The sequence below is a fragment of the Protomyctophum bolini genome (genome assembly GCF_963924005.1).
Source record: "Protomyctophum bolini genome assembly, chromosome: 23".
Classification (NCBI taxonomy): domain Eukaryota; kingdom Metazoa; phylum Chordata; class Actinopteri; order Myctophiformes; family Myctophidae; genus Protomyctophum; species Protomyctophum bolini.
This window is the reverse complement of record NC_137884.1, coordinates 21,221,495-21,365,673: the sequence shown is the minus strand read 5'-3', so window position 1 is coordinate 21,365,673 and position 144,179 is coordinate 21,221,495. Positions and strand designations below refer to the sequence as shown.

Sequence of the window (144,179 nt, the reverse complement as noted above, 5' to 3'; positions counted from 1 at the left end):
CTACCTTCGGAATTTGAACCGCCTTGACACCAATGAACCCCCTTGATGCGTCACTTCCCAATAAATCCTTCACACACACGGCAATCAAATCGGCATGAATTATTCAGCGTTGCCAAACAACTCACACATAATCATTTAATGAGTTTCTTCCCTATCTCTTCATACTCTGATCTACTCCGCCGAAGATAAGTTCCCGTCCATAAGGAAAGTTGGCCGTTTCGGCGGTTTGTCTTTGAACACAAATATTGTCACTAGAGACACTGTAATGGTTTGATCGTTAGATTGATGGACTTCCTAGTATTTCTGAGAAAAAGCAAACAGGGAATTATGAGATTAACTGTAAACATTCATGGCAATTAGCGTGTTATGAAGCATCTGTCCAAACATCACACAATGCGGCTGCCCCTGGCAGGACTCTACGGTAACCATTTTTTTTCAAATTCAGTATGCATTGTGTAAATGTGAGTGTGCATTAAAAATATTGCCAAGAAAGAGTCAACATCTTCCATACACATTTCCCAGTTGTATTCTAGCACTGCATAAGACACATCATCTTTGAGCTAGGGATGTTAATAGTTCATCGTTGAATGTGAATGTAATGCTGTCTGTGCGTGCACATGACCGAAGAATGTACATGCTACATGTGGATTATATGTTAGACATTATTGAGGGACGTACGTACACACGTACACACAGAGACTTGGTGCATTTATAATTAGATTTTGAATATCCCACCCGACAGCAAGTCTGGACATTCATTTGTTGAACGCATCAAAAAACGATGTTGTGCCCAGTCGAGTGGCAAAGTTTGTTTGAGCTTGCCACTACACTTTTATCTCTGTTCCTAAACTTCCGGCAATTCCATGATGCATTTTGAGGACGGTGCCAATGTGCCATTAGGGCCACTGCTCCAAAGCACTGTTAGTCCGATGGACCCCATTAAGCCTAACCCTAACTGTGGGATAAATAGGTGAGCCCCCCTCACAGACAACCGCCAGCCTAGCGTGTCCATCCAATCCACCCTTATACATCAACCCGATATTTACTTTCTTAAGTCAAGATTGCGTTCCCATCCATGACTGCACACACACCGGAGGAAACATTTTAGCACGACTCCTGTGGCACATACAGAAAACCTCACGCTGTTACAGCATGCAAATGGAATGTTAGCCCTCGCACTGTAGGAATGGCAGGAATGAAACAACTGCAACTTCTCGACTACACAAACAGTGTCAGTCATTTATTTTAACACAATAAAAGCACATAGCTGCAGCAATGTGACCTCACTTCCCTTCTACCCCCAAATCCCAGCTCTTAAAGAGAAAACGGAACACGGAAGCCATAGTCAGAATGCCACTCTGCGCCCCAAAACCGAGAGGTGAGGTGTTTAGCAATTAACTCTTCCCACTGACAACAGAAAAATCAAGCAACACAACCTACTATGAGTCCATCTGTAGTGAATTTACCCACTACACTCAACTTTAGTTAGATGCATCAGCATCATCATAACCTTTATTTAAACTCGTAGTACAATTGAGTGGCAGTCCCTCATTTTCAATGTAGCCGAATAATAACTTCAATGTCCAGAGCTCTTATATCTTTGGTATTCAACAATCCCTTTTTTGAACACCATGCAGATTAAATTCACAGTTCGGAAATAGGTTCAATTCCATTCAAATCCACATAGACCATAAATCCCTCACAACAATACATTGAAAGAAACGCAGACCTGGCACGGCATGCACAAAGCATGGTCGAAAACGATGTGGCTTTTCCAAATGGGCCTGGCCTCAATCACCCATTGACAGTTGTATAGACTGTATGTATCCACCACTGAGGTGACATTTGCAGCATGAATTTAAATAAACAAAATAAATAATAATAACCTCCAACACTGATGATGAGCGTGTGGAATGTGAACGTCCCAAATGAACATTTAAAGGGCACACGACAAGTCGACTTGACAATGGCAATTGTTACCCAAGCGACTGAGAATAGTATCGGCTAATGAAGTGTCACTGTCAGGAATTGCACTGTGACTCTGTTCTTTGTCATGTCTCCCCGCCTCCTATTCCACCCAGGGACAGCCAAACGAGGTACATGCAGCAGCGGAAGCAAAGGGGGAGAAAAGCATAGAGGGAATCACATGTTGTGTAATGCCATTAGAGCAGGGTTTACTACGGGGCCGGGTGTCTATTGTTCCATCATCCATGTCAGATAAAGCTTTCTCTAACCCACCAAATGCTCCTCCTCTCTCCTTATACTGCCTCTGGGATTTCAGACGCATAAAAGATATCCCAGTTTTGAATGTTTTAGAAAACGCACGGCACAAGTCAAACCTTTTCAATTAAGCTTGTCAAGGTCAGCGCGGACAAAGAGCTCATTGTGTTCATCGGATTTGAACTATACTTTAAATGCCGTCTCAAAGATTGTGCTTAAGTCACGAGGTTTATTTGTCCATTTTTATTTTATCCGTTGTCCGTGACGAGAGCTTTAGAAATAGCTCTGCTGGCCTTTTGGGTTATTATTAACTCCTGTGAAAGAAGCAGCTCGGTCGAACTGTCTACTCAACTCAACAGCAACACAAACATCAGCCTGGAAGAAACGGCCAGGCCGCCCAGGCTCGCCTGTGTGTACAGGCACTACGACACTACGACCGGAGACTAACACAGCAGACGCAAGCCACATCTGTATGTCAGTGCTTGACAACATCCCTGTGGAGTTGATCCGAAAGAAAAGGAGGAAGAAACGAGGGAAAAAAGCGGGTATTCGGAATCGCTTAAGGAGGAGATTCACCTGTCCCCTCTACCGTCTATCGTTCTGGCCAACGTGCGCTCCTTACACAACAAAATCCACACGATACGGACGGACATATACGAGGTACAGTCATGAGTCTCGTGAGGCATCACTGTTTTGTTTCACCGAAACCTGGTTAAAGCCATCTAAACCAGAATATCCGCACACACAGTCTAGAGAAACGAACGCGTTTCGGCACACAGGCCTTCTTCAGCGTTTCAAACTAGGGTATGTCACAGAGAAGACATACGGTATATAGGCTAGCTAAGCAACAGATCACAGCTGGGTCTCATTTGTGAAATCAATTCACTCAATTCATATAATACATTTCATATTCAGTATTACGTTTTTCATATTTTACAATATTGACATTGTTTTTCTCCACAAGTTTCATAGCTTCCAAACTGTTCAATTACATTTACAAAAAGCAATTCAAAAAAGCTCGAGGGTAAAGTGGACAAAAAGTGTTGAGGTTGTATCATTTTTGTATTAATTTATCACTTATATTGTTTGCTCTTTTGTTTGATCTTTTGTTTTTATTGGATCCACTTCTTAAATACAGTTTCCTAAAGGAATGAATGAAGAGCTTTTATTTAATTGCTTTTTGTAAATGTAATTGAACAGTTTGGAAGCTATGATACTTGTGAAGATATGAAAAACATAATACTGAATATGAAATGTATTATATGAATTAATTTCACAAATGAGACCCAGCTGTGACCTGTCGCTTAGCTAGCCTATATACACATATATGTGTTCTCTGTGAGACATACCCTAGTTTGAAACGCTGAGGAAGGCCTGCGTGCACAGAATTCTACATTCATTCAAACTGAACTCTCTGACTGGGGAGGGAGTCTGGGAGATAGGTGGGTTATTTCTAATGATCAATGTCCTGATGTGAAAGAAAATAGTCCAGAAGAAAGACATGTTATATTTATGGAAAATCTGTTGGAATTGTTTTTATTTTTATGTGGTGTCATAATTAAACATCATGTTGATATGGCACACTGACTATTCAGAAAATAAAAACATGTTGCACTTCATGTGACGTCAAAAAGGTTGCCGACACCTGCTCTAGACTGCTCATGCTGCTTGTGATGAAATAAAGACACTCAAACTTAATTAAGAGAGTGCGGATATTCCCCTTTTTCCATTGATCCTCAAGAATCTGCACCCATCAGCTACAGAAACTCAACTTGACTCCCTGAGTAGAGCACGCCTTCACCTATAACGGTTCTGTTGTTCAGACTTGACAGTCTGCATAATGTTGTCTGCTTGACTCCAGTTTATAAGTCAAAACTAAAGAGGGGGAAGCCGGAGAAGAAAGTGGTTAGGACATGGACTAATGAAAGCAGGGAACAACTAAAAGCAAGCCTGGATTGGACTGATTGGGACACTTTTAGAAACACTTCATTGGATGAAATCTCTATGGTTAGGTTACAAATGATTATATTGACTTTTGTGTAGATCTGGTTGGTCCGACAAAGGAGATAAAAATCTACCCAAATAATAAATCATATGTGACCAAGGATATAAAAGAAATAGCCTTCATAAATAAAGAAGTGCACTGAAACTAACAGAAAAAAAGCAAATAAGCAAAATGAGGCAGGCAAAATTGTCACACGGCCAGCATCTAGACTAGAGAATGTGTTTATGACAAATAATCACAAAAAGGTGTGGGACACCATGAAATCTATGACAGGAATGTCAGCCCCAACCAAACCTATCACAACAGATAATTAACTTGGCCTTGCTGATGACCTAAATACTTTCTTTGCCAGATTAAAATCATTAGACAATTATTATAAGTGCACTGAGAGACTTAAGGCTGTAACACCTGCCTCCTCAGACAGAATCATCATCACAGAGGAAAGCTAATGGACCGGATGAGTGCAGTCCTTTTCAGTCCTTTTGCTCCAGTGTGGCAAGTTGGCAACCAATATTTCAAACCTCTGTAGACACACACACACACACACAATTCCCCCGTCTTCTTCACACATAAAACCATTACCAATTACCTATAGGATTATAGACCCATATCCCTCACTTCAGTGATTATGAAATCACTTGAAAGAATACTGTTACAACATCTTGTTAGTATAACCAAAGATAAATTCGACCCCTGTCAGTTTGCTTATCAAAAGGGTTGCGGCACAGAGGATGGGGTTGTCACACTGGTCCACTTAATCACGAAACACCTTGATAAGTCAAATAAGAATTATGCAAGGGTGCTGCTCTTAGACTTTTCTTCAGCTTTCAATACAATACAGTCTGATATACTAGTGTCAAAGATGGTACAGTTGGAACTGAATCCATACTTAGTTCATTGGTATGCTTCTTTTCTTACTAATAGAGTACAGAGGGTGAAAGTGAACACAACCCTCTCTTCAGCATTAACTACTAATGTTGCTGGCCCCCAGGGGTATGTATAAGCTCAGCTGTACTTTTCATCCTTTATACTGAAAGCTGTCGTACTGAGCCTGTCTGAATGTCGCACAGACACACCAGATCAATACATACTAAAGTACTCAGATGATACAACTTTAATTTCTCTTCTAGATAGATCCTGGACTGCACCAACACAGAGTAAATATGGTGGTTGAATGGAGTGATAACGCTCTCATTATTAACACAAAAAAGACAGAAGAGATTATATTTGGCGCACCACTAGAGACACACAGATCCCCCATTACTATTCATGGTGAACAGATTAAACCAGGTATGTTCATACAAATACCTAGGAGTAGTAATAGATCATCTCCTGTCGTGGAAAGATCAGATTGAAATCAGTGTGTAAGAAAACAATTTCCTTCGCCGTTTAAGATCCTTTGGTGCTATAGTAGACGGATTCTTCTTTTGTTTTTCACATGGATGTTTGTCACCTCAAAGTCATAATTGCTGCAACAACTAAACATTTGTTCAAAGATTGTTGGACAACCACTTCAGAGACTCTATACATCCACTTATGATAACAGCATCCTAAGGTTAGCGAGAAATATCACCTCTAATACAAGCCATGTTTTGTATGGAGAGTCTAGGTTGCTGCCTCCAGGAAGGAGATATGGTGTTCCAGCATACAATAAGGTCAGACTGAAGAAGTATTTTTTCCATCAGTCGACTTTGCGGCTTAATCAGGTTTATGGTTGCATAAAAGGCCGCTGGGCCGCAAATTTCAATGCAAAAGCTCAAACAAAATAATGAACATTTCAATAATAACGCGGGTGTCACGCTGTGAATGCACCTATACCCACTGGCCATTCCTATGGGGCTACGCTCAACTTGGGTGTGCAGCATGACAGACAATAACAAACTTCATCAGTCAGTCAGTGAATCAGGAATCCCCTCTAGTAACAACTTACAATTAGATTACCCAGTAATCGTTTATGTAAAATGAACCCTAATTCAATATAGCTTGGCTTTATTTAGTATTTAATTAACGTGGCAGTGCTAGTGATGCGTCACACTGCCTGCTTCTCTGATGATGCACTGGAGCAGGGGGCATTTAAATGGCCGCCTACGATGATTTATGGCTTCGATGGTGTTGCCCAAATAAATCTTTTCTTGATGAAAAATGAGTCTCGCCCAAAGTCTTGGACCCCTACCTCGTTAATTTGTTATGGATGTCAAAGCAATAATGTAAATAAATGAGAAGTTGTGATACGATTTCAGAAAAACGGATTATCATAACTCATAAGTTGCTGATGCAGAAAACACAGTTATTATCCCGTTACATTTGGATTTTCTGGCATGGTCTTTTGGATTTGTGCTATAACAACAGAGATGGGTTATTGTTCTTCTTCTTTCACATCTCATCATGAACTTCATCACTTATGAAGTGAGCAAGCCATGCACAGTATACTTGATGGCATATGCAGCCACACAAAATGATATAATCTTTAAAAAAATATGTCGGATACAAACGAGACGCTATTCACTATGTGTTTGATTTGACATAAACAAGGCAGATGACAGATGTGCTACACAGTGTGTTTTCCAGAGCCACGAAGCTAGCGGGAGGGAGTCATGAATACGTTGCGTATATCTACTTAACTTACTGTTCAGACAACCCGCATTGTGAGACTTGAGGAAGAAGTGCATTTCTCATTTGTTACATCCGAAGGGTGATATATTGAAGGTGTGGTACGGTGTGCTGCATGGGGGGATGATAACAGGGAAGCTGAGGAACGCTTTATCAGTATTTCCAAAGGAAACTACATGCTGAGAGATGAACACACAGATGCATTCTTAATTGGTCCAGGGGTAGACACGCACGTGTGTCTGGATACCAAGCAGAGAGCTACTGTATTCACTGGCACAATGAGATGATAGATGCCACTGAAGATAAGAGAAGTATTCTTCTGACTGCACATATATACTGTACATCATGTCCTAGAATGAGCAAATAGGGGGAAGGGGATCAACATCACGTGATACCGAGTGATGTACAATCTTTGTCTTGGTGGTGGTGTGGGGGGATTCAGATACGGTAATCATAATTTGTTGAGAAACAAATTAAATGATGAACAATAATTGGAAGGGGAATTACTCTTAACGGCGACAGCAGCCTCTACCGTCCCGGCAGAACAGGCAGAGACAAAGATGGATGACGGATTCGATTTTTGATAAATGACACGTCTCGGATTGCAGCCTGGGGCTCAAGTTTCCACACACAGGGAGGTGGTCTTCACCTTCCAGCCATGCGCGTCATCAAACATGACACCGTCCGACTGTGAGCAGGTTAGCTGCGACATAGCTCTCTGAGCTCAGCCGGGATTTACCAGCACAATCCAGGCAACAAATCCCATGCTAGGGCGCCCGCTGGCCTAGCGGTCCAGGCACATGACACATATAGGCTCTGGCCTGACAGCACGTTGCGTGTTCGAGTCCCGTTCATGATGACCTTTGATGCGTGTCTCTCCCCATCTCTCTCTCCCTCTTTCTTGTCTATCTTCACAAAGCAAAAAAAAACAAAAAACATTCTAGATCCAGCTTATACCGGTATAGCTCGTAAATGAACACAACGTTCGTTAATCATTATAGGCTACACTGACCGCGGTTACATGACGGCTTGTCATTCCGAATAAATACTTCCGAAAGCAATGTTTTTTGCTACGAGTTTACATGGGAAATGGTCATTCTGAATGAGTGTTTACATGGACGATACTTTTAAATCCCATCATTTCATTCCGCAGCAGCTTTGGGGCTGGGAAGACATCTGATTGGATAGGGGGGCGGGCATATATGTTTACGTCTTTACGTTTCATTCACCCGCTGCAGGTCCCCTTCGCCGCTGGGAAGGTGATCATCTCGTTTTGCATACTTTATTAAAAGTCTGATTGGGTATGAAAATAGGCAGCACGGCCAGGGCACACAACACACTGATTATTATTGTATCAAGGTCGCTCGTTATTTTTGAGAGAGAGAGAGAGAGAGACACACACACACACACACACCGAGTACCGTTAGGCTCTGACAGAACTGTGTTATTGTTCTCCCGGGCCCGTACCGGATTATCACACACCACCCAGCCTGCACACTAGCCCAAACATTTAGACTCTCGTAGAGGTTTTTTCCGATTCTGACGAATCTCTACGAGAGTCTAAATGTTTGGGCTACCATCGTCTGGCCCACAGCAGTATTCATGGATGAAGGTGGGAAGCAAGCGCAAACAACAACCCACCTTTGCAGAGCAGATGCGAGAGAAGCTGCGCCGCTTCCAACACAACCACCAGGACCGGGAGAAGACGGAGGGGACATGATACACCAGCAAGGACGAATCAGGTTTCAGAAATAATAATGTCCCAGTAATATGAAAAAATATCACTCTCTTTTTCTCTTTTCTTTCCCCTCTCTTTCTCTCTCTCTCTGTTTTATATTTGTATTTATTAATTTTTTCTCTTTCTTCTTCACTCTCTTAGTACACAGACTGACAGACTTAATATTATCATTCCTTCCTTTAAAAAATAATTGTTTAATGTTAAAAATGAGTGGACTGTGCTACGACACGCTGCCATTACAGAGCAAAATGCTACGTACAGCATTCTCAGGAGCATTCCCACCTTTTGCTCCACAGAGGGGCCCTTTTCCCAAAACAGGACTTCCCCTCAGTTTCAAGATCCTTTGTTCTCCAGTTGTAGAAGTTACTTTAAGTTTACTTTTATTAAGATGTGTTTTATGTCCTTATATGTGTTTTTTCTGTGTTGAATATTGCTTTATCGTGTTACATGTTAACACTACACGTTCTCACTTTGTTGTTGCCAACGTCAGACAAGAATTTCCTACAAAACTATGTATCGTAATTACAAGTTAGTCTCACTAAATGTCAATGGGTTTAATAATCCTATCAAAAGGAGTAAAATAATGTCCAAAATGAAGAAGGAAAAAAACGAAATTATATTCTTTCAAGAGACACACTTATCCCGAGTGGAACATGAAAAACTGAAAAAAATTAGTTTTGTGAATGCTTATTATAGTTCTTTTGAAGGTAGTAGCAAAAGAGGTGTCGCAACTCATTACAATTAAGGGAATACATAATTCCCTTAATTTTGAGCTATTGAAAGAGATTAGGGATAAGGAAGGTCGTTTTGTTCTGGGCCGATGTAAAATTGATAACAGCCTGATTACTTTATTTAATGTCTATATTCCTCGGGGTGAAAATAATAAGCTTTTGAGAAAGGTATTTGAACTAATTGACACGGAGGCACAGGGCTTGTTCTTGGGGGAGACATAAATATGACACTGAACAGCCAAAAAGATACTACGAGTCGTAAAAGGATTCAATCCTCACAGGTTAAAATGTTTAACAGTCTAATTGAGGATGCTGGCCTGCTGGATGTCTGGAGGGACCTTCACCCTTTGGAACGCAACTATTCACACTATTCATCTACATATAATGTCTATGCTAGACTTGATTATATATTTGTATATAATAATGACAGGCACAGAATACAAGAATGCACTATTGGTCCTATGGATGTCTCAGATCATTCAGCAATATATCTTAAGCTACATTTAGACAGTAGACCCAGGAAAACTATTTGGAGGCTGAATACAGGTCTGCTTAACAATAATTTAATATCAGAAGAGATACGAACTGAAATGAAATCATACAGAGAAATGAATGATAACGGTTGAAGTCACTCCTGTCATACTTTGGGATGCTTTAAAAGCAGTGATAAGAGGGAAAATAATTGCTGTCAGTTCCGTAATAAAAAAAGCTAAAGAACATCAATTAAAATCATTGGAAGAGAAACTCAAAGAAAAAACATAAAGTAAATAACATGCCTCAATTACTAGAGCAGATCAAAGTTGTAAGGAAAGAGATTGATGTGTTATATAAAGAAGATATAGGAAAAAAACACAAATTCCTAAGACAAAATTATTATGAAGCAGGCCCAAAAGCCACAAGGCTACTAGCTAGAAGACTATACATAAAGAGCGGACCCTGAATACTATAACAAAAATTATAGACCCCAAAACAGGAAGGGCATCTAGCAACTTGGAGGACATAGAGAAATGTTTGGGCTACCTGCACACACTACCTGTCTGTCAGAACCAGACGAGGTACTTAGAGATTACACCACCCACACTAAACAACGTTGGATTTGTGGGCCTACAGTATAGTGTTATCATGCAGCATGAGTTCGTGATGCGATAGCCGATCTACAAGCTCACAGCGCGTTAACGACAACAGCTGATTGACAGTGCAGCAACTACAATTAAGTACTTTTTAGTGTGACGTGTGTGTGTTCTTGACTTCTTGTTCTCAATGTGGGTTTATCAGAGCGCCAGATAGTGCAGCTGTGAGTGAGTAGGTGCTGCTGCTGCTGCGTCCCAATAAAGCGGCCACGGCGCGCATGCTAGAAATAATATGAAAATCTAGAAATATGTCGGGCTTCGGGCTCAGGCCGGGCCAAGGCCCATATTTTAGGCCCGTGCAGGGCTCTAGCTTATTATTGGGCTCAAGTTATATATTGAATTTGTGGGCTGTGGCAGCCTCATCTTCATAATGGCATGGCATTAAATATATTCCGCGGGTGCAATGAACACAGTATAGGCTACCAGAGAATAAATTGGGTGTTTAATACTAGATTGATTGCAGCTGCTCATCAATGCAAAGCTGTTATGTTTCATCAACGTTTTGGTTGCAACTTGGAATAGGCAATTAAGTTATATAAAAGTTTAAAGGGGATAGGATAGTTATGGACATTATAGCGATAATAGCGTATTTTTGAAACTACGTGTGTGTGTGTGTGTGTGTGTGTGTGTGTGTGTGTGTGTGTGTGTGTGTGTGTGTGTCTTTGAACACTCACAGATCAGGGGGGTCATCCTCAGCTGCTGCTGCTCCACGTTTTTTTGTGTGGATTCCGGATCTGCAAAATGCACGAAAAAAGAATTAAAGACCAGAATGAACTTAAATCCGAATGAGTGTATACATGAGTCCAATGTTTTTTCAATCGCATTCAACATTGGAATAATCCGGGCAGTTACATCGGAATGGTTTTTAAATCGCATTGAGCATTTTCATTCGGATTGAAGTTTTTTTTTGGTGTTTACATGACAACGTTTATTAGGATTGAACTTTTATTCGGAATTAAAAGGGGGTTTCAGTCCTCATGTAAACGTACTCAGTGACTGGAGGCAGCGATCGAGGACACCATCCCTCCAATCCCAAGGGAGCTACAACAAGACTGACCAACAAGAAATGATGGTATTAATAAAAGAAAAGGATATTTTCTACTAAATCAAACAAGTGCACAAACACACCTCCGACTCTGACTGTGTGTGTGTGGTTGGATGGTGTACAATTTAGAGAAGCATTTATGGCAGTGTCCACTCTGCAACCAGAGCTTATTTTAATGATGTTTAGGACATACAGTAAGAAACACTTTCCTGGGGTTATGTGTAATATGTTTTTTATATTTTAGTCATGATGCCATGTTCATGACCAAAATGTGTCATGAAAATGTGGTCTCACTTCCTTCCTGGATTACAAAGTCACACTTCCATGCAGCCTTCCCCATCTCCACGAGGAGGGGAAGTGCACTAAAGCATTATGGGCATTGTAGGAATTCAGCAATCCAGTCAAATCCTAGTCAAACACAGACTTCATTATGTTTCTGGCCATAGGGTGCAAATTTCAAATTGTGCTACTGTTATCTACTACAAATACTATTAAACATTGAGTGACTGCAGTTTCTTCTAGCGGTAACACGTTCTATGCCTGTACGTGTGCGGTGTAGCACCAGAGACGATTTACCCATAGAGGTGCCAAATGGATTTGATGCTTTCTCTCAAAAATCTAACCATGTCGATCTCAGTATCCACTAACCAGTAACCACCACGTTGGAACAGTGTGGCTCCAGTTTGTGTCTTGCATTGGACTTCATGTGGCCAAGACACAGGCATTTACGTCGTCCATGACATACAGACATGCAGTATATGTGATGTAAGAGTCCAAATGTTAAAATTTAAAATAAAGTAAGTATAAAACATATTAAATGTGAAGAGACATTTGTAGAGGTACGTCTTTGGCCTGCTCGAAGTATGCACAAAAAAATGCAGCACTAATCGGTCCAGTGGTTTGCGAGATTTGCTCCGGATAAACAGACACACTTATAGATGGCTCCTGCAGAGCCACGTGCATGCAATAACAAAAAGGAATATGTTCCGACTAAAGTCTCCTAGCATTTCTATGCATAAGAGGACCAAACAAGACAAAAGGACTGAAATAATAACCTTGGGAGGCATCCTGCTGGGATGAACGTATATGCACGATTCTAAAAAGAAAGACAGAAGGGAGCCTGTAGGGCTTTTGCAAAACAAAATAGCTGAATATAGATACAGTACTGTACAGTATACACAGAGTGTGTGGAAGACAGAGGTAGAGGTCTATTCATGAAGTCATTGCTCTTCAAGCTGCGATGCGCTTCACTGAGCGAGAACCCATTGATCAGGGGGGGAAGAAAACACACACACACACACACACACACACACGCACACACACACACACACACACACCTCCAAATGCGCTCGATCTGTGCATTTCAGGGGGTTAGCTGATCAATGGGTTCTCAATGGATCTTATAAATGGATTTCACAGAGTGAAAATCCATGCGTTGGGTGTATGCCTATATTAGAGTTCAATGGTATAGCAACAGCATCGGTTGCCATAGGCAATCAAAGACTAGATTATGTATCATTTATTTATTTAGCTATTGTTGAGCTCAAAATGTTTTCAGCAATTCCCTGCTTCACAGTTCACACATCCTCACATGGGAGTTAACCCAGTATACAACCACTGTTGTGTTGTCCCACTTTTAGTGGTTCCACGGGAGCAGCTAGGGGGGGCTGGGGGGGGTGGTTAAAATCCTCCGGGCAGGGAAGAAAGAAAAAAAAGATCAATGGTCAGTATTGAGGGAGGTCCAGATCCAGATCTAGCGGATCGAACTGGAAAACCTTCCGGCCAAAAATGGTCAAATTCTACTCTGCAAAGTTTAGCCATTCGGCTTCTTTAGTCAAGGCAGATGGGCAGTGAACACCCTACATAGCCTACTGTTAACTGCTTAAGATGTTAACTATATAAATAAAATAAATAAACCCGTTATTGAAGGAAAAATTGTAGTAAAGTATATGCCGAAAGGCTTTCTTGTGTTTATGATCCTTGGTGCTGACTCGTGTGTCGGAAGGCAGCTCTGTGCTCTTGTAATGAAATCAGTCAAGTCTGTCCATGTATTAATATTTTCTATTATTGTGTGAAATCATATTTTGATTACGTTTTAAATGATGTGCCTTTGATTATATGTTCAGGCTAATGGATCCAATTCATCATGTTTTCCCTCATCAATCTACGCACAATACACTGCAATGACAAAGTAAAAGAAAAACTGTCTGACTCTGTTGAGTGTTTTGTAAATGTATTTTAAAATATATAAAAGACTGAACTATGCCAGTTACATAAATATTCATACCATTCACTTTTTTCTTTCCCTTGTCCCATTCTTCTCGGTGGAATTGCTCTAGCTCAGCCAGGCCTGTGTGTGTAGATTGATGAGGGGGGGGGGAAACTGAATTTAATCCATTTTAAGATGAAACATAACAAAATGTGTAAAACCTGAAAGGGTCTAAAAACTTCCCATATGCACAGTAGAGAGTAGACCGTGGGGACAATGAAGATGTATGAAGCTGTATGCCGTGCATATAATACACTTTATTCAGTCAAACACAAAAATATTCCAATTCAAATGAGGAACAGATGCAAGCCGGGCTACGCAGTAAACCCAATCCACTGTATCGGCAAGATGTGTGTTCCTTAAATCCTTTGAATTAACATTTGCCCTGGAAAAAAGAAAAGAAAAGAAAGAAAAGTGCAAAATAAGTAACAGGAATGTGGAAGGTGCGAGGAAGAAGGAAAGGAAGGTAATTAAATAGGTGGGTGCAAATATAATGGAGCAGGGAATACTTTCTGAATGACAGTCAGTTTGGGTATTTTTTTATGTCAAGTCAAACTGCATTACATGATTTTGCAGAGCATTAATAAAGTACTCTCAGGCATGCTGTAAAAAAAAAGTCCTTTAGTCTGATTTAGCCTGTTATAGTGTGCTGAAAATAGCCGATCCACAAGTTCACGTGTTGTCGTATGACTAGAAGTATAAATCCTTTTGGTGTTAGCATTATGTTATGCTTTAGCTATTGACAAATAGCAGATCTACAAGCTCATAGCTTGTAAATCTGCAAGACCTACGAGCTAGACCTACAAGCTTGTAGGTCTGCTATTTTTGAAAAATCGAAGAACGACTGACATAGAAACATAGCTTTTTCAGAAAACTGTCAGCCTGGATGTAGAAGACATTTTTAGAATCTGATCTCAGGTCAGAATGGGTTAACCCCGCAGCCACTGTGCCACCATGCACCACACCATATTCATCCCTGACTGGGCCTTTCATTTCATTACCATTGTATGAGATGAATGGAACCACAAGCATAACTCAGTGAAGTGAGCATAACGTGCAGCTACTCCATTATGCCGCAATCGCTCTCACCCTCCTTTCTCCTGTCTTTTAGCAGTGGTTCACAAACTTTTTTATGTCGAAGGACCCCCAAAATGATACTCATTATTAGCCTGCAGACCCCCCATTGGAAAATATATGCCAAGGAACCCCCATAAGAGAAGATTTTTTACAGCTCTAGCAGTGATTCTCAACCATTTTAATTTCAAGGACCCTCATGTTTGACCTGAATTAGCTATATGGACCCCTATTTAATGGCATTTATATCTCTGGGACCCCCACTTTATATCGTAAAATCAATGTTAATTTTACTCTGACAGTGTACAAACGGGTCCGTTTGGTTCCAATAACTATCATTTAGCTGGGGACCCCCTGGAACAAGAGAAGAAAACCAGCACTCGCGGCATTGTCCTTTAAGGCACTTATTTATTTTTGCGTGGTAGGTAGGTATGTTATGCTGCAAACAAACAGCACACACGGCAGAAGCCTTCATCAGCGCTGTATAGATAGACCCCCTGGATCTCCCTCAGGGACCCCTGGGGGTCCCCGGACCCCACTTTGGGAACCTCTGCCTTATAGTATTCTGGACAACATCCCTCAGCACCTGAAGCTCCATGCATACTTCATCATTTTTTCTGACATTCTGTCGGAGTTGTATTTATTTGTCAACTGCAAAATGTTTTTCAATTGGTGTCGGTTTGAATTTGTCAACACGTTGTTTTCTTACCTTTATGAATCCATGTACCCATGTACATTTATGCTGGGTAAACACAAAGCTCCATCTACAGTGTAATTCCATTAGAGCACGGAAGCAAGTTAGCACTATTCCCTGTCCTATTAATGTCCTATAAATAATCCAAATATACAAATGCAGACTGTAAACTTTAAGTTGGTAATTTGCAAAGGTTTACATTAACAAGAATTTAATTAGGCTTGCTTTATTAAAAGCTATGAATATTACATTACATTGCTGTTTTCCATAGCGAGCACGGCAGAGATGCGATTAATTTTGCTTCACTACTAGAACGTAAACAGCTCAAAATATCCGAGTGCCTTAAGGCAGTGGTTCTCAACCTTTTCTGGATCAATGCTCACTCACATTTTAAAAGCTTTAGCTGCCATACCTTGGAGAAATGGGAGGCGCACACTGGGGGGCATGTACTGTCTACATGTGAACTGAGCAGACTCTTGTTTGAACTGTACTTTTATTCGTTTGAATAAACCCATCACCTTATTATTTCCATATTGTTTCTTTGTTTTGTTTTTGTTGTTCCCTTTTGTCATATTTTGTGTTTTTCCTTTCTGCTTCATTCGTTTGCTTCTACATGGACGCAAATATCCGTGCTTTAACTTGTGTATGAAGACAATAAAACATATTAATCTATAAAGAAAAGCTTTTGCGGGGTGGGTGGGGAGGATTGGGAAAGGAGTTGTGGGAGAAAATGTAAAAAAAACAAGAGTCGCATTCTCTTTCTGTGAAAATTGCATATGATGTCATACTCTTTGAATAAAATGTACTTTGCGGCCCACCCACTTGACCACTTAACCCATTCTGACCTGAGATCAGATTCATACGAGGTTTCCACGGGACACACACTGGTCTGATTAACCCATTCTGACCTGAGATCAGATTCTAAAAATGTCAGTCGTTCTTCGAATTTTTCAAAAATAGCAGACCTACAAGCTCGTATCGCGCCACTCGGTGGCGCGATATGAGCTTGTAGATCTGCTATTTTTCAATAGCTAAAGCATAACATGATGCCAACACCAAAACGGGTTCCCGGTCAGAATGGGTTAACCCGGCAGCCGATAAGTGTGTGGGCCATGTGCATTTTCAGGGCATGTTTATTTGTACGATCGATCAATCAATCAATCAATTTCAACCGACTTAGATCAATGTAACTAACTAACGTGGTATACTTGGTTTTATTTATTGGTATCACAATGAAGACTCACTTTAAGGTTTTAAACAAAATATATCACGTGACGTGTAGCAAGTGTTTTGTCAATTATTTCGCGGCCCACTCGCCCAGGTCCATATAGGGGCTGAATAAATAAGTTGTGATGTGCTGCAACCGTGAGCTTGTGGACTTCAGCGGATACATTTAATGCACTGTAAGAGCTGGTACAGTAGCTGACACCTCTTCATATTACACATGGTGGAGTACACTATGAACTTGACTAGAGGGATATAGAGATGCACTTTGTGAAATGGTTCTCAGCTTGGTGTCAAAGTTAGGAAGCCAGACCCAGTGACGTCTATTAAAAGCCTTTAAATAGACCTGTCTGCGACAGCTATACTGAACTAAATGGGCTCTCTCCTGACCAGGATACGATGCCAGAGGAAGTGTTTGCCAAAGCTATATCAATCAAAGCTGTTGGCACACGCTCTCGATAATAGCAGTAACGTAGGGTCCAACCGATTACGCTGGCAAGGTCAGAATGGTGTGTCTCGCTTCAGAACAACCTACATATGAATCAAAATCTGGCCAGTGCCCCAAACACACACAACAACAATTCAGTGAAAGACGACTTTGGGAGTGTGACCTAGCTGCCTCATTACAGTTTTCTATTGCCTTGCATGAGGGTAAACAATATGGGGGACTGAGCTCGACTAGGACACATTAAACATTAGGATTCCCCCATGCAGCAAACACAAAGAAATCTCCCCATTTCTTTGCTAATGTAGTCAAGAGACAAATCCTGGAGCTGCTCGGTGGACCATGAAAGTCAGGCCGGCTGTCAACTCAACACAATGTCAGTAAATCCGGTGGGCTATGGGATTTATAGGGATATGGCCAGCCACATGGTCTATTTTGTAACTGCCAAAATTGGAATATGTCATAAGAAATGATTGCTTGCCTACAGACTCCTAATTTTGAGAACTGTGTCCGTCATGTTCATAAAAAAACTGACTTAACTGTCAACTAGTAGCCTGTATCGATTTAACATCAGAAGTCTGAACAAAAAAATGATATATGTGACCACTTCTGACCGAGCCTAAGTTATTGATTTTTTTTTTTTACTTTTTTGTTTTGTCATGTCATGAAAGCAGGGAATCATATAGCAAATTCAAATTGACATATTGGTTGTTCAGTTTGACCCACCAGTTTTGGAGATATGGCTTATAGAGTAATGTCTTGCAGAAAACAGCGAGTTGAGAAAACAGGCTTGAAAGGTTCACTTTCTGTGGACTCTAACATTACACCTAGCTACATGTTTATGCATTTATTTCATATTTACCTTACGTTACATTACGAATTCAGCTCTGACATTTATGCTCTCTAGTATGTGAAGAGTCTGCCTGTGCTATTAACTCATTTTGCATTTGAAAATAAGTTTTTCTCCTCTCCTGAGCAGTTAGTCTTGCCGCCATGACTGTCTCTGTATCAAAGAGAGTAACTATAAATGTGGTTCCGTTCTTAACTCATCTAATATGCATCAAGTGCTGCTGGGGTGCTCCCGGGGCACTTGGTGTGATTTGATTGCCGAGCCCAGCAGACCTATTGAGCCGAGGTGTACCTGTGGGAGAGATTATACGAGTAACCCCGGGGCAAGCCTCCGCAGATCAATGTGTGCCACTTCCGATTGTCACGGCTTCATAATTTGTCAACCAATTGTGATCATGCGATGCTAGCAAATAAGCAATCCAAGACATTATCACATTTTGTACGCCGAGTGCTGCAGTGGAATTCAATATTGATCGTTTGTACGGAGCACTTAGCCCCGGCATGCACATAGGGCCTATTGCAGTGTACACGAGGCAATGCATTACTGTAAACATCAACGTCTGTGTAATGAAAGTCCACTCCATCTGGCTGCGTGCGTGTGTCAACACGATATGAACAGGGCGCTTTGGAGGTCAAATATGTATAGATTGCCAGGAGAATTCAGGACGATTCATTAAATCAATTATGAATATTCTCTGCTTTTCCCTGCACAAGAGGGGCTCGCGTACGTACACGCACGCACGCACGCACGCACAGCCATCCAAAGTGTTCTGAAACCGGAGGTGTGGCACCCTGAACTGACGCCAAGGGTCCAGTCAGTGGTGGAAAGTAACTAAGTACATTTACTTAAGTGCTATACTTAAGTACAATTTTGACTACTTTTACTTTACTATCCATTTGACAATACTTTCACTTCTACTCTGCTACATCTCAGAGGCAAATATTGTACTTTTACTCCACTACAGCACTTTAGTTTCTTTGAAGACACCCTCACCAACCTTAATCCAGGTCATATTAACGGACCCCTCACCAACCTTAATCCAGGTCATATTAACGGACCCCTCACCAACCTTAATCCAGGTCATATTAACGGACCCCTCACCAACCTTAATCCAGGTCATATTAACGGACCCCTCACCAACCTTAATCCAGTCGGACCAATGCTATGTCGAACCAAAGTCTGCCTCCCAAAGTGAGGACGCAACATGGCTAGCAAGAATGAGCATGAAGCTCTTGACAAAAAAAACACATCTGTAGTTACTCAGCAGAGCATGAGAATATAGGGTATATGCACACTAGGCATGCCACGGTTTACCGAATTTCGGTAATACCGCGCAACAGTAACAGCCACGGTGTCGATACCAGATTTACGAGTTCACAGTATTTGAATACAGCGTCGGTGGGCAGCGCATGCTGCTCATATGCAGTGCAACCACACTCGCAGACTAAGGCAAAACATTTATTTTCACAACACAGCTACAGTAGATTGAAAAGTTGCTTCCTACCTTTGAGTTAGTGTTGCTGAAAGACACCCAGATCCAATTGTATATTCCACATTTCCATAGGTATAGGCCTACTAACTAAGTTGCACACAGAATAACTCTTCCCTTCCCTACTTCCTTCACAGGTGTTACCTATGATACTAATTAAGGCTCTCAGTCTCTTCCATTCTGGTCAAACAGAGCCAGGGTGCTGCTATTGTGCATGTTGGCTCACTGGAAACACTCTGCTATACCAGGGGTTCTCAAATCTCAACCTGGGGGTCGCGACCCCTCAGGGGGTCCCAGAATTATTTTGGGAACCAACAAAAAAGTGTTTTTCGTATTTTGCAACTGAATGGCTGGAAAATGGAAATTTAGAGTTTACATAGTACACATAGTGCATGCACAAACTTTCCTTAATGATTATATCTGGTTTCAGTATTTATTCATGATGTATTTTCTATAAGGTTTTGGTAGCGGTCAATTTGTATTGGTGGTGGGGAGGGAGGCGGGGGTCGCGAGACATGGCCAAAGCATAGAACTCCTGTGCTACACCAGTGGGTCTCAAATATAAGTGTCCTTGAGATGGTTCCAAATGGGACTACCTTTTTTTCAGAGCCTCGGTTTTTGATGAGACGCTTGTTTTACAGCACCAGCTACTACTATGGCGGGGTTATATAACTTCACAAAAACTGTGCCTAACCCTAACCTCAGTCAAACTATGTCTAAACTGGTTCCAAATGGCCCTGTATGGGAGTGTACAAACAATATGAAGTGTACAAACAATAATAGACCGAAAAGGTCAGAAATTCTGACCTTTTCGGCATAATTGGTTAAACCCTATGTTGACATTTACACACCATTCTGACTCAGAATGGTGTGTAAACTTCGCTTAATAACTCCCGGTACATTTGTGTACATTTGTTACACTCTCAGAGTTATGGGGGGTCCTTGAAATTAAAAAGTTTGAGAGCCACGTTGTACTGTACACTAAAGGGAACAGAGGAGACTTCATTAGTATCATCAGTAACACGGTGAAGGAAGTAGGAAAAGTCATTCTGTGTGCATAGAGCCTTCGTACTTTGTTGCACGGTGGGGTTGTGCTCCTACAAACTCAAAACGCGCCGCGTAATTATAATTACAATTTCAGAAGAATCAAGCCGTGGCGGTCAAAAACAAGGCGCGGTGTATCGCCACTGTTAAATGCATATAGCTGGGCTCTGCTGTCATCTGCAGACTATAGGAGGGCATAGCAGTGCTGGCCACCATCGTTCCAGACCCCATTCATTTTCCCCATAGAGATTTCCAGAAATTATATATTGATAATTTTTAGCCTAGAATGAAGACATCCAGGATCCTGGTGAATCATGGTTGATTTTCTTTTTAAATTATACTACCGTATATTTAGTTTTCAAATTAGTTTTTCCACAGAATCAAATGTTTTTTATGGCCATGATTCACCAGGATGGCTTGATTGACTCTGGAACGATGAAAAGGGCCGCCGCTATGCCCTAGATACTTCATTATATTTGTCCTTTCCTCTACAATACCCTTTAAAAAGTCCATTAAGTGAATACCAATGTAACATTATAGGCTATAGCGATCACGCTTAACTAGTCCCATAACCACTAGTCTGTCAATATAGTCGCTAAATTCCAGGTTGTGCGGGCCACGGTTCATTGATGTACTCCCACCACAATGCATTCATCTACATGATTGACTGAGTTGATGAAAAGGCTCCCATTCTCATATTCTCTATCCTAGTTTGTGGTGATAAGAAAGCAGGGAGTAATTACGGAGAGTTTGTAAGCTTTTACATCAATGGTTCTGCTGCTGGGCCGAATAAACGCTAAACAGCCACATGTTCTATGCTCGATTAATTGGTCCTTATACTTATTAGCCTTTGTAATAGTTTCCTCGTATGGCCATGCTGTATTTCTCATGCAAAAACGGTACGACCTCTCCAAACACTCTGCAGCAACAACAACAAAAAGCCTTTGTCATAAACAGAATGCATTCCAGCAGGGGAATTGAAAAGATATGATTTAATCTGTGTACGATACTATAGCAGCTGATTGCACATATTCTCTCGCCGCTAAAATACAACCATGTTGATTTGCCAATTGCCTTATATGGTCTAACATAATGTCAGAATGCATCCTGTCTGAATAGAGATAAAGATATACGTATTATCAAACTTGTTTGTTTGTATCCACATATGACATTTATTATGAATTGCAGTTTATAGCCACTTTCCAAGGCTTAACGTCTTCAACAGAACCGTTCTGTGGGGTCGACAGCTCTCTCGTACCTATAGAGCGCTGCAAATGCATTACCATTGTTCCAAGTCACTGAATGGTTTCTCACAAGGTGCACAACAAAGCCAGCGTACACATTGTACGACATGATTCAATTACTTTTAGACATTCTGCACGGGGCGATATTGTCATATCAGACTTGAGTCTCCCGGTGGGTCATTGTCTGTCATATTGGAGAGAGAGGGGGGGGTGGGGGATGCAGGATTGGGGGTGAAATATCACATTAATGCGTTGCTTTGCATTTAGCCGCACATTATGGCACAGCCACTTGCCGACCCGTGAAGGACAATAAAAATGGAACATGAGTGTGCATACCAATCAGCTGTGAGACTGCGGGTCCACTGTTACTGACGCCTGCAAACTCTGACTCAAAATAATCACCTGCATTGCATGGAATGTATTGACCGAAAGTAGCTCATAACATACTTAAGCAGATAGAACAGGAGGATAATTCAAGCTTTCCATACAGCTACATTATTGATGAGTTTAACATTGTTTGATACTCACATAGGACTTTTCTGTTTGGATAAAATTATGTATGGAATGTGAAGGCCAGCAAGTAGTTTTTTGTTATATGACCCTTGTTTCTCAGTGGCCACAGTGAAATATAGCCTCAGTGAAAAGACTCAATGAGAGCTATCTATCTATTTACAGTAAATTGTTGTAATCTCATGTTTGGCACATTGTGGCAACAATGTGACTATTTTTCACACATTTCCCATGTGCAAATGACTTGGCACTGTTAATTCACTCACAGTGGGAGCTGAGTTTAACAGTGTCTTTATCTGAAGAGTGTTGCCACCCACGTTTACACCAGTCAGTCGTTTTCTGAGATATTTCCTCCCTGACGGGATGTTCTATAGGCAGGGCAAGTTTAGTTGTATAGGCACATTTCAACAACAAGGCACTGTTGACATTGTGATATTATGACACAAAGGATTTAGACAAGCAATAAAATAAATGAGAAAAAGAAGAGAACAACAGTGCAGAAGAAATGATTAAAACACCTCATTAAAAGGCAGCAAACGGAAAGGTCTACAAAAAGAAAAATGGACTGGTGTCGTATTTTGTGTGTGTTGCCGAGGTGTTCATGGTTCAGGAGGGGAAAAAATGATAAAAAGTCAAAAATACCAAAGGCCACATGGGGTGGTGGTGGTGGTGATCTTGGTGCGTCCATGCAAGGCTACTCTCGGTTGGGTGAGAAGGAAAGAAAAGAAAAGTGGGAAAAGAAAGAAAGAAGGAAGGAAATGCAGATGCGTTTCGGTCAAGTGGCCTTCATCAGGGCAGACAGTTCCTCCTCAGTTCATATAATTTAACCGAGAGTTCTATTAGGCTATTACCTGTAGAGTTAATTATGACTCTGGGGTCAGACAGCAGACATTTGCAGGGAGCCAATATAAAGAACTGGAATGATATGATCCACGTTCTTGGCATTAGTAATAATGACTCGAGCAGATCATAAAGGGAGATCATAAATACACCTTCACGGCGGTAGTCGAGTCTACTGAATATGAGTGCATGGACAAGTCCTATAATTCTTCATACATTCTTGGGATAGTGGTCTGACTTTGTAATTGTCTTTGAAATGCAGGTGTGAGTACACAAAGATACGAAAAACAGCGAAAAACAGGAATCTGATCAACCAAGTATAGGGTTTAAGTGGAATGTTTGTTAACTTTGTTTAGAGCACTTATGACATAAATCGTTTGCCAGCAAAGTCTATGGACTTTAACGTTTGTTTCGGGCACTACATGGCGACGTAAGACGCCATGTATTTATGATATAAATACAGTGGCTGACCCACTGTGATTTTGGGGGGGGGGGGGGATTCAGTTGTCGTAGCAGCAACAACAGTAAGAGTCAAAAGCCAATGCAAATCAAATGAAGACTAGAAAGATGTGCTCAGTAGAGCACAAATCTCCACAAGGAGGCCCCTGGACAAAATAATAGGATGCGTGCTGATTAACGGGTACATCAGTCAGCAGCGGGGAGAATGTGAAGGGGCGAGCTCAGCTGATGATGCGAGGCCACTGATGCATAATTGCATTGTCCCATTGTGACAGCTACAGTATACCGTAACGACGGAGCGCGCGGGCATCGTCACGAAGGTGAAGGCTTTATATTGTTGATTAATGGCGTGTTCCGTGAGCTCCATGCATGCAGTAGGGACAATACGCTTGTCCTATCGCTTGTTGTGAATAATGAAAAGAAAAAGTATAGGAACAGTGAGTGAGTGTGTGTGTGTGTGTGTGTGTGTGTGTGCGTTGGTGTGTGTGTGTGCGCGTGGGATGCAAGTAATTTGTTACTAGTATGTATTTGTTGATTGTGATTTGTGAGCGTTTTAAACCAAAATGAAGACTGGGAATGTGTGCGACTCCCCGACAGTAATTACTGTACCCGTACCTGTGCTGTGCGGTACTAAAAACATCATTCCACCTCGCTGAAACATTCTTGCCATGAGAATGAAATAAATTGGTCCGAGCAAACTGGAGTCAATTGGGGGGTGTAAGTTAAAATGAATGGCAATAGAATGCCAAAGTCCTGACGTCACTCGCTCATCCCCTGGTTCGCGGAAGTCATTTCTCTATGGAGAATAACATGGGGTCATCTTAAAATCGTTTCATATAAGCATTGTGGTCCAAAAATAAACAAGCCGTCTCAGCGTTATTATCGGGAGGTGTCTCTGTATCGTTTGCGACAGTCACTCATGTGATACAGTCTGTTTCTAGCGAAAATGTAACTAATTCAGTAGCAGTAACAATAGGGTTTTCTCTCAGTCAGTTGATTCTTCATATCCATATGAGTGAAACAGCTAGGATGACATGTTTACACAGTTCTTATGAGGCGATTTAAAATCCCGCTATGGGGATTACAAATGCAAATAAAAACCTGTGGATTTGTGCCCACCGATATTGACGTCAGACTTCGGTGCTCTATTGCTATGAAGTGAAACAAAGGGAGGAACAAGTGTGGATCAAGTGTCTCTCTACAATAGACAGTAGACAACAACCACTTACAGCAACTGTAAGAATTGGATGAACAGAAACTACCTGCTCCTGAACTGTGGTAAATCAGAGATGCTGCAAGCTCAGGAGAACCTGAATGCATGCTGCCTTCGGATATGACATGAAAAGGAGTTCCATTTGCATTTCATTTTTTACCATAAATGCTGCATTCATGGTCTGGAGAGGGCAATTGTTTACAGACGGGTAAAAGAGCACAAGCTCAAGCCCCCTTGATGTCTATGTGTGCACGTGCACTGAAGGTTAGGCTGGACGGATCTTTGCTGTATGGCACTCAGAACTCTCTCTCTCCGCGTTTCCTCATCTCATTTGATGGGTTATACTTGCAGCAAAAGTGCCAGTTCTTTGGAAATTCTAGTTAAGTTGGCAAGGGATCAAGTACTGACTTACTGAATGGCTCATTTTGGGCTTGAGCCATGTCCTCTCTGAGGCACAAAAAGTCAGATATACTGTATAATACACAAACACACCAACAATGAGTATCACTGGCACATATTGTAAGCACTAAGCAGACAGTGATGACCTTGGTGTGCGTTTTTGTCACTGCAGGGAGTGTGTGTGTGTGTGTGGGGGGGGGGGGGGGGGGGGGGGGTGTTGTCACCAAATAAGAGAATATGTCTGAATCTGCTTTACAGCACCACGAAGCAGAGCATTAACAATGTCCTTGCAAAAGTAGCAGTGTGCTGGAGAGCCTAGACAAATGACATTGCCAGGGACGACTAGAATAAACAAGTCTCAAATTCCTGTAAGCATGGAGTATACAATTCATGACAAGCGGTTGGATATGACACAAGGTTACATTTCTTTGCGGCCAACGGCAATAAATCGTGTCGGCATTGTATGCGTATTACATGGGAACGTTTGCTTCAGACAGTTGAATTTTGTCGTTTTCCAGTACATGCTCAAAACTAGTAGGCTGAGCAACACAGCTGCAGCTAATATAATTCATAATGGGTACAATAGGTATGCCCAGAGACAAGGGTGAGCCAAAGTGCATTTGCAAAAATAGGATTAAATGTGTCGCTTATATAATTTTACCCTGCTGCAGTTTTTAAGTGGTGAAAAGCGCTCCAATGAGTGACTGAGTGCATGACCCATTGACCCCTGCAGCCCGACACACACACACACACACACACACACACACACACACACACACACACACACACACACACACACACACACACACACACACACTTTTTAGTTTTAGTTTTATTTTACTCGAAAACTAAATTAGGGTGTCGGAAAGGTTTGCCAATGAATAATGCAAATACAGTACATTTTATCCTTGACAAAGATTAAGATTTCATCCGGATGACCAAAACAGTGGTCCTTGCAAATAAAACATTTGAGAACTACCGGTAGTTAGTCGACTGCTAAAATTCGCCATAGTGTCATATAGTATATAGCCTATATACTATAAGACAGGGTTTTCTTCAGAATACCTATAGGTATTCTGAAGAAAACCCTGTCTTATAAAAAAACAAACATTATAATGGCGTGTAAAAAAGCTAATCTAAAACCCAAGCCTTTTGCCACGGACACGTAAGGACATAATATTGATGATACTTTCCTTTGAGAAGTTTGCTGAGTAAACATACTGAACGCCGTACGTCTCGTTATCTGCCCACTATTCCCAGAGCAAAGTAAACCTCTGTATAACTTTACAGCCATCTTAAACATTGATGTATGGGACCTTCACATCCCAGTTAAAGAGCCACTATACAAGCTCATTAAGAGGTTTTGTTGCTGCTTTTATCACTGGAAGAGTTATTATTGTCCCATTGGCTATAATATTGTACAGCACTGTGCAGCACGCACTTACGCAAACACACACACACACACACACACACACACACACACACACACACACACACACCCACACACACACGCAGTAGGAAGGAAAAGGTACGAGGGTAATGCAGCCGCAGGAATAAAAGGAAAATTGCTTGGAAGGAAGGAAGAAAGGAATCTGAAGTACCAAAATTGAAGATGAAAGGATTGGCCAATGATGGTGATAAAGAGTTTAGAAGTTCACACCATCAAACCGAAGCCAAAAGAATAATCGTACTACTGCTGACTCGGAGACCTGCTGAGCAAACCACTGCAGTCAACAACACTGCAGTCAACAAGAAAGCAACAGGTTAGCAGTTCAATACAAGTCAGAAGTGACTTTGCATTTGTGCGTCACCAGAGACTGTAAAGAAATCTTTGCATGAATGCCCTAGACTAGAGGTAACCAGAAAATTGTCAAATGTATTAAAACTCACTTTTTCAGATGAATTACCACATAATATTGTAAGAAACTTTACCTTCCAAGTTGCAACACTTTGGACCATATCTACCAGTGACTGGCCCTGTCCAACTCCATCTGCAATCGAGTTTATGCTACACCAGGCCGCCTGGCTGTCAACGCTGTACACTTCTGACTCTCTACCTTTCTACTCCAAGCCTCTTGGATGCATGAGCTCAGCAGATCTACTGGGAATGAGTAGTCCATGGATCCCTCAACATAGAACTAACACGAAACAAACAAAGCAACTACTATTGCAACATTAAAGAAGTTGATCCAGGGCACTCTGTTCCAGTGAGGTCTTTTTAGAGCCTTTTTATTATAGAGTTAAGGCATGGCAAAGAGCATTACAAAAAACTACTATTGCAATTCATGTTATTTCTTATTTTAATAACTAGGCCGTTATGTTGTTATGCAATACCCACTGTACCCATAATACTGAGCAAACTGGAGTTTTGCTTGTGCACACGCACGCATGCGCGCACACGCACACAAAGTGCATAATTCTTGAATATGGTATGAGATACGGTGTGATCTGCATCACGGGAAGGCAAGCTATAGCTTTAAACCAGTCCAGTGTCGTTTTTGCTGTTGTAACATCACAAGGTACCTCTGTGCATGATGTTCTGTGTCAATACTAGTAGCCCTTGCTGAGATCAAACAGTTGGTAATAATGTCCTCAGAAACTACTACAGTTTCCGAGTCAGGTCGAACCCATCTCAGCGTAATAACTTGGTCCCCGGCAATCGGCCTGGCAGAGACCATTACACAGCAGTACAGAAATTATTTCTCTCCGTTTACGGAAGAAGTTGCTAGTAGGCCTATACTGTTGTACACTACTGTGCTGTCAATGTCATTTGTTGCAAATTTGGTTTGCAAAGGAAATTATGATTAGCTATCGCTCCTATGAGGTTTGCATACACTGTACTGTATAGTGGCCAATCCGCATGCTCCATCATACAACCGTGTCGCTCATTGAAAATGACTGACTTTCAACTGGAGAACATCTGAATCGGAAATCTGGTAGCGAGCAAAGGTAAGATTTGAAAGAGTTGAAAACAGCATTGTTTTACTTAGTTAAAACACAAAAGGTGGTACTGGTGGTACAACGTTTCGGCCACACACGCACCATTTTCTGTGTTAAAACGCTGTTACAGCACTGCTATTGTGCAGACTTTTATAAGTTTAAACTGTTTCCAGCTGGTACTAGCGATGAACTGGATGTGACAAAGGTAAGATTTGCCCATAAATATAAAACGGAGAACATATACAGTACCGCCTGATTCCCAATTCACAGTGTTGCATAACTTTCCTTTGGACATGGGAGGCAATACTTACTATGCACACATTTATGCTGTAATTAGATGGAAATAGATGAAACCCCCATCAGTCTTTCTTCCCCTGATGGTTTGCTATTACACTCCTCACAGCAGGTGATTGAAAATCCAAGCCATGCAAAGCCATCACCATCTATTCTGCAATTACTGTACACTAGTCGCATATTGCTAAACTTCCCTGTGGCCATAAAAACCTGCAGCACTCTTCTCCAGTCGTAACAGATAGTAAGTGCAACGGAAATGTCCCTCATTAATTAATCCCAATGTCGTCGAGCGATATTAAGGGGATAAAAATGGATGAGAGGTAATCATGAAGCACTGTCCATGACAGGAATGGAAATGGACGTCGCAGGTTTTCAAAGTGGAAAATGTGACCCCCAGGGGGGGATAAAATGGAGTGAATATAGATAGAGCAGTGTGGATTTTGCTAAATTTCTCCCATTTTGTTTCACTCCAAACATGGGTCTTCAGGTGCCTCTTATCTCCCTCTCCCATACATGCATAGTGTTTTCCTTTCAGCTGGATTAAGAAAATAAGTCCATATTCAGTGGTGGAAAGTACTCAAATTCTTTACCGAAGTATATTGTTAAGTCAAACCCCAATTCCACTCCAAATGACAGGTAAGGAAACATATCTTTTCAAACCAATAAGTTATTTTTAAACATGCTTGATTTTAAACATTAAATATATTTTTTAAATAAAACATCTTTTAAACAATGTGTTTTTTAACAATAAAGTGTTTTACACAATGAATGCCAAATTTAAATGTCTTAAACTAACTTATAAAGTCGACATTTTAACCAAATTATTAAAGTCATTTTCAATGAAACATTTTAGATTACTGTAACCTTTAAGATTGAATAAACTTTAAGATTGAATAAATTTAGGAACATTTGGTAAACAACAAATGTTATGTATTTAATGTTAAGTATTTAAGTATGTAAGTAAAGTAATTAAGGGAAAAACTGAACTTTGAGCTTGTAGATCAGCTCCAAGTAACCTAGGCATTTGACATACCTTTAAACATGGTAAATCATATAGATTCACATTTTTGTAGTCTTTTAAGTTAGTAAACATAAATTTAAATGCAAACTCAAACAAATTGAGGCTATACTGAAAGTTCCAAAATTAACTTAATCTACAGACATTAGCCCATTAAGGCCAGATTTTTAACCACAGTAAGCATAAAGTAGAAGTAGAATAAAACAGTAGAATAAACATAACTGACCATTGGCGTCTTTGGGGGTAGAGCTCTTGGGTAGACGTTCAGCTTGCTTGTTTGTTAGTTGTTTGAGTGTCACCACCACCAGCCAAATGAGCACCAGCAGCCATCTTGCAGCTGATGCACTCTGGGAGATGTCTGAGGTCTGAGGTGTCTTGTAGAAGATCCATGCTAAAAAAAAAAAAAAAAGGGCAAAGAATTTAGGGATAAGGGGTTTAGCGGTGACGAAAATGGAGCCCATAAGAGTATAAACAAGAGGGGTGTCATGGGCGTGGCCATTACTGAGGTGTACCATGCTCAGTAATGCTCAGCTACACCTGATCTGCAGGACACTAATCTATGGAGGCAAAAGAAGCATACAATACATGCGCAGTAGCGTTGAAAGAAAGAAAGAAAGAAACCCTATGACCCTGTCACAACTCACTGCCTTCATCACCATCAGTCACAACACAACACACTGTAGAGATCCACATCAGCATTCAATTCCAGAGGCAGAAACAGTCACTATGTGTTCCATTGACACCCAGTCATTGGGTCCCAAAATGACAGCAATATGCAACAGCTTGAATCACATTCGCACACACAAGCAGCAGCAGCTCGGACGAGCCCCCCCAGCGGCGTCTCCAGTCATCTGGATTCTCGCTCTGGCTCGCGCACCAGTAGACCACTTTCCTCCCCTGCTGGGAGCTCCCAAGTGTCAATGACACCGGCCAGCCTCGTTCTCCCGGCATGCCATCTTCTCCCTCAACCTTGGTAGTTGGTATCACCCCCCATACAGTATGCGTTTGTTGACACGTTTGTCCTAATTTATGTTATGTTAAAAGGCAAGATCACTTTGGTATAGGTTGGGTTGTGTAGTTAGTAGTGACCTTGCCATGATGTAACAACAAAGATGGGCAATAAATCAAAAATATAAATTGATATTTATATTTGAAGATTTCACTTTTTATGTACACCCCTGTATTACCGCCCACCTGTGGTGTCGTTATAAACAAGCCGGGTTTAGACGATTGACAGTGGCCTACAATGACTGCATGAGGCTGCTACTGAGAGCTTCAAGAAGCTCCAGTGCAAGCCAAATGTTCGTCAGTGTTGGGGTCCCCACCTGCTCTGCTGTGCTACGCAATCTTATGTATACATTTACAAATTTTACATGTGTAGAGTCAGTAAATGACATCATTGATGTCATTACTAACCCGATATGTAGTTCTGTCAGGTTCTCCTCCAGACTGTGGAACCATTGGCGATCTTGTTTGTATGTTCGAAACTGAACACGGTGGAACTATTTTTGTATATTTCTTTCTATATTATTATTTTGTATCTATTGTATTGTTGTTTTGTACTGTGACATGGATTCGCCTGAGTCTGCAATAAAGATTGAATTGAATTGAATTGATATTAACTTCAAAAACTAGAAAAAGCTCCTCAGAGCACGCGTCTCCGCCAGGTCATGTATACCGGTAGTTTATTGTGGCGTCTGTGGCCTCCTGGTGGCTCTATAATAGGCCAATGTGAAAAGGGCACGGCAATCAGGCACTGCATTCATGAGTGCTTAGAAAGCTAATCTACAACTTAAGCTCTGCTTGCTTGGGAACCCCTGCTGTACGTCACTTAGGTCAAATATTGAGTGATTGGATCTCTTTAACCCTTAATGCACAGTATAGTACCTCTTTCTCCAACATGCTTACTGTGCGATTTGCTTAACTGTTACACCATCCATCAAACTGTCTCTTTTCAACTGACAGAAGGCACAGACAGAAGGAATCCTATAGCAACCAGGCATTAAAGAGCCACGAGACTCATGAATCATGCTCCCTGTGAGTTTGCGAGGACGCAGGTTCAAATCAGCCTCATGTCTCACATGTCTCTCGTCTCATGTTTCTCTAACTGAATGAAACAGAAATGCACTGCACACACAATATTTTTTCCTTCTGTTCTCCGTTTTGTTCAATTGTGCAAAGTAACACACAAAACCCAAACACTAACTGCAGTAAAGGAGAAATCCAGACCTGCGTTAAATCAACGGGCCTGGAAATGAAGGGTTCTGTATGAACGGCAGCTCGAGGGTGACAAACAGTGCATGTGTGAGTACCAGGACACTATTAATAGACGATTCGTGGAAGAAAAAAATGAGTTTGACGCTACTAAAATTCCCGCTTGAGAATGAAGACAATTAGGCCAACATGTATATGTTGGGACAGGATTATAGGCTGATTCAGGGTACATGTGTTTTGGTTTGGAGCTCTCCTTTAAGGCAGGAAAGAAAGGCAACAGTGAAATTTACCATCAGCAGCTACAGGAGGTCATTTTGCAACCAGCTTGCGTTAACCTATAAAGACCTGAAGCCAATTCTATGAATGCCTTCTATAAGTCCTATCAGTTTCCTGAAACATCTTCATGTCAAGTATTCCCAAAATTATATGTATTTGGTCGCGGACACCCCATCTCAAAATATATTGGATCCAATGAAAATGCTGAAGTGACTTATTTCATCCTGCATTTACACAGTCAACATTAGAGAACAGGGTCTTCTCACTGGCTACTGTAAATCCGTACTGTACATCATACTGAGCTGTTTATCAATGTAAATAGATCCAATCCAATCTATGCTCAGTTGCACATTTCATTGATTGGAAGACCTTTCCTTCTGGAGCTCTTTTCTCTCTTCTCCCCCCACAGAAAGGATTGTTGTAATAGATTCCCAATCAAGGGTGGTTTCACAGTCCTCTGGCAGCATCAGAGCCAGTTAAATGCATCTCCACGTGTCAATGGACTATGGTGCGACGCCGTACATGCACCATGTTTTGCTCCATTTGGCACAATCGATGTTCCTTTTATTATTTAGAGACAAAGGGTATACCACGCTTGGCTGAGAATATTCTCCATTCAAGATTTGCACTGCTCATATTCATACTCTTCACTTGGGTAATGAAGCGTGCTGTAGATCAGGTTTTCATTAAAAACTGACATTTTGTCATCAATACACTGATACTAGCAAATAAATTGTTTAATTTTTATTTATTGTTTTTTAACCTTTATTTAACCAGTAAAAAACACATTGTATGAGCCAGGGCTCTATTTTCGTCACCGCTAAACCCCTTATCCCTTGCAACTTGTCAATGTAGATTGACTAGTTGAGCTGTTCAAAAAAGTAAAAAAAAGGCAAAGAAGTTTAGGGATAAGGGGTTTAGCGGTGAGGGAAATGGAGCCCTGAAGGCTCATACATAGTCTGGATTTTCGGTGGTTAGGTGACCACCGAACTACAACATGACGTCACGAGCCGCGGTGAAGAGCAAACCACCGCCACAGCTCCAGCCCATCTCTCTGTTTTTACTCGCCACCGCTCAACGTTATTTCAGCTCCGGGAGTCAGCTCACCACCGGAGCGGTGGTCAAAATCTAGACTATGAATAGGCCTTAAGTCTCTTTTTAAGTGGGAACTGGCCAAGAGGCAGAAATACAATTACACTTCAATACTACATCATACATGTTACATAACAGCCAATACATCCATGATACACCTCAAAGAACCTATACAATATATACAACAAATCTCCAAAATGGTACACCATTAGTAACTGGGAAGAAATTGTGGACAGAGCAAATACACAATGTAGGGGAGAGTCGCCACGTTTGTAATACGTCATGGTTGTAACATGCACGTTATCTCTTGATTGGTCAACGCCATCATGACGTCATTGCCTCAGTATATGTACAGCAACGTACTCTAGGCCTAATACGTGCCCAGGAAGATCAAGTGTTTCCCTTCATCCTAGTGGAAGTTATTGATGGAAAACTGGCTATTCTCAAAATGCCTGAAAATATTACATATGTAGGTAAAAGGATCTCTGAGTAAAAGAGTGAAATGTGCAAAAAGTTACAACCATGCCTATACAATATAAACAGAAATAATAAATATATAGGCGTATACAAAGCCTAGTATAGTACACATCCGATTGGTGTTGGACTGTACATCTAAGATGATCATTTTGAAACTTTCAAGGCCAATTCCTTTTACTGACAGACAAAAAAACAATACTGCATATGTGTAGTGTTTTACCACCCAGAAAGTTTCCATCCAAGTAATTCAGAGAAACTTTTAACTCACACTGACGATGCATCTAGTGGGCTACACTAAAAAATAAATGTTGAGGGCCATGCATTGCCATTCACGCTCACAGCAGTCAAGACAGACTAATTGTCAAAAACAGTAATTAGAAAGTGCCCTTGCTTCAGTGGACGCATCGCTTACATTACCGAGCTCATGACGGCCCTTTCTCTTTTCCCCTGAATTGCAACCCCAAGGGATGTGAATTTTTATTCATCTCACAGTTTTGTTTGGGCCGGAAATATTTTTTCTGACGTTAAAGACATAGCTGTGTAGCGAGAGAACAGAGGACACACAGAGAGAGAGAGAGAGAGAGAGAGAGAGAGAGAGAGAGAGAGAGAGAGAGAGAGAGAGAGAGAGAGAGAGAGAGAGAGGTGTAGGTATCTTTTTAAACATTAAGGAGTAGGCCTACTTTCCATTCTCGACCCAATTAAGGGAGCAACCCTTAATTGGGCTGCAGTTTTAGGTAAGCTGAACATCACGTCTCTGAGCAAGGAAGCAAGCAAGCGATTTAAAGGAGAGATAGCATATACCTCTGTCAATTCTGTGAGTCACTGAGTTAAGGCTGCACAATATATCGTTATGGTATATCGTTATCGAGGTACAGTATGAACATGCGCAATATCATTATCACAAAAAGGCAACCATATCGCAATATCAATATATCGTAAATATATCGATATATATCATCCACTTCTACAAAGCCAGCAACATCCCTCTGTTTTATAGCCTGCCCCTCGGAAAATAAACCACCACTCTGTTGCATTGTTGTTATCCCTGCAGGTCCAGTGCGTTAGCAAACTCACTAACACACTTTTTTGAATAATGTCTAGTTTTCAACTTAAAATATATAACATGACATTTTAACAGTTATATCGTATCGATATCACAATGTTTGGCATAAATACCAAGCTATTTAATTTTGTCCATATCATGCAGCCCTACACTGAATCACTTTTGCAGCCTGGGTGGTTACAGATCACAATCTTGATGTTATGTTATGTTATGTTATGTTATGTCTTGATGTTACCAATCCAAACCAGATATTTACTCTATCTACCGTGATGGTCTTAACCCCATGCCCCTAGTGTCTGTTCTGGGGAGAACAGGGACATTGTGACATGTTGTCAGCTTTGCCTTTTACTGCCTTTACTGATCATTTTTGGTGAAGACATCATCATCATACCCGGACGTTACATGCGGGAATGCCTACTCCCTACTGGGTGGCAAAAAAATAATTTCTGGCCTTGACAGCCTTGACAGCCCATACATCAGGTACAACAGAAAAGTCCTATGCATAAACACTTTATGCATGTGCATGCCGGGCGGTAAACAAAGTATTTAGGGTTCTGTCTGCTCTTCTAGAAACAATGACTCAAGAAAGAGCATTTGTCACATCATGGTTATACTCTTAAAAGCTGCGAAATGCAGTGTGAGGTCTGTGAAACGTCAACTTCACAACAATAGCAATAATAAGGCAAAGAAATTACACTCGTGTGAAGTGTTTGGTGCTCTAACATCATACATCATCATACATCACATTCCGTGCTCAGCCAGTCAAATCATCACATTCCGTCCTACGGATTGACACACGACACACAATGCTGTGCGTAGAAGGGGCTAAAAAGATATTACAGAAATATAAGTGCTCCTCTGAACACGTTTGAAGAAACGGTATGGAAGAGGGTTTCCGATTTGAGTGGTCACCATTCAACTGACAATTTTTTTTTCTAAGTTTCTATGCACATGCGGTTTTGATGCTTTGTCTAACCCACTCTGCTCACCACTTCACTTAATTACCCTCAATTATATGCTAGAAACCAGAAGTCTTCCAAAGAATTGCTAATGAGCTCATTTAGAGAAATGGAAAACGGAGATTCAGGGTAATTAAATCTAAATCATGACCGCACCCCCACCTACAACCCCCACCCACCTCTCCATGCCTTGGTCATGAAGTTAAAGGGAAAATCCACAAAACAAATACTTTATTGCTGTGATGTCAGAGAGTTCAATCAATATCAGTCAATCTCCCGCTCTGGGAGCTTATCTGGGTTATCCTTTTAGCATTCTTTTGCAGTGCCACCGTGCATATTTTTGCAAACTGTCAATAAAGTATTCAATAAAACAATCAATCAAAGAACTAATTGAAAACAAATGTCCCTGGTCCTGATGTCTGATATTGCATGCAGGGGCTGTTTTTTTTTGTTCGAATTAATTTTATTTAGACGTTTATTTGAACTTCAAAACTGTGGTCGATATATGTGAAGCCTGATAGGAACTCTGGTCAGATGTTTTCGGAGAAATGTGTATTTTGTGTACCCTCTAGCACACTGGTTCCCAAACACTGGGTCGGGACCAAGTTGTGGGTCTCTGACACATTTTTATGGGTCCTTAAAAAAAATTGTTTCCCACATTTTGTTTTTAATTATTATTTCAAAATACTTTCAAAAAAACATTCACCCCAAAAAAGCAAACATTTTCATTAATTAAAAACAAATTCAATGATTGAAAAAAAAACAATACCTACAGAAATGCATTGGTTAGAAAACGAATGTTTAAATGTGAATCTACAAGCTCACAACGTGGCACAAAGCGGTGCGTTGTGATATTTAATATTCAATCAGCTTCTAGCTTTTTTTTGTTTTGTAAAAGCTGTCCCCAAAGCAGCCGTCTTCCCTTTAAACATTAAGGAATATGAAAGGGGATTATTATTAGGACAGTAATCCTGAAAGTTCATATTTATTTCATGAATTATTTATATTCAATGTTTGCACAGACACAAAGCTTATAGCTGCAGTGATCACACAAGTACAGTCCGTCTCAAACTAGTTTATCTGGTCTCATGAGAATGTTCTCTCCAAGTTAACTATTGGTACTATTGAGAGCTCTGTTGTCTTCAGAAAATGACGTCCCACCTTGGGGCGCCATATTAAACACCTGCGTCCTACTTCTCCAAACGACATTTCTTTGTTTCCTCTCCTCACCTCATTTCCTCCATGTAACTTTGGTGGGAGCTTGGGACTAATCCACAAGGAAAGTTATCAAGTGACTGAAGTGAGGGAAGTGAGGGAAGTGTTCCTGATACCCCTTTAGCACCCCTGTGACATCTACCCTGTTAGCACCCCCTAGCTGTGACACATAGTCTATGAGTGCACTATTGATGGACACTTTTGGTTTGGAACCATTGATATTGTCATGTGTGTGTCAGGGTAATCAGGCCATGACAAGCAAGGATGAAGGATTCCTCAGTTTAGCAGTCTTTACTGTTGTACCGCACTCAGGTTAGGACGTCATGAACTTCATGGACAAGACTAGGTCTTTGCTACGGACACATTAATGTACGGACATATACTTAACTGTAGGCCCCTGATTTAAGCCCAAATAATCTTTTGGGTTCATATTTTGCATGCAGAATAATATTAATGATATGTTCTTGGTCGTACGACAAAAGATATACTGTACAGTTTATGCAACGTAAGCAGACTGCAAACCTTATAGTTTTGGAAGCGATAGGTAATCACAAATTTCGTTTGCCAACCAATAAAAACCCAAATTACATTGGAAGCTCACCGCAGTGACTCTGCAGGAAACATTCCCTCACCATGAGACAAAGCACAACAGTAATAACAAGTGTGTATTGGTTAATCTGATTTACTACTGCCATAAACGGTGAGAAATAATTACTTTGATCCTGTGGTTAGCTAAAAGTTTGGATATTTTATGTTCATGGCTGCTGCTGAGTGGTGTTTATCTTTTGTGAGAGACTTCTCCTTTTGCTTTAATGTTCTGCGGTGTGTTGTGTCTCTTATGCGGCTGTAAGCTGTAAAGCAACATCTCTGCCAGTGCAAACAAGAGGACAAGAGCAGAGTGACAGAAATAGCAATAGTAGTTGCATTGTATTTTTATTAATTTTTTTGGTGGTGGGTACACCTGTGGATGAGCAGCAGAGGTTTGGCTTTGCAGGAGCCCCGGGTTTGAGTCCAGGACTTAATACATACATTTAATACTGTACATGATGTTCAACCTTTCTGAATGTATATTTGGTCATGGTCTCCGACTACGTGGAGTAGATACCCGTGGGGTTATGTTGATGTACATGCATGCTGAGTCACAGAAGCTCATATTTTCCCTTTTGACAAAAATATTGTTGTGATGGGCAGTAAAGCCCTGTGGCAGCTTGTTCTGTGCACTATCTGTGATGCGTGTACCATGGATATTTGAGTTACCCCATAGTTTGGTTGGATGTGCATGTTAATTCATTGGCTGCACCTGTGTGCTGTGCTATAGGTTTGATAGGGACTTAAGCATTTTCTGCTCAGTTGTTAGGTATTTGTGCCCGAGCTAGAGTGCCATATATCAATGACCATAATTGTTACGACCAAAGTTATCCGACAGGTTAGGTTATTGTGTGTTGTGAAGTTCATGCAAAATGAGAAGTCTCTCACAAAAAGGTAAACACCACTCTCAGCAGCTTGCAGCCATGAACATAAAATACCCCAACTTTTAGCAAGACTAGCTGGATCAAAGTAATTATTTCTCACTGTTTATGGCAGTAGTAAATCAGATTAACCAATACACACACTTGTTTGCTGTTGTGCTTTGTCTCATAGTGAGGGATATGTTTCCTGCAGCTTTCAATGTCATTTGGTTTTTATTGGTTTGGAAAGGAAATTGTGATTAGCTATCGCTTCTACAACTATAAGGTTTGCCGCCTAGCCACTGTTGCCTAAACTTTACAGTATAGAGGATATGTATTTTTAGTCCTACGACCAAGAACATATCATTCAAGGGTCATCAATATGTCCGTAAATGTGTCCGAGGCAAAGACTTAGTCTTGTCCATGGTAGAATTTTGATTTTCTGTTTTACACTTACACACCATTATAATGTTCTTATTTAGACATAAGACTGTATGTCACGTCTCCAGATTGCTGACCTTCCTGGCCATAAAACGTCCTCTGGAGTAAAAGGCCAACATTAAGGTTTACTCATTAAAGGAGACCTCAAGACCAACATGCATGCCCCCCTTAATCCACCCGTCACCATAGTAACGTACCTGATGCAGTGTATTTGTGTCACAGACAACCCCCTTCCCCTTGGACCCCCTCCGACCCGCCCCCACAGCTACAACGGGAGCTTATGTCTACTCCCTACTACACCTATTTACATATCTCCAATGTTTCTTTTTTTCCCATTCATCTAATGGTGTCCTGATAGCCACCGAAGCATTATTACTCCAGCATTGGTCGCCATTGTCGTTATTGGACCCTGTAGTGTCCAGGCGCGAGAATCTCGCATTATCGCGAGACTATAGCTCTTAGATTGTTACCATTTTCCTGATGATTCCGAAGTAATTCCCCTCTGCTTAATACTGCAGCTTAAATGTACAGCCCTATTAGTGTAAAGTAGAGGTGGTTTCCTATTACCTTTATCACAGCAAGTTGAATTGAAATGCCAAAGCAAAGCACCCTCCCAATCTTCAAAAAATGTCCTCGTCAATTATTAATAACTAGAGCGGTGCCTATGGGGCCTCTACAGCGGTGCCCGTTGTTGGGCACTGGCCTACTTGGAATGATGCAAGTTGGAAATGCATGCCCCACCCAGATATTATGCGTTGGAAGAGCGGTAGCCGGTAGCCGTTGGGCACTGGCCTACTTGGAATGATGCAAGTTGGAAATGCACGGTCCACCCACATATTATGTCACAGTCTATGGAGTCTATGCAGACGTCAGAATTAATAAAAGGGAGGAGTGGGCCTTGCCTATCTGAGCACCCTGTCGATGCACACACTCTCTCACAGCTTGGTTCCATTTTGGAGTGACGAAGCGACGATGCTTTCAGTGTGACACAGTCTTTACAGTCAAAAGATTCCAATCATCGTTTTGACCCGAGATCAAATTAAAAAAATGTCTTGACTTCTACATCCTGACAGTTTTCTGAAAAAGCCATGTTTCTATGTCAGTCGTTCTTCGATTTTTCAAAAATAGCAGACCTACAAGCTCATAGCGCGCCACTCGGTGGCGCACTATGAGCTTGTAGATCTGCTATTTTTCAATAGCTAAAGCTGAAGCATGACATAATGCTAACACCAAAAAGGGGTTACCGCCCAAAATGGGTTAAAGTGTCTCTCTATGTCTACGGAGTGTCTCCAACATGCACCAGGAATCATTTCCAATTTCCTTAGACCCGTTTTGCTCTGCTTGGCACAATCAATTGCAGTTCCTTATTATTATTTAAAGACAAAGGACCCCATGCTTCGCTGGGAATCTTTTCCATTCGAGATTTGCACTGCACACACTTGTCAAACCTTCTCGTCTAATAAAATAAAATGGCACAGTGAATTCACTGTTCCATTTTATTCCCAACATGTGTTCACATGGGTGATGGAGCTTGATGCAGATCGGGTTGGATTAAAATGTCCCCTCCTTTTTTTAGCACGATGGTGCATGCAGCACCATACATATTTGACAAACGGAACGGATTTTTTTATTTCTAGCATGTTCATTTCCACACAATATTTAAGCACAGTGCATGCAAACCAACAAGGAAAGCAGAAAGCAGCACTGTCCATCATTCCCCATGAAATTGCTCTCAATTTGGCATTATAATAATGATGCACTCATAGAAAGTATACAAGTGTTGATACCCAACTTCTTTTGCTGTTGTTTTTGCCCCCAGAAAGTTAATCTGCTTTTCTGAGAGAAGCTTTTCAATACGTTTACACAGCAGCTAGCTCAAAGTTTAGTTAACAGATCAAAATTAACTATGTTACAGTGGCGGAGACTCCGGGGGTGCCTGGTAGCTGAAACACCCACGGTTAAAATAATAAGCCAATATGCACCCACCATCCCACGTATTATGAAGACTGAATTTCGCCTCCCTTTCCCCTCCCCCTGCTCAAAATGTCACGTAGTCACACACCTTTACGGGGGCGCTTGGGCAAGAGGTGTTGGGCCGCCCAACGTGGGCATTCAAATGCTAATAAGGTGGCTTTTGTTCTGCTGCCAGGTAGAGAGTATAAATGTTGCATACAGTACAGTACAGCTTTATTTCCATTTCCAAGAAGTGGCTGGGACTTTGAGCACTCACGATCATTATTGAAACATGACGCCCCTGCTATGTTATGTTCATATATGTGATAGTGAGCCCACTTCCCAATTCTACAACAGGATACAATCACAGACAAAGATTACTTTAAATATCTGCCTGAATGAATTATTTTTATTTTAGGCCCCAAACATTGGATTTGGCCTGACCTTTGACCAGATCAATCAGGTTTTAGAATGAATACAGCAGTGAATACAGTGCTCAAATATACAGTACAAGTCTGTATCAAACCTTTATAGAGGTGTTCTCTGATCTCACAATGAGTACAGGATGCCCGCACAGCATTATTTGTGTTGTTGACATATGGAGAAACGGCCACTGCATGCAACAGTGTGTATAATGTGTCATTAACTTGTGGATGTTAACGATTATGCTCATAATATCAGATTCATGACTGGCAAATGGATATGTTCAGCACAATTCACCAAAAACATGAACACGTTCAACGCCACAAAAATGGAACCACTAAAAGTACTGAGCTCCTGCCTGCGGGCTCTCTGACATTCCGCCTGAATTGCATCTAGGCCTATAGGGCATACCGGTAGCCTTATCAGGGCAGGAACATTTCAAACGTTAAAGACAGAGGTGCGTAGGGAGAGAATGTGTTTGAGAGAGATGTAAACAGATTTTAAAACCTTAAGAGGGGGTACTTTCTATTCTAGACAATGGAAAGTTCCCTGAATCGGGCTGTATCATTTTAGACGGGTACGCTGAACATGTTGTCTCCGAGCAAGGAAATTGCCTCTTTGTTCTATTTCGAGTCACTTCACCTCTGTACCATTGCTAAAGCCTGGGTGTTTACCACAGCTAGAAATCTGCACACAGTTGAAGGCCTATGGGTAATTTACTGTATTGACATCATACTATAAGTGTGTGAAATCTCTCTTTGTCTCTCTCAAGTCTGTATGCCTATAGCACTGCACTGAGTCGGTCGAATAGGTGGTTGTCCACTGCCGACGTCCAGACACACACAAAACACACATACTGTACATTTGCAGGGCTGCCAAGTCTCACCCTTGAAGAGTGAGAGTCACGCAATGTAACCTCTTCACATGCCACACTTGCTATTTCACGCGCTTATTTTAATAGAGTGCGTGTATTTAGAGGGCAGATGCAGATGTATATTTCAGGATTGTTCACTATGGTACAGTGTCAGTGAGACCCTCGTTACTTCACAATTTTAGTCTATTTCGTTATCATTATAGTTTAAATGACCAATGTCCAGTAGGTACAGTACAGTAGGTGAGGCACGCAGTTGTTTTTTAACAGAAGACTCATATTTAAGTGCGTGTGCGTGCGTGCAGTTGTGCACGTGCACACACAAATTAAGCTTCATTCCATTCCACAATTCCTTTCCTATTATATTGATTGGTTCAGGCAACGTCGCAATGCCATGGCCAACGCTCCATATCAGGACAGATTTATCATCAATATCATCGTCATGACAAAATGTCCTGTCCGCTCTTCAAGGTAGACATTTAGGAGGTAGTGTTTGACAGCTTTTCGGACGATTTATGTTCACTTTCACTTCACTTTCATTTTAATAAAGCTATCCCATGTTACTGTTAACTCACACATTTCCTGGATGAGAAACCAGCAGAGGTTAATCATATAGGTACACTTTGCTGTTCCATTAGCTGTGAAGAAACAGGATGGAAAGAGGCAGAAGGGTTTTCTTCTCATTTGTAACGTCATTTGTAATGTTTATTTTCATATTATGAAAGTTCCATTCACAGAGTTTTGATGCTTTGTCTCCTGCTCAGTGCTCTCCTGATCACTTCACTTAATTACCCTGAATTAAGTCTTAAGAAGTGCTAATGAGCTGTTTGAACAGGTGTACATGCAAAAGGATGTAGCGGACAATAAAATTAACCCTAAAGCAGGGGTCTGCATGCATAACCTTTTTGACATGAAATGCCATGTTTTCATTTTACTGATAGTTAGTGTGCCACCTATCTCCCAGACTCCCTTCCCAGTGAGAGTTACACTAGTGTAGGACTAGGAAGGAGTTTGAATGAATGTAAAATTATGTGTAGGATATAATGTATATATAGAGTAGACCTATGATGGATTCACTCCAGTCAACAAAGTATGTAGGGTTTAAATGTTTGAAGTCCTGGATTTGAACCCTGCATTCCTATATGGGAAACCAAACAGCTATCACCTAGTTCCCCATTTAATTTTACCCAAGGGCCATATATTTTGGATTTTCTTTCTTTTCAAAATCTTTTTATTCAGGTTTTTGTAACAGAAGCCCAGCGGCAAGTATTAAACAGACATATAAAATGTAAAAATAAAACTCAATCCCCTATCCCACCCACAACCCCGAGGATAGTCGGAAAAACAGTCTGGAGGAAATAAAACTAATAAATATATCTATATACACAAAATACATGCATACATAATTACTAAAAAAAGATAATAATAAAAAGCAGATTTTTCATAGCAGGGCAGATTTTGTTTCTGTTGTGGTTTGGCGTTGGCCGAGGCATAGGCACGGCACACTATGCAGTCATATTTTGACCAGGCTGAAGGTTAAAAAAAATTGAATACCAATTTCAGAATATAGAGATTTAACCTTTTAACATAAAACCTTTTGTTTAACCAAAGAATATCACTTACACTACCTTTACTCAAGTAAAACATGCGAGTACCTGTTTCACCACTGACTAATTGGACACTATAACATGGAATGAAGCAATGAACACTTGAAGAAGGATGGAAGTGTACTGAAGGACCACAGATGAAGGGGATTCCCAAGAGTGTCCATCATCTACAGGTTGTGTTTACTAGTGCTTAAAGTGGTGGATGGTACTAATGGCGCAGCCAAGCAAATGGCTCTACTTGCAATTACTAATGGTACAAACGGTGATAGCATGCTGCTGGTCGCCAGAATCTGGTGAAACATAATTAAAAATGCTGATGGCCACAAAACATTTCCCACTAATTACAACAACAAAGACAGAAAAACGACAGCGTCCATTTATATAACCAACTCTGAAATATATATATTTGCCTTCTCTCTATTCAGGACATGAACACAAGGAAGATGCCATTTTCTTCCTTCCTTCTGTTATTATTATTTCTTCAGTGACATGTAAACGCAATTAATTTCCTTGCACACACCATTTCCGTGACAGTTGCTTGGCTATAGGTCCCTGAATTGAGGCAGGTATAAGCTGCATTCTCTTTTCTTTCTATTGATTCGTGCATATGCTGTGGGCTTTTAGTTCACTTGCTTTCCCTCCTCTTGCTGCCGTTGCCTTTTGTCACGGCGGTCCTCAGAGGATTGGCAACCCGGTCTGTCATTGACTTGCAAAGGAATGATTATGACAGAGTGTTGCTGCCCTAGCTCATTTAACTGTTAGAATAGCTGACCCCATAAGGATTCTAATTCCCTCGCTAATAGCACGGGCATAATAGTTATTCTGCATTATTATGATAGCATTGTGAAGAAGATAATTCAGCTTCTGGCTAGGCATCGGTAAGGAATAAGGCTAGGGTTGTTGACCACTTAAACCTTAATACACTTTGTCGTACATCTGATCTACAAGCTCAGAACGTGGCCCACGCTGTGAGGTACTAGATCTACTGTGTTTGCTATTTATTGAAAAAATAAATTACAATGTATACTGTGTCAATTGAATGACAATGTATAACCTCTTCTTAATAAAAACGTATTTGACAATTGCCATTGTTGTCCATTTGCCCTGTCAGTAACGGCTGCTGGCTGACATTCAAACTCCAGACTTGACTGTATGCAGTCCTTTCCATTCCTCCTCTAGCCAAGAGGTTCTCAACATGGGGTCCTTGAGGGGTCTCAGCTAAACGTTTGATAGATAATCTTTATGGTTATTAAAGGTACAAGAACAGAACATACAAGGATGGCCATTTTGATCAGAGTTTCAATGCTATTTCTATAAGCTGGTTAAAAAACAACAGACCATAAAAGGACCACTTCATGTCTAACAATACAACATATAATTGGGACTGGGGTTTCGAGATAAAACAAATATGCGGCAGGGGTGCATGCATGGCTTATAATGCATGTCCAATCGGGGGTCTTTGAAATGTTGAGAATCACTGCTAGATCAACATGCCAGCCCACGTTCACTACAACAGCTACTCACTACACTCATCTCTGACCTGGGCAGCAGCAGAACCCCCACTGTTCCGAGTGCAGGTTTACATTGGCTACTGGAGCTCAGCCAACAGGCTATTGGCCTTGTCTTGCTTGATGTAGTAGTTGGACCCAATGTGTGCAGCCAGCGATTTCCAGAAGACACACCGCAAAACTAAACAAGAGCAACTACAGTACAGTGACAGTACGAGCCGAGTAAAACATTGTGAAGATCATTAACTATTTTCCAGTGTTCTTGTGTGTCTCTGAAGGGCTGTTCCCATTGATCGCCAGCCCCATAATCAATAGGTGTTCAGTAATCTCCAACACGTCCTACAGGGAGCTTTTGAAGTGCCTGTATAGCGTTTAAGGGAAGGCAGGGTGTGGTGACGCCAATCAGGTGATGGCAGACAAAAACAAAAACGCCTCTGGCAGACAACGTGAGCTGCATCGATAAAGGACATGCAGGAGCCTGTGGAGCAGATTTAGTTTTAGTCATATTTTAGTCGCGTGAAATGTTTTAGTGTTAGTCTAGTTTCTGACGACAAAATTTAGTCGACCAAATATACAATTTATTTTGTCAACACCTTCTCTTTTTTTGGCTATGGCCTTGGTAGTGTCGTAATGCCTGATTGTACACAGTTGCATGCTGAAAATAGCAGATCTATAAGCTCACAATGCGTCGCAGCACGACGCATTGTGAGCTTGTGGTCTAGTTTTTATTTGTTGACGAAATTGTCAGTAAATGTAGTCTGCGCTCCCGTCCCGTGTAGGACACACAACAGCAGGCACATTTTAACGTTGTGTGTGTGTGTAGGCTAATATAGCTCTCGATGCAATATTTAGTCTCTGGCTAGTCCTTTCCTTGGCATTCCCGTCAAAAAACTGCACGGTCAATTAGAAAGCGGCCCAGGAATTGGTCTGGGCCGGCACGGCTGAGAGGTCCAGGCACCTAGGCCGGTAATCCAGCCTGACAGTGTGCTGCGGGTTCGAGTCTCGAGCCCGTCGGCCTTTGCCGCGTCCCCCATATTTCTCCCCCTTTCCTGTCACATTACTGTATAAAAGGCAAAAAAGCAATAAATAATGTCTTTTAAAAGAAAAAAGGCTAGGCATTTCTTTCCCACTGTCAGCAGCAAAACACATACACACACACACACACACACACACAGTAGACATAGGCCTACGCGTGCAACACATGGATCGGTCCCCAGGGCTAGTTAGAGTCCACCTGTTTATGGCCACAGGCTGGATGTAAGGAGTAATCTGCATCAATAATGTGTGTGTGTGTGTGTGTGTGTGTGTGTGTGTGTGTGTGTGTGTGTGTGTGTGTGTGTTATGCATATGGATGACTAGAGAGCATGTGGTGGGTGCTCGACCATTACCCAACAACAGCATGTTTCTTGGCTGCGTTCCTCAGATGCGATTTAACCCATTCTGACCTGAGATCAGATTCATACGAGGTTATTCCACTGGACACACACTGGTCTGATTAACCCATTCTGACCTGAGATCAGATTCTAAAAAATGTCAGTCGTTCTTCGATTTTTCAAAAATAGCAGACCTACAAGCTCGTATCGCGCCACTCGGTGGCGCGATATGAGCTTGTAGATCTGCTATTTTTCAATAGCTAAAGCATAACATGATGCTGAACACCAAAACGGGTTCCCGGTCAGAATGGGTTAATAATGGGATGGGTTCGGCACTTAAGGCGCTACTAATAACATATCTCCCATTATGGAGCATTTAACGCCACCAACCACCATCCATTTGTGTCAGAAGGAGTAGAGCGTTTAATTTACAATCCACATAAAAGCATGCATAACGTCAACAACATGACAACAGGTTTCTTGGCTGCATTCCTCTGATGCGATTTAATAATGGGATGGGTTCGGCACTTAAAGGTAGTGTAAGTGACCACCATCCATTTTGTCAGAATGAGTAGAGCATTTTAATTTAAAAGCACATAAGAGCATGCATAACGTCTGTCACTTTATGATGTGGACAGCTTTCTGGTCTCCTGTGTCTAATATGGTCGATCTTAATCTTCTCTTACTCTTAAGACTCATCTTATTTTGGTCTAAATATGTGGTCTGTCTGCATATAGACACAGATATATTGGCCTACTGCTGACCATGTGCCATGTGGACCATATTGTTTTGTTTTTTGTTTTGGGCTTTTTCTGCCTTAATTGATAGGTTGAAAGTAGTCTTGACAGGAAATGGGGAGAGAGATGGGGGGGGGGGGGGGGGGGGAGACAAAATTGACAGCTAAGGTTGAGGACGGGCCTGGCAGTGTTCAAACTGTGCCTAATGACTGCTTTTCCGTCTGAAAAGATGAGAAAGTCAAAGTGGGATGTCTCGGATTGAAAAGTGAGGCGTCTTCTCTCAGAGTGATGGCTTTGTCAGGCTTAAGAACAGGATAGAGAGGCAGAGAAAGAAACTACAGTAAACGAGGCCTTGGCTGGCAGCTGGTGAGCGCATTCATTAGAATTACCTGTCCGTCAATGTTTTAACTGGCCCCCGAACAGAGACAGGGCTGATTGATGAGTTGTTTGAGGGGATTCACTTTTCTCCCCATAGTGCCAGGTGACATGCCAACACGTGCATGCCAACACACACGCACACGCACACAGACACAGACGTACATGTACGCTACAGGAGTGTCACACTTCCCCAGTAGATGTCAGTAAAACATTTTCATCCATTGCTTTTCATGACAATTTCTTTGCTGTAACTAAGAAGACTCAAAAGCATTGCACTCGGACTGGTTCCATCACATTTGGAACCGTTTCCAGAACTGTTTATCACACTGTCACAGCTGGTACTGTATGTGGACTTTATGTCTGCAATACAATGTTACAAATAATTACAATACCAGTGGTATTGCAATCTCACTTGGATCCATTTGGTTCCATTACAGGTCCATTTCAAGTAAACCAGAGGTCCCTGGACCTCACTTTGAGAACCACACTACAATATTATATGCCTCTGCCTCTACGCCTTACTTCACAGACACAAGCTACTGACACCATGATACTGACACCAGGATATTGACAACATGATACTGACATTCATTAGCATATATTATCAATTCCTCCTTTCTGGAATTAGCAAGTGCATTATTTGTCAATGGGACCCGGCAACTACTGGCGATAGAGGCGGAGAAACGTCGGCCGAAAAGATAAAAATAATTAGTGGGTATTGTAGGGCCAATATATGCCTTTCTTTCTGTAATCACCAGAGATGTATACGGTTTAACGTGCTCACACTTTGGGACTTGGGCGTCTTGTTGTTGTTTACTCACTTGTAGTTGTTTGTCGATGGTGATTGATGATGAGTTGATGACTGCAACAGCCTGAATTATGGTAGGAGTTTGTGTTGTGTGAGTGTATGGTTTCAAAATAAACGGGGCAAACAAAACAAGAACAGGCTCCGCCTCCAGACATAAACTAAATAAAGGTCTCAAAAAACAGACGAGCGCAGGGTTCAATAAACAAATAATAAAGTAGGCTACTTTTCTTTCTTTCTTTCCTTTCTTTCTTTAAACTGCGCTGCGTGCGAGCTGTTGAAATATGTGTCTCTATACTGGCGTCTTTCCACCTACAGCTGTGAGCCTGTGTGGCTTAATTAAAGGGAACCATGGTGCCATTTCTCAAGGCAACCAGTGGGGGCGCCATTTGGTCACGAATATGTCAAATCAAATAAGATGGCTCCTACAAGTAACATGGTGTCAGTATCCTGGTGTCAGTATCCTGGTCAGTATTGTGCGTGTCAGTATCATGGTGCAAGTATGTAATGTAATGTCAGTGACATGTTACATGTAAATGTACAGTTGCACCACTATCATGTCACTGAAAAACCTGCCCAGTGGAGTGAACTTAGGATGTATTCTGTATTCGATCCCTTGGTCGGCGGTTCGAATCCCGGCTCCTATTAGCAATGCCGGAAAATTCCTCTGGCTGTCGCCCGCTGTTAAAACATACTGGGACACCATGACACCATTAAATCGCTTTGGAGAAAACCTTTTCAAGTGCTCAAAGTGCTTCACAATGGTTCATTCATTCATACATTGGGAGGTGAAGCGGCGAACAGTCGACGCCAGCGTCCTCACTTCCCACATTCACACACCAATGGTGGCAACCACTGGAGGCAATGTGGGGTTCAGTGTCTTGCCCAAGGACACTTCGACATGTGGACAGGAGGAGCCGGGATTCGAACCGCCGACCGAGGGATCAAATACAGATACATCCTGAGTTCACTCCACTGGGCGGGTTTTTCCACTTATAGTTCTCTTCAGTGATCCAGCACTCCAAATGCAAGGCAGACGATCCAGAACACATGCGCTCGTATTTCAATAAATGTAAACATCCTTGACATGTGGTGAATGGCCTGAATACTGTAATACGCCATCTGAATAGCTTATATGAGCATAATAAAGAATAGCAGAATAATAAATTACGGTGCTATGCAAAACAAATTAGATTTCTTTTAAATTAATTGTACAGTTTCACGTATCAATGTGGGCAACACAAAAATCTGTCTCTGTGGACCAACATTTCTTGGACGCTTTTTTCTGTCAACACCAAACCTCTTTGCCAAAGATTGCTGATCTACAAGCTCACAACGCATTGTGAGCTTGTAGATCAGCTAGTTTCCCCCCAGAATAGGCATGCTGGGGTTCATGTGGTTCATGGTAAAGCTGGTAGACAAACAGGGCGCACACCAGTGTTGGTGAGGTGCTAATGGCCTTGGGCAGTAAATATAGAAGAATAAGATAAAGGCTGCACACTCATAGCCACGATGCTGATTATTTATTAACAAGAATCCAACGTTTCAACCTATAGGGTCTTCCTCGGGGAATGGTAAAGCTGTTCATAATAATGTGTTTTGATTTTCCCAAGGTGCACACATCTTTTCATATCTAATAATATTTTATATTGCACATGCACATGCACATGCATAATATGTTTTCATGTTGAGTAGTCGTGTACATTCCTCCATATGTCCTTACTTCTACAAGTAGCACTAGTCTGGGCCAGACTAGTATGTGCTACTTGTAGAAGCTAGCCAGACTGTCTGGCACGTTGACGGCACTGCCCACCAGCTGCTCAAAGCCCCAGAAGATCAAAGGAACGGCCAGAAATGGCCGGAAATGCTGAATGGGCTTGTGACCGGCTCGCGTCAACTTGTCGCGTGCCTGTATCTGACACCAGGAGGCTGAGCAGGACACTGACCAGGACATTGACCAGGATATTGACCAGAATACTGACACCAGGATAATACTGACCAGGATACTGACACCATGATACTACAATTTAGTCATTTAGCAGACGCTTAAAACCCATCCCCCACCAGGATTAATGTGTTTATTTATCGCACATTGTGAAGCTGGTTTTCCCCCTGGGTGCCATACGTTTGATACTGACACCAGGAGGATACTGACCATGATAAGGATATTGACCAGGATACCGACACCAGGATATTGACACCAGTATACAGACGAGAATACTTGGCTTGTCAAACCGTTCATGCATGGTTTTGCAGTAGGCCTAATGTAGTTATCACAAAAGTAAACTCTCTTTAATGCATAAGGAAATGTCCATGAGATGTCATTTACTAGTTGAGGCAAGCTGATATGAAGTCTGTCTCAAGACCCAGCCCACTCGGCCTTTCCTTTGTGGTTGAATTTGTTCTGAGGCTGGGTAAGCCTAGCTTGGCATTGTCAGACTCATTATGTGGGACCAGAGGAACTTGTGAGTGACTCCACGTGATCAGTCTGGCAATGCCAGGCAATTAGGCAATATTACACAAGAGGGTGTGCTTTACTGTCATTAATGGCGCGCCTGCGTTGCTGCAGGAACGAGCCGATAGGCCAGTTCCGTAAGCAGCGCAGAAGTGCCATTAATGGCGGTAAAGCACGACCCTCAAGTGTAATATTGCGGATAGGTTTGGGAAAGTTTAGTATTTTACGATAACGGTTCCTTAACAATTCCCTCTTAACAGTCCGATTCCCTATAACGATTCCTATATGGATTCCAAATGGACCCTTACAGGACTGTAAAAAATACGTTTTGACAGTGTAACTTTCCACCCCTCACCCCCTAAAACTCTTTTAGCCGTGGCCTTTGCGCGCTTTTTTCTCTGAAACTATACGTCCGTGGTTTTGAACAAATCGTAAACCCCCCTCCACCCACCCTGCTTGGCTTTCTGATGGGTTTTTTTTGGGGGGGGGGGATGTTTGGAACCCATCCCCCCCAGGTACTGTCATGAACTGTGTACTTTTATTTGTCTTTGGTGCCACAGCAGAAGCTGCGTCAAGACCTAACTCCCAGGCACAAGATATCTATGGTCTTCCGAGAATGCGATGCCGATGAATTTAAGTCTACCTGTGTTCAGTGTTTCCTTGCTAGATTATTTATAAGTTATTATTACATTGTGCCTGTATACCTGTGAGTTGTTAATAAATACTGGACTTGATCTGCCTGCCTGCCGTGTTCTGCTTCTATGGGTCCTCACCTGACCGTGACAGGCTCAAGTCACATTGGAAAAAATCAGATTCCATGTGACTTATATGTGACCTGTCTGCATTTAGACTTAGGCCCCATTTACACTGGCAGCCAGTGATACTAATGTGAAAACTTGTTTATAAACTTGGTTATGCGGAACACGTAGCCCAAAATCCTCTCAAACAAACTGTAGCTCAGTCTCACTGCCAAACAAGGATTTATCATAATAATGAGTCATTAAGCTTGTAGGAGATGTCACCCGAGAGAGAGACAGAACGTCGTCAGGGCCAACCCAACGTGTACGAGGTGGACGCTAAGCAGGTATGTGCAATGTTCGCTCTGCTAATCAACAGGCGCCAGTCATTTGGAAGCCAGAGACCGGCGGAGGAGACACAGAATATAAACAAAGCTCTGGAGCGGTTATCTTCTAAACCAAGCTGCAGCCCGTCGGGGAATGAGTTGACTGCATGCTCGGTCAATTCAAGAAGAGAGAGCATCGGGTTTGATTCAGCTAGGTTTTGTTCTTCTTGTGCATGTATAGCTTAACGAAGTGGTGAAATAATCGGCGGCAATAAACTATTTAATCTCTAATCAGAAAACACCACCGCATGCAGTCTTTGCTGCCACGCAGGAAGATGACTGACTGTACTGACATTTATAATCTTGGTGCGTTTTGAAAACGAGTAATTGTTTTGCCATGGCTTTTGGGGCACTTTCTCTCCCATCTGGCGCTCATCAGGCGCGTCGCGCTGCGCTCTCCACGGTTCTGAAACGAGCCAATGGAATCGAAGCTCTGCAAAATTGACTGACTTGAATGGTGGTCTAATTGATTTCATTATGCACACCCCCGACCCCCCCCCCCCCCCCACACACACACACACACACACACACACACACACGCGCACACCCCCCCCACCCACACACATACACAGACCCTGTAGTATAGGCTATATATAAATATATGCACCTTGCCTTGTGTGCCTTAAATGAATATAACCTACAAATTAATTTTAATATTAATATCCATTTTAGCGCTTTCTCTCCCGCCTTTTAATTTGTTCTGTCCCCCTATACCCCCCCCTCCCTCGCGCGCGCGCGCGCACACACACACACACACACACACACACACACACACACACACACACACGGGCTCTCCTCCCGCCCCATTCTCTTTTCAGTCGAGGAGCTTGCTCGCCTCTCCAACCACCAATGCCTGAGTCCATCAGCATGTCCTCAGACGTGCAGCTGTGTGATGAAGCGGACCGACTGACAGGGAAGGAAGAAGAAGACGACGCTGGAACGAAACCTGATGCCGCCAGAAAAGACCATGGCAGCTTGAAGCACGCAGGTAAACGGAATATATCAACAACTGTTGCGTAAAGTGCATGTTGTTTTTCTCCTATGGTGCCATTTTTTTCCCTTTTGAACTCGATGCACCTTTTGCGGAGATGTTCCATTGCGTAAAAAAGCCTAATGTGCATAACTGAAGTAGGAAAGATGTGTTGTTATCAACACGTTTCAGTCAGTTAAAAAAAATAGGAAAAAAAACCTTTATCCGATATATGAAAACTTTACTTTACGCGGAAGACGGTTCAAATTTAGCATTTTTTTAATCCCCAGCCAACGTTTGGCTGTGACACTCACTGCTTTATTGAAATAAAGCAATATAAATAGCCTGCAATAAATATCTGTGTTGGTTTAGACAACGAGAAAGACAAATGTTGCGTTCCAGCATGTTGTGCCATAATGCCATGGCGCAGGCTATTATTCTATGGAATGAGCGCGCCGCAGACCGTATAACTTTGTATTATTGTATTAATTCAGGGACCCCTGAAGGTTATACAGCTGTTTGAAATGTTGTCTGCCGAATTTCTCACCAAAGGTCGTACAAATAGTCAAGTACAGAGTAGACTACACCGCGGCTATACGCCAGGAGAAGTTTTATATTCAACAGCAAATGCGCGTCGCAGACGTTGTCTTCCAGGAAATTATTTCTGCGTAGAAAACCTGTTATTAGGAAATTATTTTCTATAATACGACCTTAAGTGTAGGCTATAGTTTGTCAAAGGTTGTTGTTTGTTAACAACTGAAGCTATATACCAGCACGATTTGGATCGGTGTGGAACAGTGTTTATCCATAACGTGAGGAGGACGCAAAACACTCTACATGTATTTGACGTGAAGCGTTTGTCTCCACCGCGAGAACATGTTCCATTCCGCTGAATGTCTCACCGTGGAGAATGCCTTGAGGACGATGTTACCTCAGAATGTGACCAGCACACTATCTCGATGTTCCATGTGATACCCGTTAAAACGTCTCATCTGTAATCTGTTAAACGTTATACTCAGTGTGATCTATTCTGATCGTAACTACGTGTCTGGCTGTGCGCTTAGCTGTGCGCGCCTTTACGCACGGAGGGTCTGCTGTGCGCGCGGTGGGTGCATGGTTCCCCCGCGCAGAACCTCCCCAACAATGTCACCGCTGCAGAGCGAGGTGTTGTTGACTAAAAGAAGGAACCTCTCTTGTGGTCCATGCGCATATCGTATTTCAATGGGCCAATGGATAATTATAGCCTCTATACAGTTAATTTCACGTGTTCTCACAATGTGGACCAGTTGGCCAAATTGAAGTTGTCAATCAAGAAGAGTGGTTGAATGAGCTGATGAGAAAAAACGAGAAAAGAGACTGTTTTCCCCGGAGCAGGCTGGGCTGAAACGCCATAGCACATAAGTGAAAATAATAATGAAGACACATGAGAACAGCTGATTGGGCATAATAGGTATTCACTTTGCTTAATTGGCTTTTGTGTGAGTGCTCTGGTTTGACCTTGATTAAGACTCGGCATGACATTAAGTTGTTGTATGTTACTGTGGTTTATTATGGGGGTATAGAGGTTGATGCTGCTAGCCTGCTAGTAGTTTGTCACAGTGTCATCATGCATTCTTCTTGCACATGCAAATGTCTCGGAAATGTCATTTACAGTGGTTTCTTAGCAAGAAAGGACTGACCTTGCTTGGGTATTGCTTCATGGAGTGCCTTCAGTTATATGCTAAAACCATTCAAGTCCAATACGCAAGTCCACAGGAGTTAATTATATGGTTTCATTTTCTTCCACATTGTGGACTTCTCTAGTGATTAATTTGTCATTTGATGGGTTTTTCATTCTGTGCAATCCCACCGAGCTCTTCCCCGACTATTGATAATAACATTACAGATGCAGATGTAACAGAGATTACATTAGAGATGCAGATATTGCAGTGTCACTTGCAGAGCTGCTGATGGATTTGACCATGGCGGCGTGCATCGATTGGAAAATGTTCTCTGCATGCGCAACTATATAGCTATTATGTATAGATATTGGAATGTGGGTTAATGCAGATTAGAGTAGAACGAAAATGTATGTGTGTGTGTGTGTGTGTGTGTGTGTGTGTGTGTGTGTGTGTGTGTGTGTGTGTGTGTGTGATTCTATTACTATACTTGTGAGGGCCAAAAGTGCCCACAAGTATAGTAGAACTTGCAAAATAAGCAAAAAAAAAGCTTATTCTGTCTTGAGAGATTAGGGCAGGAGTTATTATTGGGGCTTTAAGCCCTATATAAAATGGAATTTATTACATTTCCATAGTAAAATGTCCTCACAAGTACAGTAATACCAGTGTGTGTGTGTGTGTGTGTGTGTGTGTGTGTGTGTGTGTGTGTGTGTGTGCACGCGTGCACATGCGTGCATGCGTGTTTAAAGAATGTACGTTAGTCATTGAAAGAATGAGATCATGAGCATGTGATTATGTTTATGTAGGCTAGTGGTGGTGATATGTGTGGGCATCAATTAACTAGGAAAGATGGAAATAGCATCCAATTCCCAGTCCTTCTGAATTAAGTGCTGATGTTGTCTCGGTGCATCTACGGTCCGTAATGGCTCCTGTGATGAGTACCACACACACAAGCAGGTGGTCCACATTATGGCCGTTGTATGTATCACTCACCTCAAATGTTCAAATAATTTGACGGCTATTGCCAAGTACTTGTAAACCGTAATGTGCATGCATTGATGTTATGACGCTCATCACTCCTGAAGTGAGAATGCACACACTGTTTTATGAGAGAGAGAGAGAGAGAGAGAGAGAGGGAGGGGGAGGGAGAGAGATGGAGAGAGGGAGAGAGAGGGAGGGGGAGGGAGGGGGAAGGAGAGAAAGAGGGAGAGGGGAGCGAGAGAGGGGGGAGGGAGGGGGGAGACAGAGAGAGAGAAAGAGAGACAGAGACAGAGGGTGCCGGTGACAGACAACCAGACTTATGTCAACAGTCCTATCTTCCACAAATCTGTGTTTGTGTTAGAAGTGCAACCAAGTTAGAGAGAGTTTTAGGACATTCCATTGACACAAACCTCTCATTCATGCAGCACGGCACAGTTCACATCATGGAAGTGATAGAATGCACATGCATGTTGCAGATATAGGTCTAATTATCATGCTTTCAACCGCAGCACGCACGCATGCACGCACGCACGCACGCACGCACGCACACACACACGCTCCCACCGCCATTTGCACTGAGCTGCTCCTCATTTTCATTTTCCATCCTTTTATACACACTTATTTGTTATATTCTCATGGTGATTCAACGTTGTTTTTGTCTTCATATGGATACGCTGGAGGCAGCGGTGGTGGAGGAAGGTGGTCTAATTGAGCACAGACGCAGTGGTGGAAAGTACATTTACTTAAGTACTGTACTCAAGTACAATTTTCGGGTATTTGTACTTTACTTGAATATTTCCAATTTCCAGTACTTTTTACTTTACTTTATTTGAAAACTAGAGTTACTAGTTACTTTGTAGACTTTTATTATTATGACAAAACGTACATTAACCACTTCAGCCGGCCATTTGAAAACAAGCCGATCTACAAGCCGACAATGTGTCGTGATGCGACGCATTGTGAGCTTGTAGATCGGATATTTTAAAAATATTGGTATACGTTTGAAAATGAACATTTGAAATGGGACATTCCGCATAGTGAGTGCTTTCTACTTTTGGTACTTTAAGTACATTTAGATACCAATACCTTTGTACTTTTACTCAAGTACATTTTGAATTCCTGACTTTTACTTAGTAACTTAGTTCTACATTGCAGTATGGATACTTTTACTTAGGTAAAACAATTGAGTACTTTTTCCACCACTGGCACAAACGGAAGCAGCAGCAGTGCTGAAGTGTTGCAACGTTCTAGAAGATAGGATTGTTATTAGTGCAGTTTGAGGTTTCCGTTCCTCAAACGGCGCACACACGCACACGCACAGTGCTTTTGGCAATAATCTGTGCAAATGACTGAAATTATAAAGGTCTGTTGACACAGTGCAGGCCAGGCTTGTGTAGACATATTAAGCCAGTCTAAGTACTCCACACCACATCACATCACATGAAATATATTTGCTCAGGCAATATCGTTCGTTATTGACTGCCGCCGCCCGTTGATTTCTAGTTGCTGACATATGGTGCACCGTTAAAATCAGGCTGTCAATCCCTGCCTGAGAATGAGTGTTCTCTCCACAGGACAATTGCTTACCGCACCCAGTAGATGGCCTATATGTACTTATCAGATTCTGATGCGCTCGCCTCGCAGTGCTTACAATATAAAGTGTCACTAAACCGCCACACTGAATGGCATTGATTGGAACAGATTGGGGGGAGAGGATGGCTCCTCGTTAAAGATCATTATCTAGCAGGGAGAGAGAGAGAGAGAGAGAGAGAGAGAGACAGAGAGACAGACAGAGTTAGACTAAACAAACCAATGTAATTGCATTTGTAACAAAGACTCTGAATCAATGGTCTAAGCAGTGCTCACAGAGGCTGGTTCAACCGCATTGCATCTGCATATTTCATCAGCATGCAAATGGATGGCGGGCACACTGTAATTGGTCATAAAATACAATGCTGTAAAGCTGCTTCAACTAGTCCACATAGCCGTATGAAATATCAGCCTATATATAAACGTACAGTTTAGGGAAGAGTGTCCGTGCACAGCAACATCCGGAGAGTGGACTTTCCAATTTTACATTCTCAAAACATCCTGAGAGTGGACTACTGGACTTTCCAATTTTACATTATCAGAGTTAAATTATGCATAGGCTTGTGAGAGTAAATACCACTGTAGACCGTAGAGGTATAGGACAAGAGAAAGTGTGCACCGATATAACTTCAAGGAAGTTAGGAAATTAATAATTGGTGTGAAGTTGAAGTGGGTCAGTCTCCCAAAGGAGGTCACCATGGCGATACTGCAAGATCTGTTGATAATCATCGCAATATAGCCCTGAATATTGTTCACTTCAAATTACTGCTCTGCCATTCTCTCTCCCCTCACTTCCTTTTTTTCTCTGCTGAATGAACAGGCTACGATATATCTTTAGTGATGCCTTTGTGGTTTCACAGAATGACACTCTTTGGTTGGAATCAAGCTGGCTCTCACTTCACGTTGTTCTCGGGCTAGATGTCAGCCGCCTTGAGATCGGAGAGACTGATTTTCTCTGCTTTACGGCATTGTTTGCACAATCTCCCCCCTTTTTGTAGAGTACAAGTCAAGAGCACAATACATTCTAAGTTGTCCTATGAAATTATGAACCGCAGCAGTTTTGTGACTTGCGGCGACAGCTGCAGGAGCAGTTGTAGTACTATCTTGGATGTCTCTCGAGATGGAGATTCCTGCCATTGTGCTCGACTTCCAAGACATGGCTTCCAAAATAAAAAGCCTTAGGTGATTCCAAGTCCTGCCACTCATCCCTGCAATAACGCTGGCTGCTGCTGTTGCCCATGGTTAATTGTGCTAAGCCCCGGCACCATATAAATCCAGCTTGCTGCTTCAAGCTCTGGCTCCTTCATTATCATTGGCTCCATAAAACATTCAGCGTGGCTCGTTGCTCCCGTCAGACAGGAAAGGGACATTGTAATTGCCAGCAGGCCTAATTCCTCCATGATGGGTTATTGCAAGACACATGACATTACAATGCCACGCGGCTTTGCTATTTCTCTAACCTCAAGTGCATGTACAATACATGTATGCACACACACGCGCGGACGGTGTGCTGGTATTTTTAAAACAATTTTGTGGTGGTGTGGTGGGATTGATAGGATGGTATTTATGGAAGGGTGATTATTTTCTCTCATCCCTAATTTCATAGCGTAAATTCAGCTTGGTTGGGGGGGGGGGGGGGGGGGGGGGGGATGAAGGCTGGCGTGTGGGTGTTTTACCGAAAGGTGTTACTTCATTTGGGCGCTGTGGGCACTATCGAGCAATTAGGCAGCAAAAAGAGGGCCTGCAGACAGTATTGTGGGGCAGAAATCTATACGTCTCTTAAAAAGTCTCGGACCTGAGTTCGGTTCAGTTCAGTGGCTTTTCCTTCCTGTGGACTGCTGGCATGATTGAATACGCCTTAAATCATTCAGAGGCACTAACAGGCCCAGGGGGACTGTCTGAACATATTTAAAGCAAGGGAGGAAAGCTCCAAATGTGCCCGCTCATCAAAAGGACATGCATGCATGTCCTCTGATATGGCCAATTGTGAAATATCATAAGCGGAGTTAGAGAATTGATTGATTTTAGAAGAATTACCCTAATTAATATAGATGGTAATTTACTCTCCCACAAGGCCGGTATAAAAATGTCAGTCAGTTAATCCTCTTAACATTAACAGTAAGTAACCATAGCCATCCTATATTAATTTAAAAGGGATCCAGACAGCCTACCATATTATTGTTCACTTTGACACAGACATAACCATGAGGTCCCACTGCAGATATACACCCAAATATGGCATTTGTCATGCTGACAGTGTGACAGCATTAGATCAGACCCAAACAAACCACGTCGTCTGACAAAAAGACAATCATCAGACAAAAAAATAAATAATTACACCCGTGTAAAGTGAGGGGCGATCTTATCATCGTACATCATCAGACATCATCTCATTCCGGCCAATCAGAATCTGCGTCCTCACGTTCGTCTTCAATGTCTGCGTTTACACAAACACTCAAAATTGTCCGTTCATTGTCGGGATTTAATGCTTGTGTAGGACAAGGTTTGTGCACATACACCAAAAGCTGGACATAGCAGTAATAAAAACATTCAGGTGTACGACTGTAAGTTAATTAACGTCTTAATTAGAGTGCCCATCTGGCTAGCCTCGCTTTAAGCCAAAAATGTGGGTACAAGGACATAACGAGACAAACGAGGTGTTGCTGTCAATCCACAATGCCAACATGTCATTCTTGAGGGGCGCTATAGCCCCTCCATCAGTTGCAAGCACACAGTAAAGCAGTGGTTCCCAAACTCTTTCATGTCAAATTCACACTAATTAGCCTGCAGAGCCCCATTTGAAGAGATATCCAAAAAGAGAATATTTCTTTATGGCTCTAGCAGTGATTCTCAACCCATTTAATTTCAAGGACCCCCAGTTTGACATGAATTATGCTATGGACCATTTAATGGCATTTCTATCTAGTCTGAGACCCCAGTTTATATTGTAAAATCAATGTTAACTTAACTCTGAGAGTGTACATATGTTGCCATTTGTACACTCTCAGAGTTACAGACCCATTAAAGGGTCCATTTGGTTCCAAACTATCATTTAGTTGGGGACCCCCTGGAACTCCCTCAAGGACCCCAGGGGGTACCTATACCCCACATTTGAGAACCACTGCAGTAAAGGCGCTGTGGTCATTTATCCACTTGTAACTCGGAGTACTGTGCAATGTAACCGAATGGACCAATAGGAGTACTGTGCAATGTAACCGAATGGACCAATAGGAGTACTGTGCAATGTAACCGAATGAACCAATAGGAGTACTGTGCAATGTAACCGAATGGACCAATAACGGAGTACTGTGCAATGTAACCGAATGGACCGATAGTTGGTTACATTTGTGCACTCCCGGTGTTAAATCAACACGGATGATTTCACTGTGCTCTGTCCGTCCCGCTAGCCATCACCCCCCCAGAACATTGCTGTGCTACCTTGAAGATGACAAAGTAGTTAGTCTGCACACGGTATTAACCTCCCTCTGTTAAGACCGGTGCACGGCTGTAGAGCACAGAGTCGGTAACGATGGAAGTTGGGGATCCATGGCCCACGCGGCTATGCAATACCCATTGTCAGAGTACTTGTTCCGTTCCACCCATCTGTCTGTGTCCCTTTTATACCCATATGTGGAGTTCTGTGTCAGGCATGCTCAAATATTGAGTGTTGTGATGTCAGTCTAGTCTGGATCTGCAACAAGTACAACAAAACATGTTTGTTTCAGTTTGGGAAATTAATCGGCTTTTGTCGGCTTTTACTGTCAACCAGTTGACATTTAAAAAGGAGTACAGGGAAATGAAGCTAATCTTGTGAAATCAGGCGTTCCACTATACCCATGCACCAACAACACCATAAGGCTGGGGATATACAGTGTAATCTGTTAGGCTTTCTCAAAGCAAAGTAGGCCAATTTTAATTGAATATGCAAAGGAAATGTGCATCAGAGATGCAAATATTCAACATTAATGACTTAGCCTTTCTCCGTGACATTTTGTACATGCAACTGTTATTGCTAAGTGTTTCTTGGGCCCATATGTTTTATCCACTGCCATCATTCAAGATGGTGCTGTGCTGCAAACAGAAAGGGCAAAGGCATGACTGATTGCTATTTCCAATGAAGAACATAAATACATTATGTGCCATTATTCACATATTTCAAAGTATATAAAACATAACGCAAAATGTGCGCCAGGGATGATATATGGAAGGAATCATTTTGAGAGGACAAAATTAAGGCCTATCGATTCTTTGATAATATATCTATGGTTTAAAATGACTCTCATGTGGAATGCTTCATAGGTTACCTGGCTGAACATTGCCAAGAGAGATAATTGAACTACTGTATGTTCATTTTAAATTGAAATACATACCTCTGGGGGGCATGGTATAAAGATGTCCTGATTAATTTCATTCCGGCAAAAGCCTTTTACAGCGTGGCCACTTGAAACCACTACAGTATGGCCCTTCTAGCCAGAGGCAGCCATTTAATGTCAAATCAAACTTTTAATGGAATACCCTTTTCAAAGGTTCTAAAGTTTCAGAAATTGGTTTTATTCACAGCAAAATCTTCATTTACCTCAGTGTCCATTTACCTCAGTGTCCATTTCTACACTCCGTTAATGAAAACGCAGGACTTTTACTGCGGTTCCTAGCTTTCCGCTTAAATAACTACAGCTGAAAGAAAATAAGTGTGTAAAACCAGTCAGTAAATTGCCCCAAACTTTCCTCCTATAGTATAATTGCCTTTTTCACATTCCCCCGGCGTCGGGCTGTGAAAGTCAATCCATGAAATCAAAGACGAATCAGAGCAGCCAAAGCAAGACTATGCTATGGACACCAGGCAGGCTAAATGTTGTGTATAGGCCTACACGCTCCACAGATAAAACTAAACCCTTGACACTGATGCATATCAAATCACAGGTAAACATTCCCGTTTGTCTGAGGTGGATGGGGGTGGGGGACCTGCATGCTGAGATGGGGAGGATGCAGTCGCGTGACTGACAATCATGGGCTGTTATTGGACCCTGTGAGAACACTCGCGTTACGGTTTGTGCATGAGCAAGTGAGGACCCGTTTATTAGCTTGTGTATAACTTGGCTCGCCCTCTGTTACTTTCCTTGTCTCGGGGAGCAGTAAACTCTGGCTTCCTTTTATGTGGTCAGCACGTTCAATTTATTATGGCTGTCCACACTGTCTTTCTAAAAGTAAACGTGAGACAGAGTCCAGATAATGGCAGTAAATACTGCAGCGTAGTTCGATGGCATTTTGGTGCGCAAGCTCTCTTTCATTTTATATTTCCCAGAAACACAAGTGTCCTGGATTTCAGAGCTTGGTTTTATCAGTTGAGTATGCAGACACGCCACAGCACAAGCACAGCACATGCATGCCGAGTCGCACAGGAAACCGGGTCATGAGATACTTCCAAAAGATAAACATGACCGGGTTATTGTGGAGAGTGGAGACAAAGTGTTGTGTGAGATTACGTGTACACTTCACAAGCTCAACGTGACCAAGTCATTTCAGACCTAGCTTCCCCTCGGCAGACCTGGCTATTGACCATATTCAGACCGCTGCCATCTTGCCAGCAAGGTGCTATCTAGGTGCAACTTCCCATAGACAGCCCATTCATCCAGACAGAAAAGTCCTATCTAATTGTATTAAACAACGTCAAACTCACCAACATTGCAGCTGTATATGGAAAGCTTGAATTATCCTCTTTCAATCTGTAAAGTTTTTGTTTCATAAAAATCCACCGTAGACAATTATGAGCTACTTATGAGTTTGGCCTGACTCACACCTGCACAACAGATTGATGTATAGCTGATGCATGAGACTTGTTTACTGATGCAAGCTCGCAATGCATTTCCAATGGGAGTCACATGGTTTGACACAACATTTATGTTGTATGAGGGGGAGGGGGGCAGTCGAAAAACACAGCCGAAAGCCGCACAACAAAAATGTTGTGTCAAACCATGTTACTTCCATTGGAAATGCATTGGGGCGGACATGACACTTACCCTTTGTTTAGGCTACATCTAGCATGCATCAATGTTGTATGGTAGATCGAAAGGTGTGAGTGAAGCCTTTGGGTGTGCTCGTTGGATAATCACTCAACTACCCTGTTTTGAATTTGCATAATAATAATAAAATAATGCAGGAGGCAGCAGGAGGTTGCTTTACTAAAAACAACTTTCTGGCAAGATGGCAGCGGTCTGAATGACCTGACATTCCGTCCCGAGGGTTTGTGTAACTGGTTCCAGGTGAATGATTTGACATTTGGCGGGAAATGCCAACATGTGTTTGTGTCTGTGTAGTATATGTACCGTACACAGTAACATTCTCGGTGTTAATGTATCCATTCATAACTCTCAGAAATGGCACAAATGTAACCGCAATTTGTGCACACGACCAGAGTCAGAGTAGTCAGACCAACCCTGAGGATTTTACAGTGCACGTATACCTGCACACACAGAGGAACTCATTGCAGGGTTTATTTTTTTCAGATGGATTTTGCACGGGATCAATGGGGAAAGTTCTCTCGCCTTTTGTATTAAGATTCTGCTCAGTTCTTCTATTCTCTTTGGCCTACCGTTGAGTCACCCCACTGTGTCGGAACATGAAGTCCACATCTGAAATGTTATTTGACCTGACAGAGATGGGACCGCGGAGGGAGCCAAGAGGATATGGCGTGCCAATGGAACACAAACAGACACCTCACTTTACGTCCACACTCTTGACAGGCCACTCAAGAAAAAGCGGTCCCCAAAAGAGGGAGTAATAGACTTCCAAGGAAAGCAGAGGTGTGTTACGGCATGATAAATGTCAAGCACCTTGGCAGGAGTTAAGGGAGAAACCCCACTGACTGACCATGGAATATAGAAATGAACTTCAGCACAGCCTTGTAGAAAGAATATAAAGCATTCATAGAATATCAATTTATTTTCCAACGCGTATACTGTAGGCCCTGCAATGCATGTGCTCGTTTAAAACAAAGCACACAACCCAGCAGGACAATATCAAAGCTGCGAGAAGATTGTTATGCTGCTGAACCCTGTTCCGTTTGTCAATCAGACGAATAGCAGACAAGGTCACCCCCCCCCCCCCCCCCCCCCCCCCATTACACACTAGTCTCTACCAGTGCGATCAATAGGCTATCTCACCGCATAGCCAATGATGGAGGTCTCATTCCCATGTACGCTGGTACTGGGGAGTACAAGAGAGGTTTTCACTGTGTTGAATGAGACGGGTGTACGTCGCTTCCCGCAAATCCATAAATACATTGTTCAATATATGGTCTTTTTGTTTATTGTAAAGTTGGAGTAGACAATTACTTAGTCGCCAATATGAATATTCCTCCCGCTGCTTGCCACTGATGTTGTTGTACTCTAGCTGCTCACTTGCCAGTGAGGAGCCCCCACCGGGAGGACATAACTCCTCCATCCTATACTCCTCCCATTCAACAGGTGCCGCCCAGGCCATAGGAACACGGCCAATTGTGTTCGTATAGACTTGAGCATGGATATATATATATATATATATATATATATATATATATATATAAAATAGATGCCTCAGACATGTGTTTCCAGCGTATACTACAGCGTAGTAAATGGAGAGGACTCGTCGCCCAATGTTCCAATAGGAACGGGACGAACTGAGTCTAAGTCTAAGTAAGTCTACAGCGTAGACTATACTTCCGCAAAAGCTTGCCTCCATGTTGCCTACTCTCGAGATACACACGCCCCAGAGCCAAAGGAGGCATCTATATCTTTCTATTTCTATGGACTTGAGAACTACTTTTAAAATGACCAGCTCAACAAAAATTGATTATCCCATTGCTGAACCTGAGGGGGGCAAACGCACTTGGAATGGGAAATAGTGGGGGGGAGAGCCTTCCTCCCATTCTGTATGGAACATTTTTCTATAACTGTATAATACTACTGGCGCCTGTGCACAACACTCTTGAAAACAAAACATTGCATCGTACTTATAACTCAGAAGTGTTTCTCATCAATGGGAGATATGACACTAAGGGCTCCATTTTTGTCTCATCTTTCTAAAGCCATGGGGATTTAGGAGTGGGGAAAGGGTGTTCCCCACTAAAGTTGGTATTTTGGTTACCTGTCTAAATCCCTTAAACACCTCTGTTACCCGTTATATTATGCATAGGTGTGGTTTGGGCGTTACAATAATGAAACAGTCACCAGTCCACGTGCCATTGCCTTTAATAGATCCCTTATCCGTTGCCCGTTAGTGCTATATTGCTTCATAGCCTTACAGTCTATAGCCCATGGAAGAGTGTTGCGTTGCGATTTTTGTTTATAAATAAGTTTTAATATTTTAATTATAATTATTTAGGGGCATGTCATGTGTTCTACCTGCACAGCCTTTGGGATCTGATCAAAATCTACCTTTTGGGCTCCCCTGGTAGTACAGATAGATGCTTATGCCGGATAGTCCGATACAAACACCTAGACTCTGCGGTGGTGGAATTTTTATTCTGTACAAGACAATAGTCCACAAATTGTTAGGTCAGTGTTAGGGCCGATTCATACTCCTATTTTAGAGCCGAATAGAAGTCGGTTCGGCGCTGTAGAGCCTACAATGTGAAGTCATTTGAGGTTCGGGGGGACGGGTACCGTCCTAAAGTCGTCTCTTCGGTGCTACTGGAAATTTCTGACGAGCCAAAATCATTTCGGCACTACAGCGCCGAAACAGCGGTAAAATAGGAGTATGAATCAGCCCTTAGGGTAGGGTTTAAGTCATTCTTGACAGCCATGAGGGCTTCTTGAGGTCCCATTTTTCATTTGCCAATAAAGCATGAATTTTTTCACCATCGATCTATATTTCTAATCTTTAAAAATGTATATGAATATTAATCTATACCTTCAAACAAGGAAAGCAGAGGTGTGCAGAGTTGAGCTGCATGACTGTGTTTCAGCCCACGTTACAGTGCCATTTCTGGCACCCTCTGGTGGATAAATATGCAGACAATGATTATCATGAGATAAATTTCTAAATATCATGAGATTTTAGTCCACTAAATCTATAGTTGATTTTGTCAACTAAAATGCGTTTTGGCAGGCCTTGATGCCGTTGTAATGCCTGACTTTACACTTGGTTGCACTCTGAAAATAGCAGACTTACAAGCTTACAACACAACCCATTGTGAGCTTGTAGATCGGCTACATGTAGTATATTTAGTCTTAGTTTTAGTCATTGTAGCTTTGTTTTTATTTCGTTATTTATTTACTATCGTCAGTTAAATAAGGTGGTCGCCGAACATTTTTCGTCATAGCTTTAGTTGTAGCTTTAATCAACACTGACATACACATACTGACTTTTTTTCCTGCGCAACTAATACACTTTTCTGTGGCAGTGAGTGATTGTAAGAGATATTCCGCAAGTGGTTCCACAAACACTTGTAGATCTGCTTTCCCAGTTTTGAAAAATAGTTTGCCTAGGCCCTGTTAGTTGTATGTAATTTGTTTTGTTTTACTGTTTACATGTACAATAATGATTGTGACATGTATCTGTGTTGGGAGCCCCTCGAAAACGAGATGGTCCATCTCAAGGGGTCTTTTCCTAATAAAGAAACTTGAATCATCATACAATGACATGACCGAAATAGGCATGGCGAGGTTGAAAGTGGGATAGTATTGATCCATTTCCTGAGAAATAATACAAGGTTTCTGCCCGACAATGACAATACTCATCAGTCTCTCGCAGTCAAGACGGCAAATCCCTGCGGAGAGACTCTGGTCATACGAGTTGAAGCATAGCGATGATTCCTCGGTTCAACAGAATCGCTATGGCGTTATGACTAACCATCTCATCAGGTATCGCCTTACCTTCCTATATTTAATGCAAAAGGGAACTAAATCCGCATCCCTCCTCTCTGAGTTAATTGTGAATCACAACGTCACTTAACAGCCGACTCTGGAACTATCCCCCCCGGGAGTCAGTGGCCGGCTCGCTCCAATTATCTATCGCCTGGTGATTTATTGGTCCAGTTTCTCCCGTTCCATGTCCGAGCTATACACAGTAGAACACGGAGTGTCAACATCATGGGGGACCCTTACGGGAACTCTGTTGGTCAAATTTAGCCTCCTGTAACTAAGTACATTTACTCAGGTACTGTACTTAAGTACAATTTTGAGGTATTTGTACTTTACTTGAGTATTTCCAATTCCCGATCTACATCCACTACATCTCAGAGCCAATTGTTTTTACTTTTAATCCACTACAATTATTTGAAATCTTTAGTTACTAGTTACTTAATTTAATTTTGACTAGAAAACATACATTAACCCACTTCAGCCCTACATACGTACATTCTTACATCTTCAGACGCCAATACTTTTGTAGTTATATAGATTTTGAAATTCCAGACTTTTACTTGTGTAACAGAGTATTTCTACGTTGCAGTATTGATACTTTTACTTAGGTAAAACATTTGAGTAGCCTCCTCCATTCAAACGCCCTCATTCTCGGGGCCACTTCATCAACTCCCCTTATCCCCCATCCCCAGTCCTCTAATAATTCCTAGCTCTCCATCTCTCCCCTGTTCTCCATCTATAATCTTCGGAGCAGTAATGGTCTTTTTTTTTTCTTGCTTTTTTTTGGCCATGCTGCTCAATAATGAAGCCCGTGCCCCACAGAAAGCCTATGTTAATGTTAGCTGTTGGATTGCCTTTAAGGCACCCAGCAGTGACAAATGAGTGTGCCAGGCTGAACCAGCCTGCATGGCGCAGTAACTACTTATATCGTGGATGTCGGGAACTCAAACCATGTTGTTTTTCACTTTTTATGCTTCTTGGTTTTAATTATTTTTTTCTGCTCATCAATTAATTCCACACTTCATCATAACATGGTAGCGTTGCACGAAAGTAAGTTCAGTCAGGACAACTCATGAATGGAATTAGTTGCTGCGAGAGTGAGGTCTAGCCAACACCAACTCGGGATTCCTGGATCACACCACAATTTCCTATCCCACATCAGGTTCTTGAGCTCTGCAGTGTTGTCAGCCAAGCTGTTGCGCTTCTTTCCCCTCCTGGCTTTTCTCTGGGTTGGCTCCCATAGGGTCAATTTACTTGCCTCAAGCAAGATGAGCAGTGCAAACATCCAGTTTAAATAGCCGGCATGAAGATGGAATGTGTGTGATTGGATGAAGTGAATCGTGTGAGTGAGAACATGATGCTGGGGCTGCCCAATGAACGGCCGCCGGCAACGGCACTGAGTTTCCTGAATGAACTTACTCTGCGCATGTCTGTGAAATGGTCCATCCGGTTTCATTTTACACTCTCAAGACTTAAAGATCTATAAGGGTCCATTTGGTTACCAACTCTCCATCTATTAGCTGGGGACCACCTCCACCTGGCACCCCTTCAAGGACCACTGGTTGAAAACCACTGCACTAGATCCATCCGTGGACTCACGATTTGGGGATAAGAGAGAGAATGCAGATGTACTCGCAAGAGACAGCAGCACAAAGGGGGGGGGTCGTTAAAATGCTCATATAATACCAAGGCATTTTGGGGGACACATCCACGCTCGGCAGGGCAGTACAGTCCGTTAATAAACGGCAAAGTAAAGCCAGTTCCCCTGCAAGTATTGGCCCATCCGTCTTGTTGTCAACAGCATTGACAACATGTCCGCCCGCTGCTGCTCTGCTCACGTTGACCTCCTTTAACCTCCACGGCCCAGGCTGACAGGCCCCGATGAGCTCTGTTCCTGGAAGAGATCGAGGCGTGCGTGGCGTGCGTGTTTCTTGTTTTTTCCCCCCGCTGTGGCAGATAGTGACCCGTGCTGACGTACATGAGCAGCCAGACAGGAGGAGTTTCCCCAGGCCGGGCCTGCTTGAATCCTCCTTCACGCTTGGCTGTCAGTCTCCAATGTGGAGCCCGCTGATGTGGGAAGCCACGCATGCATCGCATGCCAGCCTTCCATCACCGGGCTAGCCACCATTACATCCAGCAGTCCCACTGGTGCATTGCACACAGGCCATAATCGCATTGCGATGTGCCAGGCATTGCTTAGCGGTATATGCCATGTGTGTAGCGTTCAGAGAAGCAATACATTCTCAGATTATTAATTTAACGGTAATGTCACATTATGTAGAAATATTCTTTTACTAGTAAATGTTCTTCATCGATTTACAAAGGTTAAAGTAATCATTATGCCCATCAAAGGAAAAAAGCTGAGGTTAGTGTCATTGTGTTTTGTGTATAATAACTGATGATCAGTTTGATTGCAGAAAAGGACACCAGGCGTCTTATTGGTGTTCTTGATGCTGACTTGATTCTGACTCTTGGTTTTGTCCCGATTTGGTGAGCCCACGGTGGTGGTTGTTCCTACTAGCTGTGGAAGGGTAATGGAATAATAAAATGGAAGATAGGCGGCGCATGCTCATTCCGCAGCAACTCAACGCCCAGGAAAGTTCCATCCGTCATGCAAAAGATCATCTCCACCCTGTCTCTCTTTGAAGTGATGGCTTGGATTTGGTGAGGCAAGATGGGTTCCTCTTCTGCACAATTTTCTCCACGGAGAAAATGACAGTACGAAAAGGTTTGGGGCGTCGTATAGCTGCTTATTGGAAAAAATGCATCAAAGTCCATATGCATGCGGGACGCCAAATGTTACGAGACCAGGTGTGTAAAGAAGCCGGCCAAGTCAATCAATTTCCAATTAAGCCTTGCTCCTCCATCATCCATAATTCTTTCTCACATCCAAGTGGCTTTTTAATCTCCTCATACAGGATGTGCGCTTCACCCTTGCACCCCATGATGAAATATGTCAATGAGCAGCAAGATAATTCATTAGAGGAGTCAATGTGGCTGATGAATGCCGCTATGATTTTTACATTTGACAAATATACTTTTCGGTTTAATTTAATCAATGTGTTTAAATCAGACTGTCAGTGGTGCCCAACTCAGCTAAATTGCGAGTGAATCCCACTCAAAAACTCCGGAGATTTACATGGCCTTCTTCCATTAGCCAACATGAATAATTCATTACTCAATCGCTCTCACATAAACCCAAGCAACTCTCTAATCCACGCCAATATCTGCCTGTCTGTAAATAGAATGGGTGTCCGCTCCAGACTCATACGACGGAATTAGCTGTGACAATGCATTCAATCTTTCAGTTTTTTAGGTTCCTGGCCATAGTAAGATTAGCTTCAAAATGAAAAGAGACACTTTATTCAGTGACAAGGGCATGCGTGATGAGATGGTCTTATCTTTTTGGCATGTTTGGCGAGGGTGGACCGGCGCCAACACACATTACAAGTCCCATAGGGAAATATGCCAGCGTGGTTTTCTAAGTAAAGGCTGTCAATGTGTCCAGTATAAACAGTGTGATGGAACATGTCATGTGTCTGCCCATCAACACCCCCGACACAGGGATTGGTTGATTGATGTATAGCCATTCCTTCCTGCTGTAGCTCCAATGCCCTTCCTCGGAACCCCAAATGCACCCACCTAACCCCAACCTGTCAGCCTCCTAAGTTATGACATCATAAGGCACCTCCATTGTTTTGAAATGAAGGCACATCAATTCCGCAAGCTCCACTGCCCAGCGGATGATTTGTGAGTGTCATTATCCCTCGAAATCACTCCGGAAAAATGTCTGCAGTGTGAAGATCAAGCCCAGGGTGGGAGGGGGACTAGTTTCTTGGTTGTGAATGTTATCACTATAAGAGAGCACTCGCCCCTTTCATTATAGGGTGAAATCCAAAATGTCACTCGTTCCTCCGAAGACAGCAATGTTTTAAGGACGTTGTCATATCTACATGAAAGAGCCTGGTCGTAAACTGCCAGCCCGGTGGTCTCACCGACAGAGAGAGTGCAGAGTCCATTTATGTTTTGTTGAATAGCCATGTTGTATGACAAGAGCAATGATTTCCAACGGAACATTACTTGCAATTAACCGCACTAGTACGAACGCATGCCTCTTCGGTTATGCAATACACAACATGGTATACATTACCCACTGTCAAGAGTCCCGTCTATGACGCCAGTACGAGATGAACCCTATAGTCTAGAAACCCATGCTGACATAATTATGTCCGGCATAGATAACAGATCTAGAAGCTTAGTTATGGCAAGAATATAGTGTGTAGACTAAAGCTTAAACAGGAGGGTATTTGTCTTACAACAAAGTATAATGGGGAGAGAGAGAGAGAGAGAGAGAGAGAGAGAGAGAGAGAGAGAGAGAGAGAGAATGACAAACATAGTTATGAAATCAGCATGAAGGTCCTATGCGTGTCTTTTTCCACCAGCATTGAGAACTGTGTGAATGTGAATGTCATCCAGCTGACAGTGGAACTTTTTCATTCCCATGCTTGACTAACTCATTATAAATCCATTTCAACCACAGAACATGCCCATGTAGGCCTATTTGTTAAACTGAGTCTGAGAGAAATATAAACTGCTGACTATTCAAAATGATAATTTCAAACTTAACCACAATGAATATTTAATGCATGCCGCGGCCTGCTTAGCAGCAAAGTGGAAGATTTCTCTAAACCTGCCCAAACATCGACAGGAAACATGCAGGTTGTTGGTTTTTAACCAAATCAATCAAGCCTCGCTGTGCAGCCTAACATATGTGTCTTTTAAAGTTCGGAAAATAGCATTGCCGCATGCTTTCAGGAAACCACTTGCCTCGACACAATACGCAGCCAAATGCACAAGTTATCAGTGAAGTGCAGAAGTGAATGGGCCTCTTCAACTTCACCGCCATTGAAGGATTAATTTATTTTTTCCCCGACAACGTCGCGCTATTCTGCAGGGTTGAGATAAAACGAAACTCTCTCACACACACAAAAACCTGTGAATTAATTCCATATAGCAGTGCCTTGGTGTTAATCTGGAGAAGCGCCTCCCGATCTGCCCGAGGGTACTTACGATTCAGAGGGGATCTTTATCACTTGAACATCATCTACTGTAAATCATAAAAATCTATTTATTTATTTATTTGCCTCATTCATGAAGTCGTGAAGCTGCTAAGTGACACTAATGCTGACGAACTTGAGATGAAATGTGGTCTTTATTCAAAATCTTCCCAACGGAAGGAAATGAAATAACTTAAAGACGCCACGTCTGTACAAGTGAGCTGTCCTAATCCTGCAATGGCATCATAGGCATTAGGAGGAGCCTATAGCAACTCTCCTAAACTCGATGCTCCAATATAAGACAAAAGTCTGGGGCCACGTCTGCTTCAGATTAGCATTCCATCAGCAATGAGAAAGATGGCCACCTCTGCTAACCCCTAACATGCATTTCGAGGGGGCAGCAGTTGTACAAGGTGTAGCGGCCACTTGGGAATCGAAAGGATCCCTGGTTCCCCAAGGTTCAAGTCTACTTTAGTAACTGTACAAGATGTGTCCTTGAAAAAGACATAGGGCTCCATTTTCGTCACCGCTAAACCCCCTTATCCCTAAACTTCTTTGACTTTTTTTTTTTACTATTTTGAAAAACATTTTTGAATAGTTCAACTAGCCAATCTACATTGACACATTGTGAGCTTGTAGACTGGCTATTTTACTATTCAAAAATGTTTAGCAAAATAGTAAAAAAAGGGCAAAGAAGTTTAGGGATAAGAGGTTTAGCGGTGACGGAAATGGAGCCCACAGGGGTAAGGGGTGGTGCAAGATATAGGGCCCTTAATCCCGATCTGTTCCCAATGAGCAGGTTGGTGTCTTGCATGGTTTTCTCTGCTCTCTGTCTGTGAATGAGAGAATGTGATGCCCATTGTAAAGTGCCATATACTGTACATGCATGCACCATTTTATTTCTGTGACAGATTTCCCTCAGTCATAATATCCTCTGCTGTGCAACATCTTGTAAATGGAGAATTCAATTAACTGAATATGTCTCCTGCAAAAGAGTCTTAAATTCAATTCACAGGATTATTGTGCCAGCTTTAAACCACTCTCAAACTGGTGTCCCTATTCTTCATTTATTTTCAAACATTTCCAACAATTTAAAATGCATTCAAAAATCCTCTAAATCAGCAAAGGTAGCAGATCTACAAGCTCACGACACGTTTAAAGCTACATTGTATAGCATTCTATAGTGTTTATAGTTTCGATGTACAGATATTCTACTGTTAGACGGATGATAGGTTCTTGGTTTTCTTATGATCCTAGATGACTATTTCAATACTGTACATTTGATGTATTACCCTGTGTTGTTCTTGCTTACTGTAAGTGCCTCGCGTCTGCTAAATGCCTAAATTGTAAAGCACTTTCACAACAGGAGGGTTGCATCCAGACACTATGGTGAATTGGTACAGTCTGGAGGTAGATTCAACTCAAATCAATATTGCTTTCGCGTACGTGGCTTCCCAGATAAAGCGAGATTAAAGAAAAGAAGAATAAAAGGAGAAAAACAAGATTCATGTCAGCCAGCACAATCACGATTAGTGTCAGATCAACGGGGTGCAAAATAATTAAATGTGATTGCATTGTGAGGGATTCCGAGGAGCTTCTGTGGAGCGAACCTTTGTGATCCATACCAAATCTTTTATTACAGTATGTCTCATCACCCCCTTGGTCCCAGGTTAACCCCTATCTCCAAGCAACACTGCCCTGAACTCTGAGCTCAAATCTTTTCATCCCTGTGTAAATTCTAAGCTCTGAAGTAGTCAAAAGGCTTCCGTTGAATACAGGCTTAGCAGAGGAAAAGAATAGTTTTCAATAGCATGCGTGTATTCCAAGAGGACAACGCACGTTGAATAAATAGATTGGTTTGACACAGTGTAAAAAGAATACTGTATAAAGCCTACAGTACATGGTAGACGTTTGATATTGAGAAAGATCCCTGTGACTGAAATGTAAAGCTTTTTTAATCTCCCCTCCTAACTTTTCCCCACCCCGTCACTAAACCCAATCAGTTGTTCATGTGGGAGGGTGTACTGTAGAGTGTAGACAAACGCATGTCTCTTCAATACACACTTCTTTTCACCATGAGGAGTTTCACTGGGGGCCTGCATGCAAAGTAAAACACTTTTTCCCCTGTCTGTCTGTCCGTCCGTCCGTCCGACTGACTCCGTACAGCTAATCTCGGACACAGCATGACATTTTACACCGACACCCCCAGAAAACATCTTTGAAACACACCACCCTCTGTAAGGGTTTTTGGGTGGTGCAGTTCCATACCTGAAGGTAATACAGCCTGACAGGATGCTCTAGATGGTGTTGTTGTAGAACAACATACACACCAAATACATGGTGTATGTGTCCCACTTGACAATGTCTACACCAAGGAATTTGAAGTCACTGACCCTTTCCACTGCAACACAATCAATGAAGATAGGGGCGTGCTCTCTCCCCGGCCTCTTGTAGCCCATGATAATTTCCTTGTTCTTGTTGACATTGAGAGCAAGGTTCTTCTCCTGACCATGATACTGACATGATACTGACACGATACTTAGATTACTGAGCATGACCAGATACTGACCATGATATTGGCCAAATACTGATACAGAAATTATACTGATATGATAATGACCGTGATACTGACCATGATACCGACCATGAAACTGACATGACACCGACCATGATACTGACATTTTATCAACAAAACCTAACTTCAGAGTTTTGCAGATTTTGTCAGTCGACACATTTTCAGCTTTCATGTTAGTGGAAGGATGTGCTGCTACTGTAACTCTTAAAACAAACTGTGTCCATTTCACAAACATTTATAATTAGTGACTTTTCATATTAGGTGGAGGCCTTCCCTGCTGTATATCACTTTAGATTACAGTACGTTAAGCCGGAGAGGAATTGAACGACAAACCATCACCATTCACCACAGATACATTTATAAGTGGCTTCCTTCGGAGCAGCTTTGCCTCAGTTGCCCTAGCAAGCCACAGCCAACTAGGAGAGCTTAGTGCGGAGGATTTGGAGCTCATTGTGCCAATTTGCTTATACGGTAGCTAAAGAAGTGATAACTAATTAAAATGCAGTAGTAACATTATGCAGTTGTTTATTCTGTTCGGAGAGGGGCTGACGCAGTCTGGTGTCCAATAATGTCTTTTCTCAACACAGCGCCAATACAAGATAGTATATTTAACCTCTCCATCAATGACTCCAATATAGGCTTCTAAAAGATTCTCCCGTTAGGTCCAAAGTGTTGTTAGGAGTCGGACCAGGGCAGATTTAAGCAGCGTCAATCTGGAAAAATCCTGAATTTGAATATAACTCAAAGGATGTACAAATGAATAAATTAACGCTGAGGAATTTACTGTGCAAGTGAAAAGTCCAAGTGCACTGATTCGTCTCATTACCATAACAGCGTTACATTCAAAAGTTAATGAACTCCATTTATTTATTTATTTATTTACACTAAAACGTTACCATTTGCATTTGCTCTCAGCTTAATATTATGATTGGATTTTTCATTGTCGAAGAATAATATACTTTAGTTTAAAATCATAAATAAAACATAACTCTACAACTGGCAGTGGCAAAATGTGGGGAAACCCATTTGACGACAAATGCTGTATTGATTGGCACTGATTGATGTTTACCGACTCATTACCATGAACATACGGAGAGCGCTTACGATGACTTGTGATGGATAGTGTCTGAATCCTCCGCATCGTTAAGTCTAATTGACAGCCTCCATTGGGACTAAGTCAAGAATGATAGCAGACATGGACTCCACCTGAACTGAACTGAGAAAAGACAGTTGTATTGGGTTTGCAAAAAAACAACAACACACACCTTGCAAAACCTGCTACAGAAAATCCCTTGATGTTGTCCCTAATTAGCGTGATTAGCTGGAAGGGGCATTATGTAAGGTCAGGCTAAACTCGCAAGTAAAAAAGTGAGAGAATGTGAAATTGTAAATGTATTGTAGTCTAATAAGCAGAGCTCTCTAACCCGTGGGGCAAACAAGTCTCCCTAATCAGATTTCGATGCGGTATCCATGGAGGCGATGACGTCCACAGTGACAACGGGTGTCCGTGCATTTACAACTCCTCAGCTCGTGTGTGCTGCTGTGATTCTCGGGGGAAATGACCTTCATTTCTGTTGCTGCTCTTCAAAGCTGCCGTTTTATTTTAGTCATAACGTGAATGGCGAGAGTAATGGCTCATGCTTCGGGATATCATAAACACAACCTGGTATCATGTGTTGCAAATCTCTATCTGCATTCATATACACATAACCATAAACAAACCTGATACGCCCATATACAGTATAGGCAGGACCACAGCCACGTCACTCTGACTCAGATGTAACCATAAACAAACCTGCTGTTTGTGATGTCACAGCCTGCAAATCCCATATATGTCAATGGGATTTGCCAGGCGGGTGTCACCGTTTTCACTGTTTTGCCTGTTTTCATTGCAGCTCAAAAGCCTTCCAAACCTAAAAGAAAACTCCCACAGACCACAGAAAATCCACTGAATGTTCAAAGTTCAGGTTTTTTGGGGTGTAATTAAGGCCATAATAAAACCTAAGAAGAAAAACGAAAAAATAAATGACAATTAATGTCATGAAACCTTTAAGACCTATAGACCATGTGAAGGTGTTTTTGAAGTAAGGAGGCTGCAACGGGGACCATCCAATGGAGCAGTTTCACAGGGAGATCATGTGCTGTATGAAGACAAAGCTGCGATGACATGATATAAATGGCTTCATGCCACCGCCGAACATTCACACAAAGAGTAAACTACCTTAGGGATCAATTAGAATACACTGCGATTATGAAAACCTGGGATGCGCATGTATTATCTTACTCATCCCTCGAGGGCGCACATCCCTCCCGTTTGTAGTTCTCTGTGAAACGATGACTGATGGTGCTAGATGCAGAGACAATCAATCCACACGTTGCACTGAAATATTTAAGCAGCTGCATAGCTTTAAAAAGCTTTAACACAATGCTCTAGTTCAATGTTAACGATTATTCATACGTTCCACACTGATTGATGCCGGTGTTCATTGAAATATGTGAGGCATTCGGCAAGAGACAGACCAGAGTCCGATACTGTGCAATAACAGCACACAGAAGAAGGAAGGAATTCCGCTCGCTGTCTTGCACTCAATTGCAATTTAAAAAACAGCAACACATCTGATGAAGCCCCCCCCCCCCCCCCCCCCCGACGAGCGGACCAGAAGAGAATTTACCATTCATTTTTCCCATAGACGTTTCAGAAAGTATTTATTTAAAGACCCATAAGCTTCGGACAAAGCCAACTCGGATGGTGACAACTCATGACAGCAAAAACAATGATTTGGGCCGAACAAATAATTAGAAAGAAGAAAAAAAGGGCATGAGGGTACAACCCTTTTTTGTTGTTGTTTTTCTTCTAATTATTTGTTCGGTCCAAAATGTTTCGTTTATTTATTGACATGATTTCATTTGTAACCATCCGAGCTTTGTCCGAGGCTTACGGGTCTTTAAATAAATACTTTCTGAAACGTCTATGGGAAAAATTAATTGGAAATGTATTTTCCAAGCTGCTCGTCGTCATGAAAGGGGACGCGACTGCGACGCTCTATAGATGTGCAAAGACTTTGCTCATAGACATGCAATATGCTCAGTGTTAGTTAAATTGAGTATTTTATTATTATCCTCCTTCCTCAGCACTAGCACTGGAGAAAGGGCTTAAGGAACAACAGGCAGCTATGATGGTGAGTCAGCACGTCGAGGCCTCATTAAATAAGATCTCCCAGTGCAACCTGTGGCCCTTCGTTCGTCCCAAACGTATACCCCAGCCAGCACCGTGGAGCGGTGTTATACAGCAGCAACAATACCCTCAGCATATAGGATAGGGGTTTCCAATCTTCAGAGTCCTCCACACATAACGTTAGCTGGGGCTCATTGTCAGGAGAGAGAGAGAGAGAGAAGAGGAGAAGCGACCAGATTCTGTCATAAAGCTTTTATGAGCAGGGTCTGGGGAGCCATAGTGTAGTTTCGCAACATTCAAGTGCTCCCCGCGCGCACTGTTTTATGATTTGAATGAGGTAGCATCAGGCTGGGTGGTCATTGTTTTGTAAGATAAGGCAGCTCTTTTATTTTTAAAGCAGACTAATATATTCCAAATCCATTCCCATCATGTTTATTAGCCCCCCCATCCCCTCCTCTCCTCCTCCCTAAACAGAAAAAGTTTAAATAGTAATTTCCTGTGCAGCATAGGACAGGTCAAAGGGCTTTAATTTAATAATAAGCACCTCGAAGGCAGTCGATGAACCAGCATGAAATGGAAAAAAAAGCTTGGATAAGAGTTTCAAACTTTAATTGACATCATGCAGCGAATCATTCCAGAATCAGAGCCGTAAACAAAGAGCTCTCGCAACAAAAACGCCAGGGTGGAAAGATCTTCAAGCTCACAATGCGTACACGTATACATTGCACTATTGCTACTTTTACTTAAGAATGTGAGTACTTTTTCCACCACTGCGGTTATGCGGCTAATAATTCCAGAGTCAGAGCGGTGAACAAAGAGTTCCGTGCAGCAACAAAAACACGACGCCTAAAGCTGCTTACACTGTCAATGTGGACACAGCTCGGTTCAGGCTGATTATATCTCCCCCCCTGCCTGTCTGTCTGTCAGCTGTCAAGCAGCCAATGACTGATGCTCATTACCATAAGCATACACAGAGTACACATAATTCTGGATTTTATGGTGCACAGCCGCGCGCACACACACACACACACACACACACACACACACACAGTACACACGGCTGAGCGGGGCTAAATCAGTGATGACAGTCTGTTGGGACTGGCCCGGTAGCTTTATTAAATAAAAGTTCCCCCTCTCTCTCCCCAGGCGCTGCGGGTAATTTATGGGAGGAGATTAAGGTGATAGAGTGTGGATAATAATGACAGTGTCCTGGGTGAGGCTACAGCCCCCCGGGGGAGCAGAACACACACACACACACACACACACACACACACACACACACACACACACACACACACATACAGTTCTTTACATTCCCTGTGGACATTTTCACTGTCACACGTAACCAGTGGTGGGAAGTAACTATACGTACATTTACTCAAGTAATTTTGAGGTATTTGTGCTTTACTTGAGTAATTCCAATTTCCAAAACTTTTACTTCTACTCCACTATATACATGCATCTCGTATCCAAATGTTGTACTTTTACTCCACTACGTTGAGGCCTATATTGCCCTATTTGAAAACTTTAGATTTTTGTAGATTTTGATTATTATTAGAAATACATTTGAAAAACGTTTCTGCCATTGTATTTTTACGTAATTTTTTACATTTTTAAGTAAATTTTGAATCACGGACTTCCACTTATTCCACAGTATTTCTACATTGCAGTAACGATACTTTACTTTTACTCATTTCATTTTGTTTTAAAAACACATACCACACCGAGTCATACACAATCCTGTTCCTGTTTGGGGTCATGCTCAGTGGAGTACTTACAGTACTGTAGCTACCGTACATCCAAATCAATATGTGCTGTTTATTTGCTATGGACAACTCATGACTATTTAGTAGCTTCAGACACAAGCTTTTCACAATTAATCCCGAACATCTTTTGCAGGATTCTTGCCAAACGCGCTCATAAATCCTCATGAATTCCTACATAATTAGGAGATGCTGGAATGAACTTCTATATTGATGCAATGCCTGATCAGATTCAGACTTCACAACTTTCCCATTAGCATAATGAATGAATTAGAGCACTAGCGACAAAGATGAAGATCATTAAGGAGATTTCTCACCATGGGGGAAATCATTTGTTGTCTAATTATGTGAAAACATCACATAATCTTGTCATGGACTCATGTTACACCCTCCAGCTTTTCCCCAAATCCCTCCTAATCGAAATCTCGATTGGTATTTGCCCTTCTTGATGAAATGACCTTCGTTTCTATTGTTGCTCTTCAAAGCTGCCGTTGTCATTTAAAAAAGCAGGATCTTGGAATGCTCCCCAGTCCCCACTCTTTCCATGTTCAGAATCAGAACTTTATTGTCACATCACAGTTTTACAAACTAGAAAAAGTGCCCCTCAGGGCACAGGTCTCCACCAGGCCAGGTCAGGTTGTGGCCTCCTGGTGGTGCTATAATAGGCCAATGTGTTCTTACACCATTGATGGCAATTGGATGATTGAGGCAATTTGTCTTTTTATGTTCCAAAAATGTTTTGCTATACTTTTTACTATACTGTACTATAACAGGCAAATTTGAAAAGGGTGGGATATATTCCTCAGCGTAGTAGGAAAGTCTGTGAAAGGTTTCACGTAAATTGCATGCTGCGTTCATGATTTGAGGATTTTTGTTTCAAAAGGGCCAATCCTGCAAACTTTGAAAGCCAATGTTAGCCAATTAGGATGGAATATGAAATATCGGACAGATCCATCTTGAACACATGACTATAGAGATATTGTGTGTAACGATTTGCGATCCACGCGCTACGTCCAACCATGGAAACTCCCCCCTGTCAGGTGTAAAGGAGACACTCAGGCATGAAGGAAGCATGAGTTCAAGTCCGTTGTTCTCCCCTTGTCCCCCATATATGGGGACTAGGTTGGTGGAGGGTGTGTAGAGCCCAGGATCACATTAGATGATTGACACAAGGGTGAAAAATGGGTTACAAAATCATGGGATAAAAAATATATTTAAAGAAATTTGTCTTTGTGCATAGTTCCCATCGAGTTATTTTTCCAAGAAAATACAAGAAAGGGAAGAAGAGATGGTAAGGAGATCAAGGCAGGAAAAAGGAGAAAGTTTGAGCGCTTTTACCGCGGAAAGTAAAGGGTTTCTGATCATTTAGAAGCTTGTTTCACAAACGAGCGCAGCTGTTGGGTTTCTCTTATCTTATTTAAAAGGGTCTCTTTCCCACAAATACATTGCGATTAGTCATAACGTGAATGGCAAGAGCTACTCAGTATTATGGCTAATGCTTCTTTGTGCATGCGGCGGGATGCCATGAATACAACCTGGTATCATCACAGCAAATCTCTTTGCCGTTGAACAGTTTGACGTAATGTACTTAACGCTGTCGCGCTGCAGACGCTAGGGCTTATGCCTTATCTATCGACTCTGTCTCTCTCTCCCCCCGGTTTCTTTTTTAAAGCCCAGGCTGCCGCCTGCCTATACAGTTCAAAAGCAGGTGTGCTAGCTGCCCCCCCCCCCCTCCTCCTCCTCATTCGGTTTGGTAATAGCACAAACCGCGGGGCTTGTTGTGAGACGTTTGTAAGAACCATGCAATGTTTGGTAAAGCGCTTTGAATTCTGCAAGGTGCTGCAACTGAAAATTAGCATTTTAACATGAGACATAGCCCGTTAGGGGCTTGTCTGGGGAAATACGACGGTGGGGGAAAACGGGAAAACACGCATTAATGCATGTTCGGGGGTAATGGTCTCAGAGGCGCATGGCTTCCATTTAAGGCACACATATATGGAGCTGAACTCGGACCAGCATTCATTTGCATCAGAGGCGGCTGGAGTCACCTGATAGCCACCATAATTTTCTTTGATTGTCGCATATACACCGGTACATGCATTATGTATGTCTACGGTTACAGGTGTTTGAGGGCTTGTGGACTTTATAATTTAAGTATTGATGAAGTCTCAATAGTCCAGATCCTGGGCTAGCGCTAACCTTGAAATTATGTCATTATAAGCCCCCCCCCCTTCCTGATTTAGATGGCGTGAGAGTGATTTTGATTCGATTTATTTGAAAAGCATTAAAAACCACTCATGGCTACAGTATTTTGAGATTTCACAAGAAAACCCAGGGGACTAACTTCCATTGAGGTCCTCTCACATTTAACAGATAATTTAACAGTTACAAATACATTACAATACAAAACACATGACAGTAACATACACAGTACATACAAAAAAACAAGTGCTCCCTTATCTATCCTAGACCAATATGCCTCTATTATTGAGTGGTACAACCACTCCAAGGAACAGCAATGTCCGTGTTAACCTATGTGACTATGTATGTGACTACAGTAATGAGTACCAGTAGGGGCGCATGCCAGAAACAGAGAGAGAGATAGTGCTGCACTGTTGCCTGCTAATGAGAGAGAGAGAGAGAGAGAGAGAGAGAGAGAGAGGAGGGGGGGGGGGAAGAGAGGGGAGTTGCAACGAGGGAAGTTCACACAGGTGTGATTTTTCTAATAGACATGCCTTTATCTACTGTTTAAAGGACCTCAGATTGGTTGTCAGTGTGACACTGGTCTCGAGGTCGTTACACTGTGTGCTCCCATGTAAGTAAATTATCCTTATGCCCACTTTACTTTGAAAAGCAGGATGGCTCACATCTGCTACACTGGCTCTGGTGAAACGGTTGTGTGTACCCGTCTTTAAAAATATGGGGACCTCACCATTATTTGAACTTATTCACCATGGGTAATCCGACCATGGTAACCCTTGATCCTACTGGGAGCCAGTAGGAACTGGTTCTGGGATGGGTTCTGTTCAAATATAATGTACTACAATAATTTCACTAGCTGATTCTGAATACATTTCCTAATAATGCTGACTCAACCAGTCAATCCGGTACACTTTCACTTTTAATTTAGATTATATGGACACATTTCCTAGAAATGGTGACTCAACCAGTCAATGCGGTACACTTCCCCTTATTTTCTATTCAAAATAATTTGGCGACCCCCAGATGGGTCGCGACCCACGGGTTGAAATGCCCTGGTCTATGAGATGGTCGGTCTGTGGGTCTGGGGCCAAACTTAAATGATGCAATGGAAGTGCCTACATTTGGTTTCACTTTTTTATCCCCGCCAGGACGGATGACCAAAGGCGACGGTGCAGCATAGGCCATAGGGGATTCACTCCGGTGAGTCTGTCCGTCCGTCCGTGCATGCACCAGTGTCTGTCTGTCTGTCTGTCTGTCTGTCTGTCCATCCATCCATCTGTAAACACCTAGGGCTGTATTTTGCGTGTCTTAAGTACCAGGTCTTATTCCCTAACTTGAGTAAACTAAAGACCTGGAGGCGTGATCAATGCCATTTGGCTATTCTGAGTGGCCAAATGGCATTGATCACACCTCCAGGTCTTTAGTTTACTCAAGTTAGGGAATAAGACCTGGTACTTAAGACACGCAAAATACAGCTCCTATAATCTCAGACACCGTTGGACCGATCAGCGTTTGTTTATAGCGCCACCACGAGGCGAATGTCTGCAAATCACACTTTTGTGCCACTACAGATCTTGTCCAAAACCGCACTCAAATTGGTACACATTATCTACTCTATACTGTGTGTAGTCACGTGATCATATTCCTTTCCAATTTACTTCCAAAGTGACTTCCACAAAATGACACTAATAATAATGAATATATAGCGTCTGATTGCCGCAAAGCATGATTGCATTTTTGAGAAAAGTTAACGTTCACGTTGCTGGATCCATCCAGACATGTCTATTTATTTATTTATCTAGTTATTTTACCCCACAGACAAAGACAGGCAAAGATCATGCACACCAGTTACTTTGCGTATTATTTTAGTTTTATTTCTGATATTTATGCATGTTTTATTATTATCATCATTCTGAAAAAGATACTTAAGAAACCTAATTTTTTGGTCAAAAAAGTTTTTATTAACCCATTCTGACCCGAGATCAGATTCAAAAAATGTCTTCTACATCCTGACAGTTTTCCATTCTGACCTGAGATCAGATTCAAAAAATGTCTTCTATGTCAGTCGCTCTTCGATGTTTCTAAAATAGCAGATCTACAAGCTCATAGCGCGCCACTCGGTGGCGCGCTATGAGCTTGTAGATCTGCTATTTTTAAATAGCTACAACACCAAAAGGGGTTCCCGCGCAGAATGGGTTAGGAAGAGGATATAAATGATTATATAATTGGTACAGTATAATTTTTTTCCTTTTATGAAAAAAACAGACCAAAAGATAACCTGCTCAGTGGCACTGCATAGAATAAAACAGTAAGATGATGAAATAGTCATGGAAAACAACAGATGTACAGTCAACCACATCAGTGGTATCCTGTCCATTAAGTGCTTCTATTCAAAAAACGGATGAGGGGCAGCCACACCTTATCAAATTGTCTCTCTTTGTTTTTCAAGAAGTACCTCATTCTCGTAAGAAACTATTTGATGCAAATGAAAACATGCAAGCTTTAAGAAAATATCCTTTCGACACTGATATACAGTATTTGCTCGAGGCCTTTGGCTGCCAGCTACTGTACCTCTCTGGTTGAACTTTCCATTGCCATATTAGAAAGCAGTAATCATCGTTTGAAGAATAGACTCTTAACCGCATTGAACATATCGGTATGTCTTCCTGACCTCCGTGCAGGACGCGCTGAACTCTCCGGGCCGGGTCATCAGACCGTTCAGATTGGATCTGAGATCGTTGAAATATGTCGTCAGCTCTGAGACCGGCGTGCTCAGCACGCGCTCCACGTACTCGTTGCGGTAAGCGGCGATGTTGTTGTCAGAATAGGGGCAGACGGTGTAATGGCTACGACGACCCGTACGGCGCCTTTGAATCACCTCGGCGCAGCGGAACGTCACTTTCTTCTGCATCTCTTGGTCCTCGAGCCCGCAAGAGGCGGGGAAATATTTAAACCTTCTCCGCAGCCAAAGTCTGGTGGTGGAGATCTTGTGCCGCTTGTACTCGTCCAGCAGCGCGGGCAGTCTCGCCAGGTAGAAGCCCACGAGGTTGTGGGCGGCGGAGCGCGCGTCCCGGGAGCAGTGTGTCCCGCACGCAGTGTGCTCGATGTTGGCGGCGTGCGCCCGCAGCAGCACGTGGAAGGCCGCTCCGTTCACCCACTGCTTCAGGTAGCGGCTGGACATCCGCCCGCTCATCATGACGTGGCGCAGGTGCGTCAGCTCTTTGCTGAGGACGCCCGCCGTCGCCGTCGCCTCCTCCAGGTGGCGCGCGGCGGGGTGGCCCACGTGCACGGACATCTGCTTCATGTAGTGGTCCATGGTGACGCGGATGGCGTCCGACTTCTCGTCGTGGAAGACGCGCCGCAGCATCTCGCCCGTGTCCTGCGGCGTCGTCTCCGCCGGCATGGACATCTCCAGGAAGAAGGAGAGGAGGAAGGCGCCGAGCCCCACGGCGTTGGGGACCTTGGTGAAGGGCCCCAGGGCACTGCCCAGGGTGCTGACGTAGCCGGGGAGCTTGTTCAGAGTGTTGGCGTCGGCCAACTTCTCCTTGAAGTACCGCTGCAGGACCACGTCCGAGTCGGGATAGGAGTACTTCCGCAGCGAAGGGTCTATGCCGACGTCGGGCAGCAGGCTGTTCCCCACCTCCCTCTGGATGACATGTTGAATCTCGCACGGCAAACGGACCGTGTCGTACATCTTGTGCTCACGGGGCTGTCGTGTGCTAGTGTCTGTGTCAGTCGCTACAGCGATCCTTTTAAAACCTCCCCAGACCACTCCCCCACACACACACACACACGCACACACTCGAATCAAGGCCGTTAAAAAGAGGAAGCTCTGAAGGTCATTTGAGGACATGTGTTGTGCGTGCGGCAGTGAATGTGAGGGGGCTTTTTGTTGCTTTGACAGCAGCAACTGGAACAGGAAAGAGCAACTGGAACAGGAAAGACCGCCCTTTTCCGAAAAATGAAAACATTCAGTGTCAAGACTAGACTTGTCTAGATTACAGTGTTTCCCAACCTTTTTTCTGCCAGGGCACACTTTTCATACCCAAAAAATCCCAGGGCACACCTAGATATACGGGGGGTGGGGGGGTTGTGTGTGTGTGTATGTATGTATATATATATATATATATATATATATATATATACAGTTTTTCCACACACACAAACACACACACACACCACCACACAGCTGCTACAATGTATTGAAACCAGAACAACATATTTGTTCTCATATACACAAGATGGTATTATAGTTTTATGTATTTAAAATATATTTTTAATATTTATATATTTTATTTCCTGACCTACCAATGCGAACACAATTGCTAATTGGCAAGAAATAGCCTACTTCTCCCTAAAGTTCCCACTGTCGTCTCACTCGTCTGCCGTTACTTCTCGACATGCAGTGGACTGAGTGGAGTTGAGCTGTATGTAGCTCCGCCCTGGCGATTTGTAAGCCCATCTGCACTGCCGCTTTTGCCACACAGTGTGGGCTTGTAGGTCAGCTTAAAACAGCAAAAGGCAGGCTGGAACGCGCAGAGGTATTGCAGTGTTTTATTTTTTTATACAGTACGTGCCAGGAGAGTAGGTGATGGCCCCATGTAAACAAAGCCATACATTAGCATTTCTATGGCCGAGACTGGTGGGGATGGGCAAAAACAACCGCAGGCAGCCCAGTATATATTGCTATCGGGGGAGGGTCGGCCGTCTGGGTTACTTTTCTTCCTGAGATGAAAAACGTCTGGGTTTCCGAGGCTACTTTTGTTCAAATCAAACGGCACACCTGGCCATTTCAAACGACACACTAAGGTGCACACAAAGGGTGCTGAATCTAAAAAGTGCCAAAAATACAGATAAGTAGAGCATAAAATAAGAGGGGACCCCTTTGAGTACTAATTTGCATATTTAGGAGTAGGTTTAGCACTAATTACATTAAAAATGCTGTAATCACATTGTCTAACACTCAGAACATAGATATAGACACTGTATGTGTCAGTTTAGCTGTTGAAGCTATTGAAGAAATCATTCAAAATTGGCAGCCATTTTGTCATGCAAATTAGAAGATTAAAAACGAAATATTTCACTTGGGAACGTACATGTTCTTTTCTGATTCAGCACCCTTGAATTATGTCAAATGGCCTGGTTCCCCACTTTTACCCCCAAATGCCTCTAATCCATTATATACCGTAATCTCTTTATAATAATCTAATATAATCTATATTAATATATAATCTATATATTATATTATTATATTATATTATAATCTCTTTATAATCTCCTTATAAATATATATAGTATATATATAGTCCAAAACGTATAGGCTATAAGGTCATCTGTGCCAAATGTCATGCTTTTATCACCAACTGCTCCGCTATAGTAGGCCTAGACTAAATCTGAGAACTTTCCACTGGTTCCACTATGGAGTCTGTTTAGGAAGAGATGAGAGGAGGACGTCATTAACAGGTTCAGACCGTACGACGTGTGGGCACGTCATAAGCAATCCACCCGACGGGTAGCGGGGGGTTTGCAGAGTAAAAGCGGCCATGTCTTCCCAGTACCCCGAGCTTCTATTTTGACGCTGATTGTCTTAATGTACTACAATAATTTCACTAGCTGATTCTGAATACATTTCTTAATATGCTGACTCAACCAGTCAATCCGGTACACTTTCACTTTTAATTTAGATTATATGGACACATTTCCTAGAAATGGTGACTCAACCAGTCAATGCGGTACACTTCCCCTTTCAAATTCAAACTCCGTTTTACTCCCAGTCTCAGGGCGGACAATCTAACCACAAGACCACTGTCTGGTCTGTCTGGACGACATGCATACAATACAGACCACCTGTAGAAAACCCCTGCAGTACAGAGTAGATAGAGTTTGAAAAATCGTGAAAATGCGGCACAAATCTTTGAATATCTATTCTTTCAAAGCGAATGTTTTTAACTCAAATCTTTGCTTCTGAGGGGTTCCTGAAATAACATATTTTCAGATGGGGGTCGGTGGCCAATTACATAATATAATTCTTGGGGTCCTTGACATGAAATATTGAGCACCACTAATATAGAAACATAGGTATTTCAGAAAACTGTCATGATTTACAAGACTTTTTTTTTTTAATTTCGACGTTAAGTATCAACATGCAACCACAGGGGAGAAAGATATGTAGACTTATGTTAACATCAAAAACCTGAAAGGTGAATAGGTATAAAGTGATTTATTTACTGTGACTGGCAATATAATCATGCAATAATCCCATCCGGTCCTTAAATCTTGCTGTTATGCAATGCTACACGCAACACAATGGCACTGGCTGTCTACAGATTTCAAATTTACATGAACTCAACATTCATCTGAGAACTGTTGCATTTGCGGTTGATATATGATGTGTCATACGCTTGGATCCACTTTATGAATTCCAATCTGTCTTATGGATTTCATAGGTAGATTACTGCCGTCATCTACGCGGAACACGCCAAACACAGACACAAATACATTTCCTGAAAGGCACAGGGTATTCATCAAAGCCTGGCACTGTACTGTAGGTATTAACCAGGCTATGCGAGATATGTTCATCATAAATGTATAATTCTTACAGTAATTCATCACACGTAAATTGTTGCAAGGCTGCTGGTTATTTGCCATGCAATTTTTTATTAACCACATAATGAACTCCCATAATGTAATTTTAACCAACAGCACTGTCCATTTTATCTGTTGCTTATGCAATTAATGTTCCTGCCTATAGATCACTAGGCGTTGGATATTACAGATTTTGTGTGTGTGTGCGCTTGCCTACATGCAGGTGTGTTTGTGTGCGCATATTCCGCATAATGTATTTGCATGCATGTTTGGTGTGGTGTCCAATTACGAATGCAATCCTGCCCATTAGAACTTTCTCTATCAAAATCCAGCAACTTCATTGTCCGACATGTCAAGAGACCACACAATAAGACCATCATCTATTTATAGTGGCAAGGAATTGTGATTGTCACACCTGGTACAGTACTGCAAAGACATTACTATGCTGCTGCACTATATCCGCTGTATAGTTGCATTCGCCTACACGTTATAGAAATACCCTGAAGAAGAAACCACTACAGCATTCTTAGAATTCACGGAAGGGGGGGATTGCAATGATGCGTTTGTGAATTCCATTGGAACATGAACTACTGCTGGTATGACTGAGACAAACAGTACATATTGTGTTGTCAGTTCAAACGCTGATGTGTTATGTTAGGTGATGATATTGCACTGTAGATTCATCCCTTGTTACAGTGAGGACAAAATATATATAGCCAGCAAAATTGAAAGTGTGTGTGTGTGTGTGTGTGTGTGTGTGTGTGTGTGTCACATTTGTGATACCTGTTACATGTGTGTGTGTGTGTGTGTGTGTGTGTGTGTGTGTGTGTGTGTGTGTGTGTGCGCGTGCCACAGAAGTACATGTGGCTTTAGCGGCTTTGCAATTGCACATCTATGTACTTGAGTGTGGGTGCATGTGTTTGGTCCGACGTACTAACAGTCCGACAGGCATTAGTCGGACACCCTACCCAACACCCAAACCCGGCCTAAACCTTAACCTCACAGGAAGTCACGGGTTAGTTTTAACCTGCCACAGGTTAGGTTTAACCTGCCACACATGTCAGGGAGCGACGGTGTTGTCGGACTAATGCCTGTGGGACCGTTAGTATGTCTAACCAATGTATGTATGCACCTCCCTTGAGTGCGTCCTTGCGGTTCACCTGCTGTCGGGTTCCCCTGGCAGAGATTAATTGCAGCAAGTATAGTTCCAGGTGTACTGAATGAGAGAGAGATTGGTGGAAGTACTGTAAGCTTCATACCAATTAGCTAACCGGTGACCCGACAGCTTGTTACCCAGGCTCGGACAGATTGAGGCAACGGTTGAAAACGCAGACCAGTAGAATCCACTCATCGCACACCGTACACGTTCAGTATACCCGTGTGTTGCCTGGTACCTAACCTAATGCATATATGCAACACCAATGCAAAGAAAGCATCATCCATTAACTGTGACAGAGAGCCCACACCAGGTCTCACTGCCTGCGCTGGGGAGGTGTCAAATATGCACAAGGGAGTATAGGTCTGCGTATTGCACACCATCTACGAAGCAATTACTAATACAATCATTGTGAGGGTCAAGGACTGGACATACACAGTAAAATACCAGTGTTAATGTAACTTTGAAGAGGGTCACCATTTTATACAGTCTTTAAAGTTGCATTAAAGGACCACTTCATCCATTTTCAACTATAATTGGTCCCCACCATAGAGTATTAAAAGGATAGAGACTGATCTGGCACGTCATGTCAGTTCATGTCAGTGGAAGTTGCTCAGTGGCGTTTTGAAGCACCCGGAGGGACCGTCTATTTCCGCCTTTTTGGGCGCATTTCCGCATTTTGACCTCCAAAATTTGGAGGTCAAATGCGGAAGTGCAACCGAGCGCTCAATGTTAAAGCCCAGCTGCACGGGGGTTCAAACAAGTTTGCAAACTTTATTATTATTGATGCGAGAACAATGGCTTAACAACATAATTATCATGTTAAAAGGAGTTATCTTGTTTAAACAAGATAATTGTCTCGTTTAAACAAGATAATATCTTGTTTGAACAAGATAAAAAAAATTCTCCCCATGGCCACTCCAGGGTTCCGTAATATGGTGTGTTTGTTGTAATAATAATAAAAATGTACAAAGGTTCTCCCCATGGCCACTCCAAGGCTCCGTAATACGGTGTTTGTTGTAATAATAATAATAATAATAAAAATGTACAAAGTAACTAACTATAGTAACTTGAGTTTTCAAATGATTATAGTGGAGTACAATATTTGCCTCTGAGATGTATAGTGGAGTAGAAGTAAAAGTATTGGAAATTTGGAAATACTCAAAGTAAAGTTCAACTACCTAAGAGTACGGGTACATGTACTTAGTTACAAAAAAACAAAAAAGAAGAAAAATCCAAAATGTTTCAGAAAAAGCAGGCGTACAAGCTCGCTCTGTGAGCTCAGATATACAAGCTCGCGCTGTGAGCTCAGATGATATACAAGCTCGCTCTGTTTGCTATTTTTGCAAACCACTGATCTAAAGCAGTGTTCTTCTAATCTAAAACATATGTTGCAACACACGCACACACACACACGCACTCACACACATTCGAGCGGTCTGCAGCTCGGCGACTAGCCATGCATTGAGATGTGTCCACCAGTGTGTGTGTGTGTGTGTGTGTGTGTGGTGGGGCCTCATAGCCATGCATGGTCACGCCTTGGTGAAAATGAATCGCCGTCTCTTACGTGTGCACACAGAAAAAAAATCAGCATGATTTGTCAATTAAGACACACCGAGCGGCGTTGTGTTTGACACACAGTTTACACATTGCCGCCTTTGGTTTAAATTGATTTTGGTTTTATTATTCCATTATGACCAGTAAGCGGTTGCATTTCATACAACATGCTCGCGGTCTTCCATCGGCAGCGAGAGGTTTCGTTAACATTCACAGCATGCAAATTGTATTGTCACAAAATATGAAGCATCGAATCATTGCGTTATTCCTCAGTAGTATTGTTATTCTCCTCTCCTCCTGCAGAGAGAATCCCTGCAATGTGTCCACCTCAATATATTATGAAGCACTTAATTCTGCCTCAGTATTTTGCTGCTGCTTCTGCAGATGTTTTCAGCCTGCAGTCAGTTATTGACGGAAATGTAGAGCTCAGTGTGGGAAGAGTGTAGGTGTGTGTGTGTGTGTGTGTGTGTGTGTGTGTGTGTGTGTGTTGGGGGGGTATCCAATTGCATTCAGTCGGTGAGAAAGCAGCATTGATCGCACTTAACGTGACAAGACAGAGGAGTCCCTCTTTGGCGCGCTATTCCTGCCGTCTCCCGTTGGGCGTGGTGTGGGCCATGGCAACCGCACAGATTGGTTCCTGCAGCACCGGCCGGGAGCCTATATGAATCAGAAGGCCCTTTGCTCGCCTCTCCTAGCATGGCCGCTCAAAAACACATCCACCAATTTTTCACACTGCTGGAGCTATGTAAGGAGCCGTGTATCGAACCGACAGCCAGCGTGATTTAAGACGACAAGTAAACACCATGGAAATGAATAGGTCTGCATGCACATTTTGACAGGCTTGAGAAGTCCTTACCGCGCCGGGAATAACAACAACGTAGCAGAGCACATAGTATAATATGTGAGACGGCAGGTACTGTACTGTATAGGGAGCCTAGCTACATACCGTACATAGGCATCTTGTGGGATTCTGCTGTGTGCATAATGCAGGGGCAGCGAGTGAGGCTGATATAGGCTCTCCTCACCTTATGATCATCCATCAAGTAAAATTGCTTTCTTCTAACATTATGGCTGTCAGGGGGAAATAATAAATGTAGCTGTGCAGAGAGAAACACATGATTACTGGGTAATAATGCCCTAAGGTCGCAGTGCCATGACCTCATTCGGAGCAGCTTGTTGAAAGGAGCCAGTGGAGGCAACATAACATCTTCTTCTGAGGTGGCTACTGTCGTTTTGCACAGCCACGTTGCCCTCGTCAGAAACGGTGCGATTCGTTACGATTTTTACAATTTGACACTTCTTGATTTGAAGAGAAAAAGCCACTTGACTTGAACTGCGCTTCATATGGCAATTTGACATCATTTATAAGAGTGATGAATTATGATATTTATTATTTTGTAAAATGTTTTTAGTTAGATATTATGAAAGACTTCAATTGTGTTTTAGCCAGGAAAGGCATTTTCTTTTGGGCCGATTTTGTGTGCAATGCTTGGTGGAAAAAAAATACATAATGTTCTGTATGTTTGAAGTGGGGTTTGAGAAACAATCATCATCATTTGCAAAGATTTATATTTTGTGTCCTGTAAGTCCATGAGTGCTGGGCATCTTTGGTGCATGCCACAGAATAGAAATAAATAAATCTATCCATCTCCAACCACACAGTGAAATCAGCTTTGCCTGAAATAAACTAATAAACAAAACTATGTGCATGTAATAATTGCAGAGCAATTACTGGAGATTTTAATCCCATATGCATCCGCCATGTCCGTAAAAACAAAAACACAAATTACCTCCATTCAGAGAAGGCAGATGGACCCTGCATGGCATGGCCATACTAATTCTGTGCAAATTTAATTCAAAGATTGTTGCTTTCACTTTCTCAAATTGCCGTTGGAAACACAGTTCAGCCCTTTATTAATCAATTATGAAGTTTCCTCACGGATCTAGAGCCTATATTGTTCTGGTCCACTGGCGCGGCTTCACTGATGAAGTTTCCTCACGGATCTGATGCCTATATTGTTCTGGTCCACTGGCCTGGCTTCACTGAAGACTGAATTGCAAAATCGCTGCACGTGTCATTTCAGCAACTTTGTTTATCCGGTGTGAATGCACTTCACAGAATGCAGAGGTTAGGGGCTTCGCGCCAGATCAGTCTCTATCCTTCTTTATACTCTATGGTAGCAATAGGCTCTGTGCAGCATAACAGGAATCAAGCTCGTCCAGAAGGCCGTGGCATGCGCGTTCTTCTGTTCCGGTTCAGTTCATTCCCCATAGCCTCTAGGCTCTGCCGCAGATTTGAACTGGAAATTTACACATAATGACACCTTCAGAATTATGTGTGTCTGTGTAAAGTTAGGAAGGCAGAGAACCATGTCTTTGAGAATTACTGCACACCAGTCATGGTTTCTACTGTCTCATACACAATCCAACAACAGAGAAGCCTTCTGGCGCTGTCAGATGTTATTGCATGTTTAGTTCAATGACTATATGGCAAGAATTGCTAGCTAGACCATGCTTTAGCCCAGTGGTCTAGACGTACCAAAGTACCTGATGCATCCCACTATAATGTAGGATATAGCTTTGAATTTGAATATCCTGTGCCTTTACTGCTTATGAGACACTGTCAACTGACATCCAAATTGGCTCCTCCTGACTTGAAGGACATGTATAGCCCTTTCCAATTGTGTCGTAAACATTGATGATATAACATCCTCCTGTGGCAAAACAAAGCTGGCGTAGCGAGGGAGTGAGCGAGTCAAAACTTAGCGGAAAATACGTCTCTGGATAGCTTTTTCTCTCGCTTCTTTTTCTCTGATTGAAGTAAGGTATACGCTGAATGTCATACAGTAATGGTCCCTAGCACACACAACACATGTGGTACAGTGGTGTTTCATGTGAGGAGTGTGTGGGGGTGGTAAACTCCAATGTGAACGGCATGCAGTCTTGTTCTTTTTCTTGGGGAGAGAGACCTATGGAACCTTTTTTTTAATGAATGGAGCTCTTGGAGAGAAGTGGGATTGGCTGTCTGTCACACAGGGAATGACGTACTGTGCCTCTAATGTGCACTGAGCGCCATGTAGTGATTTTGTGTTGAGTTGTGGCTCAATCAGAGTGGATGTAATTGAGACAAGTGAATCCCTTCAAACCTTAACGTGTATGCATGATGACTGTTTATTTTGGTATATGATGATATTGAGTATTGACTAATGCTGTTAAGAGGAGTGTGTGGAAAGATGTAGTATATCTCTGCATAAAAAAAACAAGCTTGGATTGTGCTACTGTATGTGTTTGGTGATTGATGGATAAGAAAGTTGTTTTAAAGTTGTTAGTAAGCTTCAGGTTGGGGTAAGGGTTAGGATAAGATTTCGGGGGCAAGGGTTATTTGGGGCATGTTTAGTGCATGCACACACAGTGAATTCTCTATTTGATGTGTGTGTGTGTGTGTGTGTGTGTGTGTGTGTGTGTGTGTGCTAAGACCATTTCCCTTCATGTTATGCTAAATGTCAAGATGCAGACCATTCAGGTCTGCCATCTGAATCAGTCAACTACCATATGTGAGCAATCTGCTATTAGCTCAGTCGAACAAAGGACTCCCCTTCGTCTTTTGTTATGCGATGACCTGCTGGACAATTAACAGATGGACGACGAAACACTCAAAAGACTAGACCGAGAATAGCCACCTCGGGCAGTGCTCATCACATCCTCCATGACCTCTAGTCCTTTATAGCACTCATCACAACAGGAGTGGGACATGTGTGTGTGTGTCCTGGCAACCGCCAATTAAGGCCACACAGCATCCTTCACATGAGGGTGATTACTTAATCAAAGCTCTGAGAATAATGAGTTAACGTAAACAGTAATTACTAGAACAAGGCCATTGATTACAGTTTGGTTTCTGATTGGCCCTGCGGGGATTTCAGGGGGAAAAAAAAGAGAACATGCTCGCGCATCTCGTTCGTACGGCGCCGCGCAAACAATATTGCATTTGTGACTTCACGCGTCGCCGCAATGAAACGCATTCATCTTGTAGTGTATGCCTCTTGCTTTTTTTAAACTAGGCATTCTTCATTTTCACTTTCAACACGTTGTGCGCCGACTCTGGTGAGCAATGGAGATGTAGAACTGCGTGAGGCATCGTCTTTACTCAAGCATTCACACTTTGTCATTTATTCACGTTTTTGTGATGACGAATCTATTCCTGCAGGAGACAGAAAAGGCGGAGTGAATTATGCATGTTATATGGATTCTCTTCCCTCTATATACGAAGAGGTGGGGAATGATTCCACAAGCTGCTGCCACCATTAGTGGGACCTTCTGCAGTACGTGGCATGTTAAAAATATATGACCAGCCCTGTTATTCTGACCGTACGAATACGACTGTGATCCGAGAGGGTTTCAGTGATATGGGTCACTGTGGTCTGTGGGTCATGTTTAAGCCAAGCCGCAGCACAGACAGCCACTTAGCAAAGCCCTCAATGAATGTTAGATCGGGTTAGGCGAGGCACCCGTTAATGTTGATTGTGTCGACTAACATTTACCCCCGAGCAATAGTCAGCTATTAGACGTCCCTCGTCTATAACTGGTCTAAAAGTGAACGATGGGTTAGGGTTAGATATAGTCGACTGAAATCTTATATTTAGTCAACTAAAACTAGAGTAACACTAAAACATTTCAACAGGTGACTAAAAAAAATGTGACTAAAACTAAATGAAAATATATTCAAAAAGACTATATGGACTTAAACCAAATCAAAATTTGCCGTCAAAAACAACACTGGCCATTTCCTCGAGAGTGTCCGGCCAACTGAAGCACATCTGAGCCACAGATCACCGATTCATTATCTCACAATTACAAAATAGTATTATAGTGCCCCAAAACAATGTCTCATTTGTTGTGACACACTGAACGCTGCACCAGAAGCTGAAGAAGCCCTTTCCAGAGCGCGACTCCATAGTCTCTCGAGACTGACGGATGCCAATGATGATGTGATGTGAAGTCATACGATGAAATATACATTATTTGAACACTAGTGTCAGCATGAAAGGTGTTTGTAAAAAACAAAAACACAACAAGAAAGCACAACGAGCACTGGGTAAATGCTCTTAAATCATAGTGTCTCTTGGGTGTTGGAGAGGGGGACGTAAAAGCAAACGGGCGAGGACATTAGCAGCGTGTCAATCTGAATAGCATCCTACTCATACCGTAATGAGAGAAAGGTATTGAATTATCTACCCCGAGAGCTTGTGCTGTTTGTTTTCAGGGGGCGGGGGCTGAAGGCAGTCATGAAGGACAGCTCTTTATGTGAACATTAGTAAGGGGGACCACGATGATAAGGCTATACTCTCTGTGATTGTTACCATTCATCACCTGTATTGTCGTCATTAGAATAATAGTTACACCCATAATGGCACAGGATCAAATATTGCCTCTCTCAATGCATGTTTGCACGTTTACACAGTATAACCTGCCATCACGTGCCTTTAACCTCCCCCTTCTGAATTGCCGACAGAATGCAGTCACGGATCCCGGAATTTGCATATGTTGCAGCCACTGTGTGGTGTGTGCGCGTTCGTGCGTGCATGCGTGCGTGTGTGCACTGTGTACACGCGTGCATGCAGCCATGCATGCATGCGTGCGTGTGTGCTCATGTAATGACATTTTCTATTTAATGGCTGACTTACTAATCTTAAAGATTGCAGCATGGAGTGGGAGTATACATCCCCTCAAACCGTGCCGCCATTACATTTTCTCATGATCTTGGTTGGATGTACAACACGGATGCCACCTAGCTCTAATCTTGTGGACTAAAGGGGAGGCCATTTCGGGTGCCTCAGCCAGCAGTCATGAAGATTCTAAATAGATTACCTTGCTATACAGAATGATACAGGGAGGAACTGAAGTCAACAGACGGAGGAACCAAAACATCCGCTCTCTACAGCCATGGGGAGACACACAAACACACATACGCACGCACACAGTGTATAATTAGGCCTTTGTCACAGCTGGCTCCTTACTGTTGTATCCCAGTGAACAGCCTAATTCAAGTACTCTAAAGCCCAAACCACACCAGTTGCAACTCCTTGCAACAAAACCATTTAAAAGTTAAAGGTAGTGTAGACAAGTTTCCAGCCAAGATTTAAAATATATATGAATGTATTTTGTTGGCCTTTTTTCCCTCCATCTTTCCCTTTATTATGATGCTGAGGTGTTCTCCTGCAACAGCACAGTCTCCCTTTGGCCCCCTCTGGCTGAATGCACTGTTTATATCCACTACAGTTTACTACCCGGGACAAACACTGGAAACTTGTCTACAATACCTTTAACCACCCCAATGCAAGGAGTTGCAACTGGTGTGGTTTGGCCTTAATATTGGGCTTAATATTAAAAACCTTTAAAACTTGTTTTAAGGCTGAATCAAAGAGGCTTTGGGTGACAGTAGTGTTCTCTTCAGTATTTGCTAAACTCAAGTGAACTCAAGTGACAAAGGTTTGTCTCACTGGAGGAAGAGCTCAGGCATGGCCTTATAGGCTACTGTGTTCGCAATGTTAAATTCATGACAACCTGCTGTGCTAGAGAGTCGATTCGCCACGTTGGTCTAGCTCAGCTCACTGTTCTCAAATTTTCAAAGAGAATGGTGGTCAGTGGGGAGTGGGGAAATGAAGAGACACTTGAAAGGTCCCTCAGCAGGCTATGGATTCTGAGTGGGTGGCTTGGCTTCAGGCAGCACTTTGGCATCACTTGGACATTGGTATCATTCAAGTTATCGAATTTGCTTGCTTTCAACTCGTTTCTAAGTTTAACTCCCAAAACAGCACAATAAAGACTGTGGTGCTTCTCGCTGTCCATAGGGTTATTTTCCCACAATCTCCGAATGCTATTCGTGTTTAGAGCCCCAAAACACACTCGCCACAGTTTTTCCAGCAGACCACTTGCCCACTTCTTGTATTTGCTTTACCGGGGTTAAGGTTAGGAATAGGTTCAGGGTTAGGCATAGATTTACTGAGGTTAAATTTAGGAATAAGGTTCGGTTTAGGCATAGTTTTACTGAGGTTACGTTTAGAGGAATAAGGTTAGGCATAGTTTTACTATGAGGTTAATTTTAAGAATACCCGGTGGCGACCATTCCGAGGTCACCGGATTTATATACTCATTTCTTGTATTCTAAAGTTGGCTGTATTCTATTAGCTTGATTTTATTCCTTTTATCTTTCGTTAATGTTTTTTTCATTGACTCTTGATTGACATGTAACAGATGTGGAAAGTTCTGGGATGGAGCGAGAGTCCTTGTGTGTGTGTGTGTGTGTGTGTGTGTGTGTGTGTGTGTGTTTTTGTTGATTGTTTTTTTCATTGTTTGCGCTTTGTGCCCGAGGACCCCCAGAAAAATGAGTTGCTGCAACTCAAGGGGGCTTATATCCTCCATTGAAATTTCAAATTGTGCAAAGCTTTTGGGAGGCATCGCAAGAAAGGGCATTTACGTCCTGAATGTGAGGTGTCCGCCATTTGATTAATGCCCGACATCACTGTGCGTTTCCACTCATCACGCTGATAAACCACAGGAAAGCACTGATGGATCGCTACCTGCCTCTGCGATAAGCCTCATTTCACCACTCGGGATAGTGGTGATATGGAAAATAAAGATACCTATTATTCCTAATATTAAAGACCTTGTGTGTGTGTGTGTGTGTGTGTCACATTGGGGATCCCATTACCTCTTGATCCGCTTACACACACACAGAGTAGTTAGTTACTGTATATAGTACAGTATATTATGCTTATAGCTTAGGTGTCCCGTCCATTGCGTCTGCGTCTGCAGACGGTCTGCGTTTGTCTTTTAGCCGACGAGCTAGCGGCAGTTTATAGCGAGGATGGACGGTGGCATAAACTGATGTCGTAACAGGTATATTTACGTGCGTGGCGGACAAGTGATTTGTTGTTTGTAACACGTGTACTGTGTATATATATACGATTATGGCGGGGAAGTAAGATAGATACATACTCTTAAGAACAAAAATGTATCTCTTCCAGCAAAATAATCTCTTCAGAATAGACAGATTTGAAAAAAGGCATGAATGTAAAACTGTATTGCTGAGAGTAATTATGCAATTTCAAAGGCGCTGCTTCAAAGCAGAGTCAAGGCACTGTCTAAAAACATCCATACTTAATTGGTAGCAGAAATAAAAGTCAAGAGTCAAGAGTCAATCACAAAATGTTATACCACACATCTATATTTGATATGCCATCAGTTCATTCAGTTTCCAAGCTCGATAGCACACAGACACAAATGAGACGGCGCCTGCTGCAATCAAAGTAATGTACATTTCCCCCGAAGAATCAGGTCCCGAAGAATGACAGCCTCACTCCCACATTTCACCTAAATCACAGCTGTCACTCAATTGTTAATAGTATTGATATAAGCCAGTCAATACTTGCGATGGATGATGATTACGACAGCTATGCAACTGGTCTGGTGATCAATTGTCTGAATAGACTGTTCAGACGATTTGGACAGCACAGAAGACAGATGAGGACCAAAATACTTCTCAATTCACTATAGCTTCATAATCAGATGAATGCAGAGAGGCTGTGTGCTGTGCACTTCACTATAAGGGTCCCTTTGTCAATGGGAGTTTTTGTGTAAGACGAAAATCTACACTATAGCTGAATAGAGGAGGGGCTAGGCGCCGTTCAAAAACCAAAAACCAAAACCAAAAACTGAATGTAAACATCTCCTGTACAGTGTACATCATTAACATTTGACCAGGATAGTCGTTTGAATAATAGTCATTGCGAGTTCATTCTCAAGGGGACATTCTCGGCTATTTTCCCCTAAAGGCATGTCTGGCAGAAAAGACCCGCCGTGCCTTGCGGTATATCGCCTGTGACAAATATAAAGTGACTCCCTGTGGAGGGGAGTAAATGAAATGTCAACATCTATGTGACACGCAAAGGAAATTAATGGCATCTCACATGGGAAGGATAGACAGGGAGGGAGGGACGGGCTAAAAGGCAACGTGTGGTCTAGTTAACTGTCATGTCTGCTGAGGACCGCATTTCAAACCGGTGAACCCGTCCCTCTATACCAGAAATTGCGTGGCTGGGCCAGGCTAAAATAATAAATAAAGACATCCTTTGATTTTTAGGACGTTGGTTTTAGGTCGTCTATCAAGCTAAACGGCCCTCAGGTTATCCATGATACGTACGTGCGTTTTGCGCTGGTACTGTATAGGCCGCATTGTGCTGCATGACACAGACACTGTGACACTGTGATTCACCTTTTCTAATCTCCGTCATACACCTTCCTCCATCATCTCCCCAGCGCAATTACGGGATGATTTGGCGGCCCTGGTAATCGCATTAAGTAATCCCAACACTGAATAGGAGTGACAGGACTTTGTCATGGAAGTTGTTTTTTTTTGTTGCTAAAATGCTTAAGCTGGAACACTGCCAGCCATGAAGTCTATTCCACCACTCTCAAATTGTCCGTCCCCCCCGCATTCCATACGAATGAAAGTTGTTTCACCTTTCCTGGCCAGATCGGTGGTTGTTGTTGTAGTTGTTGTCTGAATTAACAATGCTTTGTTATACTGTGGTTTATTTTTTCGGAGCAGAACCACAAGGCGAGTTTAGTTTTCAGAGCCACGCTCCCCCTTGTTGTTCACTTCCTCTGTTAACCCATTCTGGCCGGGAACCCATTTTTGTGTTAGCACTATGTTATGCTTTAGCTATTGAAAAATAGCAGATCTACAAGCTCATAGCGCGCCACCGAGTGGCGCGCTACGAGCTTGTAGTTCTGCTATTTTTTGAAAAATCGAAAGAACGACTGACTTTTTAAATCTGATCTCGGGTCAGAATTCGTTAATCAGACCAGTGTGTGTCCTAGTGGAAATCTCGTATGAATCTGATCTCAGGTCAGAATGGGTTAATGAAGAATTGAGCGCCTGCAGGGACCGGTGATCGGCCGTGCTTGCTTCTGGCACTCTACAGTGTATTGCATGATGGCTCCTGCATCCCCAATGATGCCGTTGCTGCAGAGTGCTAAGTTCTATCAGACAAGGAGAGGGGGGGGCGGGGGGGGGTTAATTGGATGTTATCTACATTGCACACACTGGTCATTTCTCTTATTCCCTCTTTGATCTTCGGCATACATCCGTGTCTGCTCATTGAATTATTCAAAAGACTGGACTGAATAGGTGACTTTATAATCATGCTCTGCTCTGGCCACTCAAAGGCCTCGATCTGCATCGGCACGGACAGTATCGTAACATTATTAAATGACCGGATCATTACAAATCACAGTTCTGAATGGGACCGTAGAGTGGCCTTATATGCGTGTAATGAGGGGGGGGAAAAAAACGGGTGCCGTGGTAAATGAGGCCTTATTAGGAGTAGCAACTACTAGGGCTGCACGATTGTGGCGAAATAAATGATCCAGATTATTCTTGGAGTTCGTGTAGTTTGATTAGGAGGATTCCCCCGAGGCCAACCTGTAGTGACAAAGAACACAAAGCCCTGCCCGGTTTCTCAATAAAAACACGACTTTCAAAACATCTTTTAAATAACTTAACCAGGCCACTTCCCTATACTTCCTTCACAGCTGTTACCGATAATATTATTAAGGCTCTGTTCCATTTAGTGTACAGTGATTCTCCCAACCTTTTTAATTTCAAGGACCCCCATAACTCTGAGAGTGTACCAAATGTTCATTTGGAACCCACTCAAGGACACTTTAGCTGGACTTCGACTGCAGCTTTAGCGCCATGCACACACACCACACGACACTGCATCAAAATATGTACCGTTTCCTTTTGAGACCCACTGGTGTAGCAGAGTGTTTCCAGTGAGCCAACATGAGCACAATAGCAGCACCCTGACTCTGTTTGACCAGAATGGAGCAGAGCCTTCATTAGTATCATCGGTAAACACCTGTGAAGGAAGTAAGGAAGGGGCCAGAGTTCCTTCAAAAATGGTTGCTGTGCATACTGTATATAGAGCCTGTGCCGTATGGATGGCAGCTGAAAGACAGAAAGTCTTTGAAGAGCACATGAGTCTGTGCGCCGACCCATGACTGAAGTCTGGAGCATCCCAGGGTCCCTCGTGCACAGAACCAGGGCTGTTATTACTGAAGGGGTCAACGATAATGGGCCTTTCATGACTGTCTGTGTCTCAGAGCGCAGAACTGCCCAGTGCCCAGAAAGCATGGTGCAATTCTTACGCAGTCGCGCACACATACACACAAGAGAGAGAGAGAAAATAAAGATGACATCCTACATGCACACTGATTACCCTGAATACTAATTAGATGGATTTCAATGTGCATTTGTGTGTGTGTGTGTGTGTGTGTGTGTGTGTGTGTGTGTGTGTGTGTGTGTGTGTGTGTGTGTGCGTGTGTGTGTGTTTGTTTGGAAAAAGCTGCAATATTTTTTCTGAAACCATTCCACGAGAGGATGACAGCCTGTGTAGCCTATTGTGCCGCTGGTAATCTGGGACTATGAATCTACAGTAATTGGCAGAGCAGTGCAGCCGTCCCGCTCCAGCTCAGTCATCTAACTCATTGAGACCTGATTATTCCAAATGTCTTCTACCGGTAAATGGTCATGACAGTTTCATAAAAAAAAAAACTTTATTTCTATATCTCAAACTATTTCATGTCAAAGACCAACAAAAAAATGATGGCTGCTGACCCCCCCCAAAGATAGGAGTTAAAAACGTTTGCTGTGAAAGAATATATATTCAAAAATGTGCACACAATAACAGATCTACAAGGTCGTCACTATGAGCTTGTAGATCTGCTATTTTTCCAACAGCTAAAGTTTAAAATAACGGTGAGAATAAGTGGCAAGAAGTCACGGGCGACACAGATGTCGTTTCCAGGTCTCAATGCGCTAATGCCATGTAGTGTAGTGTATCGGCATACTGATTCCAGCCCCCGTGGACCACAGGCCCGTCCAGCTGGACCCATGCCTTGGCAGGCATGTTGCCCCGGCATCCATACTTCGCCCCACAGACACAGTGCTCACACGGCAGCACACTGCTTCATCAAATCCCCACCACCATGCTGCACAAGCACATGACAGCACGCTACGGTACCTGCACAAGAAAGACCTAGCTGTATACTGTCACTGCCAGAATAAATGCATAAATTGCTAGAGTCACAGGAGGTTGTCGCTGTCAGATGGAACCGTCGTTATGTCCCCAGAAAAAAAGAACCGGTGGAAATGGATCCAATGTGAGTGGTTATTCCAAAGAACTGGCGAAAAAGATCTGCTATTTTCTTTTGACTTTATTTACTTTTGCGCAACACTGGCATCTGACAAAGTATCGGGCATTCATTCTGTCCCCCCTCCCCCTCCAAAAACAAATAACTTAAAAACATGAAATAATGATTGGAGATTCTGGCAGCAGCAACAATGATAGTAGTTTCAACACTGGGTCTGCGCCTTGCTACTGAAAAGACAAAAAAAATAATTGTACTACTACTGCTCATCCATGTTTTGCTGGTCCCAGCTGTTTGATCTTTCTTTGACTCCCTGAAGCACTGTCCACTTTACTGATCGTCTCCTCAGCACTCGATCCAGATTAGTATTAACAGTGATGCACTCATTGCACTGCACTATATGGCCTGCTATTGCTGCAGTAGCTACATTGCAGTTCTATTTAAGTCAATTTCAGAGTACAATCTCATTGGTGTCGTTCAAATGCAATGGTCTCTTGACTTTGACACCAAAGCCAGCCAGGTAAATGGAGAATAAGAACTTGAACATTATGGTGGGCAAGGATAAAAATGATGCAGCCTAGATGCAGCCTACTCTAAGGACATTTTATGTTCGTCTGCTTCACTGCCCTAGCTGGCCTGTACCCCCTCCCACCATTTCTCGTCAGTGCAGTCCAGTAATTACCTTCACAAGAAAAGTAGAAGAACGCACAATGACAGACCAGAGGGGTTGTGCTGTTATGTTACACAAGAAGAGACACAAACCGTTTAGCTCCTGCACTGTTGCATTTCCCCTTGGGAGCCTAAACTCGTGTTGGTAGTAAACAGATCAATAAGCTCACCTGAGAGCCAGCTGCAGAACCTCCTCTCAAGTTTATCCTGTACAGCATATGGGCCTAGTCAGATTCCGAACACGCTCGCTGCTCACAAAGCCCTCTTCGCGGCTAGAGCTTAATGATGCCAATCTCTTAATGGGCAGCAATTGCACTCAGAGACCCTTTATTACACTGATTAGGCTGGCCTCAAAAATGATGTCCTAATCTGATTAGGAGACTGATAAAGCAGAGCAGAATAGGGACAGACACACAGTCAGACAGACACTAGACAGTGTGTGTATAGTGTGTGTGTGCACGCATGCGTGCGTGCATGCGTGCGTGCGAGCAAGCGAGATCACAGAAGGACACGGAAGATACAGAGAGAGAAAGAGAGAGAGAGAGAGGCTGACATAGATAGAAATTGCATTACTTTCCCCAAATCATGGGGCTAAGTAGCAGAAGAAATCCTCCGGCTTGTACTGTATGAAATATCAGTTTTCCACTAAGTTTCTCACTTTGTGCATGTGGAAATCAGGCCATTTATAAAAAAAGGCGGTGCTGACAGAGACAGACAACATCTGTCCTTCCAGCACGCCACTATTAGGCTGCACTAGACAGAACCCAGTGTTGATTTTGTCGCCTAAAAAAACTTGTTGGCTACCTAATTTCACTGATGAAAACTAAGGTACAGTATGATGACTAAAATGAAGACTAAATATAAACTAGACTAAAATGTTAGGCAGGGACTAGTGGTGAGCAGATCCAGTAGAACTAAAAGACAAATGATTTTACGTTTGGTTGTGCTCGGGTCCATTGTCAGAGCTCAAACCCAGCTCAGAACCAAGGGTAAAATCTGCCATTACGACGACAAAATACATTTTTGTCTGCAAAATAAATTGTAGATTTTAGTTGACTAAAATCTTAGACTAAACGAGACTATAGTGTAAATATTCTGTTTGTGCATTCTACTATTATGGTACTTACGGTTCTGTCACTATGGTACATCCCACTACCCAGCGGGCTTTGCACTATGCGCGGGCTTTAGCAGACAGTCTATTATATGAATCAATGGCAGTGGCCAGGTTGTTGTTTTACGCTATGTTCAACTGATATAAAGTTTCATATTACAAAGAAGAAGGTTGTCGTTTTTGACTTATCAATGGTAGCAGAGGATGGCTAACAACATTAACTACAGAGTCCCACCGGCGTTTGAAGAAAAGAAGTCTTATGAGAGCTGGAAAAATGAAGTTGAAATGTGGAAACGTGTCACTGAACTGGATCCGAAGAAACAGGCTTTAGCTGTTGCTCTTTCACTGACGGGACGAGCTAGAGATACAGCGTTGGAAATACCTGCGGACGATTTGAACAAAGATGATGGGATGAAGACACTTGTAGAGGCATTGGATAATGTATTCCTAAAAGAAGAAAAAGACCGGGCTTACGACGCATACACGGACTTTGACAAGACTCGGAGAGAACGTGACGTTTCCATGGCGGATTACATCGTCCATTTCGAGCAGAGGTACAACAAAATGCGAAAATTTGACATGACTCTTCCTGATACTGTTTTAGCATTTAAGTTGTTGGATACAGCCGATCTGGATGTTAAAGATAAGCAGCTTGCTCTTACAGCGTGTTCAACACTTACATTTGCAAGCATGAAGTCAGCTCTAAAAAGGATTTTTGGAGACAAGACTGTGTTATCCACGAGCAGCAGTGGAGGAATTCAAGTGCGACAAGACGAGCATGCTTTGTATGTTGATCAGAGGAAAGACGGTAAATACGGGAGCAAATTCCATCCCCAAACCAACCATGCGAGGGCGCCATTGACTGGCTCAAACCCACTGGACAGGTATGGAAAAAGAACAAAATGTGCTATTTGTCAGAGTACGTTCCACTGGGCTAAGGACTGCCCACACAAAGCTGAGCATGTGAAAATGACGGAAGAAAATTCAGAGGCAGATCAAATTGAAAAGTGCAACATTACTTTGTTTTCTAAAGAGTCAATATCTGATGCTGAAATATTCATGGTGGAGGCCTTGGGTTCAGCTGTAATTGACACTGCATGCACCAGAACAGTCTGTGGTGAAAAATGGTTGGACAGTTACATTCATACACTGAAGAAGAGTGAGAGGAATAAAATGGAAAGTACACAGAGTAGAAGAGCTTTCAAGTTTGGTGATGGTCAAGTTGTTCATTCTACAAAAAAGGTGAAAGTCCCAGCTAAGATAGGCCAAACTAAGTGCCATATAGAGACTGAGGTGGTCCCAGTGGACATTCCTTTACTACTAAGCAAAGCATCACTTAAGAGGGCAAAAGCTGTGCTTGACATTGAGAATGATAAAGCCACAATGTTTCATGAACCTGTGCCCCTTGAAATCACCTCCTCTGGACACTACTGTGTCAGCATAGTGGACAGAGATTGCACAGCCACTTGTGATAATGAACCCCAAGCTAATGAGGTTCTGGCCATAACAGATGACATGAGTAAAGATGAAAAACACAAAGCCTTGGTGAAACTTCACAAGCAGTTTGGACATGCTTCAGTTGATAAACTTAAAAAATTACTGACTAGTGCTGGAAGTAATGATGATGAGAGCATTACTATTTTGAATGACATTGTAAGCAGCTGCGAAACATGTCTCAGGTACAACAAACCCAAGCCAAAGCCATCAGTTGGTCTACCAATGGCTTCAACCTACAATGAAACTGTGGCATTAGATCTGCATGAGCTAGAACCTAATGTGTGGTACCTTCACATGATTGATCATTTCACCAGGTTCAGTGCTGGTAGTATTGTGACCACAAAAAAATCCAGTGAAATTGTGAGGCACTTTATTCATTCCTGGGTGAGTGTTCATGGAGCCCCGGCAAAACTTTTTTTTGACAACGGAGGAGAATTCAACAATGAGGAAATGAGAGACATGGCAGAGAACTTTAACATTGAAACCAAAACCACTGCTGCCTACAGTCCATGGAGTAATGGATTGTGTGAAAGGCATAACCAGACCCTTACAGAGATAATGTTAAAGGTGAAGAAAAGCAGTGGATGTGATTGGAAAACAGCCCTAGATTGGGCTCTCATGGCAAAGAATACAATGCACAATGTACATGGATTTAGTCCATATCAGCTAGTATTTGGGCAAAATCCAAACCTACCTTCTGTGCTAGTTGATAAACCGCCTGCCCTGGAGGGCACTACAATAAGTAAATGGGTAGGACAGCACATTTCAGCATTGCATGAAGCAAGGACAGCGTTTACTGAGGCAGAGTGCTCTGAGAGAATCAGGAGAGCTCTACGCACACAGCTTCGCCCCACAGATGAACACTACGAAACTGGAGACAAAGTGTACTACAAAAGAATGGACTGCAATGAATGGAAAGGCCCTGGAGTGGTAATTGGACGGGACGGCGTGGTCATATTTGTTAGACATGGGGGCACCTATGTCCGGGTGCATCACTGTAGACTACGCAAGGCCAAAGATCACTACACTGACAAGTCAGGTGACAGCCAAGAAAGTCAGACAGAATATAATGCAGCAGAATGTGACATGAACAATGTTGTAAATGTACCCGATACTGAATCTAGTGATGTACCTGACACAGAGAATGCTGCAGGGGACTCTAATAATGACACAGACAACATTGAGCAGACCAATGATCCATCCAACCGACAACCTACTATCAGAAGAACAGACTGCAGTGAGAATCTAAAGGCAGGTCAATTCATTAAGTATGTGGAAAGAGACACTGGAATTTCACACACAGCAAAAGTGCTCAGCCGAGCAGGAAAAGCAACAGGAAAAAACAAGAACTGGTACAATCTGGAGTACACTGAGCCAGTTAGCCTCACTGGCACAACCAGGTCAGCTGACCTTTCACAGGTTGACACACTGCAGATTGAACTATTGGACAGGGTGGAACAGCCACCTGACAGACACCACGATGATGTACTGGTTACAAAGGATGTGTCATTTGAATCAGCTAAACTTACTGAAATCAGTAACTGGGAAAAACATGGAGTGTTCAATGAAGTAAAAAATATGGGACAAAAGTGTATTTCCACAAGATGGGTGTGCACACTCAAAGACACAGCAGACGGCATAGTTCCAAAAGCAAGACTAGTGGCGAGAGGTTTTGAAGAGCTAAACACAAAGGACCTCCCAAAGGACTCTCCAACATGTGCCTCAGAGTCTCTTAGACTACTCATGTCAGTGATATGTCAAAACCAATGGACACCCCACTCTATGGACATTAAGTCAGCATTCCTTCAAGGAAATGAGCTATCCCGAGACATTTATCTCCGTCCACCACCTGAAGCAAAGAGTGAAGGAACTCTGTGGAAGCTGAATAAATGTGTTTATGGACTAAATGATGCATCACTGTACTGGTACAATAGAGTTAAAGAAACAATGTTGCAAACTGGAGGAAAGATGTCACAAGTTGACCCTGCCATTTTTTATTGGTTGGATAATGATTGTAATGTGTCTGGAGTGCTTGCTTGTCATGTTGATGATTTTATCTGGGGTGGTTCACACAGTTTCGCAACAACAGTGATCCCTCACCTGCAAACTGCCTTCCAAGTGGGCAGAGAAGAACATGACAGTTTTCGCTATGTAGGCATGGAGTATGTCACTGAAAGTGGAGTAACTTATATGCATCAAGACCATTATATACAGAATCTTCAGCCAATTCACATGGACACCTCCAGAGCGATGAGCCGTGATGCTCCCCTGACTGAGAGTGAAATCGATGACCTTAGATCAAAGATAGGTCAACTTCTGTGGGTTGCCAGACAAAGTCGACCTGATATTATGTTTGATACTTGTGTCCTTGCTGCTAACATAAAACATGCTACTGTACAGAGTTTACATGACACAAACAAGGTGGTGAGAAAGCTAAAATCAGAAAAAGTGACACTGAAATTTCAGAACCTAGGAAAAGACAACTCTCTAAAGCTAGTAGTGTTCTGTGATGCCTCACTGGGAAACCTTCCAGATGGTGGCACTCAAGGGGGACATCTCATTGTGCTGATGGGTGAGGAAGGAAGATTCTCACCTGTTTATTGGCAGTCAAAGAAGATCAGGAGAGTCGTCCGAAGCACACTTGCTGGTGAAACACTCGCTCTCGCAGATGCTGTTGACAGTGCCATTTCTCTTTCTGACCTTCATGCAGAACTAACCACTGGACATCTTACCCAGCATGTCTTACCAATAGTGTGTGTCACTGATAACCACTCTCTTGCTGATGCCATCAAGTCTACTAAGTCAGTGACAGAGAAAAGGCTCCGCATTGAAATAAGTGGTATCAAGGAACTTCTTCAGAGCAAAAGAATCCAACGGATACTGTGGGCACCTACAGGAGAGCAGCTAGCTGATTGCTTGACAAAACGAGGTGCATCCGCACTTCAGCTCCTAAAGGCACTCAGTGTTGGAGTATGGAAACTGGAATAGAGACTCTTTTTCTTTTAACAGTAATTTTTGTTTTTGGTCATTATGTTCTTTCATGCCTATGGACATTAATAATAGACTTTGTTTCTTTGTTATAAAAAAAAAAAGGGAAAAAGAAAAGAAAAGTGGGAGATTGTAAATATTCTGTTTGTGCATTCTACTATTATGGTACTTACGGTTCTGTCACTATGGTACATCCCACTACCCAGCGGGCTTTGCACTATGCGCGGGCTTTAGCAGACAGTCTATTATATGAATCAATGGCAGTGGCCAGGTTGTTGTTTTACGCTATGTTCAACTGATATAAAGTTTCATATTACAAAGAAGAAGGTTGTCGTTTTTGACTTATCAATAGGTAAAACATTTCAGATGACTAAAATATGATTAAATCTTACCAGAATTTTATTCAAAAGACTGACTAAAACTAAATCAAAATTTGCTGCCTAAAGCAAAGTATCAACACTGGGATCGTGTTGTAATATACTATTATATGAAAGGATTCAGTGAATATGAGAATGAGAAATGCATATTATACTTCATTGTAAGTGTCGGAAGGCCTGTTCTTTTCAACAATAAGCATCTAGAATAATGTGCGATGTATCAACAGTGATAGCACACGCCTCCAGGCTGTCTCAGTCTGTTACACACAATTGCTTTTGCCAATATGACAGCATCATAAACAGCATAACAACAGTGTCATAAAACTTGCAGATGGTACCGCATTTTCACTAATAACCAACAGTGATGCTTATAGGAGGGGAAGTGGAAGATCTGACAATAATATGGTGCTACATGATTACTGGTTTACTTCTTTATCCTATCCTAATAAAGTTGTTTTTACTTTTGTTCTCTCCCCTGGCCCCCCCACACCTCTGAGTACTTAGAAAATATTACTTAGTCTTATTGATTTGGCTATTCAATGGGTTAGGGATATTCATCTACACGGGACACTAAACTGTAAACAAAATAAATAAAATTAAATATGACCCCTCATGACACTAGAGCCTTTGAATTAAATCTGCTGCCGCATAACTCAACTCAATTACATCCTTGTGTTTCTTTTGAAGCTCGATCCCTCGCCTCCAAATACATTTAATATATGTAGCTAATGTGGTTTTAAGCCAACAGGCGGCAAAGAAAAGGGAGAAAAACAGTGCAAGAATGAGTCGCATTAAAATGGGCTATTTTCATTTTAATCCATCTGGAGGAATTGCTTCACATAACAAGTAATGATATTTGTGAATTAGGTGATATTAATGCTACATCACTGGCTGTTATACTGACTGTTAACTGTCTTGTGAAGGTGTCTCACAGCGAAAATAGACAATCTACAAGCAACAACATGCCCAAAATAGTGGTACCAGGTTTTGATTGATTGAAACCTTTATTTCAGGGGAATCCAATTGAGACCAGGGTCTCTTTTTCAATGGCCAAATATTACAAAAAGCAGGTGCATATGCCTTCCTCTAGTGTGAGGTCAGTTAAGAGTCTTTTAAAAGTAGTAAATGAAACAAGGACATTAAACTTCAATTTGTTTTGACAATTATTCCATAAATGTGGAGCATACACCCTGAAGGCAGTATCTCCCAATTTAGTAGTAGTTTTTGGTACCTTCAACAAAAGCTTATCTTGTGATCTGGTACCATAAGCTGATGTATTGAGATCTAGCAGTTTTGTTAAATACAGAGGTAGTTTACCAATTAGTGCTTTATACAGTTGACATATATAAGTTGGTCGCCGAAAATAGCCGATCTACAAGCTCACATCGCATCATCGTAACGCTATGCTGAGCTTGTAGATTTAGCTATATATAATTATTTTGATGCTACACAGCACAAGGATGCTTATGTTTGTTGTACATAGGCCTTTATTTGACTGTCATATACTGATCACTGCCACATCATGAGATGACACAGTAGTCAATCTAATCTACACACACACACACACACACACACACACACACACACACACACTAGTTATTTTTGCCCTTTTCGGTACAGTCAATCTTTTTTATATATTCAGTCATCTGAATCATATCACAATGAAGGGGTTAATTTTCCGCAAATCATTGACCTTTCCTCTGTGTTGGCAAAAGGAAGAGTGGTAATTTCAGGGGAAGGGTGATAAATTCATCGTCATTAATCCGAATCATTGGCATTAAAGCATCATCTTCCCAGCAGTGCAGTCTCACGCAGATCAATTGTGTTCAATCTCCTTGTAAAAAGTGTGAAGGAAAAGTAGGTTGAAAAATCGGTGTCGTATGTCAGGGGTTCTCAACGTTTTTGGCTGGGGAACCCCGGAAATGCTTTAACCATGTCTCGCGACCCCCAATACAGACTGACTGCAAAAATAACCTTAATAATAGAGAAAATATATCATAAATTAATACTGAAACCAGATATGAATACTGAAACCAGATATAATCATTAAGGAAAGTTTATGCATGCACTATGTGTACTATGTAAACTCTTCATTTTCCAGCCATTCAAGTGCAAAAATATATATTTTTGAAAATAATTTGGGGACCCCCCCAAAATAATTTGGGGACCCCCCCAAAATAATTTGGCGATCCCCAGAGGGGTTGCGACCCATGGGTTGAGAACCCTTGTCATATGTCACCTATTTGGGGAATCAGGAATAATCACTGTAAAATAAGCTTTCTTTATCCATGCAGCAACCTACCTTCTACCTTCTACCTTTTTAAACACACATTATCATGAGGATACGATGGCGTCAATACAAAAGTCAGATAAAGACAATATGGAGCTGGGATACAGTGTGGTCTAATGTTGCCCTATCTTCTAGGAATCCTGATCATCAGCAAATTCATCTAAATTTTGTTCATCGGACATACTTAACTCCCCGCAGATTGTGTGCCATGCAGATTTTAAATAACCATAACTGCACTTTCTGCACTCCGAACACCATAGGTACATTCTTTCATATGGTGTGGGAGTGTCCGGGTGTCCTGACATTTTGGAATCTGGTTGCTGCTAAACTTTCGATTATACTACAAATTAACATAACACCCTCCCCATCTCTATTCTTATTAAATGATGTATCCCAGTTGCTATTAAATAATACCCGTATTCGTGTCTTCTTTGCTGGCGTAACGGCCGCAAAGAAGATGGTTGCTTCACGCTGGAAACCGCCTCATACATTGTCATTTCGCCAATGGGCTTTGACCTTTCTAGATATCATTTATCTAGAAATGTCTACAGCAAGATTGCATGGTGCAAAAGAGGAAAACATCGAGATTTGGTCTGGTATTGCAGATTTGGTTACGGGCATGATTTAGTCATTATTATTATTGTTATTATTATTTTCATTCATTTATTTATTTTTTGTTCCCATTTGCACAGTAGTAAGAGTACTGAAATTTTTTGGCATCTTTGGTCTCGGGGGGAGGGGTGGGTGGGATTGTTTGTTTTTGTGTTTTTTGTTTCTTGTTTCTTTAGTCATTCATGATGTTAACGTATCTTATTGTGATTTTTTGTCTTTAATAAAAAAACATTTGATAACAAAAAAAAAGATAAAGACAATAAACGATCATGAAAGACATACATTAGCACAGTGTTCATCAACAATAATGTGAATGTACATGCAGCAAATGTAAGCAAGTCATCTGCGAAGCAATAAGGCAGCTGCAACAGCTTTGTCGAAGTCAGATTGTGCATTGTGCAGTGAATTTGATTTATTAGGCTAAATGCGTTACATTTATTATAGCGATAATGTTTCCCCGTGTCAGAGATTAGGTGTATGATAGATGTTGCAATATTGCGTGTCCTGACTCCTGCTTGCAGCCCAGCAAAGTTCCATTTAGTACAGTAGTATGTCTTTGTTGTGATCATTTATCATAACCTGCTTTGTCTCAGTCCATATATAACCTAATTGGAATTATGATGGTTGGGACGATTAGCGTCTCAAACCTCATTGGCTGTTGACAAAACAGCAATGTCCCCGTTCCTTGCATCAGTAGCCTCTCAGTGTTTCCAATCGAGACGAGCAACATGTCATTGAGTACATAAACCACTACAAACAAACACAAACGCCACCCGAGTTCTTGCAATTCCGTCGTCACAGTGTGCCAAATGTGTTGTCATTTGCGATTATCTTTTAAAAAGCAGAAACAGTAATATGTGGAGCCGGGAACAGGGCATTCCTAATAGAGAGCCTAGAGAATAACCAACGTCTCAGTCGCTCAGTGTCACTCGGCGAGCCTCAGTGCGAGAGCCATGAGGGGACACCACTGAGCACTGGTCACAGCCGGGGCTGCCCTGAGCTCAACGGAGATCTGTCGAACCTAGAAGAGTTGTCACTGCCTATTGTGTCACGCTATTCCGCATCTACATTATAATGTTTGGTGCAGCCAAAGGGCCCATAATTTAGTTTGAGGTTTTTTTTGTTCACATAATTCATTTCAAGGAGGACCGTTGTGGTACCCGAAAGCCCCCGAAACACAGAATGATACACTGCTGCGCTAATTTGCATTTAGTTGAATTATGGACCAGTTGACAGTCCAAATTATTTTGACACTATGGCAAATGTTTGCTCAAGGAAGTGTCACCATGCATGTCCTCAATTTACGCTCCGTGTGGTGCCGTTACCTCAGGCTGGTGACATTGTCATATGCATGCAAATTCTCATGGACTGAGCGTCCACACGGCAGGATAAGCATATATTTAGTCTTTATACTTGGCTCTCGTCTTCCATGTTCCTTTAATGGCGCTCACTAATGTTGAATTTTGTGCAGTTTCTACTACTGTGGTATAGTATTTATATGACTGACTGTACCTGAACCGTATCCAGACACTAACATATTAACAGAAGAGTTGCTGGAAGGATGCCTTAAAGCAAAATGCTAATCAGAAGAACATATTTACAGTATATAACTATGCACACAGCAAGAACATGAAAAGGCCTATTAAAAAGGAAACTGGTCAAATCAATGAGAATTAATTAAAATCCCGTCCCATCTTATATACAAGTGAAAAGGTGTACCCATACTCATTCTTCATGCTCTATCTCCGACCGAACCACACTTTTACCACACATCTCTATATGCAAAATAAATTCGCCACCCTCCCCGAACTGACATAGCCTATTTTTTAGCCGTTCAAGTTTCTTATTTACTCTGCAAATATTACTTTTATGAAAATCACGATCGAGCCAGCAGATAAACGGGTGCCACAACACGCCGAGAAACAAGGAATTTAACCACGCTACTTGCATACACTGCAACTCGCTTACAATTCGCAAACCTGGCAACACTGCCTGCCTCTTACGTCACCAGCTCTGCTCCTCCTGGCCTCCGTAGTCCGTCGCGCTCACAATCTGTCGCAGCCATCTTGCTTTTCTTTTGGATGGGCGAGTGGACATTTAATGCTAATAAATTAATTATAGGTCCAGCAAGCAAATCATGATGGTCTGATTGTGCTCAATAGGTCACAATAACATTCCGAAATTAGGTGTTGTGTTTTGTATGGCATTTTCCCCAGTAGTAGTTGCATATCTATCTCAGCTTTTGCCTGATAGCACACATGCTAACGTCAGCAGCCATAGCAACATACAGTGTGCGCAGACATAACATGAGTTGTTTACAACACAAACACACGGCCTTTTCACCACGCAATACACACAACAGCTCGGGAGTTATTAAACCGAACGTGGACGCTGTTTCAGTGTTACATTTGCTGCGCATATCGGAATAATTGTAACGGCATGCATGATAAATGTAACAACGCTAAAAAACACCATTAAACATATCGTTTTCACCTTAAAGCTATTACATTTCATTGAAGCAACTCCTTAGCATTGTTTTCATACCATGGATGTGATAAGATAATGTATCAAACATAAGGGAAATATTAAATAGGATCGGGTGTACCAGTTTGGCCATTTCTTTTTTTTCAATGGGGCAATACATTGATTAAACAAACGTTTGATTGATTGAGTTGTACAACGTTATACAACCCTAAACTAATTTTAGAATACACTACACAATACAATACAATTTTAGAACATATTTTGCACGTTCCATTTTTTTACTCAGAGATCCCTTTAGCTACACATGTAATATTTCCAGGCAACGGACCTACACATGTCAGCTACCATAAACCACTTCAAGTTATTAGGACGAAATAACTGACAGGAGTGACGGTGCTGTGCTGTGAGTAAACTAATAGGGGAGAGCCGCCAAGGATGTAACATTTTGCACGTTTCATTCTTTTACTCAGAGATCCGTTTAGCTACACATGTAATATTTTCAGGCAACGGACCTACACATGTCAGCTACCATAAACCACTTCAAGTTATTTTTTTGATAAAACAGGTCGGGAGTTATTCAACCGAACGTGGACGCTGTTTCAGTGTTACATTTGCTGCGCATATCGGATCAATTGTAACGGCATGCATGATAAATGTAACAACGCTAAAAAACACCATTAAACATATCGTTCTCAGCTTAAAGCAATTACATTTCATTGAAGCAACTCCTTAGCATTGTTTTTATACCATGGATGTGATAAGAAAATGTATCAAACATAAGGGAAATATTAAATAGTATCGGGTGTACCAGTACCAGTTTGGCCATTTCTTTTTTTTCAATGGGGCAATACATTGATTAAACAAACGTTTGATTGATTGAGTTGTACAACGTTATACAACCCTAAACTAATTTCAGAATACACTACACGATACAATACCATTTCAGAACATATAATATTGGCCAATATGTCAAATATGTAAATATTACATATAATGGCATTGAATGGAAGCGGACCATTTGTAACACATGTTACAAATGACCCGCTTTTGCAAGTTTTCTTTGCAGTTGCTTACAGACCAGAATGAACGTGAATTCCGTCTAAACACGATGCAAACTAATGAAGAACATAAGCATGAACACATCCATGTGGATTTTTATTCACCAACACCAAAGACAAAAATTGTACCACACATATACTCCAGGTGTAAAATTAGACGCATTTTGAAGGTAAACACTTCAAACTTCAAACTCCTGGCCACGTAGAGTACGTTGCTGTACACATACTGACGCGATGGCGTCATGGTGGCGTTGACCAATCAAGATATAACGTCCATGTTACAACCGTGAAGCGTTACAACCTTGGCGGCTCTCCCCTACATTTGTTACTAACATTAGGTTGTGGCGAAGTAGACACGTGGCCAGCAGATACTGTGTTTTGGACAAACAGGCTAGGTATTGGTGTTGATTTGGGTCAACTGGACAAACAGCGTGGTGTTGTTTTGTGTCTGTGTTTGTGTTGGAGCGCCTCAGTGTGGCCGTACAGGTCATGTGCAACCTCTTCCACAGAGAGATGGAGACACTAAATCTCAGCTGGACAAACATGTTTGCATGCATGCATCGCTGCCTTGCATGCTGTGTGCTACTGTTGAGTCTGTCACTTACTTTGACTGATTTATGGCATTGTCTTTCTGTTAAAATCCAACTATGTTAATTTAAGAACTCTGGGCATATAGGTCATTGTTTATTCACTGTGCACACGTGTAGCCTATTGTATGTCAGACTGTATGTCTGTCCCACAGTCACAATCCTTTAGTACTTAGGCTGTGGAAATATTCAGGACAAAACAATGGTACATTTCCAATAACCCATTCGTTACTACATGTGGAGTCAACTCCCGCCATTTATTTCTTCCCATAGTGCGTGGCAAAGTCGCTCTGGGATGAGTGCGCGCGTAGCGCGCACGAAATTCTAGTACCTAATAAGTGAAAAGGAATGTATCAATGTATTCTGGCTAGAGGCATTTATTTTGTCAGAATTCACCAATTAACAGAAACGGACAGCAAGTTGTTTCCCCCGGCTGATTCTCCTGCCAACCAACATTGGCCAAACAAAAATAGCCTTCATCAGTGTCAGGTTGGCTAATGAACGCTTTAGCCGGGAAATGTCTACGTTTTTGAGTGAGTCTTGATGAGACGTTGTGCCACAGTGCCAGACACTCTGACACCAATTAGAATGTCTTAGCAGCAGGGAGAGAGCGGTGTGTGCATTAAAGTCCAGCAGGTTGCTTCCCCCTGAGACTGAGATCGAGTTGCACTGTCAATCAGAGCACAAGGGAATGTGCTTCTTTCTGCAAGCAAGAGCTATAGGGACTATATGGACTGAAATGGATTTCACATCCGAGACGCAGTGGCTTCATACCTTAGCTTTAAATGACGCCCCTGCAGAGATGTTTCGCTTTACAATCTTCTTAAATTACCACGGAAAGATGTTACTTAAACAAATTATTTAAGTTAGATTGGGGCATTTTTATTGTCTTGTGGACACGATAAGAAGAATTGGGACAGACGGTTACCCAAAAGACTGGGAAATCATCTTAGAAGATCAATCAATAGCAATTAAAAGCATACAGTAGGAAAAACATGACTTATTATTTATGAGTTTGACACACATGAGGAGGAGTGACAAGCACCGAGTAGATCAGGGGAACAGCCAACCAATTAGAGCTCTCCAATATGTAAAAGAAAAAAGAAAAAGAAAAACATCAGCACAATATAAGCGAATATACGCAATCAATGCATGCAAGCCAGGCTAGTTGGCCTTGGTTTTCGTCATCATTGCTTTATGCATCTGTCAACCAGTCTCTCTCTCTCCCTGACGAGCCCTCCATCATCGCTTCTAGTCATCTCGGTTCTCCATACATCTGACCAGTTTGTTGGTGCTTTGCGCTCCTGCGTACATATCCACATACATATCATAATCCACATATCCACATATGTTAATGTGGGACGTCCTCGTGACATTGTGACGCATTGTGAGCTTGTAGATTTTCAAAATATTTGTATACATTTGAAAACTTTAAATGCTGCATAGTGAGCACTTTTACTTTTGGTACTTTAAGTACATTTTGATGCCAATACCTTTGCACTTTTACTCGAGTACTTTTACTTGTAAACGGCCGAGTAGTTCTACATTGCAATATTGATACTTTTACTTAAGTAGAACAATTGAGTACTTTTTCCACTACTGCTGTCGAGTCCTGTGAAGCACTTTTGGAAAGACGGACAACTGGTAAACAGAATTCTGACACACTCTTGTCTTTCAGAACATTGCAGCATCTATTCTCCAGTTAAACGAGCTTGGCTAACCATGTGGTGATCTCCGTACGTCTCCAAATGAAATGCTGTGATCATTATCCAACACTTCATTCACGATTACAAGAAGCTCTACAAACATCATTCGACTAAGCATTCACTATTACGGTGTATATGGACGACTATTCCACGAGGGCCCGCCACGCACAGCTCTCTCAAGCAAGGCAAATGAGAAGAGGGCACAAAGTGAAGCCGGGGTGTTTAATATACAACATGTATAATGGATGACAACGGCAGTGAAATATAGTGGGGATTTGAGAGTCTGAGGGAACTAATTAGCTGGGGCTCCACTGAAAGAGGCGGTAAGAAGACCTCCTGGTTGACATGAGAAGCAAAGAGTTGCGTCAACTCAAAAGTAGATCAAAAGGTCATAAAGAGTGGACAACATAAAATGCAACATGTTGCATTGCTTTAAAGGGACATTTCACCGCTGGAAGAAACTGCAGTCACTCAATGTTAACAGTATTTATAGTAGATAACAGTAGCACAATTTTATAATTTGCACCCTATGGCAAGAAAGATAATACAGTCTGTGTGGATTTGACTGGATTACTGAATTCCTACAATGCCCATAATGCTTTGGTGCACTTCCCCTCCTTGTGAGAGGGGGGAGGCAGGTGTGACTTTGTAGTCCAGGAAGGAAGTGAGAGCACATTTTCACGACAGGTTTTTTTGGTCATGAACTTGGAATCATGACTACAATATCGAAAAAAGAAAAACATATTACACACATAAAACCCCCAGGAAAGTGTTTCTTGTGTCTTAAACATATAGGCTAATTAAAATAAACTCTGGTTGCAAAAGGGTTGAAGTGGCCCTTTAAGTAAGTCTTTTCAAAGCTCTGCTGATAATTACATGCATGCTCACTGGTCAGTTTATATGTAGTCTCTCAAGACAGACCGTCGAGGAACAACGGTGGCCGCTGTTTTCCCACATATTTGACGATGGGATTCTCAGATTGGTTTATATGTAGCCTCGGAAACGTTTTAGACATTGTATTTCCTAGGTTATACTGCATGTATGCATCTATTCATGGCCAGAAACACGGGAATACAGACAGTGACATGGTAATGAGGCCTAGAGAAGCCACTTAAATGGGTTCTGTTGAAATTGCCTGTCTGACATCCTGGCTTGACAGGCCATTGGTTACTGGCCTTGTTACGCAACAGTGGTGGAAAGGAACTGTATACCACTATATAATTTTGAGGTTATTTGTACTTTACTTGAGTATTTCCAATTCAAAATACTTTTACTTATACTCCACTACAGCTAATCTCCGGCACCGTTAACCCGGTCGATGCCAAACTTTGCACACACACTCCCTAGATGCCAACGATGAACCTCTGTCCCAAATTTTCTAGAACGGCCTGTTATAGCGCCACCAGGAGGCCATCTTTTGTAAAACACGTTTTTTTTATATTACTCCTCCATATTTTGTCCAAAAATCCTACAAATCGTTACAAAGTATCTCTATAGTTATGTGCTAAACACAGATCTGTCCGATATTTCATATTCCATCCTGATTGGCTAACATTGGCTTTCAAAGTTTACAGGATTGGCCCGTCTTGAACAAAAAGCCTCAAATCATGAACGCAGCGTGCAATTAGTTCCTACTAGGCTGAGGAAAATATCCCACCCTTTTCACATTGGCCTGTTATAGTGCCACCAACAGCTGGATTTGAGCAAAACACATTTTTGGAATAAAATGCCTCAAAACATCCAATCATCCAAGGCGTAAGAAGAAATGGCACCCTTTTCTCATTGGCCTATTATACCACCACCAGGAGGCCACAACCTGACCTGCCCTGGTGGAGATCCATTTGAAAACTTTAAATGGGACATTCTGAACAATTAGTAACCGCACTGGCCCAGAGTTAGTGTCGAAGTGTCCTTGAGCAAGACACTGAACCCCTAATTGCTTTCCGCCGCCATCGGTGTATGAATGTGTGTGTGAATGAGTAATGCACAATCTACGTAAAGCGCCTTGGATAAAGGTGCCAATACTTTTTGAACTTTTACTCGTATTGAATTCTGGACTTTTACTTGTAACAGAGTATTTTCTACTTTGCCGTATTGATACTTTTAGTTAAACAAAGTAAAACATTTGAGTATACTTTTTCCACTACTGCTGCTGGGCACAATGCATCTGATACTTGGGTCAAGCCGGAAATTCCAGGGATTTGCATCCGTCAGCCTGCTGTATTTCCAGCCACACCGCTTCAGGTCAAGATTACCAGGGAGAGGTGGCGTCGGCTACTTGTCTGCGAGCATGGCACATTGTGTTCCATCCCATTATCTGCCATGGCTGAAGTTGCCTCTTTACATGTGTGAAATAGTCCCCCCCCCCCCACCATCCACAGTTGAACAACCACGTAGAACCTCCATATATATATATATATATCAATGGTTTACGAAGCACAAATCCCGTAATGCTCCACTGCCACACAGGCAGTTTGTGACAGTTTGCCTTTGATTCAGCTGTTGCATTTAAAGATAGTGTGCATTCCAGCCTGGATCTGGAGGCTCTACTGGTACTGCACGCATCATGCAGTATATACTCTATAACGGCAATTAACTTGAATAGAAAATGTCATCCTCCTGTCAAAAACAAATCACCAATTAGGCCCTGCTTTCTTATAGATGTGCTAAAAACAACTTCAACATGCTGAACACTCCTGTTAAATTATACCTTGCATAACGCATGACGCAAAAGCAAAGACAATAGAACAGGTACTGGAAATAGACCAAGGACAGTGTTGCGATTCGGCTTTGTATCACCAAAGTCTGCATCGGAGGAGGAGAGGGAGGAGGAGGAAAGGGAGGACGGACAGATGGGCGCCTGAAATACACAAACAATGAAGTGGAACAAATCCAGCAGGCACACATACACTTTATCCTCCCCCCCCTCCTTCCACCAGCCCCCCCCCCCATCTCTCTGCCATCTTAATGAGCACCTGAGATCTCCATCTAGGGACCAAATTGTGGGCAGCGGCACACTTCAACTATATTGTCACATCACACATTTACACCATGTTGGGCGCGGGGGGAAATTCTGAGGGTTGTTGCGGGGGCCGGGGTGGGGTGGGGGGGGGGGGGGTATTGATGCTGGCAGAAAGCTAACGCACAGCGGGGGGAGATCGAACAGGCATGTTGTATCCCAAAAGCACCAGCGCAGCCATGCTCAGGAAAATGCCAGAGGATCCCCCCCCCCACCCAAGCCTCCCGCCTAAAAGTTTAATGATTTAAAAGGGCTTGCATGTTGAAAAGTGTCCACTAGTACAACATGATGATTGATCAAGCCACCGAATATGAACTGCTCGTACTGTAAATGCCATTTTGGTGGACCTTCACACCTTGGATAAACAGCACCAAGGACCACATCAAGGTTGACATTCATACAGGCTCACGTTGCTCATACTAAGCGCACTCCAATTTAATATGGTCCTCCTTCCTCAACTCAGGTATAAATGCTATAAAACGGTGCATTTATATAGCGCTTTTATCCAAAGCGCTTTACATAAGATTGTGCATTACATTCACCCATTCACACACACACATCCCAACTTTGATTGGCTCCCACAAAGTTTCCCAAAGGAGTTGGCTTGGAACATTTTTTTCTGTGACACCTTTATGAACACAGCTGTGAAGAAAGTTAGATTTTCCAGATTTGCCACAACTTAAGCTAATTTTCCCTAACTGAGTAAAAATATTCATTTATGAGATAAGTCGAGACCATAACATAATAATGGCACAAGAGGGAACCCATGGGCCATTATTATGTATTTATTCGACATGTTGTGGAGTGCTGTCCCCATGCAGTGCCAGCATGGTATTTCCTCCTACCATTCTCGACAGAATTGTGTACACTTACTTTACCAGCTCAAGCTTTGAGTAACGCAACAAGTTCCCGTCCTTCCTCTACATTTTCCATATAATAACGACATCAATGAGCGCTTGAGCAACACTTCAACAGCCATGCAGCCCTTGGCAGTTTTCTATCTTTTGTCGCCGGGAGTCTGACTCTGAACGCAACATTAAGCTCTATGATGAACGCTGCTATAAGCTTGGCCAGGAACACAATCATGTACATTCTGCTACGCAAAATGACAGAGCTCACCCTGAGTAGCTGGTGCTACTGTAGCTGCAGAGTGCATCCCCTCGCATGGGTAATGCACTCCAGTGTTGATTTTGATAGCAATTTTAGATTTAGTTTTAGTCACCCGAAATGTTTACTGTTAGTCTAGTTTTAGTCGACTAAATATCATAAGAATTTACACGACTAAATCAGCAGTTTACTAAAATGTATTTTGGTGGGCCTTGGTGGCGTCGTAAAGGGTGATTTTAGACTTGGTTGCATACTGACAATAGCCGATCCACAAGCTCGCAGTGCGTTGTGAGCTTGTAGATCTGCTATTTTCAGCATACAATCAAGCATGAAATGACTTTTGGTTTAACATTTGTCTACTTTTTTAGTCATCATAGCTTAGTTTTTATTTCGGTTTTATTTTAGTTCGTTTTTCTTGGTGAAACAAGAATTGATGACATCAATGAATTACCAGCTGCTGCCTTATATCACATGGCTGAGAGGTTGGCTAGAGGCAAAAAGTGTGTTGTTGCCTAGAGACGAGGCAGCCAATCAGGACGATAGGTTGTCAGTACAGCCAATGAGAAACATAGGTCTCAACTACGGCAAGTGGGCGTGAAAGCACCGCAGAGAGAACATTTACCAGCAGCTGGTAGAAAGGTAGTCGACGAACATTTTTCGTCATACTTTCAGTCCACGACATCAACACTAGTGCATCTCCCAGGTAATGCCCCCCCCTGCCAAGAACAACAATAGAATACAGTTTCCTTGTACTGTATCTTTTTTAGATGCAATATATGGCTCAGGGCAGCCCCAGTCTCAGGTACTCTGCACCATGCATGGCAATGAGCTGGCTTTCTATAGTCTCCGACGGCAGTCTCTGGCTCATTACTGGTCTCACATAGACCATGGAAATGGATGCGCTGCCTGCTCACCACTGCCGAGCCCGCTTCGCTCTCATATGCATGTTGCTGCTCAGCAGTCATCTCACGCACGTCTCTGCACAGTGCAGGGAGCCCTGTTGGCCCTGTGCTCTGAGCGGTACCTCTCCCAGGCTTTGTTCAATTAACCCATTCTGACCTGAGATCAGATTCATACGAGGTTTCCACTGGACACACACTGGTCTGATTATCCCATTCTGACCTGAGATCAGATTCTAAAAAATGTCAGTCGTTCTTTGATTTTTTTTAAAATAGCAGACCTACAAGCTCGTAGCGCGCCACTCGGTGGCGCGCTATGAGCTTGTAGATCTGCTATTTTTCAATAGCTAAAGCATAACTTGATGCCAACACCAAAATGGGTTCCCGTTCAGAATGGGTTAAGCCCTTCTCTCTGGTGTCTATGTATAATGCAGCGGTGGCTGGCACTGCCACAGCAGACAGTGTGCTGTGTACACAAGTCAAATCCTGTGTTCATTTGGCTGTGCGAAAAGGGAAGAAATTGGACCCCAAATGGACCGGATCAATGGACCGTATACAGATCAATTTGTCACTTTTGACAACTAAAGAGTTAAAAGAGCAATGAGGCTTTTATTGTGCAGTGCTGCTATGACACCAGCCGTGCCCAACATTCCTCCAGAATCCCAGATTTTCATAATACGTAGTTGTTGTTGTTGTTATACCGATTTATTTATTTTAATAACTGAATAAATTGTTCCCTGGAAAATAATGAGCCGTTTCTTGAAAACTCTAGACACAACCCTTTAATTCTATCAGTTAGGCCAATTATATCCATTGTGAAATCAACATTAGAATGTTCAGTTAATACTGCATGTCCAGAAAATAGAATACTGTATACTACTGACAAACAATTAACACACGTGAACACTCATCATACTGTGGTGAGTGTTCATCCCCGATGTCACGTGCTCTCTCACCCCGACCAACCAACCAACCAACACACACACACTGACGGGAAAGGCACGATTCACTGCGACCTTTGGTCGCAATTAAACACATTACTGCACCAAGCATTTTTTGCCTTGTGGCCAAAATTGAAATATGAGCTATACTGTACTGTTTTGGATGTGACATACTGTACAGGCGTATCTACAATAAGGCAAATACATTTTCTGCCTGGCCAAAATCCATACAATGAGAAAAAAGAGAGGGCAAAAACAAGACAGCTGATTGGCCGTTGCGGTATAGCGCGACCCTCAATCAGTGCTATGATTGTGCGCGGGGAGACGACACATCTTGCCTGACCAAAATGTAATTCTTGCCTGCCCAAAATGTAATTCCTGGAAACGCCACTGACATAATGTACAGCAGGGGTAGGAAACTTCGACGATAGAGAGGGCCACTATATTTCCACACTCACTCCAGAGAGCCACATTGCATATTACTGTCACAGCAAAAATAGCCGATATACAAGCTCAAAACTCGTTGCACTGCGACGTGTTTTGAGCTTGTAGATCAACTATTTTCGCAATATTTGAATTGGAATCCTGAAAATTTACATTTTTATGTAATTTCAAATGCCTTTCAAATGCCTAGGCCTACAGTACAAAGATGTAGGTGTTGCCAGTCACGAGCCACCCTGTCACAGATCATTAACCTCCAACATCAGCTACTGTACACAGCAGACTTACAGTAGATGCACATCTATCTTCGATTCCAAACGAACATTTAGACTTGATGGCTGTTATGTCAAAGCCCAAAACCTTTAGCTTAAACTTAAAGATCAAGAGACACATACTGTTACAACTCACTACGGCAACACAACACAACACAACACACAAACTGTAGATTCAGCATTCAATTACAGACTCCAGAGCCAGAAGAAACACTCACTGAGCATGTTGGCCATTGTTGGGCCATTGCGTCCCAAAATGACAGCAATAGTACAACAGCTTGAATCACATTAGTATACACACAGCATAGCCTACAACACAAGCAGCAGCAGCAGCAGCATCAAAAATATGTTTATTATATCTTGAGCGAGTGCATTTTCCGACAGCGACAGAAGCGAGCGGCAGTCGAGTGTCACAATCCCCCCAGATTCCCCGGCAGCTACCGGTCCTCCCCCCCGGCAGTGCCGCGTCTCATGCCGTTGCCGGATTATGCTTCTGGATACATCCAGCTAGCTTTTAACATTACTTTCCTACCTTACTGGGAGCTCTCTGTGTCAAATGGCAGTGACCGACCGACCAGGCTGCCAACTTCTCTTTCAGCCTCGGTAGCCCTCCATACAGATTGTTTGTTGGTAACATGTTCATCCTGGTTAATATTTAGCACTGCAACAAGTGCACATACTGTATAGAATTCTGGTCTAGCACAGTGGCCATGCAGGGGGTCCAGCAAAAGGACTGAGAAGAAGCTGAGGTTGATATGGTGTGGAGTTTAGACACACTGGCCAAGCTATAGGCTCTATGCACAGCACACTTCCTACTTCCAAGACCCTTCCCTACTTCCTTTACAGGTGTTACCGATGATACTAATCAAGGCTCTGCTCCATTCTGGTCAAACAGAGTCAGGGTGCTGCTATTGTGCATGTTGGCTCAATGGAAAGACACTGCTACACACCAGTGGGTCTCAAATGCGTGCTCACAATGCGACACATTGTGAGCTTGTAGATTGGCTATTTTTGAATGGTCGAAATGTATGTAGGGCTGAAGTGGTTAATGTATGTTTTGTAATAATGATCTAAATCTACACTTTCTACAGAGTGGCTAGAGAGAGGCAGAGATGTAGAACTAAACGTATTGGAAATTGGAAATAATATATACACATGCACACGCATGCACGCACACACACACACACACACACACACACACAAGCACACACGCATGCACTCGCTTGAAGATTGTTCAAAATGTACTAGTGCAAGGTCCAGAACAGTTATGTGGCACATGGCCAGATAGATGACCACCCGCCCGCCAGATGTTGACTAGTGTCAAAGTCTGCCTGTCGATAATGGGCTATTTCAGAGGTGCTGGAAATGTCCTCGTTGCCCAGTGGACAGTGTGTCTTGTCTCTTTGCAAGCGTTGACACCTAGGGGACACTTTTGATAGCGGATATATATAAGCGAACAGAACAGAACTAGATTGTTTTTCCAAGGTGTGATTCACTCGCTGGTCAAGAGCACCGAAGTCTGACGTCAATATCGGTAGAGGGCGCAAGTCCATGGGTTCATGTACTTTTTATTTGCATTGTAATCCCCATGGGGGATTTTAGATTGCCTCATATAAGATTTGTTTGAAAAAGAAACTATCCCTATCCCTATCGTTTCATTCATATGGATATATGAAGAATCAACAGACTGAGAGAAAACGCTAATGTTACTGCTGCTGAATTAGTTACATTTTCGCTAGAAACAGACGGTATCAAATATGAGGTCGTAAACGACATAGAGACACCTCCCCGACAATTTTTCTGAGACAGCTTGTTTACTTTTACTGTATTAAAGCAATAAGTCACGAGAGGTCTCAGGTTACCAGGTATTTTACAATGGCTGGGAGGCATAGTTATAGGGTCGTACCTGGTAAGCTGGGGCCTCGAGTGGCTTATTGATTTTCTAAAACGGTTACAAACATATAGCAATATTAACCTCATAAAACTATTAAATTCACAAAAGTAGCTACGCTTTGCACCACCAGAGCGAGCCACACACTTCCTTGTTCTGCTCGGCAAGTAGACTATGTGACGGGAGAATAGCGCTTGATGTCTTTACGGGGCTGCCAGGGCTGCCTGGAGCCACACATTCACACGCCTGCACAGCCAGCATGTTTAAGGCAATAAGTGCTCCCCTTCCCCAGTACAGCTACAAGGCTGCAGGATGATACAAAGTGATTGAAGGTGATTGAATGTGTGAATTAGTATCCCAAGTATTGGGACTAACTGTTTTAGAAGAGATGATTTTAAGATGACCCCATGTTATTCTCCATAGAGAAATGACTTCCGTGAACCAGGGGATGAGTGAGTGACGCTCTATAGCCCAAGCGTATTCAGTGATAGTAGTCAGTCACTGGCAGAACGCTGCTAAGAAATGCGTTCTGCAAAATGCGTTCTGTGATGTCCGCCTGACAGCCTACTTTTTATTCTTTTTTATTATCATCTGGGGTTCCAATATGTTTATTCCAATATCACACAGTGTGGACCGTGTCATATTATTCCACTTCGCCATGTGGCGTCTGAGCTGTCAGCTGTGGTTAGAGCAGTAGAGAGGAAAATATCTCTTTGTTGACCCACGTCTGCCCTGAAAACAGCTTAGCTGGGTTTATATACAGCAGAAGACTGCCAGCATGCTTCCAGCATGTTTTAGTTTTTTTATCTTCACTGTTTTGGGTAAATCCATAAAACTGTCTTTATTTATTTTTGTCTAAAATAAGACGGCTTAGAGTCTATCAGTGCTGCTGGGTGAGCTGGATGACAGTGCGCCAGAGGTCACATGTGACAGTGTCATTTTTCACAGCTGGTAATGGAGGCTGCCGTAGCAAAGTATAGCCTGAATATCAATAGGCAGATCTCTGAGCAGTTCCTGAAGGGACGGTGATGGTGGGGGTGGGGGGGGGGGGGGGGGGTGTAGACAGAGGGAATAGAGGGCACCTTAACCCATTGGTTCTCAGAGTGGGGTCCGGGAACCCCCAGGGGTCCTTGAGGGAGTTCCAGGGGGTCCCCAGCTAAATGATACTTTGGAACCAAATGGACCCTTATGGTTCTGTAACTCTGAGAGTTCTGAAAATTGTAAATTACCATTGATTTTACGATATAAATTGGGGTCTCAGAGATATAAATGCCATTAAATGGGGGTCCGTAGACTAATGCATGTCAAACTGGGGGGTCCTTGAAATTAAACAGGTTGAGAATCACTGCTAGAGCCGTAAAAATCTTCTCTTATGGGGGTCCCTGGCATATCTCTTCAAATGGGGGTCTAATTAGTTAGCTAATTAGTGTTAATGTGGGGGTCCTTGACATGAAAAAGTTTGGGAACCACTGCCTTCTAAAAAACAGTTTTCTGAAAAACGTATTGCTACTGTATATCAGTGGTTCTCAAACCTTTTCATGTCAAGGACTATAATTGTGTTTGTCTGCCGACATCTGAACATGTTTTGTTCCCAGAAGCAAAGAATTTAGTTAAAAAGTTTGCTTCAAAATATATAAATAAATGGGTCAGTTTGGGAAACCTTACATCATCACTGCAAAAATAGATGCTTGATGCAGACGGAAGGCATTTACAAAAAGACATTTCCTGCAAATTTCTCCATCTGCCACTCACTTCAGACCACCGAGAGAAGCTCTCAGGTGAAACGTGGCTGTTGAATGTTTGTTTGCTTGTTTGTGTACAGTGTGTTTTTTTCCGGCCCGGCCGCAAAATGTAATTTACTGGTGGTTAACTCTCCATTAGCTTCTCTCACTTCCTTCTCACGTCCACTTTTGTACCGATTTGCCACCTTCTAAGGCGAAGGTTTGAGGTGCTCGGTCACACGCAGCTAGCCAGCGGGGCAATTTATCCACATGCCTCTCTGACGCGGTTTGCCACAGACCATCCTCACGGGAACGGAAGAGAGCATTGTTGCATAGCTGCCGTGACAAGTGCCTGTCACAATATTCTATGAGGGTATATAGATCAAGCCTGATGTAAATATTGTATATCTGTCTCTGCAGGAGGCCATTTACAGTATATCCACACCTTTAATACCGTTGGGATAATGTGACCAAGATGTAGCAGCATGCACACTGGAATCCTTATGAACACTGCAGGCTTTATCCGAACAAATATGAGATGGTGGCTGATATTCCATTATCACTCAGCAAACAGTACACTAATGCAGCATACTGTACCTCCACACCATCATTGGAGAGCAAATACACACACATTAGAAAATGGGCCAATATATCCACGCAAGCAAGTGCTTACTTAACCTCCTAGCAGACACTGGAAATGAAGTTGATCTCAGCGGTATAAGTAACGCAATGCTAATTTAGAATAATATGTCAGAAACGTACACAGGCATGCTGTGTAGCTTTCTTTAACAGGAGTCAGGACATGTGCACTTCAATGAACATGTTAATCAATGCACATTGATTGCATGTATGCATGCCAGATTGCCAATAGAAATTCAATGCCTATCTTTTTTTTTTTACATAAACGAATCAATGGTCAAGTGTCTGAGACTTTGTTTTAGTTGTGTTTTAAAACTATGCACGGTGGGGCTTTCACTTAGGGTGACTGAGAGGCTATTCCATCGTTGGCTTCCCTTGATGTGATGGAGAGGACATCCAAACGTGGTCTGCCTCCGTTGGACCTCACAGTCCCCTCTGGTGTCCAGTATGAATGGGGTTGCGATCATTACCCCGAGCAGATCAGTACTACAGCCAATGAGAGCACAGCTTAATACCAGCCAGGTGGCCACTAGGAGAGGGTCGCTGCGCAATTTCACCTTTTCAATGAGGACACAGTTTGCGGTGTCAGTGGAATGATGGGCATCACTGCACTGTGCGGAGTGGGGTGCAACCTTTGTCAAGATGTTGAATCAACAATTTTGGGGGGGAAAAAAGAAAAGAGAAAAGAAGCCACTGGGATGAAGCAAAGTAATGATCTGTGAAACAAATATATTAGTCCAGTCCAGTTGAGCCAAACAAGTCTTAAGTCTTAAGGGATCAAGGTTCAAGGTTGGTTCAAGGTTGTACTCGGTTGTACACAAGAGTATGCAGCTTATGGCACCAGAGAAGCCTTGAGCTGAGGATATGTGCAACTCAAGTGATATTTTCTGCCTGGATAAAGTCGATGTTGTGTAATATACCATTGAGAGGAGCATTCCACATAGATCTGTACCCCCTGCGGACAGGCCGCTCCGCAGCGATGGTATCTTGCGCAGTCCAGTCATGCTCCCCCACAAACAGCCCTGTAAACGAGGGTCTAACCCTGCAAATACCCGTGGAGACGGCCGGCAATAAAAATGCATCTAATCATCTGAGGCAGGGGGCCAAAGGCCCTGGGGCTTTACCTTGGATCAGCGTCTCAGAGATGGGGAATGGGAACCTGATCGCTGGGGAGTCTGTGCAATGCATCACTTTAAGTGCTGCTTCAAGCTCTCTTCTGTTTTTAAGTGCCTTCCATATTCACGCTGTGTCGAGACGAGAGCAAGCACGGTTCTACTGTGTCTGTATACATTTATTTACTGATGCCTGGGGTCCCCCAGAGCTCTAATACAAGTTGGTAATAGTTGGCATGCTCCTGTCCCTGTACGCCAATGGCCCTATCTTGGGCGCGCCTTACCCTTTATCCATAGACTTCTCTTGTAGATCAGCCTTTATTTGAAAGTGTACAGTAATCTGACAGGAAATGGGGGGGAGAGAGATGGGCAGGGACACGCAGTAAAGGTCATCGGGATCGGGAGTCGAACCTGCGACACCCTGTCAGGCTGGATTAGCAACCTATAGGTGCCCGGACCGCTAGGCCGGCCCGGACCTATTTGAAAATAGTATGGCAAATAAGTTTAACTACAGTATAAGAGGGTGGCACAAGATATAGACAACTCTCGTTCTGAAGCTATTTTCGCCAAATGTTTTCACCAGAGTACATGCTACGGTTCATGCATTAAAGGCAGTGACCTGTTGCTACAAAGCAAAGTGGGATTCTTTTATCATCAATGCAGTCCTTCATTTCTTTGACACTTTTGTTTTTAAAAGGTGCAGCCATTGGCCAACTATAGAAAAGACAAAGAGAAGGCACAGAAGTTCTGGAGAAATTGAGGGGTCGTTCCGCTGCTGCCCCAAAGGGCAGCAAGCAATTTTCAGCTCTAGTGAGCCAGCCCCAGGAACACCTAAACATCCAAACATAGAACAATAGCTCAACTCATTTATTCAACATCCTCCCTCGGCACCAACTGGGCTCGGCTCACACTTCTTAAACACACTAAATGAGCGGGAGAATAGCGGCTTGCAGAATGCATTGCCATGACGTTAAAGGAAAACTTTGGCAAGTTTCAACTTAAATTAAATCCCATTGTTCTGGGGACTGCACAGTAGTCCGACATCCTGTTAAGTCTGACTACGTGGCTGGTTAAAGGCCTATTCATAGTCCAGTTTTAGGTGATAAGGTGACCACCGAAAACCACAACATGACGTGGGATAGTAATGGGTCGGACTAATGAGCGGTCGAAACAATAACACGTTACCACCAGTGTTCTGACGTCATTAAATCAAGTCATTTTTTTAGGCTACAGTATGTCAGTGAAGGGGAAATTGTGGGGGAAATGAGCCAAAGTACAAAAATAAGAGGAATACGTATGCATACTAGCCTTTAGGAAAAAGTCAGTGTTATTTATGTGTCTGTGTGCACTTTTACTCTTTCACTGACAAGGAGTAGTAGTAAGACTTTGTGATTGATGGCTATGCCAGAGAGCAATTGGCATTCTCCCCAGGTGACGCTAACGCCTAACGGCGTGCACTCTGTGAGGCTGCAGTGCATCGGGATGCAGCAGACACCTGTGTTTACAAGTCAAAGTTTAAGGCAAGCGGAGGTGCGGACAAAAAGCTCAGATAGTTCTGTCCTCTGAACATCTGCACTGATCCCCTTCCTTTCTCTAATCCAACGAGTCACAAGTGTGTCCCATTTGTATTGTTGGGTGTTGTTCGCGCTTAAATCTTTGGACTTAACCATTTTATGGGGATTATAGGTCAGTTTAGCTGCCATGGCTAATGCAGTGATTGGGGATTTCTGGCTGAGCAGATAAGTGACTGACTGTTCACTTAGTTACTTAGGAACTGCTCAACTGTTATAAAGCGCATAAGCCAAAATGGAACATTGGAGAAGAAGCACTCAAGCGAGGTGTGGAGTGCCAGGCTGCCAGCCATAACGTGTTGTTAACGTTTGACTCCATCAAATGGTCAATCTGCACACAAAATAAGACATAACAAATCACACCAATGTGAAGTGACTAAGTGAGTGGTGCCTTTGGAGTCAAGCACAGTTGTGCACACACTGGCTGTGTGACGGTTCAGAAACCTGCCTACCAGTGACATGATGGGGATTCTCCCTCGGGGGAATAGAAACTATCCTTTCTCTTCATGGAAAGTTAGCATACTGAAATTGAAGGCATAAAAATAAGTTTGAAAAAAGGTTGAAATTACTAAGCCTGCCTACCCATGATGATACATGACACATGATACTGATCATGTTATTGACACGTTATTGACATGATACTGACATGATATTGACCATTATACTGACTGAAATGCCTGTCACAGACATGCACGGAGCAATAAGTTCAGTCAGGAAACCTTAGTGCAGTCACTTCCGGCCGTTAACTGGGCGGCTTCAGCATCACACACTCACTCTATCTTCATATACCTATACCGGCTACATAAACTGGAAGGTTTGCATTCTTCCTCCTGCTTGCTGCTGCTGTATCTGCGGCTCTGCTTTATACAAACATTGCTGCTCACGTACCCTCAACCGCTGTAACCCTCCAGCCCAGCTACCATCTGTCGTTTTGGATCTGCTGTTTAGGTACGGGGGGATTCGGAGTCCCTATGGCCGGGACCGATGCACTTGATCTGAGTACTTAAAAAGCCGAATTCATCGCCAAACCATAATGAATGTATTGCTCATTTATATTAAATAAATATCTATTCCATCCATTCTTGAGTTGTCCTGACTGAAATAAAACAAATCTAAATAAATAAACAATCAAGAGAGTATCTGCACACAGGCTTGTATATGTGGGACCAGGACCAGAATATCTCAGATTTAATTGGGAGTCTGTCCTTGCAAGGCTTTAAAGGTCGAATGAGTAAGTCAGTAAATATTTAAAATCAATCCTGAGACTCACAAGCAACCATGTGAAAGGAAAGCTAGGATCTGTGTAACATGTCCGTGTTTGTTGACTTTCAGTTGGAAAAAGCAATTATACAACCGTAGTCACTTGAGTCGCAAATCAAAACCTTCAACTTACAGGCCTAGCATCTGTCCAAACACTAACAGGGAAAGAGTGGGAGAGAGGCCAGAGACAAGTTATCTGATAATCCGCCAACTCTTGTTCCAGATGGCTCTCACTCCTCAAACCAGTAGTGTAAAGTGTGCCAATAATAGTGTACAGCCATAACCAGTTAATATCAACAGCGTATGGTACTGGGGTGCTTCCAGCACATTACTTTTCAGTGCTGTCGTGCACATGTGTGTAATAATAGCGATTGCTACTGTATACCACAGCAAAGCCAAGTTCTATCACTCAGGCTCATTCTATTGTCTTTTTTGTTCTCTATTTGCAGGTTCCTTCTAAGTAGTGGTGGAGCGGGGAAACAAAGACCAAATGCCATGGACGTATTCAACTACACCTACTGGAACGCCTCCGAGGGCAACGAGACGCAGGCCGTGGCGGAGGATGGAAGTCCCTACAAGACCATTGAGGTGGTGTTCATCGTGCTGGTGGCCGGTTCCCTCAGCCTGGTCACGGTCATTGGGAATATCCTGGTCATGCTTTCCATCAAGGTCAACAGGAACCTACAGACCGTCAACAACTACTTTTTATTCAGCCTGGCGTGTGCTGATCTAATTATCGGACTGTGCTCAATGAACTTATACACGGTCTATATAGTCATCGGCTACTGGCCCCTGGGGCCGGTGGTGTGCGACCTGTGGCTAGCCTTGGACTATGTCGTCAGCAACGCGTCCGTCATGAACCTCCTCATCATAAGCTTTGACAGATACTTCTGTGTCACGAAGCCCCTCAGCTATCCCGTCAAAAGGACCACCAAGATGGCGGGGATGATGATCGCCGGAGCCTGGGTGATGTCCTTCATCCTCTGGGCGCCGGCGATCCTCTTCTGGCAGTTCATAGTCGGCGGGCGTACGGTGCCCGAGAGGGAGTGCTACATCCAGTTCTTCTCCAACGCCGCCGTCACGTTTGGCACCGCCATCGCCGCCTTCTACCTGCCCGTCATCATAATGATTGTGCTCTACGTGCAGATCTCCAAGGCGAGCAAGAGCCGCGTGAAGAAGGACGTCCGCAAGCCGTCGGGACCCAACGCCGAGGCCCTGTCGCCGGGCCGGGGACGGAACAACGCCGCCAAGCCCAACAACAACAACGTGCCGGTGGAGAGCGCGTGTCCGACCCAGACCACCGACGATGTGGCCAACCAGCACGACGGCAAGCTGCAGAACGGCAAGGGCCCGTCCACGGCCGCCGGAGAGGGAGAGACCACGGACGGCGAGGACATCACCAGGGACAACTGCGGCACCGGGGAAGAGAAGGAGAGCTCCAACGACTCCACGTCCGGAAGCGCGGCCGCGTCCAACCAGCGGGAGGAGGAGGCGGTGCCTCGCCGGGGCCACGCCTCCAGCGGCGGCGGCGGGACCGGTCAGCCGGCGGCGGCGGCGTGCCGGGCCAAGGCGGGCGGCTCCAAGCTCACCTGCATCAAGATCAAGACCAAGTCGCCCAAGGGCGGCGACTGCTACACGCCCTCCAACGCCACAGTGGAGATCGTGCCCGCCACGTCGGAGCGGCAGCAGCACGTGACGCGGAAGATCGTGAAGATGACCAAGCAGCCGCCGGCCAAGAAGAAGAAGGCGCCGCCGTCGCGCGAGAAGAAGGTGACGCGCACCATCATGGCCATCCTGGTGGCATTCGTGGCCACCTGGACGCCCTACAACGTGATGGTGCTCATCAACACCTTCTGCTCCAGCTGCATCCCCAGCACGGTGTGGACCATCGGCTACTGGCTGTGCTACATCAACAGCACCATCAACCCGGCGTGCTACGCCCTGTGCAACGTCACCTTCAAAAAGACCTTCAAGCACCTCCTCCTCTGCCAATACAAGAACATTAGGTCGGCCAGATAAATGTGTGGGGCTTATGGGGACACAAAACGGAGGGGTGTGTGTGTGTGTGTGTGTGTGTGTGTGTGTGTGTCTGTCTGTACGTGCGTGCGTGCGCAACTGCAGCCTGTGTGTGTTGCGTGTGTGTGTGTGTGTGTGTGTGTGAGTGTGTGTGTGTGTGTACTTGTGAGACATGTTTAGTGTGCTTGATCAAAACAGTGAGAGTACATTTTAAATTACTTAATGGCTATATCCTTCATTTCCAATCTCTCTCAATAGCCTGTTGTAGCACTTTACACAAATTCAACTGCGGCCAGTTGTATTGAGATGTGTGTGTTGAGGTCTTTTTAGCGGCGGTGCAGGACAGGACAGGACAGGACAGGACAGGGCAGGGCAGGACAGGACAGGACAGGACAGGACAGGGCAGGGCAGGACAGGACAGGACAGGGCAGGGCAGGACAGGACAGGACAGGACAGGACAGGACAGGACAGGACAGGACAGGGCAGGACAGGACAGGACAGGACACAGGACAACTGGCGCCACCAAAGTTAGAGGTTGAAGAACACGTGATGAAACTATATATAAATAAGGCAGAACCGGTGAGATGGAACCATGCGAGAAAGTTTATGAAGGCATTGAAGAAGACAAACGCAGAGAGATCCGCACAGTACAGAAATAAATAAACTCACTGGGAACATAGGGCTGACTGAATTCGGACCGTACACGTTTGAAGTTCAGTGATGATATCTGTAGATAACTGTATATATTCCAGTATACTCAAAGAGTGTGTGTGTGTGTGTGTGTTTGTGTGTGTGTGTGTGTGTGTGTGCGAGTGTGTGCGTGTGTGTGTGTGTGTGTGTGTGTGTGTGCAGTGTGTTGAGAGTGTGTGTACAGTATGTGTTGTTTGGATTTGTGTTTGGTTTGTTGTTTTGTGCGTGTGTGCGTGTGTGCGTTTGTATGGATCTGCACGCCCATGTGTGCCCGTCTGCCTTCCTATACTTTCCTGTCGGCCTGTATATGTGAGTGTGTCGGGTATGAGGAGACAGTCCATTTCGACCCTAATAACACAAGGAGACGTCGATCCTCTGGGGCAAGCATTGTCTTGAGTGAATTGAGTATCAAAAGCAAAACTGCGGACAAATTCGATTAAAAATAGACAAGCATTTCATCTCACTAGATCCCCTTCATGAAGCCTATTTTGGAACGGACAAACATATCGAAACTCGGACAAGGGATTGATGACTGCATACACTTTGTAGGCAAAAACAAACATCAAAAACGAAACAAATGAGAAGAAAAAATAAATAAACGTAAAACAAGATTGTTCAGTCACACACTTTGGGGTTCGCCTGTAGGAGTATCGTTATTATGTCCTAACTGTCGATATGATGTTTATTATTCATAGGTGACAGTTTAGAGATTTATTTTTGCTGTCAAATGATCCTCTCGAGACCTCTCCGATTCACTGGGAAGCGAGTGGTTGGAGCTCAGAGCTGTGGTATTTTATGTTCTTTTCTGTAGCCTGTGTGTGTTGGTAATTGGAGATCGAGACTCCATTTGGTACTATTGATTAATGGAGTGATTTCATGGAATAGCATGCTGTGAGTATGATGTAAGTTACGATATGACCATGTACCGAAGGGGTGTGTGTGTGTGTGTGTGTGTGTGTGTACGTGTGCGCTCGTGCGTGCGTGCGTGTGCGCGTGCGTGCGCTCGTGCGTGCGCTCCAAGAATGGAGTTTATACTTCTGATCACGGGCCGCTGCCTTGTGATTTAAATAAGGGCTATCTCTGTGTCGTTACATGTACTGTACATCACACTGTACATCATTTATTGTAATAATAATGTACGTGAGGGGAACAAAATCATTTAATTTAACCACCTTAAAACCTATAGTCCACCTGCAGGGCTCTCCCACTATGGTCTGCTCCTGTTGTATAGCAAATATCTTTGCCGAAAACAGTCAATCTAATCTAATCTTGTAGGTCAGCTATTTCCACTGAATGTTCACCACCAGTAGGGACGCTATAGGGTTCATGTGGTCACGAAGGTCATCGGACTACACCTTTGCACAATACAATCCTGAGGGGGTTGACCCTTACAGGTCCATTCTGACACTCTTAAGGTTGAATAGGTGCTCATGATGTTAGCGTGCGGTTACGTTCACCAGTGGAACACCACTCCTTCTTCTGACGCTTTCAATGATTTATTGACGTGAACGGAATGCAGAGAGAAGTGAAGGATCCGCAGATAGCCGAGACTCTGGGGCGCATGGGGGGTTAAATCTCCCCCTGTGGGATCGCCAGTGAGTGGGGATGGAGAGCGCAAGAGGCTATGGCCTAGATTTATACTCATACCATAGTTCAAAATATAGCCAATTAATCATTCTACACGGTCGGCTATATCCAGCAAGCATTGTATTATGTAGCTATAGGTTAAGCGCTGAGACTATAGGCTAATCAACACAGTATAAATTGGGCATGATGAAACAGTAGGGAGTGGGGGAGGGCGCTTGTAAACGCAGGTGTAACGCAGTAGTGATTGTGAACAGTGAGTTTCTTATTCATCTTGAAAGACAGTAGAGAGGGTGGTTTAGATATGCGTGTGACGTCGTACATCGTACCCGTAAGTTACGTGGGAACGCCTGCTGAGTGGCAAAAAAAACTACTTTCTGGCCTTCACAGCCCATACATACATCCAAACAATCTGAATGTATTAAATGGCATTGATTAAACTCACCAACACTGCAGCTTGAATTGACATCTTTCTAGTTTCTAGTATGAAACAAAAGTTTTGGTTTAAAGTCCACCGTAGACATCTTATAATGAGCTACTTTAAGATATCCCGTGCAGCTTGGTGATTCTTTTTCAGCGTCAAGAGTTTGGAAGCGCTCATTTTTCAAATGCTGCAAACGTCCTGCATTATGTGCAGATTAGAAACAGCTGGTATACGCAAGACCGCTGAGTGATTTCCAACGAGCGCTTCCAAACTCCAACACTCCAACATGCTGCTCAATGTTTTTGCCACTCCGTCTTAGATGAGGGTGGCGTGTCCAGGGTTGGAAAGTTGACGCATCATGGACACAATCTCTATTCTCCCCTTAACATGTGTTACAACTTCATGTAATTGTATGCTCACCACTTGGGCACCATTTGTTAGGTTTTCTTCCATGGTGTGTGTGTGTGTGTGTGTGTGTGTGTGTGTGTGGGGGGGGGGGTTACAGAGGATTATATACACCGAACAGATCCTCGAGGCACTCTCGTTAAAGAGAGATCCGAGATGGAACCTGTAATGTAAAAACTCCACATGAGCCGCCTGATCAGATTATGGGATTATGGAAGTGGAACAGATACATTACGTTTGAGATCAAAGATGTGGCCAACATTACACGCTCTCAACGTGTGCTTTCACGCCCCTTTATCATGTCCCACTTTGGGTCCCTCGTTCTTGCGGCCTGAGCCTGTTACTCTAAACTCCCTGTGTTGTTTCACCACTGTTTGTAGTCTGTGTGTGGACGTGATGATGTGCTGCACTGTGTTTGCCTCCATTGACTCTATCCCATTCTGTCCTGAGATCAGATTCTAAAAATGTCTTCTACATCCTGACAGTTTTCTGAAAAAGCTATGTCTATTCATTCATCACTTCTGGGGCTAAGTGGGACGAGTATATTTACTGTCGGAATATACAAGTCCAGTCAAATAGACCCTAACCTTCATTGACTTTTTTTTTCTTTCTTTTTCTTTAGGGGGCTTTGTGTTGTCTGAAAAAGCGATGTTTCTATGTCAGTCGGTTTTTCCAAAATAGCAGACCTACAAGCTTGTAGCGTGGCACTCGCGCCGCGCTATGAGCTTGTAGATCTGCTATTTTTCAATAGCAGATCTATAACACCAAAAGGTTAAAAATGGAGAATTGACATCATATGTGTCTTGAGCAAATTGGCCGTGTATGTCGGTGGGAACCCTTGTCCAATATTAAGGGACCACCATTCTTGATGATGATGATGTACGATGATTAGCGCGCCCCTCACTTCACACGGGTGTGATTTTTTTTTTTACTATTTTGAAAAGCATTTTGAATAGTTTAAATAGCCAATCCACAAGCTCACAAGGTGTCGAGATCGGCTAGTTGAACATTTTTTTTAAATATTTTCCAAAATAGAACCATCTTTATTTGTCACATCACAGTTTTACAAGTAAAAAAGGCAAAGAAGTTTAGGGATAAGGGACTGCCGAAAACAGGGCCCATGAAGTGTTGCTGAACAAGCTGGCCAGCCACACCCCCACCCACAGTGCAGCGGTATGGCCCGCGGGGCTGACCCCATGCTGTGGTCAGGAAGCATCCAGGCTATCCGTCACGTTGATAAGTGGGGCGCCATGCCTGCGTGTCATCTGTCACACTCACTCAGTTTGTGGGTAAGAGGCTTGCGGAACCATCTGATTAATCTGGGGCTGAGCTTGTCGTGTGAGTGATACCGGTGGGGGGGGAATTAAGTGGCCTCCAACGCAACTGGTGGTAACGAGGCGGACGGGCGTCCGGCTTTTCTTATACAGCCGGCTGACGTAAAGACGAATGATGGCGGCGCGTTGCCTGGCCCACTGCGTCACACCGCATGCAGGTTGCCTTGCTGTGTGAAGCGAGCCAACCTTATTCCCGCAATCCACCAGCAGAACTCACGCATACCGCTTCACCCTCTCCTGCTCTTCTTGTGTGTGTGTCAGAGAGAGAGAGAGAGAGAGAGAGGGGGAGAGAGAGGGAGAGAGAGAGCCACTGGGTTCATGAGTGAATGAGACACTGCTGACTGCTCATTGACATTGTCAAAGGGGATGGCTGTCATGCACACACATTTGGAGGCAGGCAGATAGGCCCCAAGGTGTCCACTTTGTCCAACTCTGATAAGCTTTGCCTTTGTAGTCATGGTGGCAAAAGGGAGACATGGGTATGTACATGTGCGCGTGTGCGTGTGTGTGTGTGTGTGTGTGCATGCATTTGGAGAAGTCACAGTCCTTCCAGGCGGTTCAGCCTTCACTGTCTCCCCGTGAAACTCCCCGTTTCAGTTTTCAGTGTTGCGTGCACGTGCGTGTGTGCGTGCATGTGTGTGTGTGTGTGCGCGCGCACGTGTGAATTTGCATCCTATGCATCTGCGTGTCGCTCTGTACGTGACTCGGATACATGCATCCACATTATTCTATCGTCCATCCGCCTCTGGCAACACATAAACACCCAACGTCTCTGTGGAAATCACCAGATCATAATGTGCCGTATAAGAGCTATCTGGGCTCCTCTTCACACGGCTTATGTCAAAGGGCTAAACTCCTTTTATAGGAGAACATAGGACACGCAAAGTTTATTTTTGCGATTACCGATTTAGGAATTCCCGCTGAAAAGAGGGTAATCTGCCATGTCTGTAGTTGAGGTGTAATTTTGCAGTTGTATAGCAGCCATGTAGTGGCATTGGTAAATGACAGCTGTAATGTATACATTTGAGAAGGTTAGTGTTTCGAGGGGCTTAAAGGTAGCATGGGCGTTTGTGAATTACGATAAAATGATACATACACCGCTTGACTGCTACTTTGAAAGGGACACTTCACCCTTTTTGCAAAAAATAATAATATATATATATGTTAATGACGTTTAGAAGATTCAGAACACTTTCCTGGGTGGGGTCTTTGTGTGTAATATTGTGTGTAATAGATTTTAGCAGGACACTGGGCTCACTTCCTTCCTGGACTACAATTCCCATAATGCTTTGGTGCACTGTTCTTCGTTGGGGATAGGGGGAGGGCTGTCTTACCAAGATGTAGTCCAGGAAGTAAGTGAGCCCAGTGTCCATGACATCATGGACACTGGGTGTCCATGCAAAAAGGCTGAAGTGTCGCTTTAATGCTAACCGCGCCTCCATGGCTTTGTCTGTGTTGTTGGAAAATATATCGGCAGATTGTATGAAGCAATTTGAAGTGCCTTATTGAGAACAACAAGAACGTGAATTGCGTTTTACCTGCGCTGAAGGATGTATAGCTGGTGCAGAAAATGAAGCGTATACTGGCTTCAGTGTAACAGCATGTTGAAAAGCACAAAATATTCGTCACTAATTATCTTTTAACCTTGTTGTACAAAGTATAATTTTTAAGCTCCTACCACGAACGGACTGAACAATCTTAAACGTCTAATTTTTAAAACTAATTTCATGAAAACTACTATGTTGGAGGCATGGAGGGTTCTTTGGGTTCTGCGTGTGTGTATGTGTGTCTGTGTGTGTGTGTGTGTGTGTGTGTGTGTGTGCGCATGCATGCACATGCTTGTCTACTGATGAGAGCGAAACTGTACACTGTACACACACTGTTTGCCATTATGTTCCATGTTCCGTGTGTGTGTGTGTGTGTGTGTGTGTGTGTGTGTGTTTGAGACAGCAGCGTGAGTATGCTTTGCTTTATGGTTTGACGAGGCCACCACAGCATGAAGGCATCTGATGGGCCGCTTATACATCTAAACACAAAGCACACATCAGGGATAGGAGGCACACGGTGTGATTGTCTATCCGTCTATTATTCCCTTCCTTACTAGTCTTTCAAAAGCAGAAGGCTTCCAAAGACACTCTTATAGGCACAGTTATTGTGTGATAATAAAAGGTACACACAGTGGGACAAATCATCCCAATACCTTCACACGCGTGTAAATAGTATACGATCATTATCCTGTACATTTTATATCACGTTTTATAAAGCAGTTTATTTTGTTGTTGTAAAAAAAGAAAAGAAAAATGTAATATTGCAAATTAGAAGATGACTAAGGATGGAGCCAGGAACGCTCATTTGTAATGAGATGCAGTTATTAAGGACCTGTGGACACGAAGCTATGGACTGTGAAAGTGTTTGTGAGTCGAGATGAACCTGATTATGAAAGTATAAGATATAAATTATATTGTGTGTGTCCGGGGGGCAGGGGCATGTATTGTTAAGAAATGGTGCACATTGCCTTGTACATTTTATGACTGGATTACAAGCTCTTCACTTTTACATGCTCAAACTATTGTGTGGAAACGTGTAAAAACTTTGAAAAAGCAAAACCTGGATATCTGGAGACGGGGGACTAAAGCTATACAGTTGCCCCGAGGTGAGAATTGGGTTTTTTTCTTTGATACGGTTTCTACGGCTAACTACAAGGGACGAGAGCCTTTATAACTCCTGCAATCTAACATCTCGGGAACAATGGCTGCAGCTGTGGAACAAGCGACGTGGGGAGGAGGTCTGAGTCTGTTTGACCCGCATTGGAACTTCACGGGAAACTAAAATTAAATATCAATAGCCTGCTGCAAATAAATGTCAAGTTCATCTTTCAGTTGCTTGAGTATGTAGAGGTCCATTAATGTGTATTGATTCACAGTAGCTTATTGTGGCTCCTCATGCAATAGAGCGAGAGAGAGAGGGAAGAAAAAAAAAAGAAAATGTATTTTAACGGTCTATTGTTTGCATTGTGTATATATAAATATCTATAGGACATAAATTATATGTAATTTGGATGCGGTACAGTTGAAATGTACATACGTGTGTTTAATGCCTACTATCTGAATGTTCCCCTTCAGGATTCCCGTCTTTGCCCCTTCCCCCTACTATGATACGTCCTTCCCATGTACAGTGACAATGTTATTGATATCTTTTTTTCCTTTTCCTTTCTTTTCTTTTTGATGCATTATGATTGACTATTTGTTCTGGACGAGGAAACGAGACAGTATATAAAGATCGATCACTGGCCACCTGCTATGACACTGTAAAATTAATTACATGAGTGGATACATTGTGCCATAAATACTTTTTGGAAAGAACTCACAAATAAAGATCTATGCGATGTGTTTGAAAACGTTGGATTATTTGCATTATGGGCATTATGTACACAAGAAGTAAATAAGCAAAGTAAATAATCTTTTCTACCTTTATTTGTTGGGGGGTGGCGGGAGGGGAGGGTGGCTGGGGATGGTAATAGAAAACAGGGAATGTTAATTCCAGTTGAGGACTACAATGGCAGGACATTCATTTTATACAGGAGGTAAAAACCTAGACTGGATATAAACTGAGGTACAGTGAAGCAGCACAGGGAGATACGTACACACTTGAAAAAGAAATTACAGTTTGAACACATGTACAGTAGCTACATTATCGCAGTCTCCTGGAAGGAGTACACAGAACTATATCTTGTTTCTCATACTATAAGAAAAATGGAACTGATCATGAAATTAATCATCGTCAACCCCGCTAAACATCAAAAGTTTCCAAAGGGTCTTGAGTGAAACTTTTCACTCTATAATTAACTTGGGAGTTGTTTTCTTTCTGTTACTTTGAACCAGTGGCTTCATTAAAAAGGGACATGCACCGAAGACTTTTACAAATTGCAGTTATAGCCTACGACGCCGTGGCAATACAAATCCTACCCCAATTTGCTCTTCATGAAAACAGTCCTAGAAATAAAAAAAAAGGTAAAAGGATCATTTTAGTAAAACACATTTTTCATATACATTATTCATACAACTGAGTATTATTACGTGTACCTATTGTCACAACAAAAGTGTTGCTTCTTATCGTGAACTAGGAAAAAGTAAAAAACAACACATCATTTCTACAGGTTGTTTTCTTGTATTCCCGCTGGTCTGTCGATGCTATACTGTAGGTCGCCTACCGTCGACCTACAGGACAGTAACGGAGAGGAGCCATGTTGG

At 42.7% G+C, this 144,179-nt stretch overlaps 2 protein-coding genes across 4 annotated transcripts in view; one reads left to right on the top strand and one right to left on the bottom strand.

Moving 5' to 3' along the window:
* Positions 1 to 52,755: 52,755 nt before the first annotated feature.
* Positions 52,756 to 137,925, top strand: chrm2a (cholinergic receptor, muscarinic 2a). 2 transcript variants are annotated; one of them, XM_080756857.1, is made up of 2 exons: positions 52,756 to 52,891; positions 133,926 to 137,925. In XM_080756857.1, the coding sequence occupies exon 2, from the start codon at positions 133,972 to 133,974 to the stop codon at positions 135,493 to 135,495; it is 1,524 nt and encodes a 507-aa protein (XP_080612983.1). In that variant the 5' UTR covers positions 52,756 to 52,891; positions 133,926 to 133,971; the 3' UTR covers positions 135,496 to 137,925. The 2 variants fall into 2 exon arrangements, with proteins under 2 accessions (XP_080612983.1, XP_080612984.1); XM_080756858.1 differs by lacking the exon at positions 52,756 to 52,891 and adding an exon at positions 82,883 to 82,913.
* Positions 137,926 to 143,401: 5,476 nt separating this feature from the next.
* ptn (pleiotrophin) overlaps positions 143,402 to 144,179 on the bottom strand; it is a 74,283-nt gene continuing 73,505 nt past the window's right edge. For both annotated transcript variants that reach the window (XM_080757469.1, XM_080757468.1), the window contains exon 5: positions 143,402 to 144,179. This exon is cut by the window's right edge and continues 119 nt beyond it. The gene's annotated coding sequence lies outside the window, so the exon portion shown is untranslated.

Coding starts and splice junctions, on each gene's coding strand:
- chrm2a (XM_080756857.1), top strand. CDS start 133,972: ATGGACGTATTCAACTACACCTACTGGAACGCCTCCGAGGGCAACGAG.